This window comes from Aricia agestis, chromosome 1 (assembly GCF_905147365.1).
Source record: "Aricia agestis chromosome 1, ilAriAges1.1, whole genome shotgun sequence".
Classification (NCBI taxonomy): domain Eukaryota; kingdom Metazoa; phylum Arthropoda; class Insecta; order Lepidoptera; family Lycaenidae; genus Aricia; species Aricia agestis.
The window spans coordinates 22,541,629-22,664,093 of NC_056406.1; the positions used below are offsets into that span (position 1 = coordinate 22,541,629).

Below are 122,465 nucleotides of genomic sequence, written 5' to 3' on the forward strand. Positions count from 1 at the left end.
ACTATACAGTGTATACATAGTTTTGTAGGGAATTTGAATATAGTAAATACAACAGCAATTATAACGTTTCGGATTTTTCGTTTAAAATTAAAATCAATACTTGTATTTTGACAGTACTTGGTACTATGTAATACTTTAAAATAAAACCAACTCGATCGAATTAGCAAAATGTAAGTAATAAATGATTTAAAAGTAATTAGCTCTGTCCATCTGTGCCTTTTCGTCAAGGGCATGCGTTATAGCGCAGTCAACAGCGAACGTGAGGCTTGCCCGTGACGCATCCCTTCTGACCGTCTTCAAAATTTCAAAATTGACAATATTGGCGTTGCGTTCCTTGACATATTCAATTATTAAATGCGCCAATATGAAAGTTGATGACGAAAATTGAAGATGAAAATGCACAGTGTGGACTTAGCTAGAGTGAATAAATCCCACCAAAATTTTATGTCTTCAAAAATCATAGGATCCATTCGAATCAATTTAAATTACGAACAAAAAGGACAATTGGAAACGTTTATAGAACAATTTGGTAACGTTTTTCAACGTTACCGAACAATTTAGCTGAGCCAACCTCTGGGAATCGACAAAGTATTAGTAATGGTATGTTTGTGAGGATGTTAATGAAACAGCCGAAGTCACGTACACGCCGGGCTTGTCATTAGTTGAGTATTTATTATACATCTCCAAGGACTTTGTATTGGATTTAAGTTTATTGTGATGTAACGGATAAATACCGCTTATAATAGAGCTAAGGGATTAAAAATTGCGATAGGACTAACGGATTTATTCACAAAACTTATTAGGAGACCTAGATTATTGAATTAGTAAAGCCTCTGGCTTCAACGATTTCTAGTCTACTATATATTATTCATTTGGGTTATTTATTGATTAATATTGATATTATGAATCTGCGAATAACTGTATGTATGTTTGTTACAATTATTAAATTGTCACAATTGGTCCAGGGGATTTAGCTAATGCTAAATCCCCTGGACCAATTCTGATAAATTCTGGCGAATTGCGCGAACGAAATGGAGCAACCATACTCTTTACTAATATTATACCTAAATGCGATAGTTTGTCTGTTTGTATGTTTGTCCGTCTGTCTGTTACCTCTTGGCGCCCAAATCGCTAAACTGATTTTGCTGAAATTTGGTGTGGGGATATTGTAAGTCCCGGGAAAGAACATAGAATTGATCCCGGAAAATGTACGGTTCCCGCGCGATAAACGAATTTTGGCGCAACGAAGTTGCGAGCGTCATATAGTTATTTTAATAAAGGCGAAGACGAGGACAACAACTAGTTCAACTTTAATTCAGTCATAAAGCAGTAATGGTGTTCTGAAACAGTAACGATGTTTCGGCTAACGAATACATTACGTTTGTCGTCGCGTGCTCGACGCCATTACAACCCCCCCTTAATAGAATGAGCGTTATTCATCATATTTACACGCATATACTTGTTCCCCGCGTGATTACATCGATTGGCTCATCGGATGGACACCTTAGTGGTGTGACTTCCTATAACGCCAATGGCCTTATCACACCTGCCGAATAAAGTGGCGAGAGCCTCGGCCGAGCACATCCATACGAGAAATATACTGAGTGCTTCGCCGAGTACACTGTCTCGACTCTCGTCACTGTACTCGATAGGAGCGATCAAGGCGTATCGTCTTCCCTTACCTCTGAATTTCAGTTAACATTACAACTTTCTGAGAAGACGCCATAAACTGTTAACTGGGCCATTAAAATTGAAATGGGAGCCCAACACGGCCGGCGCCAATCATAGCTCAACGTTGTACTTGTAGAGGTAGTGGCGGCCTTACGACGGCCCCGGTGAGGCCCCGGGCAGCAGGTCTGTGCGAGACCCTGGGCGACAGGTCTATGCGAGGCCCTTTGTGTTACGAAAAAATACCTATGTGATGAAAGTAGGTGTATTTTTAAAATTTTTTAACACGAGGCCCCTGCAAGAGCGAGGCCCCGGGCGATTTCCTTTTTCGCTACCCCCTCAGGCCGCCTCTATGGTAAAGGCCGTGTCAATTTAAAAATCGCTTAGTACAGATACAGATCATATAGTAGGTATTCAATGTATATCGTATTTATCTGCAACAAAACTAGTAACTTTGTGTGACAAGTTGACAACAAAAGAATAATAAATTTTAACTTTAACTTCAATGTAACGATTCCTCACAATTAAATATAATATTATTTATATACCCTCGGAAAGCTTTTTCTAACAGCTAGCTCATTTTATATCCACCGCCTTTTTAACATCATATCGTTACTTTGCATCTTCTATGAGCTTTGTTGTTCTTGATAAACTTGACAAGATAGTTTACTATATCTAAAGCCGTCTGTGCCACACCTGAAAGGTCGACATGTGTTATTATTAAATTGGCAAAAAATGTTATACCCCATAAATGTTCCTAACGGTCTAATTAGGTATTCCTAAATATGGGACTTTTAAATTACTGTAACCTACTTTTAACATGTTTAAAATTATAATTATAGTAATTAAGTTTTGTAATTAGGTTCCAAATAATTACTGTAATAATCAAATAACTTTATCAGTCTTTAGTCGCGATGTCTGCACAGAAATGGCCAAGTGACATGCCATTAAAGCATTTAGAGAATCTATAATCCAAATGACGAGACTGGGCAAGGAATTTCATATTACTTTTAGTGCTTTATATTCAACATTTGTGTCTTGAATCTTCATTCGCAGTCCGGACTTTAGACGGTGCAAATATATATGGCAAACCATGTATCAAATAAATACAAAATATTATATAATAATTAATAACGTCTGTATGCACAGTTAAGATCTTTTTTTAGTAAGAGGGTGTTTTACCTGGAAAATAAGGCTTAATTTAAAATTAAGTAATTAATGCGATACGGAAGAAGACTGTAGATAGAACTAACCAGTTTCCAGCAGCCTTATTCCCGAAACTGATATCAAACTGATATCAGATTTTTGACACTTTAGACATCTATAATATGGAGAAATAGAATGTCTAATGTGTCAAAAATCTGATATCCGGTTGATATCAGTTTCGGGAATAAGTCTGCAGTATCGGTATTCTGGCCGATTCATCCAGTTGTTTTAAGTCAAGATACTGGTTAGCTCTATCTATTGAGGAAGAAACATAGACATACATGTCGGTTCTTGGTGGAAAATAATATTGAACACTAATAAAACACAATTTTTCGTGCTTCATCACTAAGTGTACTAGTGATGATGATTTATTTCGAAACCGGTCGTGTAATTTGTTAAAAAATATAATAATTTCTTAATGTAAGCTACATAGTCGAAGAAGTGCACGAAAAATTGTGTTTTATTAGTGTTCATAGACATACAGACAGAAGTCACATTATAGTTCCCCATATTTTGAGTATTATACGGTAAAAACATCACAATTCACCTATTCTAATATTATTTTTTCAACAATATTTACAAGTATCAAAAATCAATATCTTATACAATCTAACCTTTAGCTTAACCTTTGCACGTGGAGTTATTGCACATTATCATACAATTATAGTGTCATAACACATTCATTATGGTTCATAATACTTAATTAATAGCCTCGATGGCATGAAAAAACTCCTAAACGGTCGTGTTAGAGTGGCATATCGTGGCATATCTAGGCGCGATCTTGTATGTCTATGGCATAGATAGCTATCACTTATATAGGGGTAGACGGCAGTAAACGGTATTGGCAGATAACGAACTTGTGTCTCGCAGGGCACTTAGTATAGTTGCATTGAAAATTAATATAGGATTTGGCAGTAAGCAATAGGGAATTACGCAAAGGTTGGAAGTAAAGGGGGCTAATAGCACATAGATACGGTAATATGGTCCAAAATCCGACATGTTACATATTCGTCATATAGTCGTTGCGCCTGCCAAATCTATGTATTTTTAGTAAAATTTTCAGGGGTAAACAATAAATTATTTTATTTTATGATGGTTGGACTTATCAATAAATTAAAAATTCAGTGTGGTCGCAAATCTTATTATGTATGAACCTTTAATTTATTGATAAATCCATGAAATAGTTTGTTGTCTAATGTCTACCCGTGAAAATTTGACTAAAAAAACATACAGGATTTGGCAGGCGCAACGACGATATTAGAATATTGAAACAAAAGTTGTCAAACGTCGAACAAAACTTTTTGTTTACTTTATATTATGCTGGTGCTACACTTTAGCCTTAAAATTGCAGCGACGTGTCATTCTAATACGGTGCTATTCAAGCACCGTATTAGAATGACACGTCGTGACTCATGAGTCATGAGTCATGACTCATCCATCCTCTCGAAACTATTTGTCTACGTATCCTGTATATATTATAGTGAACAAATTGTCTAAGTTGGATATTGTTGTACACGACAATTATAAAATATGTATTAGCTTTGGACATAATAATGATAAATTGATTGAATAAATTATAAAGTGGTGGAAATATAGATTTCTCTACTTTTGTGGCTCCTCTACTGTTGGACTATCAGATAATTTTGTTTTGTAGATAGATAGTAGACCTACGGATCGGGCTATATCAAGCCCTGTCGACAGATAGACATACCGACAGACGCAGGTAAGTATACAACATTTTCTCCGATGATCGGTCAGTAAACATAATATAATGCGACTGAACTACTTATAAGCTACTCTGAATGAAATGAAAAGCACACCACTCTCATTCAATTTCAATCAAAATGCATTCTATTCGTTACCCTAAAATCTCTTAAGAGGATACACCAGGGGCTAGAGAAATGAAAAAAAAGTACGTGTAATATCTGCTGCTGTCTTCCTTACCTCAAGTCTATACCGCAGAACGCGATAGAGACAACTGCAGAAAATCAACGATTCGTTGTCCCGTGATTCCTTCTCCAAATCTTAACCGATTTAAGTACTTTTTTCATTAAAGATTAAAGAAAGGCTTGATCTGTGTTCCTATGTTTTTTTTTTTTTTTTGTAAAATCTGGCCATATCTGTTTTCTGGATATTTGAACACAGCGGAAAATCTGACCATTTTTTTCGATTTTTGAACGTTCATATCTTATTTAATAATTAAAGTATGAAAAAATAAACATAGGGACATTGTATTAGTGGCCGTAGATATTCAGGGGAATATCCAGGGAGGAAACAGGGGACAACGTTTGTATGGAAAAAAGGGCGGTGTGGACTCCTCTTAAATTTTTATATTATCAGTATTTATTTTGGGCAAAGCGCTGTTTTGTGGAGCACGCACAACAGCAGCCAATTATTCCCCAGCGAGCGCAGATCCTGTACAATTGTGATTCACACCTATACAGATGATTGTCGTTTTCCCGTTCATTTTGTTGGACACTTCATTGTAACTTTTGTTATTATAACTATAAATAGTAACTCGATTAAATCAAATATTATTTTAGCAATTTTAATATTTTCGGATGTGGTACATTACATAGGGTGTACTGTGTAACAATACTAATTAGAGATTACTGATAACACTTCAGGGTGTGTGGGTCTGCTATATCGAGTTCGCTGTGAAACTAGCTACGCCGAAAGAGTAACTTTTTTTTTGTATGAGAAAATTCGTATCATGAGGCGCTTGCACACAAATCACAAAAAAAGCTTTTTCAGCGCTTCTACTGTCACAGTGAATTACTCTATAATCTATATAAGGGACGCATACACAATCTAAATTACTACAATTTGTTTTGTTACAGCTTGTAAATATGTATTTGTAAAAAATTGTTATTCAAAGGAAACCTCGAGTCATATAACACATTCATTTGAATTACTTACACAAATTGCAAATCGTATTAAAATCGTTTCAGTACTTTTTTTCTAAAATTCTAGACCAATATTTATTTAACCTTCACAAACTTACATATTAATATTGGAAGTACACTCAATTCTAAGTACCAATTAAAACTTAATCTTAGAACTTAAAGATACTCATTCTACATCAGGATTTTCAGCTTACAACTAAACTTAATTCATTTTGGATTAAAACCAATCTTTTAAGTAAAATTTCTTTTGTGTATTAGCCGCTAAACGGCTAAACCCGAAAGAAAGGATTTCGCTTTCATTTTCTATAAGAATATTTGAATAAAAGGATAACTAAATTAAGGATATCCATATTCTGGTTACAACATAATCCCTTTTGACGAGCCCTCGTAATCTCGGCGTAGGACAGTGGCAAACAATATCACTTCAACAAAAGAGCGAAATAATATGCCCTAAACCTTATACGTATTAACATAATACTCATTTAATGAAGTGTGCAAATTTTGGGAATCATTGAATAATACCAGTTATGGGATTTCGATACTTTTGTAAGTGACAAATCGGGATAGTGTTAATTTACTTGCATACCGAGATTATTAAAGGCTGTATCATATGCACCTCGCATAGGCACACACAGACTATAGCTAAAATATTTGGTCTTAAACCTTAAAAGTTAATTTTAAAGTAAATTGCTCACATTTCATTAAGTTCTAAAATTTATCTAAATATCCATATAATTCTAATACATAATAACATCATCAAGTCTTCAACAGGGTTTTTAAAGGCTTTTGCTTCATGCAACGCCATCTATTAATCTTACAATGTAATAGAGATCATAATATTTTGCTTTTTTGTATTTTAATGTAAAATTATAAAATAGAAAAGATTATCTCATCTTGAATTTTTATTTTACCCTTTGAATGCTAAGAATTTAAGTCTCAAGCGTGTATTTGATGATAATAAGAAATTAAAGTTTGAATTAAACATGTCAACACAATCTTGCGTTTATTAACCAATTACTTACACATAAATCCATCCCGGCATATGAATAATGATAGCTAGATGGTCATAATATTCAATCTAAGCAATTTCTTAGAAGCAACAAATCCGAGCTTAATAAAGTAATTACGGACGAATCACGGGCCATATTGTACTAACGATAATTATTGAGCGCGGTGTATTAGGCTGGTTCATTACAGTAATATTATTGACTGTTAGCCGCTAGCACTAATTGGTGATGTAGCTAGCAACATGCAACTATGTTGCTAACTATCGAATATTAATCGGACTTTGTTGCGGTGAACAATAAATTTGTTATGGTTTTTTTATTGCTTCGCTCATTGCTCGCTGTCGATAAATATTTTAAGTTTTGAACGTTAAGTTGCAAGTTTAGGGGTAAAATTAAGAAATTGTTAGTGGCTCGTTGTAATAAGTAATAACTGCTATTAAAAAATTGTTATTTTTACAGATAGTCGATACTTATTCAGTAACTAATACTTCGGAAATTCTAATTTCAAGTTTTTATTGTTACTCCACGTGATGTTCACGTGAACATTTACTACATTTTGTATCGCATCGAAACAGTGTTCAAGTTCAGTGATTATACAAGGCGTAGCAAAACTAAGTGATATTTACTAATTTAGGGTGTACCTATCTGTCCCTATAGATTTCGTTGTGGAAGTAGCAGCGCGCTGAACGAAGATTTTTTTTGTGATTTGTATGGGCAAGCTCCCCAGCGTCATGAATTTTTCCACTGGGCCTCTATCATGAGCTCTTAAATCCATTCACTTTTCCTTATACAGTCAGTATAAGGACGTAAAGAGAATGGATTTAAGAGCTCATGATAGAGGCCCAGAAAAGTGAAAAGAAAAGTTACTCTTTCAGTGCTGCTACTTTCACAGAGGACTCTATATAGGGGACCCTTACGGCTTACATGCCCTAAAGTAATAACACTTAGTTTTGTTCGCCCTGTATAATAGTAGCAAATAGATAAAGCAGCTGCTGTATTTGCTACTTTTATACAGAGGCATCCAAATCGTAAGTTTTAATGTTTTTGTCGTCTTTACGTCTAGTAGTAAATAATCGGCCAAGTGCAAGTCGGACTCGCGCACGTAGGGTTCCGTACCGTTATAGAGCAAAATTAAGCCAAAAATAACGTTTGTTGTATGAGCCCCCCTTAAATATTAATTTTATTTTGTTTTTAGTATGTGTCGTTGTAGAAATACACAATTTGTGACAATTTCAGAAGTCTAGCTATAGCGGTTCTTGAGATACAGCCTGGCAACAGACAGACAGACAGACGGACAGACATCGAAGTCTCAGTAATAGGGTCCCTTACCCTTTGGGTACGGAATCCTAAAAAACTTGCAATCTCAAAGGATGTGATATCCTTTAAATTAAAACATAACAAACGCCATCTATGCGACGATGTGAACTTTAGGTACCTTAACATTACCTCTAGATCTAAAAAAAGCCTTATGTAAGAAAGAAAGAAAATAAATGTACTAGAACTTATATATACTTATAGAAACTCATCTAATTCGCGGGAACCGTACAATTTTAAACCGTACAATAATAACTACCCTTTGTTATTCTAAAGTCTCAAAGTAAAATTTCTGTACCTACACTAATTATAAAGTTTACGTTATTGGAGAATTTATCTACCAACCATTTAGTCAGAATATTATCTCCATTAAACTACCTAACTGTTAATGCCACACAGGCACTGGAGGACAGACAGACAGACAAACAGATATGTAATATGACGAAACACTTTCACATTTACAAGAGCTGGAAGAAATAAGTAATAATATAATTATATTTCTTCAAGGGTTATTTCAGACCTTATAAAGTCTGAAATAACCTTTGGAGGGCAAACCACCCTTTAGTAGGTCAGGATCTGATAGGGTGTGATGTTTGGGCACGTGTCGTCATCGGCGCCGTGGCTTAGGTGGTTAAAGCGCCTGTCTAGTAAACAGGAGATCGCGAGTTCGACTCTCGCCGGTGCCTTCACTTTTGCTTTTCCTAGTTTTTCATAAGTTTTCCCGAGCTTTCCTATTAATTTTAATGTTTAAGCAATAATCCTTGATACCTAAGCTTCGACCAAATCATAAGTTATAAAATTATTTGCTGGCTTTAGTTTTTTTTTTTTTTTAATCTTATATTATATCTTTAAACGAGCAATTCTTGAATATATATATAAAATGGTTTCTCGGAATCGGCTCCAACGATTTTCATGAAATTTAGTATAGAGCGGGTTTTCGGGGGCGATAAATCGATCTAGCTAGGAATCATTTCTAGAAAATGTCATTTTCATCGGATACCGAGCAAGGCTCGGTCAAACAGCTAGTACTCTTTATAAGTCTATAATATAGTATAATTATAAAGTATATACATATTATGTATATACAAAGTTACTGTGAAATTAAACAGCGTTATCAAATAATACCAGCTGACTGAGGTGTACAGCAGGGCGCCGACCGCGACAACTCTATCGATTTTTACGAGCATCCCTATTATGTAACGAAACAAATCTATACTTACTAATATTATAGATGCAAAAGTGTGTCTGTCCGTCCGTCCGTCTGTGTGTCTGTTACCTCTAGTCCAAACGGCTGAACCGATTTTGCTGAAACTTGTTATAGAAATACTTTGAGTCCCGGGAAAAGAGTAATATTTTTATCCCGAAAAACTGTAAAGTTCCTGCACGATAAAGGGATTTTGGCGCAACAGATTTGCGTGCGTCATAATATACGAGTAGTAAGTACTTAATAATTATTGTATTCATTTCGCCACCACTGTGTAGCCTGTAGGCAATTTCATTTGTCAATTCGTCTGCAGTATACCGTATAAGAATTATTTCTATGAATTCTATGCTGACCGTGCTGGAATAAAGTCACCGATTTAATAGTTGATACATCGTATAATACAATATATTATATACTAAGAGCAGCATTACTGGGCTGGACATGGGGCCATTTTGAGGCCATAGCCCATTTCGGCCTCATAATAACAAGGATAATCGAGGCAATAAATGTCGGCGGATCGTTTTGTGAGCCAATTATTGTTATGACTGCCCATTTAATTGTTGTGTGGACGTGAAAACCTTCGTGTTTACAGTTAAACTTTAACCACAGTTTTAACTGTGCAAAATGTTTACGTGGATTATGGATATAACAGGATGCATAAAGTTGGCGTCTAACACTCTACAAACCTTTATCTTTTTTGCAATCGGCACTAATCAATCGATTCGCCGGGCGATTGTTCCAAATAAGCCTGATAACTGATTCCTTATCGTACCTACAGTAAAATAAAAATGGTCGTTTATCCTCGTTTCGAGGGCACATCTTTAACCATCTCCCCTAGCATTGAGATACTTGGCGTCAACATATCGAGCGAAGTCGAGTTCCGATATCATCTTGAGGGTAAGGCCAAATTAGCCTCGAAGAAGCTTGGTGTACTTAACAGAGCGAGACAGTACTTCAGTCCGGACCAACGCCTACAACTCTACAAGGCGCAGGTTCGGCCTCATATGGAATATTGTTCTCATCTCTGGGCAGGGGCGCCAAAATACCAACTGCTCCCTCTGGATCGTATCCAACGAAGGGCTGCTCGAATTGTTGACTGCCATAGTGTTTCAAACAGCTTGGACCCCCTGGAATTACGCCGAGATGTAGCTTCACTCTGCATCCTCTATCGGTTGTATCACGGGGAGTGCTCTGAGGAATTGTTCGGAATCATACCACCTGCAAACATACCATCCTCATCACCTTGATGAGTGGCAGTCTTCCACAGTGCGTTTTTCGCGTAACTTTCTGCCGCGCACTGTAAAACTCTGGAATGAACTGTCACCAGCAGTATTTCCAGACCGATACGACCTGCAAACCTTCAAGAAAAGAGCGTATTCCCTCTAAAAGGCCGGCAACGCACCTGCAGCTCTTCTGATGTTGCGAGTGTCCATGGGCGACGGTAGTTGCTTACCATCAGGTGACCCGTTTGCTCGTTTGCCCCCTTATTTAATAAAATAAAAAAAATAAAAAAGTTCAAACAAGAAAAAATGAATACCATTTTCGTCATCTTTCAATTAACATGAAATGGCCCTAGCCAACCTCGGAGAGGGCACATGTATTTAAACACACTTTAGCTATTGTCATGTCTATTAAATACATCCATGATAATTTGCACAGCATTTCGACAAACTGATTAAGCTGTGAAATGCGCGGCTTTTCTTGGCAAGCCTTAATGTGTTATGACATAATTAAAATGATTGTTTTCCTTGCACTGTATCGTGCATATTAACAGTTTTTGTGGCGACGACATTCCGCTCTCAAAATTAATGAAATACTTAATAAATATAAGTGTCAGTGCATATTATAAACATTGATAATCGAAAAGCATAATGTGTCTGCTGGTTTGGTATATTAAGAATACTAATTCAGTTTTTAGTACACACTACAGTGTATAAGCATTTAGGCGAAAGTTTAAGAGCGAGCTATCTCAGCTAAGACAAGAGACATAATATCTATTGTTCAAAATCAGAACTCAGGACTAGAAGAGTTCTTATTAGATAAGTTGATATTAATATTCCAATATACCTAACCTAACTATGATTTTTTTGTTTTATTCTGGTCACGCCTGTCTATCTTTATGCTTAAAAGTTGTTTGAAGTATCTATTAGAGAATAGTGTAGAGCAAACCGCGCATAATTCAGGTGTTCTATACATTGCCTAGGTATTGTATACAATGCAGGATTATACAGATTGCCAGTAACATATTATATATTATACTAGCTGTCCCAGTGAACTTCGTGTCACTTAAAAACCTTCCCTGGACTTCTACGAATATTTTAAGACCAAAATCAGCCCAATCCGTTCAGCCATTTTCGAGTTTTAGCGCGACTAACACATTTGAAAATCCATTTTTATATATATAGATAATGTGCGATGTCCTAACCGTTAAGTATATAAAACTTCACGAATGCGACTCTGTGGCCGCACTTAACCGACATAATATGTGATAATAACACGTAATTGTTGCTGTAAAACTTTATTGAGCTTTGTGCTTAATACAACTTCGACGTATTAGGAGAAGCTTCACGAACACCTTTTTATGTAAAACGATGATAATCAAGTAATTAAAGCGTAATAATTTTGTATAGTTATGAACAGCCATCAAATGTTGTTGAGTTCCTATAGAGTTTATAGACTATACAGGGTATACCTACTTGTTAAAAAAATTGGAGTGTAGACGACGTTGCTCGCTAAAATTTTGCACCCTTTATTTTTTTCTAATTAAAGAGCATTTTCCATAAAAATAAACAAAAGACTGTTCTTGTGGCATTATTTGATCAGTATAGATTGTGTATTGGATCACTTGGAAGCTATTGGAATTTGGAACAACAATTTTGCCTGCCATAAGTAATTACCATAACCAAATTTCATCCTTTGCTTATCAATTCTTCCTAACATATTCAACGTAAATACTTAAATGTTTAGTCAAGTGATAGTCGCCTTTCAGTATCAAATCACTGATTAAAAGTTATACTGATTCAAAACAAATTGCTTACATAAAGTCCAAGCATCGAGTAAATTAATCAGAAATACCGAAGATCATAATTGACTGTGGCGCCTTCCAATTCGAATTGATTTCGTCGGTAACAATACTTTAATGTGCCGTACAAATTCTTGACATAATATCTATGGAAATTCTGATTAAAAAATCACTGATTAAAAGTTATACTGATTCAAAACAAATTGCTTACATAAAGTCCAAGCATCGAGTAAATTAATCAGAAATACCGAAGATCATAATTGACTGTGGCGCCTTCCAATTCGAATTGATTTCGTCGGTAACAATACTTTAATGTGCCGTACAAATTCTTGACATAATATCTATGGAAATTCTATGGCTATTTAGAAAATTGGGCTTAACGAATACGGGAGAGTTTATTGATATGGTATATCTGGCCACGGGTATTTGATAATTGCTCTATCAGATTCGCAATTTTACGAAACTACCGGAATGGTAGTTGCATGGTGATTTGCCTCGGTATTGGAATTATTGCTACAAAAATATTTGTGTTTTTAGGGTTCCGTGCCCAAAGGGTAAAACTGGGGAAAATATTAATATTAAGACTTCGATGTGTGTCTATTCGTCTGTCTTTCTCCAGACTGTATCTCAAGAACGGCAATAGCTACAGAGATGAAATTTTCACAGATTATATATTTCTGTTGCGGCTATAAGAAAAAATACTAAAAATAAAATAAATTAAATATTCAAAAAGACAAATTGGCATAACGAGACCGAAAAGTTGGTGTTGGCGTTGGCGTTCGTGCTGGTGTTGGTGATTGTATTGGTATTGGTGTTAGCGCTGGTATTGGCGTTGGCATTGGCGTTAGCGTTGGACATCAAGACCAACACAACCGCCAACACAAATACCAAGTCCAACGCCAATACCAACGCCATAACCAACACCAATGCCAACACCAACTCGAAGGCGCTAGTGTTGGTGATTGTGTTGGTGTTGGCGTTGGTGTTGGTGCTGGCGTTGGTATTGGTGTTGGAGTTGGTGTTTGTGTTGGCGTTGGTGTTGGAGTTGGTGATTCTTTTGGTGTTGGCGTTGGAGTTGGTGTTGGCGTTGGCGCTTGTATTGGTTATTGTGTTGGCGTTGGTGTTCGTGTTGGCGTTGGTGTTTGCGTTGATTTTTGTGTTGGTGTTGGCGTTTGCGTTCGTGCTGGTGTTGGTGATTGTGTTGGTATTGGTGTTAGCGCTGGTGTTGGCGTTGGCATTGGCGTTAGCGTTGGACATCAAGACCAACACAACCGCCAACACAACCGCCAACACAAACACCAACTCTAACGCCAATATCAACGCCATAACCAACACCAACAGCAATACCCAAACAATAACCAACGCCAACGCTAACACCAATACCAACGTGTTGGCGTTGGCGTTGACGCTGGTGTTGGTGATTGTGATGGAATTGGCGTTCGCACTGGTGTTCGTGATTGTATTGGTGTTGGTGTTAGCGCTGGTGTTGGCGTTGGCATTGGCGTTGGCGTTGGACACCAACACCAACACAACCGCCAACATAAGCAACAACTCCAACGCCTATACAAACACCAGCGCCAACGCCAACGCCAACACGATGGTATTGGTGTTGGCGTTGGTTATTGTTTGGGTATTGCTGTTGGTGTTGGTGTTGGTATTCGTGTTGGTGTTGGTGTTGGTGATTGTGTTGGATTTGGTGCTTAATTTGGTGTTGATGTTGGCGTTGGTGTTCGTGTTGGCGTTGTTATTGGTGTTGGAGTCCAATACTAATGCCAACACGAATACCAACGCCAACACCAACACAATCACCAACAGAAGCGATAACACCAACACAATCACCAACACCAACACGAACACCAACACCAACACCAGCGCCTTCGAGTTGGTGTTGGCATTGGTGTTGGTTATGGCGTTGGTATTGGCGTTGGAGTTGATGTTTGTGTTGGCGGTTGTGTTGGTCTTGATGTCCAACGCTAACGCCAATGCCAACGCCAACGTCAGCGCTAACACCAATACCAACACAATCACCAACACCAGCACGAACGCCAACGCCAACACCAACACAAAAACCAACGCAAACACCAACGCCAACACCAACACAAAAACCAACGCAAACACCAACGCCAACACGAACACCAACGCGAACACCAACGCCAACACAAACACCAACTCCAACACCAATACCAACGCCAGCACCAACACCAACACCAACACCAACACAAACACCAACACAAGCGCCAACGTCAACGCCAACACGAACACCAATGCCAACACTAACACCAACACCAACACCAACCACCGTCACAAAATGAAAGAGGGGCTCGGGGAGTGCAGCCCCCGCAAAAAAAAAAAACGATTGTGTTTGTTTTTTTTGGCGCAAGAAAGTCCAAAAGAGGGAGCCGAGCAAGGCGACCGTCACAAAATAAAAGGGGGGCTCGGGGGGCCCAAAACAAAAACAAACACAATCCAGAAAGTCCAAAAGTAGGTTAGGTTAGAACTGTGACTGTGCTGCTGTACCGACCGTCACAAAACACGCTGTAGTAACCTACAGCATTAAAAGTTAAAAGCGTTAAAAGAGGTGACCAAAAGACTTAAAAGAAACTTCTAGACTTAAACTATGAACCGGTAAGGTTGGGTCAGGTTAGGCTAGTATAGGTACCCCCCCCCCCCCCCTCTCCCCCTACCAAATCCGGAGATAACATTCAGATGCCATACCTGTATTAAAATAACTGTAAAACTTAATTACAATAAAATTTAAATTTCACTAATTGTAAGAGATTAAACGTAGCCGATAAAAAATTATCTAACAATAAACAAGAGATCATAAACAAATTTGGAACAATCAGATCGATAGTAAACTCTACCTCACAGAAAAAATAAAGACAGAAGATAAGCTTCGTGCGCAATGCACTCGCGAACAAAATGTAATTTAATTTATTTATAATTTTAAATAATATTTTTCTATAATGCTTTGATATCTAAGGTATAAACTATTGGAAATACACGAGAAACTCTCATGTCCGTTTAATCAACCGCTACCAACCCTCTAATATTCTCTAGCATGTTTTTTTGGGGTCATGTACAGAGAAAAACATTTTGCCATAACTTTTATGTTGTGTTTTCATACTTTCATGTCTGGATCGTAGAAAAAATTAGGTTTCAGAGTTCATGTGTGCCAATGGCAAATAACAATTTCATATAATTTTACCCGTTTTTTCCACATTTTCCTCTGTTTCTTCGCTCCAACTGATACATATACAGGGTGTCAAAAGACCGCTTCCGATAACTTCGTGGGGTTATTATAGGGCATGAGATATATCCATTGGTGCAAGAAATTTTCATGTAATCGCCAGTTTTTAAAATAGTCAAAATTTTCAACACGCAATGTATAATGCGTGCAGTTAATGAGCGATAATATCGCCCGCCGCCAATGAATGAAACCCCGGGCCGAGCCGGCCCCCCCGCGCCGCCCGCGCCGAATACCGCGCGCGCGGCTTTGCGCTAGTCATGAGTTAAGACAAAACAGCTGATCGTGGTGTGCCCTATACCCTAGCCCGTAGGTAGTGAATAAACCACCAATATTGTAATGATTATTAAATTACAATAGTTTTCACGATTTAACAAAATGTTACAATTTATTAATTACCGTTTCTCAGGTTTTTACTCAAAAATACTCAGTTTTTACTTCCGGGCAAAAAGGAAAAGAAATCATAATTCACATCCGATCATCATCCGATTTACACATCTGTAAAAATACATACACAGTTACCTACTGCACCTATCAATACCTATCAATGGAAAACATACGTGATAACATGTTCACTGACCTGTGATCAGCTGTCTGCTTTTATGAAATGCAGTTCGAACTGTGCTCCATGATCCATCTAACTCGATGTAGATTGCAGAGTTATTCAACACTTAACAAAAGTAATTACAGGAGACATTCCAATTCTTTAAACACTTTTTATTGCACTGTTTAAACCGCACTATCGTCTATCGACGACGATGTTCACCTGTTCCTTAAAGCATCGCACATTCATCGGACGTATCTTGTCACGGCCCGTTATTAATTACAAACACAAAAAAAAATAGTTAACAATACACAAAACAAGCAATAATATGACAACATCTAAACGTAAAATTACAAAACTTAAACAAAAACGTCACAGTACCTACACCAGCACGGCGCGTGTTAGACAGCCGACTGAACAAAATTGAAGAAAAAACTTTGTAAAATAATAGGGATGTATCCCTGTGCAATGTGAATATTTTCAGTAATCGATAATTTTTTTATCGATAAATCGTATTAATTGTTTTACATACGAGTACGTATTGATTACTGTCAAACTAAAAATAAACAAATATTTACTCAATATTAAGAAAAGCGACAATAATTAAAAGTTATTTAATTAATTAGGTATTAAAGTATTTTAGACGCGCATAACGCGTACCACGGTATAACAATCACTTTATCACGATAATGTAGGTATCGAATTTAAAAAATGAGATGAGATCTACTAAATAATAGTTATAATTTTTATTATTTAATGGTAATTTAAATATCGACTAAATAGTATTGAATTTATAGGGTACAACACTTAGATTGTCCTTGAAATGGATTAGCGACACGTGCGTCGGCACCTGCAGAGCGGCGCGCTTTGTCGGCGCCGCGATCAAAGCAAGCCGCCTTTTGTCGGTGTCTTTTGACTACTTCCGAAAGTCGATACACGACGAACATTATTTCAAAAATTAAAATAGATTTTTTAATTTAGTAGCCATTTGAGCATTGAGGTAATAGATTGTTAGAGTTGTTAGGAGATAAGTTTGATTTTTTAACAATTACTTCAAGTATCAAAACGTGGTAGTATTGTGTAAAGTGTTAATAATTGATTATTATTTCAGTTGTAATAAAATACTTTGTGGTGTGATACATTTCGTTAACGAGAAGTTTTTTTGACGTTCTTGGTGGTGACTGGTCTTATTGCTTGGTGTTAAGGACTATTTTCAAAATGCATAAAGAAGTAAGAACACTTGAACTCAACATTTTTCACGTAAGTTAATTGCCAGTTTTATGTATGAGGTTTTTTCGTGTATCATCTGTTATTTCGATTGATAAGTGACGATTGCGGATAAACAGTTCATCCGCATAGGTTTCGTTACTTACGATGAACTTTTTAACGAGTCTAATAATCTTAGAAGTTTGCCATACTGTCGTAAGTTGTTACACATGCACAGACAGTTACTTACATTTTTCTACATGAGCTACCATTAAACTCTTAACACTGCAAGTAGCTTAGATGAGAGGTCAGAGGTCAGAGTTCTAAGTTCCACGTCATGGTGACCTTCATGGGTTTGAAATTGAAAAGACATACATTAGGGTTTCTGTGTGTTCTGTCGTAAGTCGTAACTCGTAGTGTATCGTCATTCGTCGCATACGACCTTTCGACTTAGCGTGCGTAGGGCGGAGCTAACAGCTGATTAACGCGGTCAACGTTCTCGGGTTTGTACCTACTCGGAACACGAGAACGTTGACCGCGCGCTTGCAAATGCTTATTGGGGTAAAAATAATAAAATTTAAAAAAATATTTTAAAATATTTTTCTATGTGGTTTATTATCATGTTTAAAGGGTTTTAATTATAAAAAAATAAAGAATAAAAAATTAAAAAAATTAAAAAAAAAATTAAAAAAAAATACATATTCGTAATCAGAAAATGTAGTATAATCATACCCCAAAGTTATCGGAAGTGGTCTTATTACACCCTGTATATATAATATGTATTAGTATTTAGTAAGTATAGATAACAAGTGACATGAGCCTTCCTTCTGCCTCTATTCTGTGGAACCCTGCTCTATCAAGCAAGCCCAACCTTTACGGCATAATTATTTTGATTTGTTATCTCTAATGAGAACTCTATGTTTCGACTCACTATAACAACTTTACAATACCGCCCAATTTTTTTGTCAGGTGATTATGGCGCTTATGGCTTGGAAATAAGAGATCGGATGTTTGTTACACTTCTCTACGTTTTGATGGTATGTATTATGATTATTTTTATGACGGTCTAATTGGATGAAACGGTTGCGTTGTTCTGTCAATGTTCGGGGTTGCTTCGTCACGGATCATATATTAGCAATGTTGCTTGTAATGGGATGAGCTTGTTAATTCATTATTGTTATTACTAGAATATCAATTTGTTACCCGCTTCATACAGTAAACGAAAGAAAAGAATCAAATATCATAACGACCTCTGTGGCTCAGTTGGTGGGCTGTTAGTAGCTCAAGCCGGGGGTCGCGGGTTCGAATCCCGCCGACGGAACAATTTATAAGTTTTCAAAGTTCCTGGGTCATGGATGTGTATTAAATATGTATATCATATAATAATAAAAATCTTAAATATATGTATAGTATAAAAGTATTACATACAGTGTGTAACAAAAATAAGTGATGATATTTTAGGGTGTGTACGACTGTACGTGTTCCTTGTAGAGAGTTCACTGTGAAAGTAGCAGCTCTGAAAGACGAAATTTTTTTTTTCACTTTTGGCATGGGCAAGGGCCCGAGCGTTACGAGTTTCCCCATACAAAAGTGAAAAAAATGTTTGGTCTTTCAGCGCTGCTGCTTTCACAGTGAACTCTCTACAAGGAACACGTACACACCCTAAAGTACCTATTATCACTTATTTTTGTTACACCCTGTATATTTCCGTTGTCTGGTACCCGTAACACAAGTCCTTCAGGTACTTAGCACGGGGCCAGACTGACGTGGTGTGAAGCGTCCATAGATATTAATATTATTATTATTATCATCCCGCAACAAAATGTAGCTCAGATGTTTTTCTCTACTTCTCCACTCAAGTCTCGACTTTTGCCCTAAATATTTTAATAAAATCGGTCTGTAAAGTTACAATATTGTAGGTCGAAAAAAAGTGTTTAGTTATATTATATAATATGTATTATGTGTCATATTATGTGTAGCAAAAGTTTAAATTGTATGCAATTTTCACGCTTTAACCAATTTTATAACAATTATTAATGTATAGCCTCCTCTTTTTTTAAGTCGCTTAAAAATTATGGATATACTTTGAACTGAAAAATCTTTCTTGCGAACAAAGTCACGGGCTTATATAGTAATCAATAATTTAGAGATTAATGTGAAACTTAATTTTACGACTCCATATAAAGTGGGCTTATACCGAGGCTATAAAAATATAAAGCATCAGAGTTTATGAATTATACGACGTAAAACATACCGACATGTTAGCCTTTGATTAAATTGTGTTTATATCATTCACATAAATCACAATTAATTGTGTTTTGATTATGTTAATTAAAACTAATTCCAACACAAAGAGATTGAATTTTGTTTTAATTGAGTATAAAATATACGATTTAATTTTTGATTGGCTAATGTTATTTTAGCGGAATACCACCCTGCGTTCCCAAACGAAGCTCGTTGACGTAGGCAGAAAGGCAGCTAGCCTTAAGTGGAGCTGGGCAGGGCACGTTTCCCGTATGCACCCGGACAGGTGGGCGCGTCTAGTTTCGGAGTGGCTACCGAATGGTCGGCGTAACAGAGGCCGACCCAAGAAAAGGTGGCGCGACGAACTAGATGCGTTTGATAAAGAGTGGCCAACAACTTCACAGGATCGTGAACTTTGGAAAGAGAGAGGGGAGGCCTTTGCCCAGCAGTGGGACACTGTAGGCTGATAATAATAATAATAATAATAATAATGTTATTTTGGCGATTTGGATAAACAAAATTTGGATATTTATTCATAGCAGCTTTCAAGAAGGGAATAAGCATAGTAAAAGGAGGGGAAGTAAGTTATCTTTATCGAGATTTTGTTGTGTGCCGTACGTGGCGACGCTTTGATACTATGGCGCACACATACAAGCCGCGCGCGGTGCCGAAAATAACTTACTTCCCCTCCTTTTACTATGAAATAAGCATATTATTTACGCAAAGGTAAGGCCCTAAGCAGAGGGGCTTTAAATACAGTAAATAATCCGACATGTTGCACACGTCTCAGAATATTTACAAAAACGTTGTCAAACGTCGAACAAAACTTTTTATTTAGGTACTGTCTGTGCTAGTGCTGCATTCTAGCGTGAAAACAACGCAGTATAATATCCCATTTTCAGCGTTTTTTAATTTAAATTATTAAATAAATTCATTGCTTGTATGTCGTAGTGTAATTATTATCTATTATTAAAGTATTAAAAGTCAGATACTTTGTAAGGCCTTTAAGCGAAGATAATAATTATTATCTTTACCATAGTTTAAGTTTATAGCGTCAATTTTAAAGGACACTTAACAACGTATTTGCTCCTTCAATTACCTACTATAGAATTAATTACCAGTTAATTTAAAACAAATAATATTTTGAGATCGCAAACTCAATAACTCGTTTAGTTAACTCGTGAGTTAGTGGCGGGGTTCAGTATGTTAAGGTGTGGCTACATTATATTTCAGGTTTTTGTTGACGCATATAGAATCCGGCAAGCTGCTTGCTTGCCGGATTTGCCATAAAAGTATTAACACAGCAACTATACAAGATATACTTACATAAATCTATATATATAAAACTCAAAGGTGACTGACTGACTGATTGACATAGTGATCTATCAACGCACAGCCCAAACCACTGGACCGATCGGGCTGAAATTTGGCATGCAGGTAAATGTTGTGACATAGGCATCCGCTAAGAAAGGATTTTGATAAATTCCAACCCCAAGGGGTTCAAATAGGGGATGAAAGTTTGTATATAATAATACTTCTTATATACTTACAAACTACAACAAAAAATAAAAGCTCGTACATACATAAAATATAAAGTCGTAGTCGTAGACCTTAGATTATTTAGTTATTACTTAATAGATAATATATACTCAGCGTCAATAATATAATGTTTATCAGTAAGAGAGATTGGCTTTAGAGAACTAAAGAATACCTATAAGTAATAGTTTTTCGTATTAATTATTCTTAGGTCTATAAGTAATAGTTTTTCGTATTAATTATTCTTAGGTCTCAATTTTCGAATTAGCTTTGAAATTAAAAACTTCAACACTTTAACAATCGAAAAAAGACCGGACTAACTAAACCATGTTGCTATTTTTGTCTTTTATATTGGAAACTTGTATTTTGTAGAAGTCAGGATAAGTTATTTAGCAGATTATAACAGCCACAATGACCTTAAGACCTTTTAGACGGGGATACTTAGTTAATATGTAACTAGGTATCCCGTCTAAAAGATCTTTGTTTTCAAGGTAGTAAAATGTTCAGTATTTTTTTTCCTATTTAACCGATTTCCAAAAAGCAGGAAGAAAGTAGGTTCTACAGTGTGTTAGTGTAAACACCGTTATCCTTGAAACCATCAAATGAGCCCGTCAAAATGAACAACCTTTTCTATGAGAACAATTATACTAAGAACTCAAAAAAAATGCCGTCTACGGATGCCCGGATCGGCAATTAGCATGGATATGAAGACGGATTTTTATGAGTTCCCAGCATTGTTCTCATAGAAAATGTTGTTCATTTTGACGGGCTCATTTGATGGTTTCAAGGATAACGGTGTTCACATCTTGTATATTCAGTAGAAATTTTTTAAATTCGTAATCGGATAGTCGAAGCTCATTTAAAGGTTTTATTCATTTACATACCATTACCAGATTATAACGAAGTTTATACAATGAAGACAGTGTGCACGCGCCTTAGGCGGTAACGTACGGCCCGTCCGCGCAGACGCCGCTTTAGTATTGAATCTACCCGCGATATATTACATTTGTTTGTTAAGTTAATTGCTAAATGTTCGTTATGTTCATGTAGCGTGTGCTTTTATAGTATTATGATCTTTATGTCGTCAGTATAAAGGTCAATTAAGTCTGAGAGACCAGGCACCAGTACACAGATTCTCCTATTCAGCTTCGATCCAGTCTGGATTCGTACAGCAAAATAGTATTCGTAACATAAGAAGTGACAATATTTTAGGGTGGTAAAGTATCCCTTGTATAGAGTTCACTGTGAAAGTAGCAGTGCTGAAAGAGTACCTTTAAATTCTATGAGTTATTTTTAACCCCAACGCTACCCTGATATAAAAATGAATAATCGACCAAGTGCGAGTCGGACTCGCGGACGAAGGGTTCCGTACCATTATAGAGCAAAATTAGGCCAAATTTTGTGTTTTTTGTATGGGAGCCCCTCTTTATTTTTTTATTTAATATTATTATTAAATATTAAAGTACATATAAAACTAAGGATTGTGTGAAAAATTCAAGTATCTACCTATTGCTATTACTAACATAGAGCAAAAAAGGCCAAAAAAAATCACGTTTGTTGTATGGGAGCCCCTCTTAAATATTAATTTTATTTTATTTTTAGTATTTGTTGTTATAGCGACAACAGATATACACAATCTGTGAAAATTTCAAGTCTCTAGCTATTACTGTTCTAGAGTTACAGCCTGGAGACATACAGACAGACAGACGGACAGACGCACAGACAACGAAGTCTTAGTAATAGGATCCCGTTTTTACCCTTTGGGTACGGAACCCTAAAAAAGTAAGTACCCAATTCTTTCAGCGCTGCTACTATCACAGGGAATTCCATATAAGGGACACATACACACCCTAAAGCATATATATATATTCATTCATAACAGACAATTCATAACAGAGTTTTGTATCTAGTATAATATTATATCTACCGAGTACCGCATCGCATTAAACTAGCACATTCAGGGTACACGTATTGAGCGGCGCTTGGTCGAATAAATTGTTTGATTGTAAAGGATGCTTTGGGCAGTCCGAGTTATTAAATGCCTTCGGCGATCACCTTATTTAACTGAATTAATGGCCGACGTCCGGTGTCAATGGAAAGGTGAATTGGTGAACAATCGATTCCAAACTAATTAAAAATGACTAATGAGTAGCTTGAAAACTGTTTAAGTTTCAATAACTAGGTACATTCGAAACGAAGAATATTGAGACTTGCAAAAACCGTTGATTCCTACTAATTCTTTGGGTTTATAAATAAGTAAATAATAATTAATGATTATTAATGTAACGTGAGGGAATCGTAAAATTTTCGGCCAAAAAAACTTTTTTATATCTTTCATTCGGACTGAAGGAGCTACCTATAATAAAAGCTACAGCTCAAATAATCTAGTTTGGTTCAGTGAAAAACGTGACAGACAGACAGGCATTTTGCACATAATATTGCCACGAGCCAAGACTACCCAGCTAAGTAGAAAATCTTTTTTAGCCATTGGCGAATTGTATCTGTGGTTTAACGTTAGTTAAACTTAATTTTATGGTTTAACGTTAGTTAAACTTAATTTTAAGATTTAACGCTAAATAAATCGTGTGTTAGTAAAATTGCTTAGACAATATTATTATCTTCTTATCTACCTGTCATTTATTAATAATAGATTTACCAGGCAACACAATTAACACGATGTATCAATTGAAGAAAACATCTCATTCGCATTGACAAAGACTGTGCAACCTTAAATAGTAAATTGCTATTCAACCACCGAGATTTATTACAGAAGATATATCATTCGACATCAGGCTAAAGAATTTAACGGCACACTTAACAAATAGTTAGTTGGCCTCGGGCCGTGTATTTAATTACTTGGAGGCCCTCCACCATTTGCATAAACGGACAATATTTCATCGGCGGGAATTAACCTCCTACCTTCGGCACGATTAGGCGGGCTAAAAAACTTTAATAAGTTCCAACTTCGAATTTGTTAATTTGGTTTTTGTGCTCATAAGTCAAGTAATCAATTAGAATCACTCGCGTCGTTGTTCAAATGTTTAGTTTTAATTACTTTCAACGAGCAGCTGTTGTATGTAAATGTTCATCATTATCAGCATGTGAGGTAGAATAAAGGCTTCTCCTATAATATAGAGAAGTATCTCCTATCTACTATTTCAACAAAAATAGTTATAAGTTGAGTGTGTAACGATTCGGCCGGTAAAGTGTGGAGATTCTCTAATGTGCAGTGTTTTGTACCTAATCATTTTTCGGGTCGAGACCCACAGATTGAAAAACACTTGTCGAATGTTTAGTGTTTACCTTTTAATATGTATGAATATTATGTAGGTAGTTAGGTACATCCACGTCATGTATGTCGTCTGTTTTCTTTTCTTTACGCAGTTTTTACAATTTGATTTAGTTATTTTTATTATTTTTCCTACTTTCTAGGCAGTTAAATTTGTAGTTAAAACTATTGTGTGACGTTTAATAAAATAATAAAAAAATTACAAATAACTTACAAACGCGAAAAAATTAAGACTTTTTTTAATGTAGTTGGTATATTCTCACGGACTTTATTTCAGAGATTTTCGAAATCCCACACAAAATCATTTAAAATTCCAACTTTCTATGTAATTGTTTCACATAATATAATTATTGCGTTTAAAATACAATTCACACAGACCCTTTTGTCGAAATACAAGATATCAGGTCTCACACAAATGAAAATAATAATAAATTAGCTAGGTAGATAATTTTATCTCTTTATCTTTCGATGGTGTGAAAATTATAATTTTGAAGTAAATATTTCTTTAGTTATAAAAAGTTCAGGAGACGTAATTTAAAATTCGTAACACAAGGAGAACTGTCGGCGCAACGTAAGAGAGGAAGGAATCGTTGATGACTATTTTTACACCTGCCGGCACATCGAGAAGGCATCAGTTTGTAATTCTAACACGTCATCATAGAGCTGGATAGGTTAGGTTAGGTGACTCTAAGCCCTTAGGTATATTATAAAATATACCTAAGGAATATTATAAATACTTTAATTTAAAGGATATTTAAATACTTAAATAATTAGTTAATGGAATCAGGCGTTACTTTGCGGAAATCCATAGTTTAAATTTAGTTTGTTATTATTTTTTTAGCAATATTCCGCGAAAACAACTTCCACCTTTAAGTAAATGAGTGAGTGTACGCATAGGCATGCGTACAGCACCTCCCTCCTCCCACACTGCCTATGCGTACACTCGCATGCAAGAACTTGCAAACACCACCACCACACAAGCAATAATGTTGGCAAATCCGTGCAAGGCCCCTCACCACCATGCAGGTTGAAAACCTCGAAAAGACGCGCGTTTCGCCCCAACACCGGAGCATCCTCAGGATGTGGACTCTACGAACAACGTCCGTTAAGTGCCGCCAACGGCCAAAACACCGCCTTTTATACACTATCGAGCCCCGCTACTATCCCCACTACCCCCACTACTCTCACTAGTACCCCCGAACATATTAATAAGCGGTGACGTAGTCAAGCAAGTTTGGTCATTCAACAATGCAAATCTGTTATTTTTCTTTTCTTTTATGATCTCTAATTGTTCCAACACGCTCAGCCGAAAGCCTTTATCGCATTTATGTAAAACTTTATAGGAATGGCCATCGGGCACAGTATGATTACTATCTAAAAGATGTTTAGCAAAATGTGACTTATCAGGATGACCATTTCTATAAGCCGCGATGTGTTCTTTATACCGAGTCTCGAAGCTGCGTCCAGTTTGACCCACGTATACACTATCGCATTCAGGACAATCGATCTTATAGACACCGGATTGATATTTTTTATCAATCTGGTCTTTATTATGACACAAATGATGTTTTAAAGTATTATTTGTCCTGAATGCGACATGCATATCGTTGCTTTTCATTATTTTGGATAAGCGTGCAGATACCTCTCCCATGTAGGTCAAACTGGACTTATATCTAACTATCTCTTTATCAATCGGACCTGCGTACAAAAACTTAACCAGTTCTTTCTTGTTTTTATTTTTCAAAATATTATTAATGATTTTTGGACTATATCCGTTGGATATCGCAATTTGGAAAATAATATTAAGCTCATTTTGATAATTATCTTTACTAAGAGGGATTGATAATAATCTATGAACGTAACTATGAAAGGCCGCGAGTTTGTGTTGCCAAGGATGACATGACGATGCATGAATAGTAGTATTAGTATATGTCGGCTTGCGAAAGATTCCAAAACTGTGTTTATTATTAACTCTAGTAATAGATAAATCGAGAAAATGTAGAGTGTTATTATCTTCACATTCTAATTTGAATTTAATTTTAATATGTTTTTTATTTAGTTCTTTTACAAATACGTCCAGTTGTCTCTGTGTACCCGTCCAACAAAGAAAACAATCATCTACATATCTAAAGTAATATAAAATAATTTTATTAACGACGATATTTCTTTGTTCAAAATCGTCCATAAATATTTCGGCCATCAAAGGACTTAAAGGTGAACCCATAGCTAGACCGTCTTCTTGAACAAAGAATTCGCCGTTAAATCGAAAGTAATTTTGTTCCATGCATGTTTTAGTAAGAGTAAGCAATTCATCACTTTCACCAGGAGGTAAACGTTTTTCTAGTGCATTCCTTAAAATACCCAATGTTACATGGAACATTAGTGAATAAACTATCGACATCAAGTGAAACTAATTTGCAACGAGGTGGCAAAGTCACATCTTTAATTTTGTTGACTAATTGTAGACTATTTTTTATGGCATAAGGTGGCCGAAATGAGAGCTTTTCTTTTATTATGAAATTTAGTGACTTTGCCAGCTCGTATGCTGGTGCACCTATGTATGAGACAACTGGACGCATGGGAATATCAGTTTTGTGAATCTTTGGCAAGCCGTACAGTGATGGTGCGCGAGGATTCATTGGGATGAGTTTTTTCTTTGATGATTCAGTTTGAAAGAAATATTGATTGTTATTAATGACTAATTTAAGCTTAGCTAAAAACTTGTTTGTTGGGTCAGAAGGAACCCTTAGAAATTGTTCACCCTGAATCACGTCATTTACTCTGTCCAAATAATCTTCGCGCTCCATCACTACTACTGTGTTACCCTTATCCGCTTTCGATATTACTAAGTTATTATTATCTATTGTTTGTTTTAATGACCTCAAAGCCACTCTTTCGGGGTTAAAAGAAGAACCGGAAGGAGTACCTTTGATTTCGTTGGCTAGTAAGCCCTTAACTATGTTATCTTTCTTATTAACTACGGCAGTTATTAACTACGGCAGTTATATGGCCCCTCACCACCATGCAGGTTTTCAATCTGCATGGTGGTGAGGGGCCTTGCACGGATTTGCCAACATTATTGCTTGTGTGGTGGTGGTGTTTGCAAGTTCTTGCATGCGAGTGTACGCATAGGCAGTGTGGGAGGAGGGAGGTGCTGTACGCATGCCTATGCGTACACTCACTCATTTACTTAAAGGTGGAAGTTGTTTTCGCGGAATATTGCTAAAAAATAATAACAAACTATACTTAAATAATTATCAAATGTATACGACCACCTACCAAAATATTATGTGAAAGTACCAGCTTACCTTAAAGGGCTCTGAATATCACCTAGATTATGCTAAGCCTATGTTATGATTTCCTGGGTCGAGATAAAGACATTAATATGTAGAGATTAGGCCGTAGGTGTCGATTCGTCCCACGTATGGTAATTGGTACAATGGGACAGTCTCGCCGGTGACAACAGCGTGGTGACCCGCTGTGCATTCCGTGGAGAGTAGGGTGACCACACGTGAGGCGCACGAAGTACAATTTGCACTTTATAGAAAATATTATAACATTATAAATCACGTGATTCGGCGACTAAAAAGTCAGTTTTTGTTTCTATCAATTGTTTTGGTTGAGTGCTGATCTGCGACTCAATAAAATCCAGATCTTACTGCGTTATAACCTAGAAACGCAACTCTATGAAACCTTTATAGGTACATATTCTAGAATCTAGAACTAGGATCTAAAAGAAACATTCAGTCAGTTTTCCTTTTTAACCCTCGAGGGAAATGGGGCATTATAAGTTTGTCATGCCTGTATGTCTGTGTGTTGAGGTAGGTACGTAGCATATAAACTAGTTGTTACTCTTAGACATAATTCATTGTCATCAGCTGCTCACTGTTGGAAAAATGTGGGGTTCTTAAAACTTCTTAATTTTAAATATACATTATTTGTTGTGTAATGTGTTTTTGATTAAAAATGCTTTGTAACACGAATCATGTGTGATGCGAGGTCCTACAAAACACTCTTATTCTTATACACAACCAGGTAGAAAACGCTCGCAACTCTGTTGCGCTAAAATTCGATTATCGCCTGAGAACCGTACATTTTCCGGGATAATAATATCCTATGTCTTTTACCGGGATTCAGAGTATCTGCATACGAAATTTCAGCAAAACCGCTTCAGTAGTTTGAGCATGAAGAGATAACAGACAGACAGACAAACAAGACACACTTTCGCAGTTGTAATATTTGGGAAGTGTGGATAACTCTACAATATGCACTTCAAAGTGCTCTACAATTCCCTACTATTACTAACTCATTGTCACTCTATCGGCATCCTCCTGCTATGACTAACTAACTCGCGTCTTATCTCGCATCTATTAAGTACACAATTAATTTATTCCGTACCCGCGTTATAATTTCAACACTTTATAGGTGCGAAACCTCGCTTCCTCCACTCATAAACTCGTAAGATTGTCGCTGTACAGTCGGTTTTGAAATATTTAATAAGTTGTTCAATGTATTTTATTGAGATACTTTTGCCTGCGGATTCGCGTAAATTACATGCAATGCATGCAAACCTTACATGCAAAGGTAGTAGCTAGATATACAGTATTCCACTGGAACGTTGTATTTTGCGGGCCAAAGACGAATGTTTGTGCTAATCTTGAGCTTAGCTTTTACTATAATTATCGTAATATTAAGTACTTAAGGCGAGGATAAAGCCCAATTTGTTATTCCGCGACTTCCGGTTTACCTAGTTCCAATGAATATAATAACGAAGTTTTAAAAAATATGAGGTATAAAGCACAATATTTAAAATACCTTCAACCATAAACATTTTAATAAAACTTAATACTTTGGCTGTAATTAATTTACAAACTCACCTCCGATAAAAATCTATTTCATCGAAATATAAGTATTAACTAGGATAATTATACATTTTATTTGAATATGTTGTTAGTTTATCTATATTAAAAATTCTTTAACCGAACAATTTTGTTTCTTAATGTTTATTTCCAAAGATATTTAAAAAAAACATGAAAAATAGAGAAAATCCGCTCGAGTGATTTCAGTTTTATGCTAAGCTAAAATGAATCTTATTGCGATGCGTATACGCTTCGTCTTTGGTTGTGTGCAAAGTTATCGTTTTGGATTGAGATTAATCCCCGCCTTAACATCTAACAAAATAAGTATTAATGTTAAACATAGGTTTTGCGTAAGAAAGCCTTCATCCTTCCGTTTATCTATCCTCCCCCCTTCACATATTTTATTATACTTACTTAATAATTATTATAGTCAACAACATTTTCTCTAAGTCTTCCTTCAATCAGTAAAAAAATTAAAAATACGTAAGTGTTCTTTAAAAGTCCAGCCGAAATCAAAAAATTATTCATATATACCTACTTATTTTTAATTAAGACTGACGAACAAAGATTCGTAGAGGAAACACATGACTACGTATAATAAACATCACAAATCTGTCTGGTTGTCGATCAGCCGTGCATAATCAGTCCATTATAATAAACTCTATTTACCGATCGATCGAAAACTGCTGACGTAAGAAGGTGAAAATTAAATTTTTTGTTTCGGGTGCGTCGAATGAATCGAAAATAATTAGTGAGGTGTATTATACGTATCCTGCGAGACGCCCATTCGCAACCCCATTAGAATCAGGCAATTTTCCGCTCGATTTACCAAAATACTTACAGCAGCTGAGCGTCATGGTGTTATGGTGCGTTTGCAGCAATGTATCGATAGTGGCATGGGATTCTTGTAACTCTCCACTTACTTTACTTTTTGGAGTTCTTCATACAAATCCCTACCTTTTATATTGCCCCCCCGCCCCCCGTGAAGAAAGGGCTAGCCTACGCTAACGATAGACTTTCACTGTAAACATTTTTTGTGTACATAAATTATTAAATAAATAAATAAATAAATAAATAGATATATATTTATAAATAACTAATAAGAATATAATTTATATCTAACATATAAGTTTTATATAATAATTATTATGTATCTACCTAATTATAAGAAGATTCTCGCGACATCTTGGAAAGCCGTACCTACATTTCCCAGTAATTAATAAAAATGTTGTAATTGGTCCTTCTCAGTAGATCATCATGCCCTCTACCTCCCCAAGTTACATAAAAATTGTTCAGTAGTTTTAGAATTTAGAGCCTATTCGGCACAAAAAAAACCTTATGAGGAAAACAATTTTATCGACATACCCAGTCCCCTCACTAACAATAGACAAAAAGCTTTCGTTTACGAACCTCATTGTCCCTAATTAATTACTTGTAAACAAGCCCTTGTTTATGATTTTACGAAAAGTAAATAATATTGGTAGAAAGCCGGCAGACAATGGGCGGCGATTCTACCAATTCTACGCTTTTTACGGCGGACGTGATGGGCCGTTCTGGGCCAAATCCCTTGTTTCCTTTATACATTTACAATTAGCTGTGTTTGAAGTGTAAATTTCTTATATTTTTATAACCAATTAGTAATAAGGCCGCCATTGTGTGTTACCTGTGTTTTAAAAATATCTTTTATTTTAAATTGTTATAATATGTATGCACAATAAAGAATATTTATCTTATCTTATCTTAAATTTCATTTATTTAAAATTAAAATTCTAGATTTAAATCTAGACTTTTAGAAGCCTTAGCTTATTTGATACTTTCCTATATCCAAATCTCGAAAACCATGCTGGTTGCTAAGTGCTGGTAGGTTGAGTTGTTGCGTTGGAGTTTATGGTAGCCGCAGCGCGCAACTTTGCTTTAAGCGATCAGTAGAGCACCATCGAGTTAGTGGGTAGGTACTGGGTAGAACCGGTAGGCCCACCCCTGGGGAGCCTCACATAGTTCGGCCGATGTCCCCAATTATTTCCCCATATAATAAAGGTAAGGTTAGGTTACTTTCTACCAAATCTACCTTTCGGTAATTGGCTAGTTAAGTACGTTCAAGAATGTTCACATTCAAACAAATAAGTTAATATAGTACTGTCATAACAATTAATACTGTAATAAAGCTAGGCTCATTCAAATCATGGCGGCATCATCACACATAGTCAATTAACGGGCTCACGCTGGCGCCAGCGGTAATGAGGGGGCAGGGCCAGCGGCTCGCTCCGCCCCCTACAACGTTACTTGCTACTTTACTGCTTTTTCTACTCGTATCATTGTTGCGAGTAATGTTGATGATTTGAGACATCTAGCCCTAATAAAAAAAATAAGCATAGTATGTACTATTGAAAACTATGTCTAGGTATATTGTTTGACCATTGGCAAGAACGCAACACAAGAAATGTAGCGTCAACACCTTCGTTTAGAATTGTAAACGCGTTCCATGTATGTGCTGTGTACAGCACACACGTTTTCTATATTCACAATATAGTCAGTATAAAATAGTACATTAACTGGCTTAGGGTTGATTCAGACCTCAACGCGACGCGTAGGTAGATGCATTTCTAAATTTGTACTGAACGACATGTCGCCTCGCGCAATTGCTAGATACAAATTTATGCCGCGCCGCGCCTCGATTGACAGATTCGCAAGACTACGAAATCTGTCAAATCCATACAAAATGCCGCGCCGCGCCTCGCCTCGTCGCGTTGCGGTCTGAATTGACCCTACACGTTCGCTGTTTTCCGAACGGAACGAATTTCGCACACGTACGTTCGAGTGCAAGCCGGCGTTCATTCCAAATCGTTCCACATTAGGAAATCGAATACGAAAAGCGTGTGTATGCGGCCAGCCTTAAGGTGCTCCCTCACCGCGAGCATCCACTTGTAATGTAACATTATAGATCCGTTTTTGAGCATGTTACATTACACGTGTAATGTAACATTAAAGATTCAACTTTGAGAATTACATTACAATACTATATCCCTGAATGACAGCATTCGCGTGTAATGTAACATTCGTCTTTGAGCATTCCATAGCTAGTTGATGTTACAAGTTGTATCAAGATATTTCATATTGCACACTGTATCATTACAAGGTGAGCATTGCAATGATCGACTCTGTAACGTTACATTACAAGCGACACTAAAATTAGATAATAAAATGTAAAAAAACTAGTACACCTTCTCCTTTTAGCAAGTCGATTAACAAGATAATAATGAAAAATCAAACACTGGAATATGAATGAGACTTTTATTTTTATCTACATATAAACACAAGATATGACAATCACTACGTACTCGGTGCACTTAGCTTTACAGGGGAACATCCTTCAACCAGTCTTTGGCACGATATCTTTGAGTAAGGACAAAGACTTGTTCTACTTTCCTCCGATACCTTAGCTTAAACATTTACACATCTTATCAAAAGTCGGTAAAACAAAGAACTATTACGCGATTAGGTAAAAAATACTCTCGTCAAAATTTCTGTAGATCCGATTTAATAATTTTGATGAATCGCAAATCAGCCGAGTCTACAGATATTTTGACCGTACGTGTAACTGATAATCATAGAAAAAACCAGAGAAAATGAAGTTACAAGGTTTTATTTACTTAAATGAAGACGACTTTTTGAGATCACAAAAAAAGGTAAAAATTACCACAGCAATCAAGAATTCAAGAAAAAGTTACTTAAATCATTTTTTAACTTTCGCCTCTATAGACGACAAAACCATTCATTAGGTAAACGCTAGAGTACCTACCATAAAAATCATAAAATATATTTTAATCTTTGAAAAAACTGTTCGTATTCAATTGCACGTACTTTTAAATAAATCATTCTTCGTTATAAAGCATTAAAAACTGAAATAAAATATTAGTATGGATTATACTATATATATATATATACATAAGGTAAAATAATTTACGAATTTCCATGAAGAAATTGTTAGGAGTATTGCAATGCATTTGCACCGTAAACAATCAATACGTTATAAAATAATTCAAATCAAAAATTATAAATTTCCATTTCATAAATCATTAAAAATTAATTATTATTCGAGTAGAAAAAAACAAACAAAATATGAGTAATAAACAAATACAAAATTTGTGGTAACAAATTACATTATAATAGAATATTTCTTTTATATATCTGCAATAAATGTATTACAAAATCTAAAACCAAATCATACCTATTCTATGGATAAGCAGATTATTCTTATTCGAAGAGAGAAAAAAATCACAAAATAGTTACATCTAACTTAAGAAAACTATTTACATCAAATACAAATTTCAATAGAAATTGACTACATTTGCAAACGACGAGAAGAAATCTAAATTATCTATAACTACGAGTATTCAAAATCGAAAATTCGGTGGTACATCATTGTGTATGTCCGAAACTTTTATTGAGTTAATATTAATATCCACTAGATAACCAAGGTCCATGTACCATCGAGGAAATTGATTCCCAGGCAGATGATACCTACGTCATGTGGTCGGCTTATGTAAATTCAATGGCTGTGATCTGTCGGATGGGTTTGACTGAACGCGACCAAACTACGTAGGTCTCCCAAACTGCCTAGGAATCAATTTTCTCGATGGTACATACTTAGGAATAACATTCCAACGTCCATACTTAGGTTTGGTCAGAAATCTCCTATTTCTTTCGCTTATTGTAATGCATACTGCTGTCAATCTTTAAATTTCAAAACATACAACAAAGCTACGTTTGATAGAGCGAGAAAACGATATTTATACGAGACAGAAATATGTGATGAATTTATGATTAATACTATTTAAAGTAAATTTTTTGCACTACAGTGGCAATTAATTTACAATTTTATCTATCATACACAGCCGGTCGTATGGTATAAGTCTCTGACTACTTTCAATCTAATATGTTTTTATATGTTAATATTTATATACTACGTTTCAAATCATTTTGATCTTGATATTAACTTAACAAAATTGTTACTCGGAAATTTAAAATTGTTTCTTTATATCGCCGTCAATAAGTAACATTTAATTTGGTCGCATTATAGCTTCACTAATCTTTGTTTATACTAAGATCAAAATAAATTTCAGCGTTATAATGATGACATTCTAGCGACTGTGATGTGCTTAGTGAAAAGATGATCTATACTAATATGGCAAACGTTACTTTTTTTAATCAGCCTTACTTAAAGCTCGATTCTTACCCATTTTGTTCTCATTTCCTTAGCTCCTTACTAATAAAAAAGTATCCTAATAAACCAATAAATAATGTTTTGTCTTTATCTAAGGGCTAACCCACACGTACCACAACCACACGACAACCACAACCACACCACTTTTTTTTTTCTTTCGTATTGTAAATGAACTGGACTATTCACACGTACCATATTTTGCAGTTGTTGTCGACCACTTGTGTGATACCGACCATATCGCAACCACAAGCGAACTAGTGGCCGACCACATCGCAACCACAACGCTGCGTCGATGCAATGACAGTGCGCGCACACCGCCCGCGCTCTTCCCCCCCTCCGTTTCATTGACGTACGTAACCACATCGCAGCTACTGGCGACAACGCAACCACGTCGACATTTTGTCGGTACCGCAACGCAACTACAAAAAGCTGCAGCGACACCATTCACACGTAACCACTGCTTGACGGCATTTTGTCGTTGCGACGTGGTGTGGTTGTGGTACGTGTGGGTTGACCCTTACAAATAAATTTTCCAATGTATTAGAAAGGGCAAAACGTCGTAAAGCGTATCGTTTGTATATTTTTATTAGTAAAGAGGTAAGTCGATGGTTGGTCCTTTTCCAAATCTAACAAAAATCTATAAGGCTCACTTTTAATTTAGCCATTACGAATTTTTGGAGACATTTTCAAATCGACAGGAACCAATTCTATTTTTACTACATTTAACGTGACAAAAATGTATAAAAAAACCTTAAACCTTAATTAAGTGTCATGTGCGTGCAAAGATAATCCCTCAGTCTTCACAAGGTCTGGTCTTCACGAAGACAGTTATGGAGTGAACACACTGAGACGGGCCGTGCCGGGGCTCAGCGTGCCGGGGCTCATCGCAAAAATCCGCCTCCATACAATTTGTATGGAAGCGGAAATCCGCTGCGCCCCGACAAAGTGTGCGATACGCGCATCCGCTTCCATACAAATTGTACGGAGGCGGATTTTTGCGATGAGCCCCGGCACGCTGAGCCCCGGCACGGCCCGTCTCATTGTGTTCACTCCTTTATACTCCGATTTTAATCACAGTCAGTAAAACCTAAGTCATTTATATAGGGAACGAGTTCTTAAAAATGGTGTCCCCAATCCGAAACTTATAGTCAAAACTTTATTTGACGCTGACTGCTGCCACCTGCAGTTTCTTCACGTTTACTTATACATCGAAAGTCTGCCTGCCTTCTAGCGTCTAAAATCCGAAACTTATGTTTCGGATTTTAGACGTTTAGACTTATGTATTATTTACATGAAATATGCTGCCACCTTTAGTTCATGCACGTTCCCTATAAATTATCTAGAGATAGGTATCTATCTCACTTTCTTTACTTGTCACTCTCAACAACCTCTACAAATAAAGAAAGAAAGAGACCTGTATCTACCTATAAGCTAAATGTTTTCTGACTGTGATTATACATCTTTCTTAACTTATTCATTCTCATTTTTGACTCGGGCTAGTCTTGTAAGGCGTGGTGAACACTAACTACAATTCACAACAATAGTAAAATAAGGCATGGATCGAATTGTAAGTCACTTAAAGGCTCATGTGGTTATCACATAACAAAGTAATTATATTATTTAACTCATGTACTGCTAAATCAAATAATATAATTACCATAGTATTGGTTGTATTGCTTTTAATAATTTTGTCGGTATTAAAAAAGTTACCACTAAGGTCAGTGCTAATATTGCTGAATAACATTACCTAGCTAAAATTGCTACGTTTTACATTAAAATTTCAACAATTATTATTATTACTTGTTCAAATCGTACAGAAATAATATTATCCAAGTAATGTTCTTACTTCATACATCAAAAGTGTGATATCATTAATTAATACCATAAAGTTAATATACCTAGCGGAATAGAGCAACAATCTCGAGCTGTCAAACGTAACCAAAATTGGTTTTCATCTGTGCGAAAAATATGTGTACGTATACACTTACACAAGCATGACTGAACATGAATTCTATGAGATTAAATTGTCAACGTGCACGTGCCAACTGGACGTCAAAAAAGAGTGCTGCACGTCTCTTTTTACCACGCAGTGTTACTGATAGTGACATCTCTCTTTTGCTGAGGCCTTTGTTTCTCTATTCCGCTAGGTATATTAACTTATGGTCTTTCCAAATACAATAATTATTGTAAAAACATCATGGTCACCATGTCCACGTGTGTTGCACATGAGAAAGAGGGAACTAAATGTTCAATATTTATTTGTCTGACTAGATTTTGTGTGTTATTTTAAAAGCCCACTTCTTTCGCATTGTCTCACTCAAATGGGCAGTGTGTGATTGCGATGGCGTGCGAATTAAAACATGAATATAATATCACGTTATTCCCAAAATCGTGTATTTATTTAAACTTAGGGCCTGTCCGTACTGCGAATTTTAACCGCACGGATTATTTCTTGCAATTCTGTAATACATTAAGGGAACATCCCTTATACGAGTACATAAGTCCTACTCTTCTATTTCACAAGAGATTTCTACAACATCTAAACTTATTAACATTACATTACGTTTCGTGATTATGAGTGCTGCGAAAGTATTCATTTAATGAAATGTTTGGTGATTTAAATTTAATGAAATTAAAACAAATGGTAAATGCCAACGGCACTAACGCCTGTAAATATATATATATATATATATCTGTCCCGTTCTTCCTGATAAAAAAGGAAGGCACGATATTTTGAGATACTTATTAGAGTGACATATAACGCCTCCGTGGTCTAGTGGTATAGAGCGCGGCTCTTGAATCGGAGGTCGTGGGTTCGATTCCCGCGTTGGAAACATGTTATTTCCAAGTTTGGTTAGGACAATGCAGGCTGATCACCTGATTGTCTGACAAGTAAGATGATCCATGCGTCGGATGGGCATGTAAAAAGTCGGTCCTGTGCCTGACCTCTCGCCAGTCGTGTCGGTCTTCCGTCCCACTGGGTTATGAGAGTTAAGGAATAGAGAGTGCTCTTGTGTACTGCGCACACACTTGGGCACTATAAATTACTCCTGCGTAGCTGGCCTGGTTTCAATGAAACCGGCCACCGTCACCGAAACCGGTGTGGGAGCTATTATATAACAGGCGGCGACCTAAGGCGAGACCGCACTAAAGCGACAAATCGTATGAGGTATTAGCTGCACTACGTGGTCGCTGCCTCTACGCGACACAAAACGTATGTTTTCATAGATCTGACGGTTTCGCCTTAAGGCGGGGATTAATCTCAATCAAAAACGATAACCTTGCACACAACCAAAGACCAAGCGTATACGCATCGCAATAAGATTCATTTTAGCTTAGCATAAAACTATAGGTTCTCGGGCGAATCTTCTCTATTTTTCATGTTTTTTTTAAATATCTTTGAAAATAAATATTAAGAAACAAAATTGTTCGGTTAAAGAATTTTTAATATAGATTTACGAACAATTTATTCAAATTAAATGTACAATTATCCTAGTTAATACTTATATTTCGATGAAATAGAGTTTTTTCGGAGGTAAGTTTGTAAATTAATTACAGCCAAAGTATTACGTTTTATTAAAATGTTTACGGTTTAAGGTATTTTGAATATTGTGCTTTATATCTCATATTTTTTAACACTTCGTTATTATATTGGAACTAGGTAAACCGGGAGTCACGGAATAACAAATTGGGGTTTATCCTCGCCTTAAGTACTAAATTCACATACGCCTGTTAGTCGTTACTATAATACGTTTCTCAAAATATCGTAGCTGGGAGAGCGAGATAGAACGATTATTTAATTAACGATTGATATTTACAGGCATTAGTGATATTTTTTATTTGTGAAGTGTCGCGTCGCGTCGCTGCCGCGTAGTGTCGCTTAGCGCGGTCTTTTGCTGCAATCTCATTGGATGAATAATAATAATCGACTAGTGGAAGTATGAAGACTCTTATGGGATATTACGTTAGTGTTGTAGAAAAATATTTTGGTATAGATAATGTCATACTTATTTTAGCCTTATTATTCACTAAAGATTCAAATCTTATGCGTAACTGGATACTGTCTAAAATGTATGTTTTTATGGATATTTATACGAGAATGTATAATATCAAATACTTATGCATTTTATTCTACCGAAAACAAAAATACAGAAGCTACATAATAATATGTAGTTGTGGCTCTTTACAATAAATTGCCTAATTTTTGTTAACCATTGAACAATCCCTTATTTCTGAGCTTGGCAGCTTTAAAAACTGCTCCATCGTATTTGAAACAAGTCTAGTATATAACGTTAGTCAGTATATAAAGTTATCAGTAGGTATACTGAGTTGACGTGCGAAAAACACGTGCCTAGATTTATGTAGGCGGTCTTTAAACATATACAATAATAATAAAGACAAAATTAGGGTCAATTCATACTACAGTAGATGAGTAGCACAGCGAAGCAAAACAAAAAACACAGTTTACGTCCACAAAATAATAAACCGAGTTAGAAAAACGTTTGTCATGAACGCACAAATTCTTTTGAATTAGTTTTCTTTTATTTTTAAAATTGTGCTTCGCTGTACTACTCATCTCTTAAAACTGGGCCCGTACCACGAAACAAACGTGTTCTACTCTAACAAACGTGAAATGACGTTGTAAGAGCAGGACGTGGCATTCTCGTCCGATTGTTTGAGTCTCAGAACGGTTTCGTAGTAGGCCTACTGACTCTGACAAATGACACCTCTGAGAGCTCGCACTCTGAATTACAGAGACAAATGCGACTGCGGCGCCACGGCGAGTCGGGGACGCTAGGTGGCGGGCGCGGGGGCAGTGGGGGCGGTCACGGGCGCGGGGGCGGTCGGCGGGGGGCTGGCGGGGGACTCGCGGATGACCGCGTGCCGCCGCAGCAGCTCCGTCACCGTGATCGCGACCTGCACCGTCCCCTTGCCCTCGAGCACGTCCGCCGCGCAGCACATCAGCTTCTGTGGAAAATGTTCAGTTTGTTAAGTATTCCAGCTACTGGTCTGTTGTTCCCCAGTAATCCCCTTGCGTCTTATGCCAGTGCTGGAACGGATTAGTCCGGCTTATTTCAGCGCGGACAGGCTGCAGTAATACTGTGTTTGTAGCTTAAAATTAAACAATGCAACTTAACAACTGTGCTCAGAGCCGCCTGTGTTTTCAACTCTATCATTGCTTTTAACGTCAAAATGGAATTGGTTGGCCACGTTTCAACGTCCTACATCAGAAAATGGTTGATGATTTGATTGATTCCTTATGATTTTGTGAGACAAAATAATATCATAGCGTTCCTTATTCGTAGCTTGTGAAAAGTTAGTTTTTGTTCCATAAATAAAAGACCAGTCGTACCCATTAGAGATTTATTTTAAGTAGAGCAAAACATCGTAAGTACAAATCATTCAAAACGTTAGCATAAAATCATTCGAGAAAAATACACAGCAAACTTACACAGAAAATAATACTGTACAAAAGAGACCGAATATAACAACAAAACTAGAATTGAAAAAAAAGTATAGTAACTTCCTAATAATAATAAACGGAATACTTGGCTGGGTTGAATGTTCATCTCCTTGGCAAGATCTTAATAGAAAAAAATGCCGACCAGCGGCCATCTTGTCTTTTAATCGTCAGTCATTTTCTTTTCAAATTTAAATTCAAATTTTATAGAACATTAAAACCAGCCATAGACTACACATTACCCAAGCACCATAAGCAGATAAATAACACTTTCATTCTATCGTATAATATAAAATATTATGTTAATTATGTTATATTAGTACTTAAGTGTTACACATAAATTGTACTCGTAAATTTAAAGCTCAAAATAATATTAATAAAGCAGTAATAAACGTTTGGTGTAAATAAAATTATGACATAACAAACTTGTTTGAAAATATAAAAAAAACTATTCTAAATCTTATGCAACTTAGGGTAAAATTATAAAACTGAATTCGTTAATGTCTTTGGAATGCTCGTTGTAAATGGTGATTATGTTAACTTTAATTCAATGAAGTAGGGAAATATTCTTTTCTGAGCTTATAAGTATTGAAGTATACTGTATAGGATGTACACAAAATTCGCCAGTATTTTCTATCAATATTTATTGCCTATTTTTCAATGCCTATTGCATTCTTTAAAATTTGTATTGATAAATTCAAGTTAAGGTAAAAACTAATCACCATAATATACGAAAATAAATGCAATATTCTATTCCGGATTACACACCATTAAAAGTTTCATGTTGGCAACACCGGTGTTGGATGTATAGAAAATTTCGGTTGTCTTTTAGTAATTAGTTTAAAAAACTTACAATTATAAATTCCAAGCCTCATTAAGATACGCTACGCTAATAAATCCTTTACTGTGCGATTAAATACAATAATATAAAGATAGATTACACACCATAGTAATTTCAAAATATTTTAAGAGCTACTAAGTACCAAATATAATTCGAACAACAACACGATGCGGATAAGAAATGAACCTGTATTTTAAATGCATAAAAATTTCACATAGGAACTACCACTCTGAGTTACAATTTAAAGTGGCCGACGAATAAAATCTAAAAGCTTTTCGAAAAAATATTTCGCCGAAATTTATATTTAAGATCACTGCAAAATATTGCTATAACCATAAAATGGCAGTACATAAGTTTCTTACGATTGTATTATAAATACAATAACGATATGGTTACATATAAGGCATAGAAATCTTATTACATAAGATATTTGAATGGCTAAGTCCATATACCTAGTAAGCTACCCTCACCCTACTATTTGCACCAATATTTGAAAATTGTACTCGTATTTTACTTTGAAATATCATTGGCATAGTTTATAGACATCTAATTAACCGTTTCTGATGTGTTTCTTTAAACAAAAGTTTCTCTTTTCTCTGGTGTATTTGATTGGCTTACGTCAAACCGTTGAAAACCATTTATGATGCTATTGAAAGAATAAGCTCCTTTCAAAACCTCAGTGACCAGGCACTAACCGAAATGGTAGATAAGAAATACTTACTTTCTACACATAACACAATAATTTTAGAATATAGATTCAATACAAATAATATTACAGTAGTAACTGCCTAGATTGACTCACAAAATATAAAGGATTGTATTATTTTTATTACAGAAACAATTTGTATTTTGCAAACCTCAAAATTGGCGATTGGCATAACACCGAAGCAAATTATGGAAGATCTGCTCTGGAGTATGGAGATGATCCAATATTAGTAAGTAGTAACCTACAAATAAATAAGGTACACACAAAAGCCTCAAAAACTTAACCTATAGGGTAGAACTTTAATACAGATTGTTCGTAAAATGTAGGTGTAAGTACTATAAAATACCAATATTACTGTATCGTTCAAGATTAGCCTCTAGCATCTACAGATATAATTATATATTAAAGTAGATACGTCATAATAAGTACTGTAAATACTTTTTACACTTACTATGTAGTACTGTGCGTTAAAGATATTTTAGTATCCGTTACATTACTTTTTAAGTCTAATATATCTGACCTATTTTGCAAAATTGGTTAAAGAATTTTAACAGTATATTTCTAAATAGAATATGTGGCGGTATGTTAAGTTTTTGACCCACTCTGTAAAAATAAAAGACTTAGGGCCTGTTTCACCACTTTCTGATAAATGCCTAATAGGCTATTCACAACATTTTTGACAGATTCTCCATACTTGATCTGTCAAGTCAATTGGTGGATAGCCTTATCAAGAAGTGGTGAAACAGGCCCTTATTCAAGTTAATAAATGAAAACCCTACTGCGAGTTAATTTAGATGTGTTACGACCGGACTACAAATCCATCAGCAATACTATCAATTTTCATCAGTCTTAACATTCGAATATATTCCATTTGGCAGTCTGAATATTTTGATCACAGTTTAACTGTTCGATAAGGCATGTAAGGTTAGACACAACACGATATCGAAACGATAACGAAGTTAGAAACGATTTCTTATTCGTTCGAATCACGTAATCGATATTTCCATCGATTAAATAGTTCAAGCCCTAATTCATTCTTTATTATATAGTTTTGTTACAGTTTCGATATCATTAGTTATCTAGCCTCTATTGTGAAAGGCAATATTATACTTCATTTCAAATATTTGATTCTTAAACAACGCGACACTAAGTACCAAATATTTCACATACAAGGCTTCTGTATATTGCACGTTTTCATACAGACTTTGTCTTTTACATATAAAAGAAAAAGTCTAATATATAAGATAATGTTTTAACATAATACAAGATTGTATAATATTATACAGCCTTATTAAATAATAATAATGATATTATATTATCGCTATAGCAGCTGCAACATTCTAAGTCTTCAGTTTCCACTGTCTTACCATTCTACGAAAATCATTTAAAAAACCTTTTATAAAGTCTCACATATTAAATAGCAGGAAATTAGACTAGGTTTTCGATAATAATTAAAGTAAGAAATTCTTATAATAAAGCGTCTCTGTTTTAAGAACAGACATAAAACTGTCGAAATAAAGAATAAAAATTTGGTCGACAGATAAAAATGCTTCGGCCACGATTCGAGCACGCTAAAGAAGCGTGTACTTAAAATTATTATAAGCTTATTTTAATACAAATTCATTTGTCTTTTAATGCCAATTAAAAAGTCTTGTTTTAGAATGTATAAGTTTACGTATAAAAGCTTCAATTGAGATCCAAGCGGTTATAAACCCTGATATATTCTTGATACTCGCACGAAATCTCTGAATGCCATTCTTAATATTTTCGTAGAATACATTTTTCAATTTCTAATTGATATTATTAAGGTTATTTGTACGCAAGCGCCGCACATCGCGGATAGATCTACTGTTTTACATGACAATACGTTATGCTTGTAGTTTTTCTTAATTGGGGTTTGCGACGTCAGTGTGCAAACGGCTTTATAAATAATGTCCATTCTTCAGAGATCAGTTTTCAGATAGGCAAAAAGAACAATATGCGACAACGCATTCTCAAATAAAAACTATAAATAAATACCCTCAAAAGTAACAGAAATTCTAACTCGACTGAATAGCATCTTATAGTGGGTATATAATGAGAATTATAGTAGACAGTATAAAGCCTCCGATACACAGTACAGTAAAAAATATTCTGTGCTCTCTCTCGCTCGGCGTTTCCACGCGAACATTGTTATTGTGGCTGTTCTGTATGTCGAGATTCATCTTGCCTCGGTCGTATCTCTCCAAGTTTTCGTCTTCAGTCAAATTTAGAGGACAATCGACCTCGTCCGTGTCGTATATCTCTAGATTATCGCTCATTAGTACACCCGATTTGGTAAAGTACGGCGTTACAAATTGAATCCTATTGTTGTAGTAGTAGGGTCCCTTTTTGTACTCGTTGGCGTAGACGGGCGAGTACTGCACCGGCTCGACGTTATTGTTTTCGTAGTTGAGTTCGTCGGTTTCGTCGATGGTGTAGTTTTTGTGGGCGAAGTTGAAGTTGCTGACGTATTTGTTGTCGTGGCGCCGGTCGTAGTTCACCTCGATCGAATCCACGGCGTAGCTCTGCATCTCGATAAACTCCTGATTCTGATACGACTCGTTCGAGTCCGTCGAGTATTCCCGCTCGTAGCTTTCCTCGGTCGAATACTCCACGTTAAAGTTGACTTCGTTCGAGTCGTTCGAATCGGAATCGTTCGGCTCGCGTTCGGGCGCGTTCGGATCTCGGATATCCTTAGGCGAGCGCGGCGTGGCGTGTGCGAGCAGGGCAGCTAGCGTGCGAGCGAGAGGTCCGAGGTACGCTCGCTCTGTGATGTCTTCCGCCGTACAAATGTCCTCCTGGAACACACGCCACGCTCACTTAGTACCGTCAAAACCCGCGCTCGCGAAAGGATATCGAACTAGATCCTGCAACACTCAAAACGATCTATGGTTCGGGGACAAGAGTCAACTACGTTATGTGCTATGTTTCGAAATTATTTTTTTTAAGATCTATTAAAAATTGTAACGTTCCATGCTAAAGGCATTTTGCAAATTGACAAAATTATAATTAAAAAAAAAGCAGTGTAACTAACAATAAAACTAAGATGTTTGATAATGTGATTATTTTGACTGGAGGTAAATTAAAATAATAAGGTCAATATAAATGTATAAATGTGTAACAGATAAGAATAAAACAGTTACTTACTTCCTCAACGCCAATCTTCCGACACGCCTCAAGGAAGTTGTCGACGTTTCTCCGACACCGCGCCATCGTCAGCTTCGGCTGAAAGTGCATATGAAATAATTTTAAATTATTGGATCTTTGAAATATTAGAAACCTACTTAATTGAAAAACTTAAGACACCTAAAACCCATATGAATATTCATGCATACAATCTATACTAATAGAATTTAATATTGGTGGAATTACCATAATATTGCAATTGGCAAAACAATTGAAAGCAATGCGTAGCAAAGCAAGAAAAAAACACGGACGTATTTGCGTACGTGCACGCACTTACGCGTACCTGTGCGGGCGAGGGTACGTGCACGGAGGCGACGGCGCGTGGACGCACGTGGTTGGCGAGGTGACACAACACCACGCCGTCAGCCAGCGCCGGCGCCAACTCACGAGGCAGACACATCTTCAACCGCCCCTCGATTATCTAGTAACAATATAATTTGTTAGATAAAATATTACGTATTAAACTACGAATAATAAAATATTATTATACTTGTCATAAATGTGTAGCTTTTCAATGCATTTGCAATATCTGACAATATTTAGGTGGCCTTCAGCTGTGGCTGACCTTGCATGACAGTTCGAAAGGAAACAAATTTAAAACGGTAATAGTATGGGAGTTACGTTTCCTTAGTTTTTATTATTCGTATGTATTAAAGTAAAAACTGTTGTAACAAACACGTTTTTTTAGGTATCATCATCGATTATGCTGAAATTTGGTGAGATCCCGAAATCAAATATTTAAGAAAATGTTAATAGCGTGTAATATTCTAACTCTGAAAAGAACTTATAGATCTAAACTGCCCTCTCGCACGCGCACCCGCCTTGATGACGCCCACTTCGCAACGGGCCGTGCAGTAGAAATCGTAATACATATTTTAATTTCGCCATAACTTCAAAACCAAACGTCCAATTTTAGTCATTCAAAGACCAAATATTATCTACATAAACTGTACTTAGTGATTAAATAATTTATTTTGATAAGGATTAATAGCATGAGTAAAATAAACGCGTTAAAATTTAGTCCAAAAAAATTCAAGATTTTTTTAATAAAAAAATTGTTGCTGTGCCTCACTCGACATAGATAGGTATAGTGTGTCGCGGACTTTTTTGTAGATATTTATAAGACCTACAATTGATTAGAACATTTTATGGTTCTATCTTTTATAGTTTAGGCAGCGTACGCAATATAAGTAACTTTTCTGGTTGATTTTTTACACCTTGTCTCCGAAAAACCCAAATATCTTACGGAAACCTATTTTTTCCGAAATAAAATTTAGCCTATGTTACTCGTGGATAATGTTGATTTAAAAAATCGTTCCAGTAGTTTTTGAGTCTATTTATTACAATTATACAAACAAAGTTTACCTCTTTATAATATTAGTATAGATAATATAATTATCTATACTAATATTATAAATAATTTTATGTCCCGGAAAAATTAACACGCGTTAAACGAAGTTGAATTCAAATAGTAGATATCACTCATTTATAAAAATATCTGGCTAGCGCAAGTGTGCCTTACAAGAGCTCAATTACAAAACCTACCGTCCTCAGCTGCTGCAGTAAATCCGACTCCTCCTTTTGTTTATCAAACTCCCTCTTCATGGTGAAGCTGAGTTTATCCGGCGCCGCCTCCTTGTTCCACGGCATCTTCCCCGGCTTGGGCCCTGCTCCCTTTAGGTACGACACCGTCGTCAGTAATCTCGCTTCGCCGTTCTGTTTGGGCAAGTACCCTAGTGTGTTCGTTGGAGATTTGGTCGGCGACGTGGGCTTGGAGTACGTATCTGTGCCGTTCACTCTCGAGTAATCGACGTTGCCGTTGTACATTTTGTTGACGTTTCTCGACGGGACGACCTTCTGGACCGGCCTTTTGGGCTCCTCCTTTTCTACTCCGTTGCTCTGAAACCTTCTGGGGGTCGAGTGGAGGAGGGGGGAGTTCGGGTTGGTGAGAAGGGGGGAGTTTGGATTGGTGGGAACGGGGGAGGTGGTAGAGGAGTTGGATAGGGATCTACTGTAGAAGCCGTTGACTGGGGAGTGGGGGGACCGTTGGAGGTGCACCGGGGACTGGTTCTGTGATTGGGGGCTGTCCACATCTGGGGACGGCTGGTCGGTGCGGGGCCGGTACACGTCCTGCTGACGCTGCTGTCTTAGTGCTTCCTTGTATTGTCTGGAATCATATTAGAGTAAGCAATGTAGTAAATGTTTCAGAGTAGTACAGTTTATTGAAGTGTAAAATTAGCAAGTGCCTATTAATACTTGTTATATTTAATAACATATAATATGTTATTAGTGCCTTTAAAGGTAATATTCTTTTTATAAACAAAATAAATATTTCTACAAAACTGTTATTTATCAGCCAAGCGGTGAATGTTAGGCATGTTAGTTAAATGGTAACAAAATATATTTACAGTATGATTTTAAATTTCCAATAAGTACTTGTTATAAAAAATACAACCAATGTTTGTTAGTAGTAAATACAATCAATTTTATTGCATGTGATATAATAATTGGTACTTAAGTAATAATATTTAAAAAAATTGTACGCCCACGAGTTTAGGTTTTCACAACATAAATGGGTAGAAAAATCTTTAAAAAATGATAATAAAATATATTATTAAAAAATGCAGCATTTTTATACTCATCCAAGAAAGACTCGACAAACATTTAACCGATTAAAAAGTTAGTGCGTATGCGTGTGAGTGTGAGTGCGGGTATACCTGTAGGTCTGTTGATGGGCTAATTTACTCTTATCCTCGCCATTGGAAAGCCCTTCGGGTGATATTCGGAGGCTGAAAGGGCAACACCGGGGTTAATGGTCGGGAAAGGGCATGATAATGGCGATGACGTAATCAAAATTTACCTCTGCAATGGCCAATGTAAGAGAAAACATAATAATATTATAAGCTTAGTATTTTACAGTTGAATAAAATTTTCGATGATATGACAACTTTAAATACCTGAGATATACTCATAATTTGATATAGATAAAATTTGCCTATTACCCATAAGTAAAAAAGCGTATATTTACAACATACAAAATAATTTCATTACACATTAATATACTTAATATAGACCTGGATATATTTTTTAACTGACTTTCAGAAAGGAGGAGGTTCTTTATTTGGCTGTATATAGAATATTTGTTTTAGACATATGGAACTTTTTATAATAATTTACAAGATCAGTCAATAATTTTAAAAAAACATAAGTTTTAAGGAATGTAAAGGTATTATAATACATACCCGGTGAGCACCGGAGTAAGGGGTGTGAGGGGTTCGTTGGAGGTGGAATGTCGAGACATCGCCGCGCCCGGCGACAGCGTCGACGGCGTGCTAGGTGTGGACCGACCCGAACCGCAACCGTCACCGCCTGTGGAAAATAAGTTTTTATTTTTATTTTTTAAAGTTCTTAACAAAGTCACTAAGAAAGATCTTCCGCCCGAGCGAGATGCTCGGTCAGGCCGAAGCCCACTAACGTCATTTCTGAATTCAGGCGTTTTATATTATGTCATATCGATCCCAGAAACTTCGATATCGCGTTGATGGATTGTGGCGCTAGGTGTACCGCTACATCGCCCTTTATTCTTGTACCTTCTTAATAATAAAGATAATTACCTCACGTTAAATATTCTAGGCTTGTCTTTATCTGACATACGACTTATCAAATACGCTAGAAAAACACGTCAATCAGACCTTCTGGACAACAGAGACAATTTTGTCACTCGTGCGCGTTGATCTTAAATCTACTCTACACATAATATGAATGAATGTAATCCTTTCTTAAATCAACATCCATAATTTATAAATCAAGCCGCAATACATCAATGAAGAATCGATCATTTGAAGACACATTTGTGTCGTGGCGACCTCAAATGTTTGTATGTCTGTTTGTGAATATATTATATGCAATATGTTTGTGTGTAAATGTCAAGAAACTCGGAATATGATTGACCTCTATTATTCATGTGCATTACAATACGATTAAAGTAATGATAACTTGCAATACTTTATAAAAAAACCTCGTCTTACCCGTTACTATTGTACAATTATTTTGTGCAATTATTTACAAAACAAACTAGGTGTGAACTGTGTAGACTGTAACGTGTATAATTCAATATTATACTGTCATAAAAATAGATTTAAGGGTAGATGGCGGACCTACGTTTGGTCGGGTTCTGTCAAGACCATGAAGCTAACTTCGTGGTCAAGACTATAGACCTGTCGGCTGGGCTTGACGGACGGAATCACGTAGGTCTGCCTAAAAATCAATTTCCTTGATCAATCATCGGTAAATCCAGAATAGCAAATTTAGATCTTATTCTAATAGCAAAAAAGGTCAAAATTGCGTCAAGGTTGTCGCCACTGTACACAAAATTAATATGAACTGTCTATTGTCCTACATTTTTAATATTTAGGGTGTAGAGCAATATTAATAGAACGGGGCTAGATAATTACAATAATTAGTCTCGGTCATAAAATTAGGGTGTAAGTAGCCGTAACATAGCACAAAATAAATTAGGGTTATGGTTATATATCGCCTAACTAAATGAGCACGAAGGCACTTTTACCAAAAATAAGCTTTGTTTCTAGTTGATAACGAGTTAACGACACTCCACAAGTTAGCCTGGCCACAGAAAAATTCTAACAAAACAAAAATACTGGTAGATTTTAAACATAGGCATCCATTACATTCTCATGCAAGCGACAGTCAATTCCGTCAATCATGAATTATGTTTGACTGATGGTGACTGATGGACTTACGAATTAGACGGTCACTCAATTCTCTTCAGTTTTATGTCAGTCAAAGCCAAAATTTTCAAAGGTTACGTTTCTTCGATCCTATTTTGTCAGATGTGACAACACTCACTCAAAATTCGTGACTGATGGTTGCATGAAGCAAAAATCAAGATATCCAGATTTTAGTCACTCAACTTCATGCAACCGTCTGTCACGCTCTTACACAGTAGGTTATCCATCAGTTACAGCCATGACTGTAGTAAAACTGACAGCAAAACCTACCGTGTAATGGATGCCTAAATCTAAGGATTTCCTTTGTCAATCTGTCACTTTGCCTCATTTACCGAAGTCAAAACGGTTTTAAGAAAGAAAGGGTTATAATAAAATCCTTTCTATGTCGGAAATGCTAAACATTCTTACACCTCGAATCCCGATAGAATAGGCTTTAGGCAAGCCTAGGTAATGATCCTTTATCAATCTATCATTTTGCCTTGATGTTACCGAAGGAAACGTTTTATTTATCGGCCATGCTAAACATTGTGGTTGACGTATCCTGAAAAATAGGCATATAAACAACGGATACGTTAAAGTACTATTTATTACAATTTTTAAAACTTATTTCGTACACTGCCCACTTTCAAAAGTTTATACTTTATACCAGGGGTTCACAAACTTATTTTGTCCACTGCCCACTTTCAGAACAAATTATGTTTTGTTTCAATTTAAAATGCACCCAGATGAAATAAAATTACAAATCACCCCTCACGCATCTATACAACGCCCCCATTGTTTTTCTGGGTCCCACACAGCCCACCCTTTAGACCTTCAGCGCCCACAAGGGGGAGTTATCGCCCACGTTGGGAAAGACTGCTCTATACGACAACGCTCTATAATCATATAAAATGCGTCAGTTCGCGATATGAAAAACCGTGGATTGTGAAGTGGTCCTATTACGCATCATAGCTAAATATGACAGAAATATTGTACCTACACGAAATATTAACCAGCAAATTTTGTGCCATATCTGCTGTCAAACGGCTGTTGCTTATCACGAGATTCACTATACCACCTTCCGGATCATGTCGAGAATCGCGTCCTCCAATCTACATCATGACAGACATCACATTTCAACTCACCATCATTAGACCACCGCTTGTCAACACCATCAGTGCAGTATCCACTGTCGACCACATGTCGCGGCTTGTGTCGCAGGCAGTCGATGGTCGCGTTGCCCGACGTGATCTGGTGCGTCGCCGGCGTGTTGAAGGAGCTGTGCTTGGAGCGCCGCGTGTCGTCGCGCTTCGGCTGCGACTCCTTGTTGCTCATGTTCTCTAGGTACTTGAAGATGTGCACGCGCCCGCGCATGCAGATCTGCAAGCATAAACGATGCCTTGTTATTGTTAATTAATTTCCTTAGCCTTCTGGCCCTTGTCGGCCGAAATTTTGCCGTTATCTCTGGTCCAAGTTGCCGTAAATATTCTATAAACGTAAGCATCATCATCATCAGCCTATCGCCATCCACGGCATCGCCTAATGAGCGCCAACCATCTGAATCTTAGGCCCATCCATCCGCTACCCGCCACCTTCCTAAAATTGTTGGTCCATCGAGCTTCGAAGCATAAGATGCTACGTTTGCCTAATTTTTGTCTCTACCCCAACACTTATCTGCTACATTTAGTCTAGCTTGTTCATTGTTCAATGTTCGTAATACTCTTAACTGAAGGCCAAGTGGTGATGATGACTCACCGTAGTGGGCGGGGAGACGAGCGGGTTGTTGTCCAGGTTGAGCGAAATGACGATCGCCAAGTTGCGCAGCTCCAGCGGCAACGACGTTATGCAGTTGCAGCTCACGTCCAGGTGTTGAGCTGGTGATGATGACTCACCGTAGTGGGTGGGGAGACGAGCGGGTTGTTGTCCAGGTTGAGCGTAATGACGATCGCCAAGTTGCGCAGCTCCAGCGGCAACGACATTATGCAGTTGCAGCTCACGTCCAGGTGTTGAGCTGGTGATGATGACTCACCGTAGTGGGTGGGGAGACGAGCGGGTTGTTGTCCAGGTTGAGCGTGATGATGGTCGCCATGTTGCGCAACTCCAGCGGAAGCGACGATATGCAGTTGCAGCTCACGTCCAGGTGTTCAAGCTTGAGGTATGTGATCTCTGTAAATATTATGGTTATTGAGATGCAGATCGGGTCGGTAAATTAGCGGGTTAATGGTATGTATAGACTGCAAAAAAATGATCGCTCGGCAAACATGGAACGAACTTGGCGGGCAAGGAGAAAACGAAGTGGGAACGCGCGTATACGCTAGTGGTAGATCAGTGATCTAAATTCTTACGGATCATTTTTGGTAGATCGCGATCAGACTGTAACATGTTAATTGGCACTTATTGTATGTATTTGGTAGATATATTATGTAGACACGCGCCAATTGCCCCCTCCAGTTTTGCCATGCGATCTTTTAGTTGTGCGCGTCTTATATTGTACTTATAATGTAAGAACTAAAAACAACCTTATAAAATAACATTTCTCTGCTTTCTCTCTGTGCAGAACAGTGCAAACTTTTGCAATACATTCCGATATCGAATGTAGGCTACGTTTTATCAACATAGGAAAGCGGAATTCTAGGTTATCACTTATCAATTATCATAAAAGGTAGATATCGCGACATTGCGGATTTATAAGCCAACTAAGTGTGACTCAAAAAGCTGTAGATGAAACCGATTCTCTATAATATTTAGTCCATACTAATATTATAAACGCAAAAGTGTGTTTGTTTCTTCCCTCTTCATTTTTCATACTTACAGATTTTGATGAAATTTGGTATGGAGATTCTGAGTCCCGGGAAAGAGCATAGGATACTTTTAATCTTGGAAAAAAATACCGTTAAATAAACGAATTTCAGCGCAACTTTATTGCTAAATGTTATTCTTTATGAAGTATCTACTTAAAACATTAATCATGAATTAAACCTAGGGGGAATATTATGATAGGTCTTCCCTGAAAACACGGATTCCGTCCCCGTATTATGAATTTATGAATGGATATAATATTATTATTCAAATGGTATTTATGAAAAAATATCTATGATTAAAAAGTCCTATTGGCGCCTCAAAGAATGGTCATAACAGCTTTATTGCTTTCTTTACTCTCATGAATTACATACACTTACATATTTAGTAAGGTAAGCAATATATGAAAATAATTGGTAAACAAGTAAATATTTATCGTAGCAAACTGATTGTCACCATGAATGCGAAACTATCTATTTCACAATTGACGTCGATCATAGGCAATCATTGACGAGTATGGGGCATATTTGTAATTGCTTGCATGATGGGCCAACGCGGACACTTGAGGGAGCAATGTCCCCTTTAAAGTTTTTTATTCCTTTTAAACATTTACAATCCACTTACGTAACGGCAGCAATCCTAGCTGGTTATTGCTGAGATTCAGACACCGGAGGCCGGAGCAGTCTCCGAGCGTCATGGGCACTTGAGTCAGCCTGTTGTTGGACGCGTCCAGTTCCGCTAAAGTGGTCATCCGGCCAATCTCCTTGGGCAGGCTGGCCAGCATGTTGTCCGGCAGCAGCAGCACTTGGAGTGGCATCGAGCATACTTCGCGCGGCAGCTCCGTCAGCTGGTTGCAACTGGAACAGAAATTTGCATATTGAAGACGCTCTTGAGGGTGCACGTTCGACAGGTCGGAAAATATCCGACTACGGCGTATCCAAAAGGAAGGAATGATTATCAATTAAATAATTATACACTTTCCTTGCATTTATTCCACTTTATTTTAATATATTTATTACAAAATTGTTGAATACACGACCGGTTTCGAAAAAATCATCATCAGGTATATTTTTTCGAAACCGGTCGTGTATTTAACAATTTTGTAATAAATATATTAAAATAAAGTGGAATAAGTGCAAGGAAAGTGTATAATTATTTAATTGAAGATGAATTTCCACCAAGAAGTGACAGTACATTCAATATCATAGGAATGATTATATTGTGTCAACTACCAATGCTACTGATTAATTAATAATGAGTTAATATCATTAACTTGTAATAATAACCAGTGTTAGTAACTTATGGCATACAGAAGTTATAAAGTCTTATATTATACTCTTTATAAAAATGTAGAGCAAATAGTATCTTATATCATAGTCACATATATTTTGATCATCATCTAAAGTATAATCTCTAAGCTCAAATGCAAAGGCTCCAGCAAGGCTCGCGAGCCTTTGCATTCGTAGTCCGATTGACAGGAAGCTCAGGGCAATAAACTAGGCCTGCATAACAACTATTTTTGCTCCTACATTAGTATCTAGTGTAAATCGCTCTGCGCCTAGCCTATCCGATGTTAGCGCTGCCAAAAGTTACAGTAAATATTTATACAGACTGACCTAAATCAGCCCGCCGAGTTCTCTACAGTAAATGCTGTCAATGGTTATGAACTGTTTAAAAACATTAACTGTAATTATGAATTTCAGTTTCGAGTTTAAACTGAGTTTAATTTTCAAGCGCCATTAATTTCAAAAGCAACATCGCTGTAGACATAAAACTGAAATCATTATAATTTAACAAGAGATACCATCGTTTTCGACACTCGTCTTTCCAAAAACCGCGACTGTGAAAAGTGAAAAACCATGGGGTGTTGTAGTTATACTGTAGGTACATGTTGCCAAAACAATCGTTAACACATTCGAAATAACGAGCTCCTAGCATTAAAAACTATTCTATGTAAAACCAGTAAAACGCGCAAATGGAGAAATTGACCCGCATCACTTATTTCAAACATATTTTATGTATGGCGTAATGCGCGTGCATTTTAATGGACTTCCTGGGTTTTATGTGTACACTTTACAGTGTATAGAAAAATGCTTTTACGAGAGCCCCTTCAATTGCCCTTGTTTGTACGAAACAGAGCAGAAATAATCGACCTTTTGTTTCATATGTTATCATAACATTTCTCTTGTGCTGTCAGAACGTAATGACACAGGCTGGTAAAGAAAATTGATGGCGAGCAAAATCAGGTAGCGTTCTTTCTCGGCCTTTCCATTAATTGTTAAAGTGCGCTAGGATTAAGAGACTAACGGCCGTTCCGAATATTTGATCTATCTCTGGTATTGCCCTACTAGAGATAGGAATTGCACACATTAGACATTAGAGACATATATTTTATGTCAATTCAATGTTAGCTGCGATTGGTTTGTATGTCAAACCAGAGATAGATTGAATATTGGAAACGGGAGAAGTTCAAAAAGCCTTATTAATACAGAGAGACCAGCGGGGCTAAAAATTAATGGTAGCAATTCCTCTCAATCAATTCAGCAAATGAATTATCAAAACTGTCAAACTGACAAATGTCAAATTAGTACGAATTACTAGACATGAATTGCATGCTGAATCATATTATGATTTACAATATGATTCTCCAAAGCGACCATTCTAGCCCCGCAGGAAAGGGAAAACAACAGCGGGGTTAAAATGGTCACATTTAGCAATTCCTCTCAATCAATTCAGCAAATGAATTGTCAAAACTGTCAAACTGACAAATGTACAAAAATACAGAAATTAATTGCATGCAGAGTTGCATTTTGCGATTTTAGAAAAATGAATCATATTATGATTCATATCGTGATTCTTCAAAGCGACCATTTTAGCCCCGCTGAGCGCTCTTTTAAATGAAATTAAAATGTAAAACTTTAAAAGTGATAAGCAAAGTCCTGAAGATGATTGATGAGAAATATGGAAACTCAAATATTCGTCGTTTATGAAACTTCGGAATTGATGAAGATGGCATGCTGCCAAAATGCTGGAGCTGAAAAGCCTGGCCTTTTTAAATTTCAGCCTCAAATGAGGAACAAGATTTGGACCAAACTGTTATAAGAAAGTGAAGTCTTATTACATCACTGTACAAACACTCGCTTATTACTATGCAAAATTATGTATGTATTTTGTCTTATTTTTACAACAATAATTGGATTAAGTGAGCAGACAGTTACATGAGTTACGTTATGCTATTAATATACATAAGCATTATGCTAAAGAAAGTAAAACTTATTATGTAGTAGCACAATAATATTATGTGCCTTATTAGGAACGGCTTTGTATAACCAGTATAGCTATAGTGGATAAAAATATAGCTAAAGTGGGTGGGAAGCAGACAATATGGAGGCTTCTCACTTCTTGTTCTTACTAAGAGTGTAGAGAACATGAATTCTTGCAAATTGCAACAGTTTTCATAAACAAAAAAATTACAGAAGGTACTTATTTCCTTGATAACGATTAACGACGTTATAGTTAACGAGATTCTGCGGTTTAAGGCGGGTTTAAGCGTAAAGATGTAACACACAAACATACACGTTTTCACATTTATAATATTAGGGTTGCACCAGAGGCGTGGTTAAAGTTAGGTTTAAAATTATGGTTATAGTTAAGGCTAAATTTAGCTTTAACTTTAACTTTAACCTTGACTTTGACCGGAGAAATCGACAGATGTCTGTTGGGTTTATTTTTTTATTCAAGCTACAGGTAACGGGATTGAGAGTATAAAAAATTTCATTATCCGTAAAAATCGTCAGAAAAAATATTTCTTATAACAAAACAGTAAATTTTCACGAAAAAATGTCGATTTAAGTAGGTATGATCGGAACAAGAACAATGGTTAAAGTTAAAAATGGCGTCCTTAACCAGAGATTTGACATTTCGCACTGCAGTTATAGTTAAAGTTATAGTTAAAGTTAGTTGGTGCAACCCACCCTTGGTAATTAGTATGGCTAAACGCTTCTATGAAGCGTTATGTAATATACGTATGTACGCTACTTTCCCATAAAGAGGTTCTTTATAACGCTGCACTTTTCTCCTGAAATCTCTCGTAATTTCTGCTGACCGTACATTATGCCGCTATAAATAGAGTATCATGGCGAGACGTTTGAGAGGCACTCGACGACGGAGTTAGCACGCCATCCACTCAGCCGGCCATCGGAGATTACGGGGTGAGTCAGTGTGTGAAGCAGCCGTCATGCGGTGGTCATACCGCATACGAGTGCGATATACAGGACTGAGTGGAGATTACAGGATGAGGCGATGCGACTTAAAGGTACGCGCACAGTTTGTCGGCGCGTGGCGGGGCTTGCCGGGGCTGATCGGGGCTCAGCGCAGCGCAAAATGCGCTATAGCACACTATTGCCGGGCCGGGTCGCATCGCATTGACGGATTTTGAGTACTTTGGATAGCTCCAGTGTGACCACTCCTAAATCACTCGTGACTCGATCAAAAACGTTGCTATATTCTACTAAAATCAACTAGATCGTGTTTTAGCTTCTACCGAAAATCTACCTTTATTAATCAATGTTACATTTCTACGTTGTTGAAACTAAAATAAAACTAAAATGTTTATATGGACTGTCTTCATTATCAATTTTAATTTTTTATATTATTTATTATATAATATCGATCTTCATTTAAAATTTACTCAAAATTTTGGACTACTAAATCGTCATTCATTTGACCTCAAATCTACTAAAAAGTGGAAATCTATGTGAAGTGTGGTCACACTGTTGCCGGGGCGCAGCGGGTTTGTCGGGCCTTGCCCGGTTATTACGGTCGGTTGGCCTCACCCTTACCAGTAAATATGTACCTGAACGAATTTGTTAGGTAGGTACATAGTATGTAGTAACACTTAAAGAAGAATCGTCTGTTGGCACCAACACGAGTTATGGTACAAATTATGTACCACAATATTGTTACGTGCTAGGGTTCGAGGATTTGGAGAGAAAGACCTGGTGACTCTCTTGAAGACTTTATTCACTAAGTCTAGGTCACACAAGCACACACTAGGTCACAACACTTAGCACTAAGTCCAAACACTAATCACTAGGTCCAATCACTAAGCACTATCACTGTCCTAGGTCGTAGCCAAGTCGCAGGTTTCACTGGTTCACTCACTATTTGTCACTCCGAAATCGCCTCGAAGATCGCTCAGATCGAACTGAATTGCCGCGCCGTCTACCTTCCGACGACTCCGGACGAATTCCAGAATGTTCCCGATACACGTAAACAAGTAAACAAGTGTCGGAACTTTCTAGGAGGCTCGAGCATGTACCACAATAAACATAAACAACTAAACACGTAAACACGTAAACAAAATAAACCGGTAAACACGTAAACAAGACACTTCTAGAAAGTTCGAGCACAGTCTATTCGAGTATGTACTAGCGCACCTAACGCCATCTAGTATTGAGTAGGGGATTTATGTTGCCTGTGTTCCCTCGGTTAGTTTTGCTGGTTTGTCGCTAGATGGCACTACGTGTCCGTATACCATGTACCGTAACAATATAATATTTTTGTAAAGGTTATTTTAAATAGCAAACATGTTCCAATTAAGTACGAAAATAATGAGGTACAGGCGGTTGTTCTTTAATGATACGCTTTTCAATTACTGTAGAACGTCAGCGGTAGGAGTACATGACCTCTTGAAACATCCCTATAATTTATTCGCATGAAAACTACAATACACGTATGTTTGTCCACTCCATCAATACAATAAGATCGCATATTGTTTACTTTTCTCGATGCTGTTTGGGACTGGTAGGGATGATGAGGGATGGCCAAGATCAGAATTTAGGGTGGCGATAGGCTGATGATGATGCAGTTTGAATTGGCCTCTAAATGGACCAATGATTTGACGAAGGTGGCTGGCAACGGATGATGACTGCCCAAGATTGATATATTATGGTCATTACTCATTGCTTATAATATTATGTAGGTATATAATTTTTTGAGAAGTCTACGTTTACATCTAGTATATATTAATACGTGGGAGAAAAACTTTGTAAATTGTAACACTTTTTACGAAAAATGGGGAAACGTTATAGTTTATATGGTGAAGGAATGCATCGAGCTAATATTATTTTAAAATTATGCTTTTATCATATCGACGGGTGCAAAGTAAAAAAAGTCATCTGCAATTTTGAGTTTTTTGTTTTTTTGTAGAAACTAGCTTAAAATATCCTGTTCTACAACATAGCAAAAACAGAAATTCAAATATCACCATAGTTTTGGTAATTTTGTCACGTAAAAGAAGACTTCTACACCTGTTTTGTGAAATTGCACGATGTAGATGCGAATAACTACCGCTGGTCGCCTATACGCGGGCCGCGCGGGGGCCGGCGGTCAGTCATATTGCGTCATCAGGCAGATGACACGTGCTTCGCCGGCCGGCACGATTATTTGTTTATTTTGGTTTGCAAAGTGATAAAGAACGTCTAAAAGTGTTATCATATTAGTAAACAGTTTGAGTTCAACACAATAAACATGGAAAGACGTAAATTATTGGTGAATTTGGGCAAAACGAGACGACAATGCGCTATTATGAACCGAGAAGATCTATTACAACTTATCGATGACAACCGTGAAACTAGTTCTGGTACGTAGTTTTTATAATATAAGTTTAATATTATTGTAATTTTGAACTAAAAATCATATTTAGTAGTTGTAATTATGAATATAAGTCAACCATGATATTTCTTGTTACGACACGACGCATAAACGACTACCTGCCATATAGCTTTTTCTACTTTGCGATTGTTGTTTAGATGTCTCAATTTACTTTTCTAAATTAGTATTTTTTGTTATGTTTATGAGTACCTATCTATGTTAATTCTTATTGTTAGCTATATTAATTGACTTCTAATTATAAATTATAATTTCTTACTGTTATTTTTACTATTGTTTCATGTTCAGAAAGTCCGAAACGACTTTTTAAAGAAGATGAAAGCTTCCACAACATAAGCAATGGATTTTTCGAGCAAAATACTGTGTTGGCCGATGAAGTTATTGAAAATCTTATAGAAGACCTTGATGTTTCCGCGATGAAGACAAATGAGTATCAATTAACTTCACAAGATAAGTCCCCACATTTTGTGTATTCTAGGTCAGGCACACCAGTTCACTCTCAATCTGAAATACAAAATAATTCTGAAAATTCAGATGATGATAATAGAGATTCTTCGAGCAAACTAACGGATACACCAATGCCCTCAGAATATAATTCATTTACTTCAAGTCCGCCGCGTCCATTATCAGTATTAGATCAAAATATTTGTTTAATAAACTCAAGCAGGCCATCGAGTATATTGTCTCTTTCAAACTGTGAAGGTATAAACAACACCATTGATACTTCTTCAGCAGCGGAGGCATCAATTAGTGAATGTTCTACGCCTTCCTCGTTAAACGGTAGAAAAAGACGTCAGTTCAGTATTGATAGATCAAAGAAAAGAAGATTGAGAAATACAGATAAATGGATTGATACGAGACGTAAATTACTACTTAATTCAGGTAAACAACATCAGTCCAGAAATGGGAAATTGCAACCTGCGAAACATCTTAAGCCGGCATGTGGTATAAATTGCAAGTTTAATTGTAGCGCAAAAATATCTCACGAAGATAGGAAACTTATCTTTGACCGATTTTGGGATCTCTGTGATCATGAGAAGCAATGGGCTTTTATAGGTAAATATACAAAACGTAGTATGAAGCGAAGATTTACTACAGAGAATAATTCTAAACGTCAATACAGTGTAAACTACACACTTCCAATAAATTTAAAAGAAACCAGCCCTAGCACTGTAAAAGTATGCAAAACAATGTTTAAGAATACACTATCAGTAAGTAATCAGTTTATACAGAGTGCTCTTGATAAATATGATAAATCTACTGGTAACTGTGAAAAAGATTTCAGAGGTCGTCATAACAATAAAAACAAGGTTTGTACAGCCGCCATAATAAAAGGAGTCTGTGATCATGTAAACTCGTTCCAACCAGTGGAGTCACATTACACAAGAAAGGACACAAACAAAGTTTACTTGGCTGATTTAAACTTTTCCACGATGTTTAAGTTGTACCAGACTTGGGTAGAGGAAAATAATATTGTGGATAGAGTACAGACAGCGCGCCAATACCGAGACATAGTTAATAAGGAAATGAACATAGCCTTTTATATTCCTAAAAAAGACCAGTGCGACGTCTGTATAGCATTTAAAAATTGTCTCTCTTCCAACCAGACAACCAATTCACAAGATCAGTACAGTAAACATATACAAGATAAAAATATAGCGAGGTCTTTGAAGAAACAAGACAAAAATGTAGCTACTTCTAATCCTGAAACTGTAACTTCGGCTACCTTTGATTTTCAAAAAATTTTATCGACACCACACGGAGAAACTAGTTCATTTTATTATAAGCGAAAACTTTCTGTCTTTAATTTTACTGTTTTTGATATGGGACTTAAAAAAGGAATATGTTATATGTGGCCTGAAACTATAGCTAAGCGGGGTTCAAATGAAGTGGCTAGTTGCCTTTATAATTTTATACAAAAGTCAATTGACAGAGGCATCAAAGATATCCGCCTGTGGTCCGATAACTGTTGCGGTCAAAATAGAAACCGCATTGTATTTCTGATGTATGTATACTGCTCTCAAAAGTATAGCATTGATATTTCTCACAGATTTTTGGAGAAGGGTCACACCCAACAGGAAGGCGATAGTGTCCACGCATTAATTGAGAAATCGTCGAAGGGAAAATTCATTTATTGTCCTGAAGAATGGTATACACTCGTCCGGTGGTGTAAGACGTCTGGCGATGCTTATGATGTTATAGAAATAACACAAGACCAAATTTTGGATTTTAAAATGTGTGTAAATGATTTTAAATTGACAAAAAATACCGAAAATGAGAATGTTAAGTGGAATCAAGTTCGAGAAATAGTTGTTAAAGCAGATAATCCTTACACAATATTTTATAAATATGATCTAAGTGATGAAGAACCCAAGCGAATTGACTTGGTGCGAAAAGTAACTACTCGTTCTCACCGTGTCTTTAATGATCCCAAAAAATGTTACAATGAACCCATCATGATCACAAGTGCCAAGTACAAAGACTTAATAAGCCTCTGCCAGCAAAATCTGATACCTCCTAGATATCATAACTTTTATAATAATTTAAAACATAGTTCCTATACTGACAATGAGACTGAATAATTTTTAATTAGTTTTAAAGTAATTAAAGTATCGACACAGTATTGAATTTTTGTTAAGAATTTAATTTTCTACTTACTTTTATCACAAGTGATATTATGACTTCCTATTTTTATTTAAATAAGTTTTCGAATAGAACGTACTTTAAAGTTTAAAGGATTTGTTTTTATTTTTATTATTGTGAAATCTAAGTCATATTGTGACTTAAGTTATTATTTTTACTTAGCATATAAAAAGTTTACAACTCTGTTTAATATTATAATTTCAGTTGTTTATTTTTGTTAAACGAAGTTTATATTATAACTTTACTGTTGAATTCTAAACCAAAGTTCCTGAAATTGTATACCTCATAAATGATTATCAGTAAGATTTTTGTTAAGTTTATTTTTGTTTCCAAATATGTATAAGAAATTACATTTTTTACGATAGTAAATGAATGATTCCTAAGTAAATATTTCATTTAACCTCCTTCTAAATCTTGTACCTTGCACCGAATCAACGACGTAGAAAAAGATATCTGTGCAGTTATGTTCTAAATTTGATGTATTTAAGACGTAAAACGGACATTAACTTTATTTAACAATACAAAGGGTTACATTTCACATATTTACTGATATATTATACTAAACGTATTTCAATAAATCTATTTTTTTAAATTCCAACGTAGAAACGACCAAGTGGTAGTTAACTCTCTTGTCACATTTTAGAGCAATGTAGATGAAGACAACTACAATATCTCGTAAATTAAACATAATTAGAAAAAATGAAATATACATGCAGATATATTAATAAATAATTAAGTAATGACGGAAATTTCAATAAATTAGGATAAAAATTGACAAAATGGGAGCACTTTTTCCTATTATGCGCTCTCCTGAAAAGTTGCTGTTTTGTAGATGACTCTTTTTACTTTGCACCCGTCGATATATATTTTTAACAAATAAAACGTTACACTACGACACTACTACTAGGAAAAATGACAGATTTTTGAGTGACAAGCCTATACATACGAATTATACTCTTTTATTTATGGTTGAAGTCTGTTGACAACAAGTTGAAAAATTGATTTTTTTTTATTTATTTAATTTTAGATAATAATTAGTAGTGTCCGACCGAAATTGATTTTTCAGCCGAAACCGAAACCAAACTTTCGGCCATACTCTCAGTTTCGGCCGAAACCGAAACCGAAACTTGGCAAAACATTTAAAATTACGATTATTTACTAAAATTTATTGATTTTTAACATAAATTACAACTTTTAAACTAAAGTACCACATTGAATTTTTTACTTTTTGCGATATTTCTTAATATAAATATTATTAATCTTGGACTCGAATACGTTCCCTAGAATTTTTTTTTGTACTTTAATCCCTTTTTATACGATTCCAAGTAGATTCGATTTCACCAAAGAAATTAAACGCGCTTAGCGCATACTAAACCGGTTCTAAACGTATGAACACGTTTTAAATGACACTCAATTGCATTTCACCAACATAAACCGTTCACAGCAAATCCGATTTTTATCTTCTGAACGCCCAATATTCGAGTTTTGACTTCCGTTAAAATTTAAGTCCTGTCAGTTTAGTGTCATGATAGATCGAAAAACATAGACGAAAAAATTGTTAAGATGACAGTTTCACAGATGCGTTTGGTTAGCTTATTTATCGTTTCTTGCTATTTTGTTAATAAAACAACGTGACAAGGCTCCAAGATGATCTATATATATAAAAATGGATTCTCAATTGTATTAGTAACGCTAAAACTCGAAAACGGCTGAACGGATTGGGCTAATTTTAGTCTTAAAATATTCTTAGAAGTCCAGGGAAGGTTTTAAAGTGACACGAAGTTCACCGGGACAGCTAGTAAAGACATAAAAATCATCGCGTGACGTAACGAAATCTAAGATTCATTAATCGCGATTAAAAGAAGAATGTAATTAAGATTTATTTGAAACAAACGAGATTTACGTCGCCATAATAATATAAAGTGTGATGGGTGAAATTTCCCTATACAACGAAAGATTACGCTAAGAAACAAGAGCAGAAAAGTCATTTTATTTAGGTGCGATTTCACCTATAAAATAGAACGCGTTTTTTTTTAATTTATTAATCGTGATTAAAAGAAGATTATGAAATCCATTTGAAACAAAACGAAATTTTTATCCCCATAGGAAGGCGTACAATGAGAACTAAGTTTTATAAAACGAAGAGTGATGGTGAAATCCTCCCTTAGACATTAACGACGTAAGTCTACTGAAAACACAATCAATTGCAGTATATTATTTTTATAGGAAACATGGACACGACCGCGGTCGAAGTTCAAAACGAAATTACTAAGCAAACTTGCAGTTGACGTCACATTTTTATTTTTGCTCCAGAAGGCGTTTTGCCACTAAACTTGAAAAATATACTGAGGGCCTTATGAGTGAAGCTTACGGGGAAGTGGGCTAAATAAGATTCTAGCAGGGTAGTAGGGTCTAAGAGATTGCGTGTCCATAGTTAAAAGTTAATTTTAAATATTTAAATAAAACGCGCGGTTAAAGGAAAAGAGTGAGGCGAGATGATTTACTAGATAAATCTCGCAAGATATATCTTGATACATCCTATAATCTCACAGTCAAACAAAATTCTTGAGTAAATAAAGTTCATACACAATATAATCAATTTATCATAGCATTTACTAAATCGTTTGCTTGGGAAACATTGTTAAGAGGATTCCACACCGCCATTTTTTTCCATACAAACGCTGTCCCCTGTTTCCTCCCTGGATAATGCTAGTAGAGTTATAATTTTTTTCCTGAATATCTACGGCCACTAATACAATGTCCCTATGTTTTCTTTTTTTTCATAATTTAATTATTAAATAAGATATGAACGTTCAAAAACCCAAAAAAATGGCCAGATTTTCCACTGTGTTCAAACGTCCAGAAAACAGATTTGGATAGATTATACAAAAAAAAGCAAAACATAGGAACACAGCTGAAGCCTTTTTTTAATATTTAATGAAAAAAGTACTTAAATCGGTTAAGTTTTGGAGAAGGAATCAGGGGACAACGAATCGTTGATTTTCTGGATTTTCTGCAGTTGTCTCTATCGCGTTCTGCGGTAGAGGCTTGAGGTAAGGGAGACAGCTATAGATATTACACGTACTTTTTTTTCATTTCTCTAGCCGCTGTGGTATCCTCTTAAAATAGCACGTAATTTGCCAACAGTTATGTGTATTAAAAAGGCCAGCGTTTGTCGTAGAAATAAAATTCAATAATATAATTTCGATAACAATAATAATTACAGTTTAGACAATTTAATGAAAATAAAATGAAGTGCTATTTTTTTATTTGGGAGTAATGTGGAAAACATAATCTCGAAACACGATTAAATAGATGGTGACGAACTAAGCCGGGGCCTCGCTGACAAGCAAGAACGAGTTAACTGCGAAGTTTACTGAACGACGCATGAGTTTCGGCGGGGCCGAAACTTTCGGCTATATTTTGGCCGAAACCGAAACTAAGGCCGAAACTAGATTTTTTGGCCGAAACTGGCCGAAACCGAAACCGAAAGTTCGGTCGGTCATTAATAATAAGACAATGCTTAAACGGCCACTCTGAGAACAGCTGAGTCCCAGAGACAAGAATTGAAAAAAACTATGATGAAGTCAATATTTTTCACAAAATATAGGTAGTAGACCTAATGTCGTTGCAAGTATTGGTCGAATTTCGACCATTGGGCGATCTCTAGTTATATTAATATCATAAGTGTCTAAACACACTAGGCCGAAAAACGCGGCTGAAGTTCAGCATGATTACGCCTGCAATGCATTTTAAATTACTGATATAGGTCGCCGAAATTACGTCGTGTACGTGTTACACTGTATGCGTAGCGCATTGCTGGCGTAATCGTGCCGAACTTCGGCCTCGTATGTTTGGAGTTTAGACACAAATAGTGTATACGTTGACCATACATTAGGAATTCAAGTGTAAGTACATCTAAAAACGGAACCTTTTTGTACGCCTACGGATGGGCAAGAAATGCGGATCACCGTGGACGAATAAGGCATAACAAGTGGTACAGTTTCATTAGCCCCCCACGGCCGTCTAGACGCCTAGACCTGAGCACTGAGCAGCCGGCTTAATAATAGATACGGGGTCGACGGACGTCCGACGCATCTGAAGATACTGATGTAAACATCACCTAAACAAGGATCACTGAGAATAATAATTGTGGTCTTCAATAGTACTGTTAATTTCTAATTGAGAAGTTCTAAGTATAACTTCCTTACAACATAATAATTAAGGTTTAACTAATATCAATTAAGTATACGACATTATATTATTATGGTACTAGTTTGTGGACGTAGGTCCTGTCCAAAAAAAACAGGATTTTTTGTGTGTATTTTTCTTTTGTTGTTTATTTAATATTAGTGTTCCGCTCCGACTACGCACGGGAGGATAATATTATACATATTATTTTTAGAGTTTCAGTCTCGAAATCAGCGAGCAGCGGGGCGGGAGGAGTAGTAAATAAATATGTAATACAATAAACAAGTTTTATTAGAATAGAAACGTCCTAGGCCATATTACATAGTACTCTAGGGTTAAATAACTACCTAAAGATGAATGATTGGTCTCGCGCGTGCGCTACACCCGCGCGCGAGACCAATCATTTAAATCTAAGATAACTACCTTTTTTCAATGCCAAAATTCACATGATAGATGAGAGTGATGAGACCTAACATCTCCGTGAGTCCGTCGCGTCGTGGGTATTGCAAACGCAATAGATTTTCAATTATTATTGTTATGCGGCAGGCTGACGCCTGACGCATAATATTACACACAACACATCATAACCGCTTGGGGAAGTCGCATAAGCAGGAATAACCTAATCAGTGTATAGCCTAGTAAACGAATGAATGAAGAAATATTTAATTTCTTTTGTTTTTAGTATTTATTATTATAGCGGCAACAGAAATACATAATCTCTGAAAATTTCAACTATCTAGCTATTATCGTTCTTGAGTTATAGCCGGAGACAGACAGACGGACAGACAGACGGACAGACAGACGGACAGACAGAAGGACAGACAGACGGACAGACAGACAGACAAACAGGCGGACAGACAGATGGACAGACAGACGGTCAAGAAGACGGACAGACATTAAAGTCTCAGTATAGGCTCCCGTTTTTACCCTTTGGGTACGAAACCCTAAAAAACACACTCGGCCAATTTTTGAAGCTCATAGCGAGGCAATGATTGGAGATATATACAAAGTGTAAAGGACGAAGTTGTAGAGAATTTAATTAGTTTTTATTATGTAGTAGAAGAGAATTTCGTACGAAGCATCGTTTTTGATGAGTAAGCAAAAAACCAAAAAACGGGACCTTCTTTGCCCTCCCCTCCCTCGAGCTCACCTCGGAGGGGTCAGGACTTTTTGTATGTTTATCTCCTAAGTAGTCTAAACAAGGTACCAAAGTCAAAATTTCTGCTTTCGACTTTTCCAAGCAGACCCCCATTTTGGCCATTCGTTTACTAGGCTAGTAGTGCAGCAAACTCGTAGTTGCTGAGCTTGCTTGAGCTGGGTCCAGTTTTGGCATCACACAATTAAATATTGTAATATTGTGTTTATTTTATCTTTATGTAAATTTTAGATTGTCTTTTAATATTGTGTTGTGTGATTTTCAAAATAAACATATTCTTATCTTATCGATCTAATAATAAATTTAATTATTATAACTTATAGCATACACTCATGTATCATCCAAGAATGAAGTTATCCACCGTTATCTCACAGCCAGCCCAATAAAAGTATGAAAAGAGTTTCACCACATATCAAATCAAATCAAATCATTTATTTCGGGCATCAGTGGCCCATATAACAAATACCTTAAATCTAACATACATATCAATTATATAATAAATACTTACCTTAAAACCAACATACATATTTTATATATATTCTTAAATACTAACACTGTCACGTTTTGCCGGCGACGTGACTCGCTTCGTTCCGGAGTCTCCCCCGGAACCTCCGATAGACTACATCCATCGGCCAGAACTCCGGCGCCTCGAAAGTCGACAGAAGATGCGTCGGTACTCTCACCACAAAGGAGCTAAAGTTAACCTTGTGGCGAGACTGCAGACGCTCGACCCTCAGGCGCAGTGTTGTCTTCTTCTGGATGTAGTCCACGACGTCCTCGACCTCCATGGACCAGTGCAGGCGGGATATGTACAGGGGCGTCGCGGGGACCTCGCTCCGCAGACGCAGCTCAGGTACATATGGTGCGGTGCCGCGATGGTTGCGGGCGGCGGGCTTCTTCTTCCTCCTCTCCACCAGTATGAAGCCCTCCTCATCGCACCTCCTGCTCTCGTCCTTGCCAAGCCGAGAAGACTCCACCTTGCGGCTCTTCGTAGCCTTGCGGTTCTCCTTAGTCTCGCGACTCTTCGGAGCCTTGCGGCTCTCATTATCCCCATTAGTTTTCGCCCGCAGGGAAGGTGCGGGGCGACCAGCAACAGTCGCAAACTTTTGCTGAGTCGCCTGTGGACTCGGCGTCGGCGCAACCGGGAGGGGAACGCGGGCGGGGACGGCAGCAGCGGTGTTCGTTGACCCGTCCGATGATAATGCTGACGGGCTAAACGTGCTCGCTTGTGCGCCTCGACGTATAGTGACGTAAGCATCAGGTGACCTACATATTGAATTACCACTTTTTAATTGCGATAATTCAATACGTAAGTCACTGATCGTAGACTCTGATGCCTGCAATCTATATCGAACTCCGGCCAGTTCCTCCTTCAGGAACTTGATGTCCTTCAGTAGGCTGACGACGTCGACGTGGTCCAGCGTAACGGGCGGCAGCTTGTGCAGTTCCTTTGCCACAAAAGCCGGCACCTTGTCAGGATCCGTCTGCTTCAGCAGGGAGATGATGTCCTGCACGCTCCTTTCCGTTCCGTCTCTTCGGCGCGACGGCATGTTCGCGCTCTGTCCGAGCGTCTCGTACAGCAGCTGCTTGCCCATGCAAATCTCCTCGCTGGAGGAGGACTTGCAGATCTGCATGATGCTGACCTCGTCCATAGTGTCGATGGCGTGCTGGATAAACGCCAGCAACTCGTTGGCCACGAGCGCCATGGTCACGTGCAGCGGCAATGCGCCGCGCGATTCGCAAAAATATTACTTTTGCTGCGTGTGAAACGCGGAGCACGACCGGTTGCTAGCTCGACACATTATACACTTGTCATATCAGCAGCGGGTCAAAAACCGGCCACACCTTGACCGTAAAAACTAGAGCCCTCGTAATTAACAGAACGGTGATTAGGATTACTCCTCGATATTCCGCTGACCATCGAGAGAAAGACGGACAGACGGACAGAAAATCAGACTGAGAAAAATATTCACAAACTGTGGAAGTAAAACGATGTGACACATCACGCAAGCTATTATTGAATTAAAATTGCAAAAAATAGCAAAATATCATATGTGATAGGCTATGGCCTTTACAGATGCTGTAGCCTGTAAACAAAATATACAATAAACAATTTTCTCTAGACATAACACAGTAACAATACTTGTATGTGTTAACATCACTAAGAAGAAATTATTAAATAATGAAGTTATCAAAAACTAAAGGTTCGTTTCTACACTTCAGTAACGGAACATTGATAAAATAACGCAACAGCAACACGCGGCGCGTCGGTAATGTAACTACAATCACACTAATATTGTAAAGGCGAAAGTTTGTTAATTTGTATGTTTGTTACTTCGTCACGTCTGAACGTTTGGAGCGATTTTAATAACATTTAGCATGGAGTTAGTTGGTAGTTTAACACAATATTATAATATATTATGCTATTTTTAAGGTTAAAATATATCACAATTTATTTTCTCTAATAAACCGCGGGAGATACCGCGGGGCAGGCACAGTGGTACGGTCTACTAGTCTCTAATCTCTATTCTGTAGTGGCGCGGCGCGGCGTCTCGCAACTCGCAAGTCGCACGAGTCTCGAGTCTCGACCCTCTCGATTGGTGCCGCGCTCGGACGACAATCGAGACTCGCTCAATACAGCTGCAGCTGCAGCTGTTACGTTTGGTACAGTGCGCATTCTTTATGAAGACGACGGACTTTATCAAGTTCTTGTACAAATATTAGATTACGTAAACATTTGTGTGCATACAAAGATAATGGTTGTGTTAAAAACTTATTTATGCAGCTGATTATGAATTAAATAATTTAAGTTGTAATTTTTACTTAGAGGTTTGATGAGAAAATTAATAGTAAGTATATAAAGTTTTAAACTATGTTGAAATATGCAAAAAATTGAAGGATTATTTTGACTTGTTATAGAAATGATAATATTATCTTATTGTAAATAATATATATAATATTATTAACAATAAGATAATATTATCATTTCTATAACAAGTCAAAATAATCCTTTAATTTTTACATATTTCAACATAGTTTAAAACGCTCAATGTTTTTTTTCGAAAGTCCTACGCCCCTCACACTCGTGGTGACCCTACATTAGGCACCGCGGCCATCTTGCGACGCGAGGCGCGCGTGTCTCGCGCGTCAGTCGTCAGTTGCCCCGCAGTGCCCCGCACTCGCTCGCGCGTATACTGTGCCCGTTTCGTCAGTGTCATTCATAATAATTAATAACATAGTATATTATTATTATGACAGAGTGCCTTGAAATTGAGCCGGAAAAGTTGATAGAGGAGGTAAAAAAACGGCCAGGTCTCTGGGACCCGTACCACAAGGAATACAGAATAAGACCAAAGAGAGCCAAACTATGGAACGAGATTCTGGATGACATCATAGGTGACGCGGAGCTATCCAAGGGCGGCAGACGAGGACTAGGTAACGTAGCATTCATTTATAATGTAGGAACAGCTTAGTAGTCGAGATAATTAATATGCTTTGGCGAAGTGAGTAGTGACGCGTCGCTACTCGCTTCGACTCTGCACCTATGGGCGCGTTCAGACTTCAGACATGCACGTGTTCGGTGTTCAGCGTGTTGGAACCGCTTTTTCCGCGCGTTTTTCACACGCGCGGAACCGCAAACAACGTCCAAATTTTACGGGTCGCAGGCTTGAGTCGTAGCGCGGTATACGAGCATTTCCCAAAAAAAGTGTACTTTCTATCTAAATCTTTGTCCCACATTTTAAAATATGTTTTTCTATAAATAAAATAGATCATTACCCGTTTCTATTAAATTGTATACGTAGTAAGTTAAATACATTCAGTAAAAAACATTCACAAATTAGAATTATATTAATAAATTATTAACTATAAAAATATTTTGGAAATCGGTCTAATCTAGTCGTATGAAAAGTGAAGTGTCCCAATTTCATACCTTCCCAAACAATTGATTGTATTTTTAAGCTTAAAAATAATATTTGGTCGTATTAAACCAAATTTATTTAATAAATAATGTTTTTATTGTATCGCGGAAAAAGTTCCTCTTTGAAATTCCTTTTTTGTGACCATATTTTTTAAAATTTTGGAGTCTATTTTGGTATAAATATGTTTTAGTATAGTGGGAAAATTGTTAAGCTCGATATCCATCTTATTTTCGTTTTGATATTTCTTTTACGTTCCACGTGCGCGAACAGAAGGTTGTCTATTAGCGTAGTGGTCCAAAAAATTTCCAGTCTTTGTTACCCAAGAAACGCAGGTAAGCTCTAATATTATTATTATTTCGGCTTAAGATCCATTAAAGCTCCCAATTTTGATTTCGTAAGTCAAATCATAAACGAGTAATAGTTTTAGTTGTACGCGTATACAAGTTGAAAAGTTTATATTTAACTTTATTCGTTACTTCCTTTTTTGTTACTTTTGAGTGGTAACGTATATAAGGAAAAGAAGGTAACAAAATAGGAAATTGTAAGGCAGAGTGTTGACTATGTGATTTTTATTATAACTAGAGATGGTCGAAATTCGACCTTAGTTTCAACGACATTAGGACTACTACCTATATTTTGTAAAAAATATTGACTTTATCATTTTTTTTCAACTCTTATCTCTGGGACTTAGCTGATCTCAGACTGGATTACACGTCCAGTCTGAGATCAGCTAAGTCCCAGAGATAAGAGTTGAAAAAAAATGATAAAGTCAATATTTTTGTTGTTGCATTGTCTAATAGTATCTTAGATTCAATAAAAAAAACTATAATCCATTTTCAATTTGCCAACTTGTTGTCAACAGACTTCAACATAAATAAAAGATTATAATTCGTATGTATAGGGTTGTCACTCAAAAATCTGTCATTTCTCATGTGTGTGTGTTGTAGTGTGTCTAATGTTTTATTTGTTAAAAAAATGTATGATAAAGGCATAATTTCAAAATAATATTAGTTCGATGCACTCCTTCTCCATATAAACTATATACTGTGCAAAATTTCATGCACCTACGTTTCCCCATTTTTCGTAAAAAGGGTTACAAAGTTTTTCGTTCACGTATTAATATTATGATAATTATGGAAATTACATGAGTCGTAGCCAAGCTTTTAAAGATTCTATTATTTGCTCATCTTGTTTTGGCATATAATTTTAAGTAACATTGATAATTTTTATTATTATGTAATAATATTAGACAAACAATATTTTGTTTCAGATACTGATTTTATAACCAAAGGATCGTAAAGAAACAGAGAAATGATACTCTTAAACAGATTTTTTTATTTGTACTACTGTGTAGACTAGGTTTAAGAAATCCTATTTTGTTACCAGAATTATATTTTGGTTACTGTCCCATAAAAGCGGGTGCATATTTCTTTGATTTTTTAAATATTTTATTAGGATATTATTATGTTTTTGTGATGAAGACAAAAATAAATACTTCGTTTTTGCATTATATATGTATAAAAAAATTATACAAGATAAAATAGACTCAATATTGTAAAGATGAGAAAGAGTTGTGGCCGAATAGTAACGTAAAGGAAACATTACCGCCTATATTTTAAGATTTTACTGTTAAAAAAGGACATATATTTTAAAAACAAATTAAATTTTGTTTTATTGACCCATTTAATCAAATAAAATTTCTAATAACACAATTCAACATTGAATTTACGTAATCTAGTAAAGGTAACAAAATAGGAAATTTTCTGCACCTCGGGTTTGTTTTAATAGATTTTGCTATTTATTAACATTTTATATCTGAAAACAACCCCTATTCCAAATTTTGTAGACATTTACCCATATCTTAAAATAAAAAAATCGGTAATATTTAAACATTTTTATTTTATCATATTTTCTAAAAAATGGTACAAATTTTTTGAGAAACGCTCATACACTATTATACAAGAGCGCGGCGGTCAGATAGGAGGAAAGAGTGACACTGAGAATAAAAATTATTAAAAATCATATTTTTTACTTGTTACAGAAATACAAATACAGAAGAGATGGAGGTGTTACAGAGACACGTTCATAAGATACGTCACCCGACCAAAAAAATATAAACAACCGTACACGCATCAAGAGCGTCTTCAATTCCTTATGAAATGTGTCGAATACAATAAAAGTTTAAAAAAAGCAAACGGCGATGAAACAGCTACGAGTGATTCTGACGAGGAAAAAAGGCTCAAAATAGGCTGGAAAAGTAAAAAGATAAAACTGTCGAGGGATACACAACTCGATAACTCGGATACTTACAACGGTGACGAATTCGATACACCTAGTAATAACGTAGAGACGTTCGAAGAAGAGCCCCAAGTGACAACCGACAACGAGCCGTACGGAGAAGAGTCCTTCGTGTTTGCCAATGTTGATTCGCAGCCGCCGATGAGATACGAACCCGACGACCCGGACAAGATGTTCCTTCTATCGCTGTTGCCACATTTGAAGACTATTCCAGACCGTCACCGCTTGAACGTCAAAATTGGCATGATGCAAGTTTTGAGGAATCCTCAATACAATAGTTAGTTTGGACTAGACCGTACTCGGAGAATCTTCATGCCAACTGACACCGGCCCAAAACCGGTCATGCCTTGTACTATCAGAGAAGTTGATTCATAGGCAGATGGCGGACTTACGTATTTTGGTGGAGTTATGTCAAACGAAGTTTACATTGAATTCACAATATAATCCGTCCAAATGACGTAGACCCGTTAACTGCCTATGAATCAATTTCTTCGATGGTACATACTTATTTCAAATGTGTGAAATAAGTACAGTACTCGCTGCAGCGGGTTTACGCGTTGTTTTTTTTTTTTCAATTTAGAATTAAGTAAGACTAAAAATAATAAGTTTCTTAGATTTAATTTCACTTTTATAAAGCAATAAATTAATTGCAGTCGCTTATGACTATATACTTGACTTATTCGATAAAACACGAATAAAATGACATTTTCTAAAAATGATTCCTAGCTAGATCGATTTATCTCCCCCGAAACCCCCTATGTAGATGCAGCCCTATAATATTTTATAGACACTTTCGTCTTCTAAAACATTTAACATATTTCTTTATTACAACTCAGATTGATAGCAAAAATTACTTCACGAAATTAAGAATTACCATTTAAAAATTAACCAATTTATTTTTTAAATATTACACATAACATTATTTCGGTTCAACGAACTACGAGCAAAAATCGTCAGAGAAACTCACTAGCGCGGAATGTTTGTGGAAATTTTAATTAATTAAAATCATTTCGTATGATCCTTTTTAACGGTGAGTCGTATATTTTCTGAAAATGTATATATTTTAACACAAAATATAACATTAACATTAACGTAAAATTTCTTCATTAATATCACACAATCTTCTGTCGTTCCTTTGATTTATATATTTTTTCCGCGATATCCCTCTGCCGAATATTTAAGGTTTTTTTTTTCAATATGCCGGCTCGAGAATAGCCAGCTGGCATTACCTAAGTATAGAAATCTTATATTACTGTATCAATTCAACCACCACCTTTCGATATACGCAAAATTACGTATAGGTTTAATCTTGGTATTTGGTAAGCAAGAAAATAAGCTACATAACCCGGCTTGTTTACAACTAGCACGCCCTTCATATCCAATTAGACTAAGATCCAGGGCGCGGTTAGGGGGAGTCGCCCTAAGCCCTAAGCATGGTTACTGTATATTTTTATTTGCTCACAAAAACGCGAGACGTAAAAAGGACACTCATTTTAGATGCGTTTAAATCTTAAAAAGCCTTGAAAGATGCTGCATTTAAAATGTGTACTTACAGTTTTGCATTAAAATTTAATTTACAAAATATGTTATTTTCTAGTAACAAGTTTTTTATTCTGCTGGCAATTTTTTTTATTAAAACTAGTAATCGTTAAGGCGTTCCCCCCACTTATTAACTCATAATTAGAAAACTACAAAAATATAATAAAAATACAGCAATAATAGATAAAGTAAAAAACTAGGATTTTGGTGCGATCTCAGCAACTCGTCAAATGTATGGTCAAGGTCGTTTGCTCGGGGGACGGCGTTAACTTATATCAACATAAAAAGTTGAATGTGACTATGACTAGCAATTAAACCTACGTATTAAGTTTAATTATAAACTGCAGTCTGTACCATAATAAAATTACAAACCGAGCAAATCGTACCCACACCTAGGTATTACATTTGCATTCACAAGGGAGCCATAAGAGCAGCTGCCTACACAGTACACCAACCCTCGGTGCTGAACCTAGTATGGAATTTATTAGTTAATCCAGGGGTTCCCAATCTTTTTCAGCCTACGGCGCAGTTACACGTCGCAATATTTTGTCACGGCGCGGCTCTACCTAGCTATTAGAAAATAGGTTCGTGTTTCGAAACTGATATTCGAATACACTTAATAATATTTATAGAGACTGGTACTCGAATCAGGAGTCTTCATGACGTGTATAATTTATTAATATAAACTTATTAATTATAGACGAAATAGTAGCTGTTGTTGACCCGAGTCGTCTGATGGTATGTTAGCACTTAGCAGCAATCTGCGAAATAAAGAATTTAGTCCCTAAAACTTCTTAGACTTATCCTCAGGTATAGACAGGTCAGGCCTATACAGAAATCAACAAGGATATCTCGACCCGGCCCTTAAAAATACGGTAAGCGGTCACTGGATATAGGTACAGGAGTGTGGAAACTGGAGAGCGCTGGCTGGTGACAGGCGTTACCGAAGATCCCCAGAGTCCAGACTCACATCCACATAAGGCTGCGTTTCCACCAGAGATGTGCCATAGAAATGTGTCGTGCGAGGATGTCTAGCTGTGCTGTGAAAATGTGTATGTGTTTCCACCAAACCTGTGCGATGAAAATGTGCCTACGAAGATGTGTAGCAGAGCTGTAAAAATGGTAAAATTGCGCTGGTACAGTATACGCAAACCTAGCAACACATCCATCTCAACACACATTACTCACAACACATCCCTCGCACACATCCGTCGAAAGCGCAACACATCTCTCGCACACATTCCTCGCTTGTTTTGTATGCGCGAAAATCTAGCTCAGCTAAGCCGTTTCCACCAGCGCTGTGCTGACCGAGGCGAAGTAAATGAAGCGATTCTATTGCTTATTTACAAACAGATCCCTCGCTACGCATCCTCGCACATCTCTGGTGGAAAAGCAGCCAAGGCTGCCTTTCTGCCAGAGCTGAGCGGAGCTGTGTTGCGAGAAATGTGTTTTTGAAAACCAATAGAATCGCTTCATTGGCATGACTTTGCCATGACATCGCTCAGCGCGGCGATGCTATTCAGCAGCTCTGGTGGAAACGCAGCCTAAGCGCGCGTCCAGACGTGCGCATTTTCTGCGCGGATTCAACACGTGTGAAATTGCTATGAATGATGAATCCGCGCGAGTAGAAAACGCGCACGTCTGAACGCGCGCTAAGGCTTCTGATGTCTACGAGTTACGATCATCCCCGCTCACTGAATCAAATCAACATCAAAAATTAATGGTTGGTGGACTGATGATATACTTCCTATTTAACCACCCCATTAATGTTACCAAAGCCTTGATCTACAACTGTAAACGAATTAGAAAATAATAGCATTTTAAAAGAGACTGACCGTAACTAATCTATTACAATATGAACTCGATTAAACACTGACCCAAACACACTTCACGCTCGCTAACAAGCATAGTTTAATTAATTGTTATTAATTATTTAACTACACCTGTCTCCTGCCTTTTTATTAACTTAATGTCGTAATTAATTACACAAACTGTGAACTACTTTTCAGTACGTTCGCGTTATTGTAAGTGTGGCTAAATTTGACCAGACATTTGACCAGCCACACATGCTTTTTACTGCAACATGGCTAGAAATAATATGTAGTGGTAAGGGCCGATTTTTCAATCCTGAGATAAAAGGTCGGATAGTTAACTGAAGAATAAAGTTATTAGGTGGTTTAACCGTCGAATAAATCATAGTCAATTTTTCAAATGTCATTTATTCCATAGATCTGACCGAATTTTTGAAGTCTGGCAACTCGCACTTTACACAGTTGAAACAAATATATTGAATACTCTATTGTTAGAGCAAGACAGACTCAGTCTCATTGTTTTTTGGTTATTTGTCTGTTTCGGACGCGGACGCCTGTGCACAAATTTTATTGCTTAACTATTGTGATTGAAAATAAAAAGACAGATGCTGTGACGAACAAAGACTTTTTGAACTGTATTAGGTACCTGATAGGATGCCTATCTATTTATTGACTGTGTTTCGTGCTTGTTTCATGCTTAATTTTAAATTCTATAAGAGATAGAAAATGTAGCACAGATTCTTTTAAAAGTCTGAATCAGCGCTGAAATTTTTTTAGATCCCACATGTTATAATCAGGCCTCGATCTGATGATTCTTTCTTTTCTTTCCAAAGGATTCATTCGATTCATATATTCGTTTATTATGGCCTCTACTTCAATTGCCAGATCATCAATTTCATCGAAAATATCCTTAGTTATTAAATTAACGTAAATTACAACCTCAAGCCAAATACCAGTTACCAATGTCAACGTAAACTATCTGTCTAACAGCGGTTATTTGGTGGTTCACGCGACGGATAGTTTTATTCCTCTGTTAGCGGGGTTATTCGACGGTTAAGTCCTATCTGACGATTGAAAAATTCAATATCTTGCTACCTGTCGAATAAATACTATCTGTCTGTTTATCTGAGGATTGAAAAATCGGCCCTAAGGCTAGTAACAACAATTAATATTGTTGTTACTAGCCTTAGGGCTTGAAACAAACAACAAAAAGGATAACTTCTTACTTATCTTATCATAGAATTTTAAATCTTTCTGTCAATTCACATAGACAGGAGTTTGATTTGAATCAAAGACTGTTTGATTAAATTGAGGCCCGTTACTCCTAGTTGTATAAGCCAAAACAATTAGTATAGTTCTTTAATGTTACTTTTACTGCGAGATACCTACTAGCAATGATCTCTTGCTTTCCAGGAAATTGCTAGTTTTGGCAATCAACGGTTCGGTTGGTATGAATAAACATGATTAATGTGATTCCAAGCCGGACATTTCCAATAAGTATTTGACCTTAGGATAATAACTGGGAGCTAGGAGCGTACTGCTTTAGAGTGGGTAGATGGTTCCATTAGTAAATTGATGCCATCAACCTTGGTGCCAGTTTATTTACTGATCTATGTCAACAGGACCTGATATATTAGGCACAGTTTTATGAGGCAGAGCATCATTATCATCGTTTAAGTGACACAATTTTGTAAAGGAATTACTACCATAAGAGCCCATTGCAAATTGTAAAAGTTTACGTCTAAATATTGTCTTGTTACTTTGATTTTAGCATGCACCCATCATTTTATAGTAGACAGTTTTATCAAAAACTTTCTTTCGCAGGATCAACCGGATTTAGGTGCAACCGTGCACCTGGCCGAGCTTTTCCCGAAAGCAAAGAAAGAAAGAATAATCGTTTCCTCGTTCGTTTTTCTCCATTAATTTTCTGGAATTTTCATAAATAACTGCACATTAAAAATACAACATTATCAGCTTTGAAGTAGAACATAAAGTCTAGACTAGATTCCAGAATAACGAATACTCCATGGTTTTCCATAACGATGGGAACTATAAATAGTGCCAATATGGCGGGATAAAGCCACACACCCTGTCTTTTAACGCTCTATTTTGCCGGTGAGTGATAGATCAATAAGTTTACTGTCCGTTATGGCTTATGGGGGCGAGCTTTTGCCCGGTAATTATCTTTACTGATTAAACCACAAACACAATTTTAATTATGTTTGTGGTTTAATCAGTAAATATAATAATTAATGAAAATAATAAGTGCATGGTGAAAAACAATTTGATGTTACACTTACATTAAGTAGGTACATCAAATTGTTTTTCACAATACACAAACACGAGAGTTTGAAAAGGATTTGAAGAGTTCGTTAACCTTACAATGTGTTCATAATTCATATATTACTTATATAAAACTTTTATACAGGTGTTATCAATGATATTGTATGAAAAACTCAAAGGGTGTTTGTTATTCAGAACATTAACCTGAAAACCCATAAACCCTTTTACAGTTTATATCATACGAAGTAGTAAATATCAAAGCGAGGATAAGCCTGAATTATTTACGCTATAATATATAAGCTTACAATGTACTTAGTATACTTTGTTAAAAACTTTAAGATAGGTAAAGATAAAATTAAGCCTACAGGTACAAAATCCAAGGATTGTAACTTCTAAGGTTTCCTGATGTACAAACCGCACTGCACACAACACTAATCAGGACCCATCATTCTCCCCTCGAATCTCCCGTCCCGGGCTCCCGGCTGTGTGAAGGTCAATATTATATTCTTCCTTAAGGTCGGAGTTTACCCTTATTTGTTAATTGAATACATTGATTTAACTTAGCCTTACCTGCGACTGCGAGCCATGTAGCACGGTAGCCAAGACGAGTTGTTCGAAGCGTCACCACTAGATTAATGCCGGCTCTTGATATAGGCGAACGCGTTGGCCAACGCGTCTGCAGACGCGTTGGCAGTGCGCTTGCAACGGCGTTTGTGAGTAATCCACACATAGGAAGGTCGTTCAGTATGCTTTGGATCGCGCCAATGTGCGGACGGATTCAAAATGGATGTTTAGTCGCTAACAGCTGCAGCTGTTTATTTATTCACAGCTTATAATTACTTTGTAAATGTGGACAAGAAAAAGTTTTTAAAGAGTATTCTGGAAATAAATAAATAAAAGGCGAGAAAACGTAACAAACAAAGAAATAAACTCACTTTTACATAATATTTTATAATATTAAAATAATATAAGTAATTATTTTATTACCTACTTATTATTTATTAAATTATTACATACAAAAATTATTACATATTATAATAATTATCATAATTATAACTCCGGGCAAACTGATCGCGCGGCCTATGTGTGGATGGAGCGCGAAGCTTGCGACAAATGTCCTTTGATCTTTTGCCGACATTTCCGACCCGCGCGGCAAGCTCGCAGATGCGTCGGCCAACGTCTAAATACCTACGGCCAACGCGCGAACGCCCGTTCTACACATTGGGCCAACGCGTCTGCAGACGCGTTGGCCAACGCGTTCGCCTATATCAAGAGCCGGCATTATATTTCCTCTAATCATTTTGTTAAGTTTATGAGCTAACTCATTATGAAGTTCTCTACCTATTGCACGCGACGCAACGTTTTACTCTAAATTTTCCAGCGCTTTACGTAGCCTATGTGCATCTCCTTAGTCCAGAGCTTTCAGAGTCTTAATATTAATTTTTATATTTTATGAATAAACTTTCTCATAAAACCACAGAATAGTTAATAGTACAAGATAAAACTAAGATACAGATTTTACAGCCCACGAGCGGCAATACCATAACAAATGATATAACAATACATAATTTAGTTGCGCAAGTTTTAGCGGTTTTGGTGTTCCATTTTCAAAAGAGCGTTTTCAATATGGCGTCATGGTGGATGCGCGTGCGGTGTAGCACGTGCAACGCATGAGTGAGTAATAAAATTGTATCGTGATTCATCATGAATTCATGATATCAAATCATGAATTTATGATACTTCAATGGTGTTAATAAAATTGTAAGAATTAATGACTTAGCACTTCGCTGTGTTGTAACTTGTAAGTAGACTCAAAGAAACCGCCTTCGAGTATCTATTTAGCTAGTAAGTTACTTTTAGTAAGATGTTAAAATTCATCGCTTAGTACGAGTACCGCTTTCAAGTTCGTAATAATAATATATAATTATTGCATGCTTCCAGGGTCGCCTTAACATTCTCAAAATTATATCAGAAGTAGAATCAGCAGTTTAAGGTTTTTACAATAATTGTTGTTTTTTTTACGAGCTAATACTATCCCACTGCTGGGCAAAGGCCTTCCCCCAAGGTATTCCATTTGTCTCGCTCCAATGCCACCGCAGGCCAGCCTGGCATAATTATTGTTACATAGGCCACATAGGTAAAAAAAAAAAAGATGAATCAATGACCTTCTAGCAATTACCACTGTTGAGACTTGAGGCATATCAAAATCTACAGTTCCTTGAACTAGACGTTATCTTTAAAGGTCACGGATACATCATACAAGCTTTAGTAATGCAATAAGTTGGAAAAACAGAAATGATATAATATGATAATAATAAAAAGTAAGTAACCCAAAGTCATATAAAGCCCACATCCCACGCTTCAGAAAGCAATATACAACAATCAACAAACAGCTTGGCAAAAATGCTAATGGTTTAGCCGCTCTTTTTTTGTGGCTTACGAAAGATTCCCTACCACTGAAAAGTCGCTTGCCTGCACAGGCAGCACGCTCAGTATAAACATTATCGTTTCTTTATATGGTAGAATAGACAAAGTCACAGGTTGAATAAGAAAATTTGAAAGTTTAACCACAAAATCTGTCTATATCTCAATTTTTTTAGCACTTCTACTAATCTTATATCTTTAAACGAGCAATTCTTGTATATACATATATATAAATATATAATTGGAATCTCGGAATCGGCTTCAACGATTTTCATGAAATTTAGTATATAGGGGGTTTCGGGAGCTCTAGTAATCTAATTGATCTAGCTAGGAATCATTTTTATAAAATGTCATTTTATTCGTGTTTTATCGAATACCGAGCAAAGCTCGGTCAAATAGCTAGTTATGATAATATGACGTCATATCAAACAAGAACACACCTACCGTCCTCAACTTACCAATGTACTACAACCATCTACAACGGTTATGAGAACGTGTCGAGGCGGGTCATATAACATGTCACTCATACCGACACTCGACACCGAGACAAAACGGGGCCACGTGCCGCGTGAGGATCTGTTTTACGCATATCTCTTAAGATAGTCTACCGACTGGCTTACTTAATGTGGTACAAAAAAACATTGGTTTAAACAAATGGACCAATACGTCTCCTGGCAACCTGCAGAATCATAATCTGCCAGCTTTTGCGAGTTCAACCCCATTCACAGAATGCGGTCCTCATGTTTTGCATACTCAACTCTACCAACGTTCAACGCCCGCTCTAACAGCCTAAAGACGCGTATATTTTACTGATTGTATGGATAGCCGGTAATTCTTTAAATCTCAAATTAGTGTCATAAGTTGCTATGGAAATAAGGGAAAAAGCCCTTTGTATGTCCAATAAAGACATACATACATTGTCTCGTGTGTATGTACACAATGGTACAGACGTCAGAATCACGAGAGTCGCAGGTGAGCGTGGACGTTGTGTATGTTGTGTGCGTGCATTGCCGAGCCAGTGTCAACCGCGGAAATAGCAGTTCCTACACCCTTGTTATTATTAATAATTAATCTATCGTTCTTTTACTCGCCAACGAATATTTAGCTACTTACCTCATTTCTACAGGTACGCGAAAAAGCGCGATATTTTCCGTGTGAATGAAACACACAAACACACTCTATTATAGTTCAATTGCAGAATTTCTACGTGTTGATTGACCGGTAGTAGCTAATGTTCTTTGCAAGATACATACACCGGCAAAATTAGAGGAACATAACAAAATTTTAATAATTTTTTTTAAATTGTTCACTGTTTTTTATATATTTATTTACTAATTGATTATTAAAAAATAAATTTTATATAAATTTAGGACATAAAAACGTGAAAAATAGAAAAAAATCAGCAAAATTAAGAAAATCTTTGAAATTTCAGCAGTAAGTTTTTAAGTTAAATTCTCCATTTTTATTAAAGGAATGCCATGTTAAAAGCGTGTAATGCCTTCTATGGATCTCAAGAGGGCCTGGATACGTCATTCCATGCTTGCATTTTGATTGTCAATTATTTCCTGTGGAATATTCTCCTACTCCTCCAGTAGCGCCAGCTCGAGCTCCTGGACACATTTTGGACCGGAGTTTTAACTCGTACCGTTCACCCATTTATGTGCCACAGGTCTTCAATCAGATCCACATCCGTAGACCGCGCTGGCCTCTCCACCTGGGCTACGCCAGCATCGTTTAGGTAATAATGCCCGATTTTTTTACTCTATGAACGCGCATAAAATTGAAGTTGCTACCTAAAACTGTGTAAGAGGCACACCATGCAGTTCCAGGATGTCTGTGCTATAGCCCTGTATCTACTGTCAAACCATCATCAATAATAATCATCAGCTCCGTGCGGGTTCCAAATCATATGCCACTCCAAACCATTACGAAGCCTATATCATAGGCCACTGTTTCCGTTAAGTTTGATGGCCTATAGCGTTCCTTACTATTTATCCACATTCTTTATCGCCTGTCAACCAAATGTACACAGAATTTGCTCCCATCACTGTACAGCACAAGATTTCACTCACTTGTCTAATTTTGATGTTCACGCGCAAATCTTAGCCTTGCTCTTCGGTGTCCTGTCTCAAGTTTTGGTGCCCTTACAGGCACTTTTGAGTTTAATTTAACTACTTTAAGTCTTCTTCTTACTGTACAATCACTTACATGTACATCTCAGACCTGTTCCGACAGGTTTCGTGTCTGCATAGCAGTTTGAGGTCGATTTCTTAAGGTTTGTTTCCTTACAAAATGGTCATCCTGAACCATTGTCACCCGATATCTCCCTTGTTCTCGTTTCCGAACGTAAGAGTCTCTCTGTAGCGTTGAAAGTTACGATGGACCATGGAAGCCGACACACCTAAGGCCTGACTGACCGAACGGTAGGTGTGACCTTTTTTATCGTGATTACAGCTCTAGCTGTCGCAGATGCTGGGAAATCACTAATTGTGTATCTAAGCAATGTGTTCTTTCAAAAACCAAACAATCAAATGAGCTGAGCATACCTTGCACCCCGCTAAAACGCCATTCTTATCAGGAACACTTACAACGTCAGTCATCGAAAAACACTTATTAGGGCATAATTGCTATAAAAACCTGTCAACTTGCCAGTTTTGTTCAATATTTTATTTCTTAAATGAGCTTAGAACCTATAAAAAAGGATTTCACTCAGCCCGACCCACTTGAGTTCAAGTTGTGGCCCTTTTCCTCCTCTAATTTTGCCAGTGTGTGTAGTACAAACGAGCTCGTTCAAGAAACGTTATGTAGATTGTAGTTCCCCGGTTCCACCGTTCCCACTCCATGATGAACCTAGTACCTACATGGTAATCATAACTGTGACCCGCAACAAAAACGCACATGCACATTTGCTTTTTTTAAACTTTTATTGTATTCGACGTTATTTGTCTGTTTCGGACGCGGACGCCTGTGCACAAATTTTATTGCTTAAATAAAATTATTGTGATTGAAAATAAAAAGACATATGCTGTGACGAACAAAGACTTTTTGAACTGTATTAGGTACCTGATAGGATACCTATCTATTTATTGTCTGTGTTTCGTGTTTGTGTTTCATGCTTAATTTAAATTCTATAAGAGAAAGAAAATGTAGCACAGATTCTTTTAAAAGTCTGAATCAGCGCTGAAAATTTTTTAGATCCCACATGTTATAATCAGGCCTCGATCTGATGATTCTTTCTTTTCTTTCCAAAGGATTCATTCGATTCATATATTCGTTTATTATGGCCTCTTCTTCAATTGCCAGATCATCAATTTCATCGAAAATATCCTTAGTTATTAAATTAACGTAAATTACAACCTCAAGCCAAATACCAGTTACTAATGTCAACGTAAACTATCTGTCTAATAGCGGTTATTTGGTGGTTCACGCGACGGATAGTTTTATTCCTCTGTTAGCGGGGTTATTCGACGGTTAAATCCTATCTGACGATTGAAAAATTGGCCCTAAGACTAGTACTCGTAACAACAATATTAATGAAACAAACAACAAAAAGGATAACTTCTTACTTATCTTATCATAGAATTTTAAATCTTTCTGTCAATTCACATAGACAGGAGTTTGATTTGAATCAAAGACTGTTTGATTAAATTGAGGCTCGTTACTCCTAGTTGTATAAGCCAAAACAATTAGTATAGTTCTTTAATGTTACTTTTACTGCGAGATACCTACTAGCAATGATCTCTTGCTTTCCAGGAAATTGCTAGTTTTGGCAATCAACGGTTCGGTTGGTATGAATAAACATGATTAATGTGATTCCAAGCCGGACATTTCCAATAAGTATTTGACCTTAGGATAATAACTGGGAGCTAGGAGCGTACTGCTTTAGAGTGGGTAGATGGTTCCATTAGTAAATTGATGCCATCAACCTTGGTGCCAGTTTATTTACTGATCTATGTCAACAGGACCTGATATATTAGGCACAGTTTTATGAGGCAGAGCATCATTATCATCGTTTAAGTGACACAATTTCGTAAAGGAATTACTACCTTATGAGCCCATTGCAAATCGTGAAAGTTGACGTCTAAATATACTTGTCTTGTTACTTTGAATTTAGCATGCACCCCGTCCATCGTTTTATAGTAGACAGTTTTATCAAAAAGTTTCTTTCGCAGGATCAACCGGATTTAGGTGCAACCGTGCACCTGGCCGAGCTTTTCCAGAAAGCAAAGAAAGAAAGAATAATCGTTTCCTCGTTCGTTTTTCTCCATTAATTTTCTGGAATTTTCATAAATAACTGCATATTAAAAATACAACATTATCAGCTTTGAAGTAGAACATAAAGTCTAGACTAGATTCCAGAATAACGAATACCCCATGGTTTTCCATAACGATGGGAACTATAAATAGTGTCAATATGGCGGGATAAAGCCACACACCCTCTCTTTTAACGCTCTATTTTGCCGGTGAGTGATAGATCAATAAGTTTACTGTCCGTTATAGCTTATGGGGGCGAGCTTTTGCCCGGTAATTATCTTTACTGATTAAACCACAAACACAATTTTTAATTATGTTTGTGGTTTAATCAGTAAAGATAATAATTAATGAAAATAATAAGTGCTTTGTGAAAAACAATTTGATGTTACACTTACATTAAGTAGGTACTTACATCAAATTGTTTTTCACAATACACAAACACGAGAGTTTGAAAATGATTTGAAGAGTGCGTTAACCTTACAATGTGTTCATAATTCATATATTACTTATATAAAACATTTATACAGGTTTTATCAATGATATTGTATGAAAAACTCAAAGGGTGTTTGTTATTCAGAACATTAACCTGAAAACCCATAAACCCTTTTACAGTTTATATCATACGAAGTAGTAAATATCAAAGCGAGGATAAGCCTGAATTATTTACGCTATAATATATAAGCTTACAATGTACTTAGTATACTTTGTTAAAAACTTTAAGATAGGTAAAGATAAAATTAAGCCTACAGGTACAAAATCCAAGGATTGTAACTTCTAAGGTTTCCTGATGTACAAACCGCACTGCACACAACACTAATCAGGACCCATCATTCTCCCCTCGAATCTCCCGTCCCGGGCTCCCGGCTGTGTGAAGGTCAATATTATATTCTTCCTTAAGGTCGGAGTTTACCCTTATTTGTTAATTGAATACATTGATTTAACTTAGCCTTACCTGCGACTGCGAGCCATGTAGCACGGTAGCCAAGACGAGTTGTTCGAAGCGTCACCACTAGATTAATGCCGGCTCTTGATATAGGCGAACGCGTTGGCCAACGCGTCTGCAGACGCGTTGGCAGTGCGCTTGCAACGGCGTTTGTGAGTAATCCACACATAGGAAGGTCGTTCAGTATGCTTTGGATCGCGCCAATGTGCGGACGGATTCAAAATGGATGTTTAGTCGCTAACAGCTGCAGCTGTTTATTTATTCACAGCTTATAATTACTTTGTAAATGTGGACAAGAAAAAGTTTTTAAAGAGTATTCTGGAAATAAATAAATAAAAGGCGAGAAAACGTAACAAACAAAGAAATAAACTCACTTTTACATAATATTTTATAATATTAAAATAATATAAGTAATTATTTTATTACCTACTTATTATTTATTAAATTATTACATACAAAAATTATTACATATTATAATAATTATCATAATTATAACTCCGGGCAAACTGATCGCGCGGCCTATGTGTGGATGGAGCGCGAAGCTTGCGACAAATGTCCTTTGATCTTTTGCCGACATTTCCGACCCGCGCGGCAAGCTCGCAGATGCGTCGGCCAACGTCTAAATACCTACGGCCAACGCGCGAACGCCCGTTCTACACATTGGGCCAACGCGTCTGCAGACGCGTTGGCCAACGCGTTCGCCTATATCAAGAGCCGGCATTATATTTCCTCTAATCATTTTGTTAAGTTTATGAGCTAACTCATTATGAAGTTCTCTACCTATTGCACGCGACGCAACGTTTTACTCTAAATTTTCCAGCGCTTTACGTAGCCTATGTGCATCTCCTTAGTCCAGAGCTTTCAGAGAGTCTTAATATTAATTTTTATATTTTATGAATAAACTTTCTCATAAAACCACAGAATAGTTAATAGTACAAGATAAAACTAAGATACAGATTTTACAGCCCACGAGCGGCAATACCATAACAAATGATATAACAATACATAATTTAGTTGCGCAAGTTTTAGCGGTTTTGGTGTTCCATTTTCAAAAGAGCGTTTTCAATATGGCGTCATGGTGGATGCGCGTGCGGTGTAGCACGTGCAACGCATGAGTGAGTAATAAAATTGTATCGTGATTCATCATGAATTCATGATATCAAATCATGAATTTATGATACTTCAATGGTGTTAATAAAATTGTAAGAATTAATGACTTAGCACTTCGCTGTGTTGTAACTTGTAAGTAGACTCAAAGAAACCGCCTTCGAGTATCTATTTAGCTAGTAAGTTACTTTTAGTAAGATGTTAAAATTCATCGCTTAGTACGAGTACCGCTTTCAAGTTCGTAATAATAATATATAATTATTGCATGCTTCCAGGGTCGCCTTAACATTCTCAAAATTATATCAGAAGTAGAATCAGCAGTTTAAGGTTTTTACAATAATTGTTGTTTTTTTTACGAGCTAATACTATCCCACTGCTGGGCAAAGGCCTTCCCCCAAGGTATTCCATTTGTCTCGCTCCAATGCCAACGCAGGCCAGCCTGGCATAATTATTGTTACATAGGCCACATAGGTAAAAAAAAAAAAAGATGAATCAATGACCTTCTAGCAATTACCACTGTTGAGACTTGAGGCATATCAAAATCTACAGTTCCTTGAACTAGACGTTATCTTTAAAGGTCACGGATACATCATACAAGCTTTAGTAATGCAATAAGTTGGAAAAACAGAAATGATATAATATGATAATAATAAAAAGTAAGTAACCCAAAGTCATATAAAGCCCACATCCCACGCTTCAGAAAGCAATATACAACAATCAACAAACAGCTTGGCAAAAATGCTAATGGTTTAGCCGCTCTTTTTTTGTGGCTTACGAAAGATTCCCTACCACTGAAAAGTCGCTTGCCTGCACAGGCAGCACGCTCAGTATAAACATTATCGTTTCTTTATATGGTAGAATAGACAAAGTCACAGGTTGAATAAGAAAATTTGAAAGTTTAACCACAAAATCTGTCTATATCTCAATTTTTTTAGCACTTCTACTAATCTTATATCTTTAAACGAGCAATTCTTGTATATACATATATATAAATATATAATTGGAATCTCGGAATCGGCTTCAACGATTTTCATGAAATTTAGTATATAGGGGGTTTCGGGAGCTCTAGTAATCTAATTGATCTAGCTAGGAATCATTTTTATAAAATGTCATTTTATTCGTGTTTTATCGAATACCGAGCAAAGCTCGGTCAAATAGCTAGTTATGATAATATGACGTCATATCAAACAAGAACACACCTACCGTCCTCAACTTACCAATGTACTACAACCATCTACAACGGTTATGAGAACGTGTCGAGGCGGGTCATATAACATGTCACTCATACCGACACTCGACACCGAGACAAAACGGGGCCACGTGCCGCGTGAGGATCTGTTTTACGCATATCTCTTAAGATAGTCTACCGACTGGCTTACTTAATGTGGTACAAAAAAACATTGGTTTAAACAAATGGACCAATACGTCTCCTGGCAACCTGCAGAATCATAATCTGCCAGCTTTTGCGAGTTCAACCCCATTCACAGAATGCGGTCCTCATGTTTTGCATACTCAACTCTACCAACGTTCAACGCCCGCTCTAACAGCCTAAAGACGCGTATATTTTACTGATTGTATGGATAGCCGGTAATTCTTTAAATCTCAAATTAGTGTCATAAGTTGCTATGGAAATAAGGGAAAAAGCCCTTTGTATGTCCAATAAAGACATACATACATTGTCTCGTGTGTATGTACACAATGGTACAGACGTCAGAATCACGAGAGTCGCAGGTGAGCGTGGACGTTGTGTATGTTGTGTGCGTGCATTGCCGAGCCAGTGTCAACCGCGGAAATAGCAGTTCCTACACCCTTGTTATTATTAATAATTAATCTATCGTTCTTTTACTCGCCAACGAATATTTAGCTACTTACCTCATTTCTACAGGTACGCGAAAAAGCGCGATATTTTCCGTGTGAATGAAACACACAAACACACTCTATTATAGTTCAATGGCAGAATTTCTACGTGATGATTGACCGGTAGTAGCTAATGTTCTTTGCAAGATACATACACCGGCAAAATTAGAGGAACATAACAAAATTTTAATTATTTTTTTTAAATTGTTCACTGTCTTTTATGTATTTATTTACTAATTGATTATTAAAAAATAAATTTTATATAAATTTAGGACATAAAAACGTGAAAAATAGAAAAAAATCAGCAAAATTAAGAAAATCTTTGAAATTTCAGTAGTAAGTTTTTAAGTTAAATTCTCCATTTTTATTAAAGGAATGCCATGTTAAAAGCGTGTAATGCCTTCTATGGATCTCAAGAGGGCCTGGATACGTCATTCCATGCTTGCATTTTGATTGTCAATTATTTCCTGTGGAATATTCTCCTACTCCTCCAGTAGCGCCAGCTCGAGCTCCTGGACACATTTTGGACCGGAGTTTTAACTCGTACCGTTCACCCATTTATGTGCCACAGGTCTTCAATCAGATCCACATCCGTAGACCGCGCTGGCCTCTCCACCTGGGCTACGCCAGCATCGTTTAGGTAATAATGCCCGATTTTTTTACTCTATGAACGCGCATAAAATTGAAGTTGCTACCTAAAACTGTGTAAGAGGCACACCATGCAGTTCCAGGATGTCTGTGCTATAGCCCTGTACTGTCAAACCATCATCAATAATAATCATCAGCTCCGTGCGGGTTCCAAATCATAATATGCCACTCCAAACCATTACGAAGCCTATATCATAGGCCACTATTTCCGTTAAGTTTGATGGCCTATAGCGTTCCTTACGATTTATCCACATTCTTTATCGCCTGTCAACCAAATGTACACAGAATTTGCTCCCATCACTGTACAGCACAAGATTTCACTCACTTGTCTAATTTTGATGTTCACGCGCAAATCTTAGCCTTGCTCTTCGGTGTTCTGTCTCAAGTTTTGGTGCCCTTACAGGCACTTTTGAGTTTAATTTAACTACTTTAAGTCTTCTTCTTACTGTACAATCACTTACATGTACATCTCAGACCTATTCCGACAGGTTTCGTGTCTGCATAGCAGTTTGAGGTCGATTTCTTAAGGTTTGTTTCCTTACAAAATGGTCATCCTGAACCATTGTCACCCGATATCTCCCTTGTTCTCGTCTCCGAACGTAAGATCCAGTCTCTCTGTAGCGTTGAAAGTTACGATGGACCATGGAAGCCGACACACCTAAGGCCTGACTGACCGAACGGTAGGTGTGACCTTTTTTATCGTGATTACAGCTCTAGCTGTCGCAGATGCTGGGAAATCACTAATTGTGTATCTAAGCAATGTGTTCTTCCAAAAACCAAACAATCAAATGAGCTGAGCATACCTTGCACCCCGCTAAAACGCCATTCTTATCATGAACACTTACAACGTCAGTCATCGAAAAACACTTATTAGGGCATAATTGCTATAAAAACCTGTCAACTTGCCAGTTTTGTTCAATATTTTATTTCTTAAATGAGCTTAGAAACTATAAAAAAGGATTTCACTCAGCCCGACCCACTTGAGTTCAAGTTGTGGCCCTTTTTACCTATGTTCCTCTAATTTTGCCAGTGTGTGTAGTACAAACGAGCTCGTTCAAGAAACGTTATGTAGATTGTAGTTCCACGGTTCCACCGTTCCCACTCCATGATGAACCTAGTACCTACATGGTAATCATAACTGTGACCCGCAACAAAAACGCACATGCACCTGTTTACACGTCTGTCTGTTTGTTACCGCGGGACTGAGGGAGGGGGGGGGGGGGGGGGGGGGAGGGACCGTGACATCTCCGGTCGTTGAACCCGATGTTCACGGCGACCCACTAACCGCTGCATTATCATATCGCGTTCACGTCTGAGGCGTCTAAACTTGCTAGGATTTTTTTCTTTACAAAGTAATGATAACCCACCAAAAGCATAAATGTAAAAAAGGAGAGCCAAGTTCAATACAAACATTATGCTTGTCTAAGGACTTCGCCGTAAAAATAATGGAGATCTAAATGAGTGCCAAGTTCTATGGAAAATCGAAATAATATAGGAACCAAATAACATTATGAACAAATAATAAGGACCCTGAGCCATGTAAGGCCATGTTCCTTTGAAGGCCAACTGTTAAAGATTCGTAGTTATCGTCATGTTAGCACATATTCTTTCTATTACACACTTAGATCCATCAAACTTATGGCCATAAACGGGGCGGCAACTCGATCGCGCCGCAATTGTGGCAGTGAGATCTCACTGTTTGTAGACTTTGGTTGTCGAGGTTACAATTGTAATTTCCGCACCCTGAAAAACTTTATTTTTTAGCTACATAACCTATATCTATCTCAAATTTAATTACAGAGCATTGTCGTATAGGTATATATGTATAGTACTAATAAAAGAAAATCTACTAATGCCTTGATTTAAGTTAAAATATTGGTAATGTTCCTAGGAAGGCCGGTGGTTCCTTATAAGGCCCAACCAAAGATTTGATAGTTGGCCTTGCTAGGGAACATGAACTTTACAAGGAACATCTAAAAATCATTAACATATAAACAGTTAGTATTAGTTATAAAATATGCGTACCGTAAGAATTAAAATAATACTGTTTTTTATAACATCTTTACTTATTAAGATTATTAAACTTATACACGCATATTGAACATTTTGGCCTTATTAAGAACGGGCCCATAAGAAGGCCATTTCAGATTTAAAAAAAATTGATTGCATTATAAAACGCATTGGTAATTAGTTATAAGATGTCAATGTGATACTCATTAATACTATTTTTTAAGAATTTCCATTAATGTACTCTTAGTTAAAAGATGATGTTCAAGCAATGTTTGTTATAGTTTTTTTAAATGATACAAATATGTTGAACATTTAATGTGTTGCTTAATTGAAAGAAATTATAATGTCGTTTTAGTAAAAGCAAATAAATAAATACTTGTAACTCTATTTTCAAGTTAAACGACTGATGTATAATATTGGCCTTGTTTGGAGCTGTGTTCCTTGCAAGGCCATTTGGAAGAGCTTTACAAAACTTAAGTTTATTAAATGGCTATTGAAGCTAGGTTAAAAAGAGATTTATAACATGATACCTTATTAAACAGAGCATTACTTGATAATTTGTTTTCTTAATTTATTTAGTTAATAAACTTATAACAATCATTTTCCCGTTAGAGTGGCCTTACATGGCTCAGGGTCCTTAAAATCTATTTCTTTGCTTTATTGAATAACTGTAACAATTTCTGTTGTTTAAATAATATGAGATCATAAAGTAGATTAGATTTAACTTGCCCAGTTTTTATCAGAATTAAAATGTTCAATTACTTTATAAAATGACTGATGTAACTAATGGAAACTGGCCAAGTTAAATCTAATCTAATTTAAGATCTCACATTATTTAGTACCTACTTTACCGAGTGGGGTAAAATATCATAATATTAATATCGTGTCTGGCTCAACGCGCGACACAACTGCTGCATTTGAGCTGTGGCCTGTGGCTTGTGGTCGGGAGTGCGAGTAGAGCGCGGCGCGGGCATACCGCGCGTCCCTCCCGTTCGCCGCGCGACCCGTTCGATACCTAGACGCTTTTGTAGGGTGCACAGTCTTTTTTTAGACGACGGATAATATTTAGTATAATTTATTAATTTACTTTTTAGTTCTTTGCCCTTTATGTTGTTATTGTATTTAAGGGAAATGGTAATCTAGAAAATTTTATTAATTTATCTGGATCATAAAACATGCAAGAATAATATTATGCATGGCAATACCTCGATGGTAGGGATCGCAGAAACAATAGATTTTCAATTGGTATGCGACAGCCGGGTGCCGCTTGGGAATTGATGGGTTAAACTTAAAAGCAAGGGGAAATGCCCCGTTTTAGTCTTAAGTAATTAGTTAGTAAGAGGACACACGGGACACACTTGAAAGAAAACAATTTCCGAAAATGTATATAATAATATATATTATACTAGCGACCCGCCCCGGCGTCGCACGGGTATAAAATATATAGCCGATGAAAAAAATGATTAAATCGATAGCCTACTATGATCCTTCACATGGTCTACTTCTTATCGGTGCCAAATAACATAAAAATTTCCCTCATTATTTCCACACTCTTCTATTAGTCTTAGCGTTATAAACTATAGCCTATAACCTTCCTCAATAAATGGGCTAACACTGAAAGAATTTTTCAAATCGGGCCAGTAGTTCCTAAGATTAGCGCGTTCAAGTTAGCCCTTTCAAATCATTTTCCCCGTTTTTTCCACATTTTCCTCCATTTCTTCGCTCCAATTAGTCTTAACGTGATAAAATATAGCCTATATCCTTCCTCGATAAATGGGCTATCTAACATCTAAAGAATCATCAAAATCCGTTATGTAGTTTCAAAGATTAAAGGGAACAAAGGGACATGAGGGAAAAAAGCGACTTTGTTTTATAATATTATGTGTAGATTGTGAGTTGTGACTTAAAAATAAAAATATGTAGGTATGTGCAATAATTTGTTATTTTTCTGGGCTGTGAGCTGTGGCCGTGCCATTTAAAAAGGCCCAAAGAGCTTGAGCATTGTTTTCGTTAATTTTGTGAAGCATGTCCTACGTTCCTAGCTAACGTGGTGAGCCTACAGTACAACCGCGCGGCCATTTTGCCGCATGCGAAGCGAGCCGAACGCGTCCCCCCGCGCGTCAGTCGCCCGGCGCCCACCGTTCGCGCGTATTGTGTTCGCGCCGTTTATTCGCGCGCTTCGAGTGCCATAATGGCGGAAACAGCAAGTCACTTCTTTGAATATGATCCGGAGAAGTTGATAGAAGCGGTGAAGAAACGCCCGGGCCTTTGGGACCCGGACCACAAGGATTACAGACCATTGAAAGTCCGCGTCAAACTGTGGCAAGATATCATTACTGAACTGATTGGCGACGCGCAACTGACGAAGAGCGAGATTCGAGAACTAGGTGAGGTGGCCAGTGGCGTTCATTTAGTAACAGCGATGTAGGGTCAGCAACATCGAAGATAATAATATTATAGTAAAACGGGAAGTTGCGGATTGCGACTAACGACTATACGCGCCGAAACTCCACAGTTGCGATAATGTCGCGTCAATCACTCCGGGTAATTAGGACTCGACCACGACTCGACGCTCTTTCAATAGAGTCGAAAATCGGATAACGGATTTCAAATGTCAATGTCATTACTTGCCATTAATTGTCATATTGTTTGTCTTTGTAGTACACACAGCGCGGAGGTTTCGCGCGACTTATATTTTACGATCGCTAGTTCCGCAATGATAATTTCTATCACTCACAATTTACAGACGACGGTTTTGTTGTCGGTGCTGGTGCATTTATTACAGCATATTAAACTGTCTCCAGTAATCTAGAGGACGTCCGCAACTCCGTTGCGCAGAAATAAGTTTGTCGCGCGGGAACCGTACATTTTCCGAGAAAAAAGTATCCTATTTCCTTTCTCGGGACTCAAACTGTCTCCATACCAAATCATCAAAATCGCTTTAAGCGTGAAGAGGTTACAGGGTACAGACAGATAGACATACAGATTACAGACACACTTTTGCATTTATAATATTAGTACGGATGTACTTCCTAAACATGTATATTTTAACGATTTCGTGTGATATAGTTATGTATAATATTTGCAAAATTTTATTGTTTCAGAACTGCATATTCAGAAGAAATGGAAGGGTTACAGAGATTCATACATAAAATACGCCGCCAACCCGGAGAAATGGAAACATCCGTACGCGCATTCCGAACGATTGCGATTCTTGGCGAAGTGCGTTCAGCACAGAGGTGGCAAAGTACCCAATGGAACCGGCGGAAACTCGAGCGAATCTGACGAGGACAAAAAACCCAAAGTAGGTTTTCGAGCGAAGGCAAAAATAAAACTGTACAGGGAATCTGACAACGACGACGACGGAATGGACACTAGCGGGTGCGTAGCTAGCGACCACGTCGAAACAGTAGATGCGCAGCCTATGGCGAACATCAATCCGTACGGGGAAGAGTCCTTCGCGTTCGCCAACGTCGAGTCGCAGCCGATGAGGTACGAACCCGACGACCCTGAGAAGATGTTCCTGCTGTCACTTCTGCCACATTTGAAGAACGTTCCCGAGAGAAGTCGGTTAAATGTTAAAATGGACATGATGCAAGTTTTGAAGAATGCTCAATTATAATAATAATTAGGTTAAAAACACGTAGGTTATAAATTATAATATTATACTTTTGGTGGTTATTTGTAAGGTTTAAGTTCTAGGATATAAATCCAATTAAAACTCAGTCTCTAGTTTTATTATTATTTTATCAAACATATATCACACTTATGAAATAAGTATATCTTCCACCATCAAATATTAAACTGAATAATTTAAATTGTTTTAAATGCCGACAATTTTACAAAAAAACATAATGCTTTCCCTAATTAGTACCATATTTAGTAGTTCAATTAATAGATGCCCAAAGCAGTTCTCTTATGTCTATAACTTATTGAATAAAATTTTAAAGAGATACTGTATAATATTATAGAGATTAAAACACTTACCTTAGATCTAAGTACGTCAGAGACTGCAGGCCACCCACGGTCTCCGGTATACTTCTAATTATGTTCTGTGAGACTAATAACTTTTCTAAATAAATATATGTGGTCACTTCCTCGGGCAATTCACTAAATCTGTTTTTTGAGAGATCTGAAACAAAGAGAAAAACTGTCTTAACATAGATTATAATAATGGTTATTTTCTTAGCGTCGTCAACAAAATTGAATGTAAATCGGTCGAGCCGTTTCGGAGGTGATATTTTAAAAGCACCATGACAAGAGAATTTTATATTGCAAAAGAAGACAACTCGAGGCATTGTAAGAAAGATTATAGCTTACATAATGCGTAATGCTCAGGAAGCTTTACAAACGCAGGATATTATTATGAAAACTAGTTAAGGGTTCGTTGGCACCGGCTCGCCTAAGAGTTTGTTGTGGTGAGATTATATTACGTATATTACTCAAGTTGCAGCTGGGATTTCTTAATGCCTGCTATTAGAGCACACTCGGTTGCCGAGTTTATAAACTTCTCCCGTGTAAACATAAAGTGTAATTAACTATAACATTACAATGTTTACCGATACGTCATGTTCGCCTCGTACCCTGATGGGGAAATGCATTTCATTAAATTTACTACTACAAATAACAACGAAGACGTAAGAGAATCTATTTCTGAACATCTATTTAGATTCACAGCTTTTACTTTCGAAGAGGCAAATTAATGGTCGCAACAAAACGCTTTTGAGACGAAAGTTGAAACTTTATAGATACAATAAATCTGATTTATGAACATGTAACTAATGCAAACGTATAATTTAAAAATAGTCAAGGCGAGGATACTCAGCGTCGTACGGTGGAATCCTGCACCACATGTTCCAATGTCAAGAAACTAGTCAGTCCAGATAGTTTAGAAGCTTCTGAGCTATAAATTACACATAGTTTCTCTAATTGCATACATTTTAGAGAATACGCCTTGATTAATGGCGGTAGCTGTTTGACAATATCTCGTCGTAATTGGAAATGTAATATAGAGCAATACAAAAATACCCCTTCCGCAAGATAAAAAGTTTCACCGAGAAATTGCGACGGCCTTAAAACGTTTATCTGTTCATCGCACAACGAACAAAAATATTTGAAAGAAAATTCCAGAGTAAATGAAACAAAATCGCGTGCTACTGCATAATTTATATAAGTATTAGTTATTCATTCATCTAAGCGACCTACTTTTTTGTAATCTCACTAATGTAGAGATGTCGTAAAAGGTTTTTTAGTGCAGTGACAATAGGCGTTGCTTGTTTGATAACGTAAGAAAAAAAAATTCTATAGAATGTCATAACTCATAAACAATGAAGATTAATAAATATATATAAAATCTCTCAATAAAATCTCAAAAGAACAAAACATGATTGAAGAGGAATGGGCAAAAACAACTGATTGAATTAATCCACAGTAAAATTCACCAATATTGAAAAGTATTGATTTTAAAACAATCAGTTAGAAAACAGAAACAACTTTTTTTATCTTTATTATGATAGATACGGTTATAAGGATGTATCAATTTAGAAGAGTAACGTAGCTCTTGAAAGATGTTTGCATATAGTAGAGGAAGCTGCTTGAACCTACCTAAGCTTCCTACTAGCTAGCTAAATGTATTACGTTTTGAAATTTAATAGTATCGCAGTTTGCAGTGGCAGATTGGCGAGGCTTCTTGGATTACACTTTTACTTAACAATAATATACAATATTACATTGGTATAACTTTCACTTGTTTACCATTCTTATGAAATCTGCTAGAGAAATTGACTCAATGATAGTAATAAATTGTGTATCAATTGGCAACGTGAATATTCAAATTATGCATGGTGCAATTTAATAAGATTAGTTTCATATTTAATCAAATAATAAAGTTATCTCACGATTTATCTCACTGTTTAATATCAACTGTCATAACAATACATCACTACTCACTTGATAGGCGTGACTCACATGAGTTTATGGGACTGACACAGACTACAGAGCGACCTTTTGATATGCCTATTACTCGCCTATCAATAACTATCCAAACGTCGTCGCTCCAATTTGTTTATGAATTATGCCCAATTAATTCACCGAATTATAAACAGAGTGCGTATCAGCTTAACCTCATTTTCATTATCATCACTGATAGCGTCTATATAAATAATGCTCCTTTTGACAGTTATCATAAGTTGTACCGCCTACACAAGTCGATACACTATACACTCTTACATACTTAATTATAAAACGTTAGAGCAAAATTATACGATAGGAAAAGAAAATCATCCACATATAAACAGAAATCGAGCGACAGAGGTAAACGCGATCGAAGCACCTCATGCATAGCAGAAGCCGGAGATATCGATGAAGTATCGCTCGCTAATACTGCAGTGGATGATGTAACGCAAGCTGGAGAGCTCGACTCGTTACTCGCTAGTCGCTACAAACACCGCAAACGGTCAACTTTAGATTAAAATACTTCAGACTAGACCTGCAATTAACGTCAAACAAGCTAGGATAGATAATATTGAACAGGTAACTTATTCGAGTATTAAAGCAGTCAGGCGTCTACTAATTAAGTGGTAGAAATTAAACGGGTACGTTTATTTCGTATGTTGCATATATTATGTATTTATTTTTTATATTCAAGTAACATTAGTGTCACTAATCAGTGATCACATTCTAAGAAAATTTTGCTGCTTCTAAATTATGTTCTAATATAAGTAGACTTCCTAAATTATTATGAATACCTTTCAAACAAGATTTTTTCTTCACAATAAATTTTTTCTTCCCCATCTGTTAGTGGTCCATCATAATATTGATCCACTTTAGTAAGCCCACGCTATTCTCGTCAAGATATTATTTTTACAAAGGGTCAAAGGGGGAGTAAAGGACACGCGATGACAATGAACACTTGATCGCCTTTTAAAGGTTACTCGATCTAGTTCGGACTTCGGTATATTAGGTATATCAGTTTTTAACACACAACTAGATATAGATTAAAACAAAATTATAAAACTGCCACAAGCTTTGCAAATTGAGCGTGTTTTGAAGAGACAAAAAGGTGGTTATTTTTATAACGGACAAACAGTTTTTATCATCATCACTACAAATACTTGAACAGTAGGTATAGTGATTAGTTTAACAGCCTATGGCCATGACTCTTGTCGTGAGCTCATCCTAATAATAATCTTCTTGTGAGTCAAGCCAGGATTTTATAAGAATAAGGTTTTTTTTTATGCTTGGGATATAGCTTAGGAGTTCAAACAGAAAATGTCTGCTCTTTAACTCGAATTTAAAATACTCAACAACAACTAGCAAGTAGAAACCAACTTAAGGAACAAAGGGAACGAGCTTTTGTAGAACCGGCTCGAGTAATTGGTACAAATGAAACGCCGAAGTACTTAACAGTGTACCATACATAGATAGCGTCACTGTTCATTCAACCATACGATAACGGTTTTATGTTTTGTGCCTTTCAATTAGCGACTATTACCTAACCGTACACACTAAAACGGGATGTTTACAGTCAATGTGAACGATAAGTTTACACGAAATAAGGTTACAGCGAAAGTTGGCACATTTTCAATAACTATCATTTTCAAATTACAGAAAAATTAAAAAATTTGAAAATGAAAATATTAAATTACGATCTAATAATATGTCTCAAGTGACGTAATTGAGCTTTATCTTTGTTCACACGCTTTTTATAAAAGCTGATGCCCTTTTAGGGAGAGCTTTCATTTGTCCATAAATGTAAAAATGTTTAAAGTCGCACGGGACAGCGCCCACCCTTTTATGGAAACATTATTCCAATGTTTGTAAACTTTCATTGTTCATCCCTTCCTCTTTTCCTTTTATTCTGCCTTTCCAAACGACAACTTTGATATTTTTCCCTGTTGTGTTCCTGTGTTGTCAACCCACTTATAAACACTAATGAATAATAAATGTTAAAATTGAATTATTATTAAAAATAAGGAATAAGAAACACACTGATTGATGTCCACTACGTAATGGTTCTTTTAAATGGCTGGAATAGGAAATACAAGAGATGGCGTGAACTGGGAAGTATGTCAAGCAGTTGGATCGATGTAAATTGTAAAGTATAAAATGGGGCACGAGTCACGACTGTCCCTAACTCTGCATTAGCCGTCATTTTAAATAGACCTCGTTTCATTGGACCTATGCGTTACACTTTGCATCTCGCTAGTCGAAATTCCATTCGCAATAAAGCTGCAGGACACACCTGGGTCTTTATAGAGGATTTAAAATTTAAAGAGCGGCGCTTCCGTGCAGCACATGAATTACCCTTTGCCTCGTAGAAAGGCTAAGCGATCGCTATGTTCAAGGCGCATTACGATTTCACAATTTCACTCGTGCAGTTGGTTCCGCGCGGTAAATGTCAAGTCCTAAGCACTATTCCACTAAACTGTATGGGGTTATGGGCTGTAAAATTTAATTATCCATAGGCTACAATACTACCTCCGTTGATTCAGGCGATGTTTACTAAACATTGTAATTACTACTTCTGTAACAGCACGGTCTTCGAAGTAATCCAGACATTATTCTTCCATATTCTACGTCTTATTAAACGGTTTGGTCTATTTTTTATCGTCGATTTATTCCTGAGCGTCTTGAATACGCATAGCGTCTAGGCTATCATAGTATCACGCAATAGTTGCGAAGCAAATAACCTGTTCAAGGATTATCGCAACACGGCCGGCAAGTTTTTGCGTGGTGTCCTCGAAAATAACCGTTCTTGGGCACGTGTCTACTGTCTCAGTTCTAAGTTTCTAACGTATTATCTAATACTGCATGTATTCGAATCGTTGACTAAACTGGTCCAAATAAATTCCACATTAATCAAGAACTTGTTACAATTATTCTACTAAAGGAAAGCTAACAAGGTAAGTATTTAGTACCAGCAGTTCCAACTGCTCACTAGTTTTTCGTACTTTAAGTTGAATTGAGCTAAAAAAAACTAAAAACACGCTTTTGGCACGCAGTAAGACAATCCGCCATATTTGGTGTCCGCCATGTTGGATTTCAGTCATATGACTTTTTTTCGTATTCCTGACAGCAAACCCTTACATTTGATACGGCCATTTCATGGGGTGCATTTCAAATAGCCTGTCCGACATCTTCGGAGGCCGCCATATTCGATTTGTAACGACGTTTCTTAGCTAGTCATGTATTGTCATCAGAACTCAGAGCGTGTGCAAAATTTCATCCAAATCGAAGACCTCCCGGGAAGTGGGTCAATTTAAGATTCCAAGTTTCTTACATACATCCTACTTCCTACTAATATTACAAAGGTGAAAGTTTGTTTGGATGTATGTATGTGTGGATGTATGGATGTTTGTTACTCTTTCACGCAAAAACTACTGAACGGATTGTAATTTCCTTTACAATAATATAGCTTATACATCAGAATAACACATAGGCTACAATTTTAACCGACTTTCAAAATGGGAGAGGTGTTATGTTCGTTTTCTTATGTTCCACGATTACTCCGCCGTTTGTTAACCGATTTTCAAAATTTTTCTTTTGGTATATAGGGTATCATCCTAATTTGGTATTATATTCACAAAAGTGGTGATCTGATGAAGGATCCATAAGTAATCGAGGGAACAACTCAAAATTTATAGGGAAAGATGTGGTGACTTCGGTTTCGTGAAAAGTATTCTAAGCATATGCTACCACCAAGTAAGATTTTGCACCGAGGTATACCTGGTATACCGTGGTTCGGAAGGTGCTGAGAGAACTCCTGATTCTTTATAGATACAAGTTTGGGAGTTTCGGCGTTGTTTTAAGAACGGAAAGCATATGCTACTATGCAAATTACATTCATCATCATCATCATCACTACCATAATATTATACCATGCATTGTCCCATGGTTATGACTTATGACTTATGAGCTTATAATGACCCTGTTATTGGTACTTTTCAGTCTTTTAGATCGAGACTCGAGTTTGTCAAGCGATAATTAAAAAAAATCTATACCTACCTAATATTATAAACCTGAAGAGTATGTTTGCTTGAATGCGTTAATCTCAGGAACTACAGGTCCGATTTAAAAACTTATTTCAGTGTTAGATAGCTCATTTATCGAGTAAGACTATAGGCTATATATTATCACGCTAAGACTAATACGACCGAAGAAACGCAGGAAAATGTGGGAAAAACGGGGGAAGTATTAGAAATTACGAACTACTGGAGCAATTTTTATGGCAATATTTGGCACAGATATAGAGTGGAGAAGGGAGTAGGGACATAAGCTATTTTTTATTTTTCTGTTTCTGTAAAATTCCTAATTTACGCGGGCGAAGCCGCGCGGGACATCTAGTATATACTATATTTTAATTACAAGTAAAGCTAATACATACATATAAAATATACACATAAAAAGCTATAGAAGCCCATAATCTTGGGCCTTGGCGTACATAGTGTGGTAAATTAAATCAGTGTAGTTTGTCTAACAGTGATGTCATAGTGCAGCTGACGCCGAGCCAAGTCCGCCGGCCTCCGCAACCTTGACCGCACATAATTTACGAATGAACGCAAAATCGCCGATCGAATTGACAATGGCGTGTAATCAATGTAAACTACTAGACGCTTAGGCAAAAGGTCAAAGGAAATTAAAGTTCGTAAGACTGGATGATCAACAAGCTTTGATCGAATCATGAAATTTACATTTACTTGCGATTACAATGAAACGGTGTAATTTGGTAGTTAGTGGCTCAGATGTGACTGATCATGGATACATATTATAAGAGTTGAATGGCCGACGCTGAGAGTCATATTTGAAGACTTTTGTGTCGCAACACAAGCCGGCCCTATCTATTTCACAGAGTAACTTGCATGTTTGCCAACTGCACGTCTAGTTTCAAATATCAGACTGAAAACTATCCAACCTGAACATTCAAACCCATAGTTTTTACATACCAAACATACAACGTTAAAAGCGTAAAAAAACAGAAACAGAAGTGAAACCTTTAATGCGTGGATGGGGGAGGAAATAAAGTGAAGCGATCTGAATGTTATCTCACGGCTATTAACAGCCATTATAAAACAATAGAAGACAAAAAAGGCTTCTCGTGATTCATAACAAGTAATCTTTTACCAAATAGGTTAATAGAGGTTAATGTTTTTATTCTTACTGCAAGTATTATCCTTACTAATATTATAAATGCTATTTTTTGGCTGCCTGTCTGTTACCTCTTCATACCTTCAGGCTGAACCGATTTAAATGGGTATGAAGACTTTCTAGAATTAGACGGGAAGTTTTGGTTGCAGTAAATGTACAGTTCCCGCGCGCTAAACGAATTTAGGCGCATCGGAGACTATATTATAAGAATGTTATATTACTCACGATGTGTCATTATTCTAATCTGCAGATGTTCCAAGATCAAGAATTCCAACAATGTACACACTATCATCAATGTATTCAACTAGCATTATTATCGCTGTACTCTCCTTGATACGTTCTAACTGTACTGTAACGGAAAATAATGGCATATTTTATTACTCTTGACACACATAGGCAGTTAAGATTTCTATTGGACCGAGTACGTGAGGTATAAATACTGTAGACCTCGGGACGCGATTAATCAAACGACGTGTTTAATTTTAGCCAAAACTTTACTTGGAATTGAAGACAACAGTGGATTTAGTGGGAAGGTAGCAATTTGAAAATGTTAGTTTCTTGCATAATTGACGACTTTATTCATAGCCAGATATATTAGCCAGATGATAAAGTAGGTAAGTTACAAGAATTTTTCAAATTATAAGGGAAAAAGTGAGTAATTGTCTTTATATATTACAAAATGTCCCACGCCATCCACTCATGTCTTCTATTATTGTCGGTAGAAGTTAGAACATAAATCAAATTGGAATTTGGAAGACAAAGCCCAGACGAGACTGCCGCCTGTCTTGCTCATTTGATCCTCCACGATCTTTGGCTTGTCTCGTGCACATTATGCCTTGTGCGCTGCACAATATTTCGAATTTAAGGCATTCGCAATTCGAATGCAAAATAATTAGGCTGAAATCGTCTAAAGTAGAATTAATATTGTTTAATTACCATCCTTTTAATTTTTAAAATATTAGTAGGATTAGAAGTACTTCATTTGGCGGATCAATGTAGTCTATTGTACAATGTACCGTTAATAGATTTTAAGCACCGACAAATATGGAAATAGGCTCATGTTACTGTATTACACATTATGAGTAATCACGACAGTCGACACTCGACACCAGAACAAGGCTACTGTACTGATGATATAGGTACCTATGTTATTGATGATGAACATTAAGTAATGAGGACGATTTTAATGAAACAATGAATATGGGTGGAATTCTATCAAGATTCTTATCTCGTGACTTTCAATGCAAGTGAGCCGAACCTCTTTCTTTAGTACGATTAAATCAGGCATTCATATAAGATGACACGTGCAAAATATTTCAAAACATACATCTATATAAGTATAAAACATAGTATATAGGTTACCTACTCCTGTATTATTAATAATATCAAACTAGTTAATAGACCTTAGATATAAACCTAAAACAGTCATTGTAAATAGAAAAACAGGAAAACGCGAAGTAAGCTACGCATTACTTACTAAGTATATTATTATCTGCGTTATCCTCGTACACACGGGGATTCACATTTGTATTGTTGTCAATTTACCTTTTCTAGTGTTTCAACTTTTGTCTATCCGATACTTTCTTTCTTCCCAATTTGTATCATTGTAAATATCCAGGTTTTCTACTTTTTTATCGGAAGGCCAAAATATTTTCGCCGGTACGGCACTTTCACATGTGCCCAAATCAATACATAAGTCGGGACGACAAACGCCCGCCACGGTGTCACCCCCAGCACAGCTGATTCAATTCGCCTCCCCTCAGCTGTTCCGACTCACCCTGTTTACCCCAAGTTAACTACAAACCTACAATAAACGAGACTTTGCCAATAAAACTGAATATTACGAGGGCAGTGATCATAAAAAATCTAATAGGCTTCGACTGTCAAACATAATTTAGATAATTCGCAGTATTGTAAAATGGGCTCAAAAGAGCTGCATGATGTTGCTTCGACGTCAGAAAAACGCGATGGTTATACTGAACAGCAGCAGCAGCGGTATACCAAATATTTGAAGCAGCTTAAGGAAGAATTTGATGAACGGTGGTGTGGCAAAAGCAAATCAAACATATCGTATGAGGAACTGCAGCGAGTAAAAACGCTGGGAACGGGTGCATTCGGAAGGGTGATTTTGATGCTTCACAAAGAGTCCTCCAAATACTACGCAATGAAAGTTTTAGAGAAGGAAAAAATTGTAAAGATGAAACAAGTGGAGCATACGCTGTACGAAAAACGCATTTTAGAAGCCATACGGTTTCCATTTACAGTTTCAATGGAAATGAGTCTGAAGGATAATAGTTACATTTACTTTATAATGGAGTTCGTACCGGGTGGTGAAATGTTTTCGCATTTACGTAGATTAGGGAAATTCGATGAGCCGCTAGCGAAGTTCTACGCCAGTCAGGTGATTCTGGCATTAGAGTACTTGCACTTCTGTAATTTAGTTTATCGTGACCTGAAGCCAGAAAACATTCTAATTAGTAAGAATGGGTATCTGAAAATAACGGATTTTGGATTTTGTAAAGTGTTACACGGGAGGACGTGGACTCTATGCGGTACGCCGGAGTATTTGGCACCCGAATTAATTTTAAGCAAGGGTTACGGGTTTTCGGTGGATTGGTGGTCTTTTGGAGTACTTTTGTTCGAAATGAACGCTGGATATCCTCCGTTTTACGCGAACGAGCCTATGAAGACGTACGAGAAGATCGTAGCCGCAAGATACAAATGTCCATCTTGTTTCACTTTGGATTTAAGGGATTTGATAAGGAATACTCTTCAGATTGACATCACTAAGCGTTTCGGCGTGATGAAGAACGGTGTGATGGATTACAAAAATCACAGATGGTTCAGGGGGCTCGATTGGGAAGCCGTATTAAACTGTCGTATGCCGGCGCCGTATATCCCGAAGTTCAAGCACCCAGGTGACGCGACACATTTTGATAAATACGACGAGGAGCCTATCCAACCCGACACGATCTGCCGTTTTGAATCGGAGTTTATTGATTTCTAGCCTTTTAATTACATCTAGTTTTAATTAATTGATGTATACTTGAGGTTATAAGAATTTGATTGCTGCACTTTGACACGAAGAGGTTTAAGCATCAGAACCATAATGTTACAGATTCAAAACGCCGTTATTGAGCCCAGCTTAAAAGGACTTCCTTGATTGATAAACGGAAGATAGTACTTGAGTGTGACAAACTCGTCATAATATTTGTGTTGTCGTTTTGTTTATTGATGTAGCACGTGCGTGAAGATTATGGCACGCGTCTTCGTGAACGCGGAGGAAGTCGCGCATCGGTTATATCGATGAGAGCACATGACACATCTATTTTTAAAGCTTATTACATCTGTGTATGAACTAAAGAAATGGAGCTAAAATAAAGTAATATTTTATGCGGAATATATATCTTTGCTATTTAAAAACATTGATTTTGATTTAAACATAGCCAGCACAAATCACAATGAAGTATTAAAAATCATATTTACTACTTAATATGACTTATAAGGCAGAGTAAAATATGATTAAGTTTTGCCCAAGAAATATTACTTTTAATAATATGGTTAGTAATGTCGTTCTGAAGCAAAACCCTATTGAATCATCCATGAAATATATGAATTATCTACGTATAGCCTAAAGCTACGCAGCTAATATTGAAAAGGTTTAGCGTCAACACGAACGCTTAATTCAATTTATTTTTTCATTCCAGTAAGTAAATTTTTTTCAATTTTCAATTCAATTCCAGTGAGTTTGCATCCAAAACACAATATTGATTTTATTGCAAGGTTACAAAAACCCTACAACATCTAGCTACAAAAGCTTTGGTTGGGATGAAACAGTTCATACAGTTTTCTGAATTCTGATAAATATTTGACGCTGCAGTCTGCTATGAATAGAACTTTCGACAGATGTGAAACTCGTTAAACTTTTAATGAGATTACAGGAGAGTTAGGTTGAATAACTTTATAACAAGGTACTTGATTGAATTAACCAAAGCCTGCACGAAAAATTGACTATTTATTCAGTTGATAAGAAACTGGAACAAACAATATTTGATCGATAAACGTAACTTGCGTCATTCTTGCTCTTTATTTATTGTGTGTACAGTATGTACCGACTACCAAGTACTAACAATTATATTGCTGTAAGTATGCATAGCCATTGAATATAGAAATACCGACAAATTATGACGATATGATTTCTTTAATTAATCTCTTACCTTGTCTAGATATATCCGTAGGCGGAAACCACTTCCATGCTTGTCATCATAAGGCTGCTGCAGTAAAGCCTACAGGAATTAAATTACCTACCTACCTACTTATATTGACAATGCAATAACAATACAACGCGTAAGTTCTGTAAACTTTGTATTGGAGCAGGAGAAATGAACTTTCTTGGCATCAACAAGACGGACATTTGTATCAACAGAGTGCTGCCAACAGTTATATTACAGGAAACATCTTCCGACCGAGAGATGTTTGAAATAAATATTTAGTTATGTCAGGTCGCTATGACATTGAAGATGATTTAAATGATATTAAAATATTTGAACATGGTTTGTTTACTTATCTTGAAGGTAAAGTTCAAAGACGTTTTTACAAATGATTTTATCCGAAGTAAATTATCTATGATCGCTTAAAGTAAGTACGCCTTGAAGAATAACTTAAAAGGGCGGTGAGGACCCACATAGTTTTGACGCACCATTCCGACTCTACATTAGAGTCTAGAGCAAACGCTCTCACGTAGATAAAAGTTATCATATTTAACTTTAAGCTCTGCAAAGCTTCGTTGCGCCAGAACAATGGAGAGCTTCGCAGGGGGTTGCGTCGGAGTCGACCAAGTGGAAAATAAAGGAAACGCAGTTCCGTTCCACGTCCGTAGCCAACATCCTAATGCAACAAAAGCTCTGCATATTAAAAGCCTATTTCATTTTAAATATCTAGATAGTTTGCGAAAAAGTTTCAAGCTAAAGTTAAGTACAACTCTGATAAATATTTGGCAGCTTGGTTCTCTACATAACTTGTTCACGTTATAGTCTCATCCACCCTCGGAAATAATACAATTTTATTTCAAGAAGAGTGTTTCTCTACCGAGAGTCCAATTTCCTCAATCACAGGCAAAAGCCCTTTTACTTCAATCAATAACATGTTAAGAATTTCACAAAAAGACTGGTATGAATGTACTTTTAACTTTTCATCACTCATTGATATGCAAGAATAGGTTGGTAAATGTTACATTCACGAACCAATTTGCGCAATGCACCCAAACTCAAAGTTCAAACGACACAATCCAGTATGTGTACAGTTATGGCTGTTAAATCTTCTGTTGGATCATAACTCACCGCCTTTGTTTTAACAAGATTCAATAAGCAAAACATAGTTATCATTTATCACTATCGTGACGCGCTTTTAAGCAAAATTATAATTAATATTTTGGATAAATAACTAGGTACTGCTAAGCGCTTCACAGTTAGTTCAGTTATATTATAAATTATGATATCCACTTAAACTCGTAGCACAGTTTCTTAAACTTAAACCACAGTTTCATAAGCTGTTCAACTTTCTGCTCAAAACCATAGTGCAACTAGGTCTAATCCAAATTAAAAACCCGTTTCAAACTTGTCTGACGACATCGTATTTCGTGCCCATACTGCTTTGTTAGCCAAAGGCATCATTACGCCCCAAAATCCCACAAGGTTCAATACTTAATAGCGCAATATAAGTCTGGATTAATCAGAATAAGGCTTATAATTTAGTAATGTACAATTAAGTCTTGAATTTGTATTCCAGTTTCTAACAGTATCGAACGCGTGGGCGAAGTCACTGTATTTATGAGGACCTACTCGAGCTGGAATACTTTAGGCGGCGCGGTTCAAATACATACCTGCCACGATTACGGTAGTTTATTAGAGCTTAAATTATTTATTGGTTTCACTTCAATCAGCCCAATGAACATCAACATCAGCAAGGTCAGTCCTTTAAATTCTTCATGAAAACGTTTAAAAGGTGTGTTATTTCTCATTTTGGAATACCGTACACTTGCCACTTTTCTAGTTTCTGTGACAACTAATTTGTTTCAGTGACGAAAAGGTATTCAAGATTTAGGTCAAATGTTACATTTCATTTCGTTACGGAAACTGACAACGGTAGCGCCGGAAAAATGGTCCCGAATTAGGGACGTACATTTCTGGTTTCTAAAAACGAAATACAAATTAAGGAAGTTTCTCAACAGTTGGAAAGTGGGTTATTTTATTGATGTTACTTTAAATTCAACAAACCCATCAAAAGGAGATGTAATGTTGTGTATTTAGTTAATGGAATCTTTAATTATTGTTGTTTCCTCCGCTAAATGAAATGAATCAATAATGAAATAGCTAGATTAGTCACAATTATTTCATCCAATTTGGATTTGCATTAAAAAATAAGATTTTCTTCCGCTAAATCAAAGAATGAATTATGAAATAGTTAGATTAGTCACACTTATTTCATCCAATTTGGATTTGCATTAAAAAATAAGATACCTTCACAAGGATCTTAATTACACCCCTGGGATATATTTTCAAAAAAAATGCTCAGCTTGTGTGACAGTCGGCAGATAGCCGAAATTGCAACATCTTCAATCTTCATCCTTGCCATCTGTTAAGTCGAAATCTTCCGACATTCACATTGCACACGAACAAATGAATCATCTCATGCAGTTTTTCTCATTTAATACTAAATAATCATTTTCTTGCGCTTCTTCTTTGGCTCTTCTGATACTCTCTTAAGTACACGTTATAACGGTTTCGAGTTTTCATTTCTAACGTATTGCCTAATCTTAGTTAACAAAACCAGTAAAGTTCAACTCGTTTGGTTTAGCAAGACCTTTTAAAACACACCCAAAACAAATTGCAACACAACTTTTCTTGAAACTTAATACTTAATAAACTCTCAGATTCAGATCTCAGGGCTCAGATTTTTTGCGATATTTCCCATTATGTGCGAAATATCTATTGTTCTTACTTCCTTTCTCTGAAGTCGTGAAATCGACTATAGCAAATAGTTATGGATCTCGTTAATTTTCTTCTTCCGGATCATCAAAAATCTTCCAGTTGCGTAAAAAATAAGAAGTTACTAGATATGTTATTAAAATATGATCAATAGAAGGAAAATAATATTAACACGTATTAGTTGGAAACAGTCCTTGGTAATCCAAATCTTTAATCCTTTGACATCAATTACTAATTGATGTCAAAGGATTAAAGTATATTGGATATGCCAAGTATTTCAAACTAGTAACCCTATTTCAGATCCGTTAAGTCTCCAGCTAAGCGCAATGTGGGTCAGTTGTGAACAAAAGGGCCAGCATAAGGACCACTTATGCAACACTTATACCACGTTAATGGGATGCGTTATGATGAAACTAGTGAAACCGGTTACTTTAATTATTATAATCAAGTAGGTAACGTAAGAGTTGTAATATTTTATAACGTTTATATCATTGTTTTCATTATTAGTACGTACGGATCAAATAGTGGTATTTTTGAGCACTTGTATTATTTTTGAACCCTTCTATTCCTTGATTAATGTTAGACAGGAATCAAGTAAAATTGAACTTTATTGATATTGTACACATACCACATTATGTAGAAGCTATTTGGCTCGCATTTTTGATTAAGTAACTTGATACATAGTTTAATCTCAGTGACGCGTCTACTCTAAGAGTATCAGAGAATAAACATAGACTGCATGTGTGATTTGTTTATGCGAGCTACGTATCTATGGAAGCGTTCATTCGCTTACACGTATCATTTAATCTAATTCCTTTAATCAAAGCATTCTCACGATGCCATCTCACAAGCACTTCTATAATTGCATTAGCATTTAATAAATTCTTTATCACTTGATAAATCAAAGCATTAATTGGCTATTAATTTACCATTTCTTCATTATGCTACGTCAATTCATCAACTTAATGCCTTATAAACAATCTCCATGCGACTGACGCCTTTCGCATGTACCCTTTTCTTTCCGTCGCGCGTCGTCTGTTTCGTGGAATAATCACAACCAATTCTCCTTTTCGCATGTTAATTTAAGAGGGCAAAACGATTCAACCACGGCGCGACACGAAGGAAGCTCTCTAAACTTGCATACAAATTAATTCCAATGTCGCCACTAACCGACCGAATTAAAAACGGACGAGCTCGAGGAGCATTACCAGCGTTATACCATCATCATCATTGGGCAGGTAATCGTCATTTATATTCCGACCATGCATACAAAGTACGGCCGGAATAAGAATGACGCGGACGCTCATTGTAAAGCCAGCCTCGCCAAAACTATGGAGTCGTGATACGTTTGCGTACACGACCATAAAACGATCTATTCTGGGGTCAACCTTTGCGGGCTTCGTAACCTGATGAAGCGGTGAAATGGAAGTTTAAAAGGGTGTAATTTAGCCACCGCTCGAGCCTTGAATCGTTATTAAAAATAAACGGAGGCCGAGCACCACAAAGACCTATATAATTCAAAACGGTCGGAAGAGTTGATCCACATCATTAGCGAGGATGTAGGTTGTGCATTCTTGATTAAACCTAGTTATGGTAGTTCAGGGCTCAGGAGTCGGAACATTTTTAATAGAGCACGTATGACGTAGTTAAGTATGGGTGGTTGCATTGTACTAGCAGTAGTTGTTGCTTTTAAATTGAGTTAAAAAATAACCCATCTGAGAACGTTTACTCCCGTAAGTTCTTTTATGAGATAATACTGCTATATATTGTATTACTAGCTGTTGCCCGCGACTTCATCCGCGTTAACATAGTATAATAACAAAGATGGATAGTTTTCTCCTTTTTGTTTTTGTGGTTCCTTATACAAAGGGTAAAAACGGACCCTATTTAAGCAAACGTCAAACGCAAACGTCAATAAACTTTCATGTTTCTAACTCAAGAAATGACGGACTTTCATTGAAACTTTCTACCCCAATTTCACCCCCTTGGGGTAGAATTACCAGAAGCGCTTAAACACGTATCCAATCATTTTTAACCAGTAACCCAAACATAAAATTTCATGTTTCTAACTCAAGAAATAACGGAGTTTCATTCAAACTTTCAACCCCAATTTCACCCCCTTGGGGGTAGAATTTCCAAAAACACTTAAATACGTATCCATTCATTTTTAATCAGTAACCCAAAAATAAAGTTTCATGTTTCTAACTCAAGAAATGACGGACTTTCATTAAAACTTTCAACTCTTATTTCACCCCTTTCGGGGTAAAATTTTCAAAATTCCTTCCTTAGTGGGTGTCTACTTAATAAAACAACCCTACTCACCAAATTTCGTGGTTGTAACTTTTACAGTTTTTGCTCAGCGATGATGAATCAGTCAGTCAGTCAGTCAGGACATGTAATTTCATCTCAAAACCTTCAAACCTTCCTCGATAAATAGGCTATCTAACACTGAAAGAATTTTTCAAATCGGACCAGTAGTTCCTGAGATTAGCGCGTTCAAATAAGCCCTTTTAAATAATTTCCCCCCGTTTTTTCCACACTTTCCTCTATTTCTTGGTTTCTATTAGTCTTAGCGTGATAAAATATAGCCTATAGCCTTCCTCGATAAATGGGCTATCTAACACTGAAATAATTTTTCAAATCGGACCAGTAGTTCCTGAGATTAGCGCGTTCAAACAAACAAACAAACAAACTAACAAACTCGGCAGAATTATAATATTAGTATAGATATAGCAGTATATGTCATAATTTAAAAAAAACTATCCTTTATTACTGTAAAGAAATTTTAAATTTCCTTTAGAAATTAGAATTACTAACTTCTTGGTAAGTAATTTCAAGTTACTATTTTATCCATAAATGCCCCACAAAAAGTTTTGGGAGAGATTACTTAACCTTGCTTAATACTTTCTTCTTTACAGTATGTGGTGTAATTTTAATAGCATACTATCAATCTTTCGTGCATTGCACTTCAAAGTGTGTGCAACTGTTAACTGATATTTAACGCACATCTTCAAACAGTGAGTGCAACACTATGCGCCCACACAAAAAACAGGTTTCCGGATACCTGCGCCGTGTCACGTAGAGAGTAGAGATAAACTACATGGGGATGCGTTATCACGGCTGGTATTTCTATGTCACAGCCTACGTACTGTCATAATATTATGGAGAGAGTTTAGGGCCTGGACTTTGGTAGAGTTTTTCAATAATAGGATGAGCATGTTATCGCATAATATCATCGTGGGGCCACCGAATGTCATGTTTTAATGAGTATGCCGTATGGTAGAGGTGTAGAGGTTTAGAGGTGTTGCGGTGGGTTGATCGTGCCCGTAACTTTGCCTAAGCGGTGAGTGGAGCACCATGCAGGAGCAGCAGGTTTTAGTGGGTAGTTCCTCGGAGTCCCACATACCCCGGCCGATGTCCCCAATCCGCCGGGGATGCGTAATGCATTTACCATGTAAAAAGAAATGGTAGAGTTTAGACGTATTTTTAGTATATTTGAACAACGTACCTATATTACTTTCAGACTTCCGTTTATGTCTAAAACAAAACAGTTGATACCCTACTTGGTACCTATAGCCTATAGGTACCAAGTAGGGTATCAAGTATCAACTACAGTAAACAAAATATCCCTAAAAGTTACCCAATTTTTGTAGAACCACCCCTATATAATATTTCAAGTAAACAGATACTTTATTTCAATTTTCAAGTGCTAAGATAAGACGCACCATAATAATTCAAAACAAACACTCTTCTGTTCAAACAAACTAATAAGATTATGATAATTCGTTGAAGGAGATGCCATTCGTTCTTTCGTTTGTTTATCTACTCCAAGATGAAGCCCACACACGGCAATAGCTGTGGCCCGTGTACAAACAAACCGTACGATTATACTGTATCTTGTGTGTTCTTTGTTTTCCAGATATTAAAACTTTTATAACGTCATAAATTAGTGCTTGAATGTGGGCAAGAATAAACTATTAAAATCTGACAGGAATAATTAATTTTAGTGATAGTGATGCAATGCTCATAAGGCTTTTTTCAGTTCTTGTGAGCTTCACAGTTAGTTAATTTAAGCTAAAAAGTAACCCGACATTGGATTTTAGGCCTCTGCTAGCTGAAGGCCCTAATAGTCATATTTTCTTCCATGTGATTATTTGGCGTCATGTTTCTACTTTCTTCCTTTACTACTTATGCTTTACTACTATTACTTTATTACCAAATCTAGTAATTACCCAATTCATATTATTTAAGATAGAAAATTGGTAAATCGTATTGCGCGCTAGGGTTTCCCTCAAGTTAAGGTTTGTCTGGTTATTTGTTTTCAAGTACCCACCCGTTGGCCGTCAGGTAGATCGTCCTTGAGGCGTTTCCCGGAGTTTGCAATGCATCTACCTATGTACAGCCTACAGGTATAATCAACAGCAGGGGGTCACCCCTATATCCGGAGCGATAACGCTCGAACGAGCACGCCATGTGCACCTGTCGCCATTCCTATATCAATATAGCCACCATAATGTAGGTAATGCAGTGCACTTTGCAAGCGTACACTGCAATGGTAGTAAGTAGTAACGGACGGGTCTCTCAGAGACATTAAACAATAACTTATTTAATTTAATAGCTGTTTGACAGAAAATGCGTGGAGCTTATGTTGATATGTTTATTAAATTACGGACTTACGGACAATCAATATCCCTCTGAGTGCGGACATAAGAGAACGCAATGACACAGTCGCGTTTATTCAAGTTACAAAAATTCCCATTTTAGATGAAAGTATAGTAGCTTAGACTTTCTACCTGTTCTGTTGACACTTTTAAAACAATAATTATGTAAGACTAAAATGTAGCGCTGATGATTAGCCAAAAATGTATAACTAGCGTGAAGCGTCACATGTGAAAGTCGAGACTCGAGAATTGCCGGATTCTTGTGTATTTATGCGCGAAAAGAAACGAAGAAAATGCTGAGCAGTAAAGATAAAGTGTAAATCGTAATCCAAACAAACAATCCGCGCACTTATTCGTGCCGCGAAAGAAGAAATCGGCTCAATACTTCTCTTATTTTCCTTTACCGAATCAAAGACGTCTTTGCGCTTGCCTTGTGATTTGTTTTCCCGCTTATTTAATGACTGACTGACTTGAGAATATAAAATTAAATAAGCTGTTTTACAATAATCTGTAGCGGTGTCAAGACTGGCAAGTGGCAACGCATGCCGAAATATACTTGGATTCTACCGTAATAGCTATGAGACTAGACTTTATAGTGAGGAATATACTCGTAGGTTCTAGAAGGTTACAGGCTTTTATCAAGCCATACCGTGATAAAGGGGTCAGGTTAGCTTCACCTTGCTTTTGGAAACAAGGTCACCTATTCATCGCGAGCTTACCTCGTGCCCTCTCTGTGACATGGAACATCATAGATCAAACAAAAATAGTGCTTGAATACAACACAATTTCTTGGGAAATCGGAAATTTTCGGAAGCAGGATTGAAGAGGTAAAGGACTAAAGGGATTACTAATATGACATAATAATATATATGTTACATATACATTAAGGCTAAAATCATGATAGCCAGCTAACAACTAGCAAATGAAAATGACATAATATGATGAGGAAAAAAGGAAAAAAAAATTCCGGTAAAATTTTCGAACATTTCAAGTCGTGGCTGAGATATTAATATGTAGAGACAAGTCTTGATGGTCATTCCTATTTATAACTAAGTACGAAAATATTGTTGTTCCATTTACAAAAAAAAACTATTTTGTAAGTTGTAAATATACATAATACCCTTGCTATACATATAATATTAATAAAAATTATCCCCCTTACTAATAAACGTTGTTACATAAGCTTTGAATAGTTATACAGTGTTTTGTTCCTGTCACACAAGTGACATTTTTAATTGGATTGAAGAAGACAAAACACTGTATAACTATTCAAAGCTTATACAGCGTTTATTAGTAAGGGGGTATATGTATAGCAAGGGTATTATATATTTGGTTACAACTTACAAAATAGTTTGACAAACAAGAAACTATATTATAATTTATAGGAACTAAATAAATGTAGTTCCTATAATATAGTTTCTTGTTTGCAAAATATGTTGCCTATCAGATCACGTTTTCGCCATCGCACAACGTAAAACCAGGTGCAGAGTTTAAAAATAAGTTGCAGTTGCCTTCATTTGAATGCAAATCACTACGGTCATCGATCGTGGAATAACGAGACACAATAGCTTATCTATTGTTATCGCGGCCGGATGCGGCCGCTTAGGGCTTCATCCTACTAATAGTATAAAGGCGAAAGTTTGTTTGGATGTATGGATGTATAGATGTATGGATGTGTGGATGTATGGATGTTTGTTACTCTTTCACGCAAAAACTACTGAACGGATTTTAATGAAACTTTACAATAATATAGCTTATACATCAGAATAACACATAGGCTACAATTTTAACAGACTTTCAAAATGAGGGAGGTTTTATGTTCGTTTTCTTATGTTCAACGATTACTCCGCCGTTTGTTAACCGATTTTCAAAATTTTTCTTTTGGTATGTGGGGTATCATCCCAATTTGGTACTATATTCACAAAAGTGGTGATCAGATGAAGGATCCATAAGTAATCGAGGGAACTCCTCAAAATTTATGGGGAAACATGTGGTGACTTCGGTTTCGTGAGAAGTATTCTAAGCATATGCTACAAACAAGTAAGATTTTGCACCGAGGTATACCTGGTATACCGTGGTTCGGAAGGTGCTGAGAGAACTCCTGATTCTTTATAGATACAAGTTTGGGAGTTTCGGCGTTGTTTTAAGAACGGAAAGCATATGCTACTATGCAAATTAGATTCATCATCATCATCATCACTACCATAATATTATACCATGCATCGTCCCATGATTATGAGCCTTTTCATAGTCTTTTAGATCGAGGCTCGAGTTTGTCATAATTTAAAAAAATCTATACTTAATATTATAAACCTGAAGAGTATGTTTGCTTGAATGCGCCCACCAGCCCAAACCACTGGACGGATCGGGCTGAAATTTTGCATGCAGGTAGATGTTATGACGTACGCATCCGCTAAGAAAGGATTTTGATCAATTCCACCTCCAAGGGTTTAAAATAGGGGATGAAAGTTTGTATATAATAATACTTCTTAACGCGAGCGAAGCCGCGGGCAAAAGCTCGTATTGATTAAGATTAATTTCGGAATAGCCTACTGCAGTCTGCAACACACTCTTATACAGCGAAAGGAAATATATTTAAACAATATCAAAAGTGTTTGCCTGTGTGTTTTCTCTTCATGCTTAAACCATTGAACTAAAATTGATGGAATAATGCAGTGTTTTCAACTTATATATACACATACGGACTATTATCTTCAGTCAATATTGACTGGAGATAGTAGTCCTGTTACTTTAATTTTGAAAATGAACACCTCCATTGTGGGTATCGCAGACACAATAGATTTTCAATTGTTATGCGGCACCAAGAATTTTGTGTTAGTATCTCCAGGCCTATCAGAATATCATCTAGATCAGGGGTCACCAAATGGCGGACCGTGGTCCGCATCCGCAATAGCTTATCTATTGTTATCGCGGCCGGATGCGGCCGCTTAGGGCTTCATCCTACTAATATTATAAAGGCGAAAGTTTGTTTGGATGTATGGATGTATAGATGTATGGATGTGTGGATGTATGGATGTTTGTTACTCTTTCACGCAAAAACTACTGAACGGATTTTAATGAAACTTTATAATAATATAGCTTATACATCAGAATAACACATAGGCTACAATTTTAACAGACTTTCAAAATGAGGGAGGTTTTATGTTCGTTTTCTTATGTTCAACGATTACTCCGCCGTTTGTTAACCGATTTTCAAAATTTTTCTTTTGGTATGTGGGGTATCATCCCAATTTGGTACTATATTCACAAAAGTGGTGATCAGATGAAGGATCCATAAGTAATCGAGGGAACTCCTCAAAATTTATGGGGAAACATGTGGTGACTTCGGTTTCGTGAGAAGTATTCTAAGCATATGCTACAAACAAGTAAGATTTTGCACCGAGGTATACCTGGTATACCGTGGTTCGGAAGGTGCTGAGAGAACTCCTGATTCTTTATAGATACAAGTTTGGGAGTTTCGGCGTTGTTTTAAGAACGGAAAGCATATGCTACTATGCAAATTAGATTCATCATCATCATCATCACTACCATAATATTATACCATGCATCGTCCCATGATTATGAGCCTTTTCATAGTCTTTTAGATCGAGGCTCGAGTTTGTCATAATTAGTATCTCCAGGCCTATCAGAATATCATCTAGATCAGGGGTCACCAATTAGTTTCGCTCGGGGTCCATTTTAAGAAATGAAATTACCTTCGCGGTCCATCCATTTTTAAGAGATTTTTTAAATATTGGTGCAAGCTATTGACATATAATCTTGGAGATGTTCATCAGTAAGTCGAAACTGAATTTTTAACGATGTTCATCTTCGAAAATGCTTGGTCCACATGGCGTACACAATGGGTCGGCTATCCGGATGCGGACCACGGTCCGCCATTTGGTGACCCCTGATCTAGATTCTAGAGCCATTAATAAGAGGCTATTATATTTGAAATCTAAAAATAGGTTTTAAAAACTCTGCTGTGGTATGAAAACTGGGTTAACAATTGTAATAATGGCTGTAATGAATTGAGCTAAATTTAAAGTGTATAACATATAGACGGTTGCCACATGTGGCAATTTACTCTGTCACCAAAATAAATTTTATAACACATTAATGGTAAAAATTGTATTACATTCAGTTTCCAATTTTGTAAAAGGCTTAGAACTTTATAAATAGAAGATATTAATGTCGCAGTCGACTGGTTAAAATAGGCGTTCAATCAAACTGCTAGCCTGTTGACTCAACAATACCATTCAATCACACGGCTATATATGTCATTTAGCCGACTTGTTGACTGAAACGTTCAACACTGCAGCTAGACGATGCTTAGCTAACTGGTTAAATGGCAAATTAACTATGGTGACCATTAGTTTTGTGTTATTATTACACAAGTGTTATGATAACAAGCAGAATAAATTGTATTATCTAACTCATTCTGAACACAATTGCAATAAATACCTTGTTGATGCATTTCATAATCCCGTTTCATTCTTATTCATTTCTCCTTGAATATTTGTTTAAATTTTGATTCACTCGTATGTGCCCCCATAATTTCTGTCTCTATAACACTTGTAACATTTAATTACGAAAAACATCTTAATACAACCACAAAACACTGGTTAGTTGACACCACATAAACAAAACGCACCTAGCACCGCAGTGGTGAGAGCTTAACTAATTTAATCAAATGGCTGTTTTTGAATCAGCTGTAGTATTGAATGTTTTGAGTGACACAAATATTCAATTAAAAAGCTAGACATGCAGTGGTGAGAGCTTAACTAATTTAATCAAATGGCTGTTTTTGAATCAGCTGTAGTATTGAATGTTTTGAGTGACACAAATATTCAATTAAAAAGCTAGACATGTGATTGAATGGCATTGTTCAATAAAAGAGCTAGCTGTTTGATTGAACGGCTCTTTTTAACTAGTTGGCTGCGACATCAATATAAAAGTAAGAGCCAAAATTTAAGGCTATAATCCTATTTTTTAATAATAAAAGCAATATTTTGAAAAACTGTTTACATTTAAATTTACTACTACATGCTAACTAATTCATCAACATTTTTCCTGCTATGGGGTAATATAATATTGTATGTGACTGTAAAGAAAGTACGGTATACTTACCGTACCTATCACCTTAGGTTTTAAAGTCCCTACTCCCTACCTACAAATCACAATATAATAAAACACTAAACAAGTGTGATAGTGATAATTACTTGACCTACCCACTTGTAGGTAATAAAAGTTTTCGTTATTTAAACGAGTTGTTCCAAGAATAAAAGTTTAACCGAATCTTATCTCGACATCGATCGATTAAATGATGACCACGCCGAATGCCGAACGACAAGCCGGTAAAGTAAACAATTACAAATTACAACAACAACAATTAAATGGTCACATAAAATGTACCTAAATACAATCTTTAGATGTAATTCTCGTAAGAACGCCGAGTGATTTATTTATAAATCGGACTTACCAGCAATAACTGTATCACTTAAGTCATATTTCACTGGCTTTGGGAACTCTCGCAACTTGCGTCCGCTCAATTTTAATTCACCACTTAAGTAAGCATCTTCTAAAACTCTTTCTAAAGATTTGGATAACTGACTGTGAATATTATTATGTCCGTTCATATTTACACACACATTTGGCCCTAACACGGCCATATTCTTTCGTGAACTGAATTTATTTCAAATTGTGACGTTTCGTTGTTGAATGTTGACAAATAATTGACAGCAATAAGAAATAAGCGCTAACTTCATGTTGGTCTTTTTTTTCTCTTATTATGGCACTTCGGCTATATAACCATGGCCAGTGTCAAGTATATTATATATATGGCGGAAAACATTGTTGTTGCATACAATTTTCAGCATCATTTCTTTATATTGTCAGGTCAAAAGTCGAAGTAAAAATCAATACAGTCAAGGAGTCAAGACGGTCGATTCAGTAAAGTGGTAGACGCTTTACTAAAACTTTCGATGGAGTTTTGGAGAGAACACAAAATAGCTCGTTTCTGGATATTGCATCACTTTCTTATACTTTTAATTTCATGCGGCACACCGTAAAAAACGGTAACTGCGACACGTATATTATATAGGATAAAATACCAGTCATTAGAATTTTTTAGTAGTGGGACACTTTATATTTTCGAGTAAAAAATACAAGTTTGTGGTTTTTATACGACGTAAACGTTACAATAATAATAGAGTATTTTTATCAGGTTGCGGTGGAACCAAAATACAACATTTGGTTTTGCAAATGAAAAGAAAAAAATTAGAAACTGTATGCTAAAGTTTTAATATTATTTTTTGTGATACACATTGTTTATGTTATTTTAAACGTGTTATTGTAAAAATAACAATCTATTAAGTATTTTTGTACGTTCTTAATAAATGATACTGATCTACTTGATAATACTCTCATCTTTCGAATATATTATCAACTTGATATATTCAAAAGATGAGAGTATTATTCATTACGAAAGTTAATTTGCAGCTCACTTGTGTCTGCTGAATACTTTATTCTACTCTAAAAATAATAAAAACTAAGGAAACGTAACTCTCATACTATTACCGTTTTAAATTTGGTTCCTTTCAAACTGTCATGTAACGTCAGCCCTGCCAGCCTAGCATACGCCAACGAGATATCTCACTCTATATGTTTCTCGATGTTTGGATGGATTGTATCTTCATCTCTATTGACCCTAGCAAGACAAATATTTTTTCTCGCGTAGATCTATCATCGGAATAACACATTTTTATAGAGTTTTATCGAGATAATGTCGAGATTTTGACATTATAAGACGAGTAGTTTTGAATTATCTCGAGAGTGAGATATCTCGTTGGCGTATACTAGGCAGGCTGATACCGCTGAAGGCCCCCTAAACATTGCAAATTTGTTCCCGGGGTAAAAGTACAATTTTTCCTTTCCCGGGACTCAAAGTGTCTCCATACCAATTTTTTTTGCAAAATCCGTTCAGTGGCTTGGGCATGAAGAAGTAATTGACAGACAGATAGACGAACAGACTTTCACACTTATAAACTTATAATATTAGTATGGATACAGGTTATGTTACAATAATAAAATCAGAATCAAATTTTTTTTTTTGCTACAATGAAGTTACAAAGGTCATAAGATTAATAATTATTTGGAGCTTTCATTCTACCACATATACATGGTGTGCAATATAGTCTTAAGTCTAAGTGCTTAATAGTAATTTTTTAACAATTCATTTGAAATTCCTAAAATAATATTATAATTTAAAATTTTTTGCAATTCAATTAATAATCCTAAGATATTATATAATGAACAATTTATTTTATACATAACATGTCAATTTAAAATACTAAAATGAAATATAACAAATACAATAAATTAGAAAATTATCTTATTCCATAATTTATTCCAATTCTTAAAATAATAATAATAAAAGATAAGTTTACGACTCTAAGAATTCTTTTACACTGTAATAACACTTATTCATCAGCAAAAGTATGTATTATTGGTAAGAATTTTAATTCTTTCAAGTCATTTTTTGTGAAATATTTAATTATAAATATACTTACCTTATTTTGTAATAAATTATAACATTATATGTGAAAACAACAGTTATTTATAATGTCTACAATTACTGGTTTTGGGTGTCCATTTACTGAAATTCTGTCCTATAACTGTTTTTTACCCACCATTCAGTT

The 122,465-nt window shown here is 36.5% G+C and overlaps 3 protein-coding genes and 1 non-coding gene across 7 annotated transcripts; 3 read left to right on the top strand and 1 right to left on the bottom strand.

Annotated features, from left to right (window-relative positions):
- Positions 1–8,713: 8,713 nt before the first annotated feature.
- Positions 8,714–8,787, top strand: Trnat-agu. Its single transcript has one exon. It is a non-coding gene; the product is annotated as a tRNA-Thr (tRNA).
- Positions 8,788–39,158: 30,371 nt separating this feature from the next.
- LOC121725846 (leucine-rich repeat and calponin homology domain-containing protein) lies at positions 39,159–120,437 on the bottom strand. 4 transcript variants are annotated; one of them, XM_042112995.1, is made up of 11 exons: positions 120,248–120,437; positions 95,961–96,105; positions 52,842–53,074; positions 51,448–51,584; positions 50,564–50,798; positions 47,934–48,060; positions 47,409–47,480; positions 46,237–46,858; positions 44,975–45,112; positions 44,653–44,730; positions 39,159–39,444 (listed from the first exon to the last, which is right to left on the bottom strand). In XM_042112995.1, the coding sequence occupies exons 1-11, from the start codon at positions 120,435–120,437 to the stop codon at positions 39,271–39,273; spliced, it is 2,151 nt and encodes a 716-aa protein (XP_041968929.1). In that variant the 3' UTR covers positions 39,159–39,270. The 4 variants fall into 4 exon arrangements, with proteins under 4 accessions (XP_041968929.1, XP_041968903.1, XP_041968911.1 ...); XM_042112969.1 differs by lacking the exon at positions 39,159–39,444 and adding an exon at positions 42,210–44,303; XM_042112977.1 differs by lacking the exons at positions 39,159–39,444; positions 47,409–47,480 and adding an exon at positions 42,210–44,303.
- On the top strand, positions 70,041–73,518 carry LOC121725895. Its single transcript, XM_042113066.1, has 2 exons — positions 70,041–70,314; positions 72,841–73,518. The coding sequence occupies exons 1-2, from the start codon at positions 70,131–70,133 to the stop codon at positions 73,377–73,379; spliced, it is 723 nt and encodes a 240-aa protein (XP_041969000.1). The 5' UTR covers positions 70,041–70,130; the 3' UTR covers positions 73,380–73,518.
- On the top strand, positions 94,109–95,638 carry LOC121725902. The gene is made up of 2 exons (XM_042113078.1): positions 94,109–94,360; positions 95,078–95,638. The coding sequence occupies exons 1-2, from the start codon at positions 94,165–94,167 to the stop codon at positions 95,593–95,595; spliced, it is 714 nt and encodes a 237-aa protein (XP_041969012.1). The 5' UTR covers positions 94,109–94,164; the 3' UTR covers positions 95,596–95,638.
- Positions 120,438–122,465: the final 2,028 nt, after the last annotated feature.

What these genes read in the sequence shown, in the direction of transcription:
- LOC121725902 (XM_042113078.1), top strand. Translation starts at nt 94,165, where the DNA reads ATGGCGGAAACAGCAAGTCACTTCTTTGAATATGATCCGGAGAAGTTG. An exon ending in GAGCGAGATTCGAGAACTAG is followed by an intron (nt 94,361 to 95,077) that starts GTGAGGTGGCCA and finishes TTATTGTTTCAG; the next exon opens with AACTGCATATTCAGAAGAAA.
- LOC121725846 (XM_042112969.1), bottom strand. Translation starts at nt 120,437, where the DNA reads ATGGCCGTGTTAGGGCCAAATGTGTGTGTAAATATGAACGGACATAAT. An exon ending in GCCCATCAACAGACCTACAG is followed by an intron (nt 46,859 to 47,408) that starts GTATACCCGCAC and finishes ATATGATTCCAG; the next exon opens with ACAATACAAGGAAGCACTAA. An exon ending in TACTGCAGCAGCTGAGGACG is followed by an intron (nt 45,113 to 46,236) that starts GTAGGTTTTGTA and finishes TATTGTTACTAG; the next exon opens with ATAATCGAGGGGCGGTTGAA.
- LOC121725895 (XM_042113066.1), top strand. Translation starts at nt 70,131, where the DNA reads ATGACAGAGTGCCTTGAAATTGAGCCGGAAAAGTTGATAGAGGAGGTA. An exon ending in GGGCGGCAGACGAGGACTAG is followed by an intron (nt 70,315 to 72,840) that starts GTAACGTAGCAT and finishes TACTTGTTACAG; the next exon opens with AAATACAAATACAGAAGAGA.